General features: G+C 53.3%; 5 protein-coding genes across 17 annotated transcripts in view; 1 reads left to right on the forward strand and 4 right to left on the reverse strand.

Annotated features, from left to right (window-relative positions):
• Positions 1–2,746: 2,746 nt before the first annotated feature.
• NID2 (nidogen 2) lies at positions 2,747–18,014 on the forward strand. The gene is made up of 22 exons (XM_014257432.2): positions 2,747–2,986; positions 3,623–3,931; positions 7,131–7,363; positions 7,594–7,922; positions 8,486–8,635; positions 8,713–8,958; positions 9,179–9,379; positions 9,504–9,722; positions 10,028–10,171; positions 10,885–11,013; positions 11,096–11,239; positions 11,319–11,438; positions 11,520–11,753; positions 12,435–12,671; positions 12,776–12,997; positions 13,122–13,291; positions 14,357–14,486; positions 15,051–15,222; positions 15,606–15,763; positions 16,286–16,409; positions 17,043–17,155; positions 17,243–18,014. Exons 1-22 carry the CDS (start codon positions 2,798–2,800, stop codon positions 17,251–17,253), a joined length of 3,984 nt encoding a protein of 1,327 aa, XP_014112907.2. The 5' UTR covers positions 2,747–2,797; the 3' UTR covers positions 17,254–18,014.
• A 207-nt stretch (positions 18,015–18,221) lies between these two features.
• RTRAF (RNA transcription, translation and transport factor) lies at positions 18,222–32,656 on the reverse strand. Its single transcript, XM_005528576.3, has 8 exons — positions 32,416–32,656; positions 31,613–31,737; positions 30,193–30,292; positions 27,579–27,665; positions 26,640–26,728; positions 23,454–23,522; positions 20,460–20,508; positions 18,222–18,581 (listed from the first exon to the last, which is right to left on the reverse strand). The coding sequence occupies exons 1-8, from the start codon at positions 32,474–32,476 to the stop codon at positions 18,427–18,429; spliced, it is 735 nt and encodes a 244-aa protein (XP_005528633.1). The 5' UTR covers positions 32,477–32,656; the 3' UTR covers positions 18,222–18,426.
• A 2,677-nt stretch (positions 32,657–35,333) lies between these two features.
• GNG2 (G protein subunit gamma 2) lies at positions 35,334–59,344 on the reverse strand. Of its 5 annotated transcripts, none has more exons than XM_088058175.1 (4): positions 59,123–59,344; positions 40,989–41,051; positions 39,924–40,039; positions 35,334–38,915 (listed from the first exon to the last, which is right to left on the reverse strand). In XM_088058175.1, the coding sequence occupies exons 3-4, from the start codon at positions 40,008–40,010 to the stop codon at positions 38,787–38,789; spliced, it is 216 nt and encodes a 71-aa protein (XP_087914301.1). In that variant the 5' UTR covers positions 40,011–40,039; positions 40,989–41,051; positions 59,123–59,344; the 3' UTR covers positions 35,334–38,786. The 5 variants fall into 5 exon arrangements, with proteins under 5 accessions (XP_087914301.1, XP_005528634.1, XP_087914303.1 ...); XM_005528577.3 differs by having other exon boundaries at positions 40,989–41,055; XM_088058177.1 differs by lacking the exon at positions 59,123–59,344 and adding an exon at positions 49,351–49,371 and having other exon boundaries at positions 40,989–41,055.
• Positions 59,345–66,236: 6,892 nt separating this feature from the next.
• Positions 66,237–102,265, reverse strand: FRMD6 (FERM domain containing 6). Of its 5 annotated transcripts, none has more exons than XM_088058098.1 (15): positions 102,124–102,265; positions 101,826–101,898; positions 75,031–75,216; positions 74,033–74,123; positions 73,754–73,896; positions 73,101–73,177; positions 72,424–72,610; positions 71,353–71,508; positions 70,762–70,827; positions 70,605–70,673; positions 69,770–69,944; positions 68,232–68,567; positions 68,014–68,139; positions 67,218–67,309; positions 66,237–67,135 (listed from the first exon to the last, which is right to left on the reverse strand). In XM_088058098.1, the coding sequence occupies exons 3-15, from the start codon at positions 75,127–75,129 to the stop codon at positions 66,851–66,853; spliced, it is 1,902 nt and encodes a 633-aa protein (XP_087914224.1). In that variant the 5' UTR covers positions 75,130–75,216; positions 101,826–101,898; positions 102,124–102,265; the 3' UTR covers positions 66,237–66,850. The 5 variants fall into 5 exon arrangements, with proteins under 5 accessions (XP_087914224.1, XP_005528636.2, XP_014112980.2 ...); XM_005528579.3 differs by lacking the exons at positions 101,826–101,898; positions 102,124–102,265 and adding exons at positions 81,896–82,014; positions 83,387–83,506 and having other exon boundaries at positions 73,817–73,896; XM_014257505.2 differs by lacking the exons at positions 101,826–101,898; positions 102,124–102,265 and adding exons at positions 81,896–82,014; positions 83,387–83,506.
• A 24,955-nt stretch (positions 102,266–127,220) lies between these two features.
• The window catches only part of TMX1 (thioredoxin related transmembrane protein 1), a 15,288-nt gene continuing 10,626 nt past the window's right edge, over positions 127,221–131,882 (reverse strand). For 3 of the 5 annotated variants that reach the window (XM_088057585.1, XM_088057584.1, XM_088057583.1), the window contains 3 exons: positions 131,253–131,428; positions 129,630–129,751; positions 128,194–128,927 (listed from right to left, as the gene is read on the reverse strand). In XM_088057585.1, the coding sequence (XP_087913711.1) occupies positions 128,715–128,927; positions 129,630–129,751; positions 131,253–131,428 (511 nt within the window). In that variant the 3' untranslated portion in view covers positions 128,194–128,714. The other 2 variants (XR_015772901.1, XM_088057586.1) reach the window with 2 other exon arrangements.

Raw genomic sequence — 131,882 nt, forward strand, 5'->3', positions numbered from 1 at the left:
ACAGCTCCTGAAGATCTCATGGAGCAGCAAGGCTTTCCTCCCTTTCCCTCCCCCACTTCCTGCCCATTGCCACCTCCGAGGTGCCACCAAATGCCACCATTCCCCATGGGAGTGGCATCCCAGTGCCATCCCAGTGCCATCCCAGTGCCATCCCAGTGACATCCCAGTGCCATCCCAGTGCCATCCCAGTGCCATCCCAGTGCCATCCCAGTGACATCCCAGTGCCATCCCAGAGACATCCCAGTGCCATCCCAGTGCCATCCCAGTGCCATCCCAGAGACATCCCAGTGCCATCCCAGTGCCATCCCAGAGACATCCCAGTGACATCCCAGTGCCATCCCAGAGACATCCCAGTGCCATCCCAGTGCCATCCCAGTGCCATCCCAGAGACATCCCAGTGCCATCCCAGTGCCATCCCAGAGACATCCCAGTGACATCCCAGTGCCATCCCAGTGCCATCCCAGTGCCATCCCAGAGACATCCCAGTGACATCCCAGTGACATCCCAGTGACATCCCAGTGACATCCCAGTGTTATCCCAGTGCCATCCCAGTGCTATCCCAGAGACATCCCAGTGCCATCCCAGTGCCATCCCAGTGACATCCCAGTGCCATCCCAGTGCCATCCCAGTGCTATCCCAGAGACATCCCAGTGCCATCCCAGAGACATCCCAGTGCCATCCCAGTGCCATCCCAGTGCCATCCCAGTGCCATCCCAGAGACATCCCAGTGACATCCCAGTGACATCCCAGTGTTATCCCAGTGCCATCCCAGTGCTATCCCAGTGCCATCCCAGTGCCATCCCAGTGCCATCCCAGTGCCATCCCAGTGCCATCCCAGAGACATCCCAGTGCCATCCCAGTGCCATCCCAGAGACATCCCAGTGCCATCCCAGTGCCATCCCAGTGACATCCCAGTGACATCCCAGAGACATCCCAGTGCCATCCCAGTGACATCCCAGTGCTATCCCAGTGCCATCCCAGTGCCATCCCAGTGCCATCCCAGTGACATCCCAGTGACATCCCAGTGCCATCCCAGTGCCATCCCAGTGACATCCCAGTGACATCCCAGTGCCATCCCAGTGCCATCCCAGTGCCATCCCAGTGACATCCCAGTGCCATCCCAGAGACATCCCAGTGCCATCCCAGTGACATCCCAGTGACATCCCAGTGCCATCCCAGAGACATCCCAGTGCCATCCCAGTGACATCCCAGTGACATCCCAGTGCCATCCCAGAGACATCCCAGTGCCATCCCAGTGACATCCCAGTGCCATCCCAGAGACATCCCAGTGCCATCCCAGAGACATCCCAGTGCCATCCCAGTGACATCCCAGTGACATCCCAGTGCCATCCCAGAGACATCCCAGTGACATCCCAGTGCTATCCCAGTGCCATCCCAGTGACATCCCAGCTGGGATCTCTCCAGACACAGGAGCTGCTGGTCCCCTGCAGTTCCCGATTTCCCTGGGGAGCCGTGGAGGTGTTTGAGCTTCAAAGAAAAGCCACATTTTGGCACGGGAAGCTCCTGAAAGGCTGCAGATCGTGTCCAGCTGGCCTGGACCCCGCTCCAAGTCCTAATGGTTTTCCATGGCCAGGCAAACGACTCCTTCCAGGGGTTGGAGCCAGCCGGCTGCCTGCAGCCAAGGGACAGCGGCTCCTCCAGATGTGGCCCTGGCAGTGACATTCCCTTGGAACAGCCGGGCTTCCAAACCAGCTCCATCCCAGCGGCGGTGGGAACCGCTTTCCAGGCTGAGCAGGATGCAGGGAATTGCGCTCTGCTAGGATGGAGGGGACAGAGGCCACAGGGACAAATCCCTGTCACTGCAACAGTGTGACAGTGTCTGGCCGCTTCCCGAGTGAGGATTCCCGTCGGGAATGCCATGAATGTGTCCCTGATTTATTTCTCCCGACAGCCTACAGGGGTTTGACACTTCCCTCCTGGTTATCTGGAATTCCTCGGGCATGGCTGTGCCTCGGGACAGATGCAGCCTCCAGGCCAGAGAAGGGGGAAAAGCTCCAGGAAGTTGGAGCTGAGCTTTTGGCTGCTCCCAGCCCGGATTTCCAGGAGCACTCACGGAGTGCAGCTGCCGGGATTTGAGCTCTTCCTCCCCTCCACCACCGCGGGTGCTCCGACCCCCCGACCCAAATGCAAACCCTCCCGGATCCATGGGCCGCTGCAGAGCTCTCCGGGCGGAGATGATGGATGATGGAGAGGAAGGATAAACAGCGCTGACCCCGCTCCCGGCCGGCCGTGCGTGGGGGGCCGCTCGCTGACCGCCTGCCCTTGAGCTGCACGGCAGATTTTGGCCCCTGTCCCCCTCCCGCGGGTCCCCTGCGGATGAGGAGTCACGTTTCTTCCCGGCTCAAGGGAGCAGGATCCGAGGGAGCGAGCGGGGAGCGGCCAGAGCCTCCCGCCCACGCCGCGACCCCGGCCCCGACCCCGGCTGGACTCGGGCCCGGCCCCGGGGGCGTTGGGGCGAGGCGGGGGGAATGCGGGGCACGGGTCCCACTCATCCCCCGCCTCGACCCGGCGCCGCTCTGGTACCCCGCTCCCCCCGGGATGCCGGTACCGGCCCGTGAGATGCGGGGATGAGGGGAGCGGAGGGGTGCCCGAAGCCTGGACGGATTTTGGGTAAAATCCGATTGGCCCAGCACGGGGACGGCCGCAGCTTGGCCACTCCCCTCGGGCCACTCCCCGTCCCTCCCCGCGGGGCCGGGGTCGCCCCGTCCGGTCCGTGCGGCTCCGCTCGGCTCCGCCGCTCCGCTCGGGCTCTCCCGCTGCCGTGGCCGGTGTCGGGATGCGGGCGGTGCTGGAGGTGCTGGCGGCGGTGCTGGCGGTGGGGGCAGCCCTTTCCCGGCCGGGGCTGCTCCCGCACGGCCCGGCCCGCGGCGATGCCCGGCTCCGGCCCGGGGACGATGAGAGTTCTCCCGGGGTGCTGCTCCGCCGCGCCCTGCGCCTCTACGGCCGCGCTGCCCGCCGCCTCTACGTGAGTCCCGGCCCCGCTCCCCTCTCCTTCCCTGCCCTCCTCCCCCCCTGCCGCCCTCACTCCCTACCCCGCTTCCCCCTCTCCATCATCTCCCTCTGTCCCTCCGTCTCTCCACCCTCTGTCTCTCCCTCCTTTCAGCCCTGTCTCTCTCCGTCTTCCCGCTCTGCTTCCCTCCATCCCTCTGTCCCACCATCCCTCCTTCCTTCTGGCTTTTCATCCCTCCATCTTTCCGTCCTTCCTCCCCTGCCTTTCCTCCTCCTCCTCCTGCTCCTGCCCGTCCCTGCCCCTCCATGTGCACCTTGGCTGTCCCACCGCACGTGCTTTTGTCCCCATCCATCCATCCCTCCCTCCCTCCATCCCTCTCCCCCTGCCCGCTGTCTCCGGCTGCGGAGGAACAAGAAGGCTTTCTCCTCCCCGCAGCTGTTCCCCGCCGGCAGCGGCTGCAGCTGGGATGGCCCCTGAGCTGCAGCTCCCTGGGGGCCGGAGGAGCCCGAGGTCTTTTGTTTTCTGCCCGGCCGGATGGGGCCACGCGGCCTCAGGGCTCCCACTGCGCCGAGGAGGGGGGGACAGGGACAGGGGACCGGCAGTGGTGGCACCCCTGCAGCTCCTGAGCACCCTGCACCGCTCTCCCCGCAGGTGGGGACCAACGGGGTCATCTCCACCCAGGATTTCCCCAGGGAGACCCAGTACGTGGATGACGATTTCCCCACAGACTTCCCCGTCATCGCCCCCTTCCTGGCCGACCTCGACACCTCCGGGGACAGAGGGAACATCTACTACCGGCAGGATGACTCTCGGGAAGCGCTGGACCAGGCTGTGGGATACATCCAGGCCGGGTTTCCCCGCTCTGCCGCTGCCTTCGTGCCCACCAATGCCTTCATTGCCACCTGGGAGGACGTGGGCGCCTACCAGGAGCTCTCCCAGGACAGCGAGCCCTCCAGGAAGGTGAGGCCAAGGGACAGAGCTTGGATGCCCATCCTGTGTATCATGGGAGGATGAGTTTTTCTCGTGTGGTTCCCAAAGTGCTGATTCTTTTCTTTCTGAGCAGCTGGATGGTGGCTCCATCCATCCATCCATCCTTGGGTGAGCACAAGGAGGAACATGGGGCTTTCCCCCTCTGCTCAGAGCTGTGGCAGTGGTGGGGCTGTTGGCCACAAGAGGTTTGGAGGTTGTCTTCAAGGACATGGAGTGACAGGACAAGGGAGAATGGCTTCACATTGCTTGGATCCGATCTTAGATCAGGAATTCTTGGCTGGGAGGGTTGTGAGGCCCTGGCACAGGGTGCCCAGAGCAGCTGTGGCTGCCCCTGGATCCCTGGAAGTGCCCAAGGCCAGGTTGGAAAGGGCTTGGAACAGCCTGGGATGGCAGAAGGTGTCCCTGCCATGGCAGGGGGTGGGATGAGATGAATTTTAAGATCCCCTCGACCCAAACCATTCCATGATTCTGGTTCTATTCGGACAAAGCTTTCCAGTGCTGGTAGCTCTGGCCTTGCAGGGCAGAGGGTGGCTGGGGGCAGCTGGGGGTGGCCCTGCTTTAGGTCACCCATTGTGCTCCTGACCTTTACTGGTGGCTCGGGGCCGGCCTTTCCTCCTGCCCCTGCGCCGATTCCGCTGCTGGCCGGGAACCGCCTCTGGAATTTCCACCGTGGGCTGATTTTGTGCCTGGAAAACAAACTCAGAGGTGGTCTGCCAGGTCGGGGGGGTGACCTGTGCTCTGCACCCACATGGGTGGACCTCCAGCGCTGCCTGTCCCCGAAAACGCCGTGTCATGAGCTGTCACTCGGGCCGATGGCGCGCTGAGGAGGTGACGGTGACGCTCCGCCAGCTGCACGGACTCCAGCGAGCTGAAGGAGGAAAACTCCAGTGATGGATACCCAGGGATGGGTGATGGGCTCTCACCCAAAGCCCAGCAGCAGCCAAATGTCCCCAAGGGCCACCAGGAGCCATCCCCAGGCGTCCCCCCGCTCCGGGGCCCTTCGGTAGCGCGTTGTCGAGAGGGAAGCCAAGCGAGGCAGGAGGCTGAGGTTTGGAAGGAGACAAGGCACATTTTTTCCTCTCATTTAGAAGTTGGGAAAACAGCTGAGATGCCATCAGGGGCCTCACAGCGACCTCACAGCCATCGAAAACGCAGCCTCCTCTTCTTTCCTCTTCCCCGTTGTGGCTTTTTTCCCCCCTCTAAGAAGTTTGGATCAGGCTTTAAAATGAAACCGGTCTTGTTTGGAAACGAGGAGCTCCAGGGAAAGCTCCTGAAATGCAGCTCGTGCCTGCTCAGCTTTGCTGAGCTCCCCCTTCTCCAAAACTGCTAAAAAAACTCCCCAAACACCACTTTTCTTTTTTTTTCCCTGACCAAATGTGGCGTTTATGGAAACGCTGCCTTCCTGCTGCTCAGAACCAGGATTGACTCCAAAGCCTTTCCCCCTGCCCTGGAAAGTGACAGCTAATCCCTTTTGAGCCCCCAAAGTAGAAAACTGGGTTAAGATGAGGAGCAGAGAATCCCCAGAGCTGTGGGGTGAGAGGTCTGGCAGTGCCATGTCCCCTCCAGCTCCTCGGGACACGCTCCTGGTCCCTGCAGTGACATTTCCCTGGGCTGCAGAATGTGACAAGGCCGAGCCTTCTTCTGTAGGAGCAAAACTTGCCCTTTTGGGCTGGAATTTGCCCTTTGCAGCTCTTTGCCGGGCTCTTCCCCCCTCCTCCCCTTCATCCCGCTGTGCCAGCACATCGATGTCACCCAGCGTGTCCCCCCTCGCCACCCACCCCAAGGCAGAACGAGTCCTGCAGCTGCTGCTGTGATTTGGCTGCGTGGGGGAGGAATCCAGCCCCGGGGGGAGGGGGTTATTCCACCCCCCTCCAGCTTTTTGGCCGCCTTTTCGGGGTCTCTGAATGCCCGAGTGTGTGACAGGCACAACAAGGCTCTTTATATCCCGCGGGGCTGCCAGGAAACCCAGCGATGCTCCGGGGGGCCCTGCGCCCCAAAATCAGGGCTGGTGCTGGGGGGGTGGAGTGGGGGGAGCCCCCAGCCTCCCTCCCACCTCTCCAGGGGTGAAACCGGGAGTTTTAATCATTTTTCCGGGCGCCGTTCCCTGCGCGCTGCTTCCAGCAGCTGGGTGGGAAGGGCTGCTGCTCCCTGCTTGGAGCTGTTTCCCGGGGCAGCCGGAGCTCTGTGGGGTTGGTTTCTCGGTGTCTGGGTGTTCTGGGGTGGCTCGGCAGGGCTGTGCTGGCTCCGGAGCCTCCCCATCCGTGGTTGTGGCCGTGGTGCCTGGCACGGCCCCAAGGCTCGCAGGGCTGGCAGGGCAGGCGGCCAGCCTGCCTATAGCGGGATGTATGGGAAGCTGGGAGCGCAGGAATGTTTTTTCCGGAGGAAACCGAGCTAAAATTGTTCTCAGGGACAAGCGGGGGGTGCGGGTTTCCCTCTGGTGCTGATGGGATGGAACAGGGGGGTGTCAGTGGGAGGAGAGGGGTGAGGGGCTCCCAGTGCAGGGGTTCCGTGGACAGGGATGCTCCTGGGACGTCCTTGCACTAAGGGAGTGGCCTGGCTGTGCCGTGGGCTCCTAGGAGGATGCTGAGCATCTTCCCAGGATGTGGCACTCGGGGTTTGGCTGGGTGTGAGCCAGTTCCTGCTCCAGGCTGATCATGGAATGGTTTGGGTTGGAAGGGACCTGAAAGAACATCCAGTGCCACCCCTGCCATGGCAGGGACACCTTCCAGTATCCCAGCCTGGCCTTGGGCACTTCCAGGGATCCAGGGGCAGCCACAGCTGCTCTGGGTACCCTGTGCCAGGGCCTCACCACCCTCCCAGCCAGGAATTCCCAATTCCCAATCTCCCATCCATCCCTGCCCTCTGGCACTGGGAGCCATTCCTTGTGTCTTGTCCCTCCATCCCTTGTCCCCAGTCCCTCTCCAGCTCTCCTGGAGCCCCTTCAGGCCCTGCAAGGGGCTCTGAGGTGTCCCTGGAGCCTTCTCCTCTCCAGGTGAGCACTCCCAGCTCTCCCAGTCAGTGTCTCTCTGTTGGAGGGCCCTTTTGGGATGTTTCCATGCCCTGTGGTGTGCGTGGGGCTGCCTCTCACATCCCCGCTCCCCTTCCTTCACTCCTCTGCCGTGTTCCTGCCCCTCCGTGCCATCCATCTGTCCCTCTCTCCCTTTGGCAGCTCAACACCTTCCAGGCAGTCATAGCCTACAACGATGAGGACACCTACACCATCTTCCTCTACCCCAACGGTGGCCTCCAGTTCCTGGGGACGCGACCCAAGGAGTCCTACAACGTCCAGCTGGAGCTGCCAGCCAGGGTGGGCTTCAGCTGGGGGGATGGCGATGACCCGAAGAGGGACGGGCTCTTCCACAGCCTGGCCAGCAGCGAGCAGGCTCTGAGGGTCCTGGAGAGGTGAGTGGAACCTGTGGGGCTGTGGGTGTGGGCAGGGGGAGCAGAGTCACCTTCTCACAGCCCTGGAGCCTGTTGGAGGCTGGAAAAATTTGGGGGGTGAGCTGGGGGTTGCTGGGCTGCAGCAGGGGCTCAGCCCCACGTGTGTATTGGGGTTCTGGAGGGGTGGTGCCAGCTTTGGGGTGGCTTTTCCAGCACGGCTGTGATGATGATTGTGTGTGCTGCATCCACAGGGAGAGCAACACGGGAATTCCCGGCGTGTGGGTTTTCCACGTGGGCAGCGCGGAGCACGTGGAGCCGGGGGGTGGCGAAGGAGCCTCACCCAACCCTGGCACCGCCAGCTACACCCACCCGCTCTCCAGCCACGCATCCACGGCCCAGCGGCCCAGCCACGGATCCCCGGTGCTCCTGGGCTTCGTTCCGGGGAGGAGGGACACCCAGGGCTGGCCGCAGCCCGGCGGGGACGCTGCCACCCAGCAGAGCCACTCGGCCAACCCTTCCTCCTACAGCTCCGGCCAGCACGGCGTGGGCGTGGAGGAGGACGTGCATTTCAACCCTGATGGTGAGCGGCCACAGCCCCTGCCATGGCCCAGCGGGGACAGTGACCCCAAAAAAAGGCCCCAGCTGCAAGTTCAGCCCTTCCCAAGCAGCTGGTGCTGGAGGAGCCGCTCCTGCAAAGCTGCTGCCTCCTCTCAGCCTGGTCCCGCTGCCCCGTGCAGCCCTGCCTGCTGGGCTTGCCGAGGGAAAAGGCAGGAGGGGATGGGGTGGGATGCTCAGGGGACAGGTCCCAGCGTGAGGTCACAATTGGCCTTGCCACCCTCCCCAACTCCGAGCCAGCTGTGGAGCCGCTGTGGCACGTGCCCGGGCGAGCAGAGCTCCGTCCCCAGCCAGCTGTCTCCCAAAAATACCCTCAGGAATTTGATCTCTGTCAGGTCTGCCTGAAATCAGGCAACAGGTTCCAAGCTCTCCACCACCCCTCTGCGCCGCGGGCGGCTCCCTTGGGAACCGCCGCTGGCAGCTGGCTCGCTTCCAGGCCGTGGTTTTGGGGCCAAGAGGGCAAGGCGCCCACGCCCCGCGGCAGGTGGCTTTGTCATTGCGTCCCCAACCTTTTCCCTTTGTCCCCAGTGTTCACCTACAGCGCAGCCAGCAAGGAGACGTGTGCCCAGCACCACGGGCGCTGCTCCCCTCACGCCTTCTGCACCGACTACGCCGCCGGCTTCTGCTGCCACTGCCGGGCCACCTTCTACGGGAACGGGCGGCAGTGCCTGCCCGAAGGTACGCGGGGCGGGCGGCGGGGACGGGCAGCCCGTGCCTGGGTGGCCGCTGCCAGGGGTGCCCGTCTCCCCGCCCAGGGGCCGTGCATCGCCTCAACGGGAAGGTGAGCGGGAGCCTGAGGGTGGGACAGGCGTCCGTCCGCTTCCAGGACGTGGACCTGCACGCCTACATCGTGGGCAGCGACGGCAGAGCCTACACGGCCATCAGCGGGGTGCCCCAGCCCGCTGCCCGTGCCCTGCTGCCCCTGCTGCCCCTCGGGGGGCTCTTCGCGTGGCTTTTCGCCCTGGAGGAGCCTGGCTCTGAGAACGGCTTCAGCATCACCGGTGAGCGGGGATTTGGGACGAGCTGTAGCTCCCGGGGGTGCGGCCTCTGCTGGCTGCTCCTTGGGGTGGGTGATCAGGGGTTCAGGGCAGCTCCGTGGTTTCTTGGATCCCTCGCTCAGCTGGTGCTCACCTCTCGCTGTGACACCCCACGCTGGAGTAACAGGGAAGGATGCTTTGGGGCTGTCCCTGCGAATGGTGCCCGTTCCCTTTTCCTGCCCAGGCGCTGAATTCACCCAGAGCCTGGAGGTGACGTTTTACCCCGGTGGGGAGACGGTGCAGGTCACTCAGACAGCCGAGGGCCTGGGGCCAGACAACTATTTAAGCCTCAGGACACACATCCAAGGTGAGGTGCCATTCCTGCCAGAGAACATCACCGTCCACATCACTCCCTACAGGGAACTCTACTCCTACTCCAGCTCAGGTAAGACCTGCGCTCACCTGGTGTTCCTCACACACCACCCCCGAATGCCCGAAAACATCCGAGACACGTCGATGCTGACACCGTTTTTCCTACATCCCGCGGGGTTCTCCGTGCCGCCCCGCAGCCGTGACATCCTCAGGCCAGCGGGAATACGTGGTGGCCGCTGGCACCACCAACCAGACCTTGTCCTATCGCCTGCGCCAGAACATCACCTTCTCGGGGTGCCCGCACTCGCGGCTGCCGGCGCGGCAGCAGCTCTCCGTGGCGCGCGCCTTCGCTCTCTTTGACAGCCACGAGCACGTCCTGCGCTACGCCCTGGCCGCCCGCATCGGCCCGGCACGAGGTGAGCACCAGCACCCGCCCCTTGCTGCCAATCTGTGCCAATCCAGGGGGCCCAGCGGGGATGCCGCCGTCTCCCAAAGCTGCCGTGCTCTCGCTTTGCCCAAAATCAGCCGAAAAGGTGGGGTTTCCCACGCGGTGTGAGCCGCAGCGCCGCTGGAGTGGTGGGGGTGGCACGGCTGCGTTCCCCCGTGTGGGACAACGGTGCTGCGGCACGGTGGTGATGCCTGCGTCGGGAATAAGTGGGGACAGTCACTCCCTGTGTCTCCCAGATGTTTTATTCCTCCCAAAACCCCTCTGTGCCCGCAGACGACGCCGAGAATCCCGGGGTGAGCCCGTGCCACGATGGCACCCACACGTGCGAGGCACCGGCGCGCTGCCGGCCCGGCGTGGGCACAGAGTACACGTGCGAGTGCGCAGCCGGCTACCGCCGAGACGGACGGGGCTGTCGAGGTCAGCGGGGCTGCGGGGGGAGCTGGTGGATCTGTGCCCCATCAGGCACCAAGGTGGTCACTGGTGTTTGGGATGCTGGGATGTCGCAGCACCCACAGAGCTCCACCAAGCATAGGGATGCATCATGGGGGGAAACTGAGGCAGGGTGCTGGAGGTCCCTGGAGAAGCGCTCCGGGAGCAAATGAAAAAGAGGAGGGGGAAAACAGGAGAGGCAGGATAAAAGCAAAACCAGTGGGGAAAGAATCCCTGCGTTTCATAAATCCAGCCAGCTTTGTCGCTTCGCTATGACACCAAACTTCACATTGTAAATTTATCTTCCAAATCTGGAGTCCCTTTCCACAAGAAGCTGCCCAGTGCCAGTGAGTAGCACTGCACAGAGATTCAAGGATCCTTCCCTCCCCTAAAATCCCAGGTTAAGTGACCAATCTGATCACTTAATTTCAGGAGAGGGAAAGCAAGTTTTAATACACAAATAGTCAAGAATATCAGTGTGCTTTGAACAAATGCTCATTTATCAAAACTATACACCAAAATCGATCTTGTTCTTTTTTTTCCCTTCTATTTTGAGCTGATTAGAAAGTTAATTCTGTGTTAAGTTCAGTGACAGACACAGGATGGGCAGCGTGGGGCAGGATATTCCCTGTCAGCAGGACCATGAAAATGGGGGTGCCCCACCACCATCGGAGTGTCCCGGTGTCTCCTCTTTTCTCCAGATGTGGATGAATGTGCCGAGGGCCTGAGCCAGTGCGGCCCCTTCTCCGTGTGCCAGAACGTTCCGGGCAGTCACCGCTGCGAGTGCCGCAGCGGGTACCGGCCGGCGGGGGACGGGCAGCAGTGTGTGCGTAAGTGCTGACCCCGGCTGGGGTGTCCCCGACTCCCGTGCCCTGTGGACGTGCCCTGACCACCCCTCCCCTGTCCCCACAGCGCTGGCACCGGCGAGTGACCCCTGCGAGGACGGGCGGCACCCCTGTGCTCCCGGGGACCGGGCGCGGTGCCTGTCCCGCGGCGACGGCCGCGCCACCTGCGAGTGCCTCCCCGGCTACACCGGCGACGGCATCCACTGCTCCGGTAAGGTGGGCACGGGAGGGGGACACCACAGCTGCCAGGGTGTCCCTGTCCCCTCTGATGCCACCTTTCCCCCGCACAGACGTGGATGAGTGTGCCGAAAGCCCGTGTCACCCGGCCGCCATCTGCTACAACACCCCGGGCTCCTTCTCCTGCCGCTGCCGGCCCGGCTACGCGGGCGACGGCTTCCAGTGCGCGTACGGTGAGGTGCCCGCTCAGCCCCGTGCCCTCTCTGCCTGCCACAGCTTCCCCAGCCTCACTCTCCTCTTTTCCGCCTTTCCAGCGGTGGAAGGGAACCCGCAGCGCCTCACGCCCTGCCAGCACGAGCGGATGTACCCGCGGGAGGTGCCACCCCTGGGTGACGGCCACGTGCCCCAGTGCGACGAGCAGGGCCGGTACCGGCCCCTGCAGTGCCACGGCAGCTCCGGGCACTGCTGGTGCGTGGATGCAGCGGGGCAGGAGATCGCCGGCACCCGGACGGCGCCGGGCACCACCCCACCGCGCTGTGGGAGCCCAGGTCAGTCACCCCCTCCAGGGCTGAGGGGAGCAGGGCTGGGTCCTTGGGCATCTGGCTGGTGTCCCAATGGCATTGTGGGGACAGTGGGGCCACAGCCAGTGGAGTGGAGCCATAAACAAAACAGACATAAATTGAAACTTGAGAAGTTCCACCACAGCAGGAGGAAGAATTTCGTAACGCTGAGGGTGGCAGAGCCCTGGGAAAGCTGCCCAGGGAGGATGTGGAGTCTCCCTCTCTGGAGATATTCCAAACCCAGCTGGACACCTTCCTGTGTCACCTCCTCCAGGTGACCCTGCCTTGGCAGGGAGGTTGGACTGGAGGATCTCCAGAGATCCCGTCCAGCCCTAAGGCTTCTGTGACCTTCTGGCCGGCCACCCTTCTGGGGCTTCCCTGAGGGCAGGGCGCTGCCAAGCAGGTGCATCGAGGGGCTCCTGGGTGTTTAGGGTGCCCTGGCCCATTGGGTTACAGTGGCTGTGGCCATTGGGCCACCTCCTGTGCCAACTTGTGATGGAGGGAACATCCACGAGCTGTCGAGGGGGCTGGAGTGGGGCAGCCCTGGCCCCCGCCCCAGACCGAGGGGTGCTGGAAGACAGGGGAGAAGCAGTGCCAGGGTTCCAAGCGGCTCCAGGGGAGCTGCCTGGCACCCCCTGAGCCCGGGGTGGGGGCGTTTGCCGCCGGCAGAGTCCATCCAGCAGCTGACGCCCTGCGAACACGCGCGGATGTACCCGCGGGAGGTGCCACCAGGGCCATCGCCCGTGGGTGACGGCCACGTGCCCCAGTGCGACGAGCAGGGCCGGTACCGGCCCCTGCAGTGCCACGGCAGCTCCGGGCACTGCTGGTGCGTGGATGCAGCGGGGCAGGAGATCGCCGGCACCCGGACGGCGCCGGGCACCACCCCACCGCGCTGTGGGAGCCCAGGTCAGTGCCCAGGGGAGCATTCTCGACAGGGAGAGGGGGACTCAGGGCTCTACAAAGCCCTGAGTGCCCCGAACAGGGCGGTGACCGTCACCCTCCCGTGCCAGAGCCCACGGAGCGGCCCCCCAGCATGTGCGAGCGCTGGCGGCAGAGTTTGCTGGAGCACTACGGGGGCAGCCCCCGAGGGGACCAGTACGTGCCACAGTGTGACCCCAGCGGGGACTTCACCCCGCTGCAGTGCCACGGCGACAGCGGCTACTGCTGGTGCGTGGAGCAGAGCGGCCGGGAGATCCCGGGGACGCGCTCTGAGCCCGGCACCACCCCACCCTGTAAGAGCCCGGCGCCCCAAAGTGACCCCGCCACACCGACAGCAGCGGCACCGCGCCCCGCTCCGGGTGTGGAGCCGAGGGGACGACGCCACCTGAGCCATCTCTGTCCCCTCCGACACTCCAGGTCTGCCCAGCGTCGCCCCTCCCAGCGTCCGGCCCGAGCCCCGGCCCGACGTGTCCCCACCGGCCGCGGGGACATTCCTGCTCTACGCCCAGGGCCAGCAGATCGGGTACCTCCCGCTGAACGGCACCCGGCTGCAGAAGGAGGCGGCCAAGACCCTGCTCTCCCTGCATGTACGGTGTCCTTGGGATGGGGATGGGGGGCATGCTGGGGATGGGGATGGAGTTTGGGACAGGCTGGTGCTGCCACTCGGTGTTTTCAGCTCGCTCTGAACCGCTTGTCCGAGCTCGCAGGGTTTGAGGGGGTCGCCACTTGAGGGTTGATGTTGGTGATTGGGGACGTTGGCTGTGCTGGCTGCCTTGGTGGCACTTTGGACAAGTGGCAGGACAAGGGGGAATGGCTTCCCAGTGACAGAGGGCAGGGTTAGATGAGATATTGGGATGAAATTATTGACTGAGGGGTGGGCAGGCCCTGGCACAGGTTGCCCTGAGAAGCTGTGGCTGCCCCTGGATCCCTGGAACCATCCAAGGCCTGGGTGGGTGGAAGGTGTCCCTGCCCATGGAAGGGGTGGAACTGAATGATCTTTAAGGTCCCTTCCAACCCAAACCATCCTGGGATTCTGTGGATTCTATTTTCACCTCCCTCCAGCCATCCCCAGCAGAGAGACTGGTCCCAGACAGCTCCCAGACCTGGGACTGCTCATGAGGGGAAGGAGTTTGGGTGCTTCCAGAGCTCTCCAGGTTTGGTCACAGCCCAAAATTCCAGCTGCAGGGCTGGCCTTTTTCCCTTCCTTGGACTCCCCTTGGAGCGTGGCCATGCGCCTCTTCAGCCAAGCCAGACCAAGGCAGAGGAACACTGAAATCCGGGCCAGGACCCTCCCTGCACCCTGGGGAAGTGAAGGACCTTGCCAAGTATTCCCTCTCCCCATCCTGAAGGTCATTCCCCGGGCTGGCTTCGCTCTTGGAGCACCCTCTCCTTCAGGCAAAGGCTTCAGATCCATCTGGATGTGGGTGTGAGCCTGCACCAGCTGGCCTAAAATCCTCTGCTGCAGGATTCAGCTGGGAGGGGGCAGTGGGAACCCGGCGGAGCAGGGTTTTGCTGAGGAGATGGGATTTGAGCGTCATTCCCCGCCTGGAGCGTGTCCCAGGCAGCTCTCAGTGCCGGCTGGGGGGTTGAGGCTGCTCCCTGAGCCTCCTCCAGGAGGATCTGACCCCGTGCCCCTCTCCCAACCCTGGCAGGGCTCCATCGTGGTGGGGATCGACTACGACTGTCGGGAGAAGATGATCTACTGGACGGACGTGGCCGGCCGGAGCATCAGCCGGGCGGGGCTGGAGCCAGGCTCCGAGCCAGAGACCATCATCAGCTCAGGTGTGCTCCTGTCCCCAGTGTCACCTGCCCAAAGCCACATCTGCTGTTCCCATCACGGCTCCGGGGTCCTCCCACTGACACCTTTTGGCCAGACAAAACAAAGAGAATAAATTTATTCTTCACCATCATCATTTATTGAAGGGCCTTCAGGTAGATTTTTGGCAGATGAAAACCCCCCAGGGGCTGCACCCAAAATGGACAACAGGTTTTTACACTTTTATAAGTTTGGTCCATTTGCATATTGGGGGTTAATATTCCAGCTTCAGGTAATGAAGTCATTTAATCCATATTTGCTCCCCCCAACTCACTTTTGGTTCCATCTCTTGGGGCCTGGGGCAGTGAGGTGTCCTTGATTCCCAGGCCTGGAGGGGAATTGCTGCCCAAAGCAGGGAAGCAGCAGCAGCTGACACTGCACACGGAGTTTAAAGTTATCCACTAAAGAATTGCAGGGTTACAAAGGCATGAAAAATAGAAAAAAGCTAAAATCCTACGGCATCGCCATCCTTTGGGATGCCTGATGGATCCCGGAGCGGCGTTTCCCTGAGCGTGGCCATCCCCCAGCAGGACTCATCAGCCCCGAGGGCCTGGCCGTGGACCACCTGCGCCGGGCCGTGTTTTGGACGGACAGCGGCCTGGACAGGATCGAGCGGGCGCGGCTGGACGGCTCCGAGCGCCGCGTGCTCTTCGACACCGACCTCGTCAACCCCCGCGCCATCGCCGTGGACCCCGTCCGAGGGTGAGCAGCGGGAATCCCGCGGGGCATTCCGGACACGGGGATTTGCAATGTGCGCATCCCGTGGGAGGGGTTGGTTCTGCTGTTTCGGTGTCGGGATTTAGATTGTTTTGAAAAGCTCTGGAAACGCAGGCCGTGCCTCCAGGGTGCTGTTGGGATACAAAATGTGCTGCTCCTCACTCGCCCTCGTCGCGGAGCCGCGGTTTGGGTCGTAAACATGTCTGATATCGTTCTGCTTCGCTTGGAGAGGGTTTTTTTTCACTAATCAAATAAAGATGGTTCAGGCACTGATTAGGGAAAAACCAGGCCTTGCTCCTGGCAAGAACAGGGATAATCTCCCACCTCTCCTTACCGCTGCGTGCCCTGTTTGTGCGTTATTTTCCAAGCAACCTTTACTGGACGGACTGGAATCGTGAAGCTCCCAAAATCGAAACTTCCACCGTCAATGGAGCCAACAGGAGGGTTCTGGTGCACACAGACATTGGTTTGCCCAATGGCCTGACTTTTGACCCCTTCTCCAAGCTGCTGTGCTGGGCTGATGCAGGTAATGTCCCCAGGGATGGATCAGAGAATGTCACACTGAGCCTCAAGGGAAAATCCTGGATGTCTTCAGTCCGGTGCTACCTGTGGGCTCCAGTATTGTGGTTTAGATTGGATTTTAGGAAATATTTAGGAAGTATTCCTGGCAAATGTCGTTGCTCAGGGCAGTGCTGGAGTCCTTGTTCCCTGAGGGATTTGAAAGCCGTGTGGATGTGGCACTTGAGGACATGGAGCAGTGCTGGGAAATGGTTGGACTTGGTCTTAAGGAGTTTTTCAAACGTGAATTTTATGATTCTACACGTTTAGGGTGAAAAGATGTTTCAAAATGTAATAAATCAGGAAAAGGTTCTTCCCCCAGAGGGTTTTCCCCAGGCTCCCCAGGGAATGGTGACATTCCCGAGGCTGCCAGGGATACCCAGGCTGGGATTGTTGGGGTGTGCCGTGATCCTTGTGAGTCTGTGAAATACAAAGAACATATTTGGTGTGGCATTTTCAGCGGGATGAGGAATATTTTGTGTTTGAACAGGCACCAAGCACCTGGAATGCACATTCCCAGACGGCACCGGCCGGCGCGTCATCCAGAGCAACCTCAACTACCCCTTCAGCATCATCAGCTACGCCAACCACTTCTACCACACGGACTGGAGACGGTGAGCAGGAAAAATCCCAACCCCTGCACGGCTGGGAATGCTGAGCTCCCCTCCCTGAGAGGAATCCCAGCCTGCTCCCAAATCCTGGAGCCTCCCCAGAGCCGTCCTGGGTCTCCCAGCGTGGCTTCAGCAACACCTGCTTGGAAATCTCAGCCCAGAATTGTTTACACACAAGCCCAGCTCCCTGGGAGGGACACAAACAGTGGTTTGGGGTTGTTTTTTTTTTAAACTGAAACTTGGCTTAAGTCTCTGGATGTAGATTAGGTCCAAGGGAAGATCCTGTCCTCAGCCGTTCCCTTTGCCTCGGCACCAGGAACTCGCCTCTCTTCCCACTCCAGCTGGAAGCTCTCACAAATCCCATCCAGTCTTAGATTACAAACACTTCAGAGCTTGCCACACTTGGAGGAGACTCTGGGGGAGATAATCTCTCCTTGGAAGGCTCTTTTCTGTGGCTGCATCACCAGAGAGAAATGCACTGACTGAGCTGCAGGAGGATTTCACAGGGCAAACTTCTTTCCACTTGTCCTGCAGGTGTTCAGACCTTCCAGCTGCCTGTTCTCAAACACACATAAATAGGGGAAAAACCTGTTTCATAGGGGAATAAAACACTTCTCCTCCCTTTTTTTTCACCAGGGATGGAGTGATAGCTGTGAATAAAGAAACGGGTGCCTTCACTGATGAATATCTTCCAGAGCAGCGATCCCACCTCTATGGAATCACAGCAGTTTATCCCTACTGCCCTGGAGGTAAAAGCCACCCAAACCTCATCCCCTTGGGAATTCTGATGGCTGCTGGGTGCCTGACACACTAAAAATCTCCATTTCTCCCCACAGCCAGGAAATAATAACTCCATTTTCAAGGAAAAGACCATCTTTGCACCCAGAGGAATTTCAGACCCAGAGAACTGTCACTGCATACGAGGAGGGGATAAGTTCCTCACCGAGGCCAAGGAAGTGCCCTGCTTTCCTGCAAAAGATTTTCAAGTATTTTTTATAGTTATACCTCAAGACTTTACTACTGTATTTTTTTTATCAAGTGGAAAACGTTGAGATATCACCAAAAAAAAAAAAGAAAAAAAAAAAAAAGGTCCTGGGAAGCTCAAGCCATGAACTCTTGCTCATGCAAGATTTAAAATGTAGTTTTTTTGTTTTGTTTTTAACTCCAATGTTTTATTTTATTGGAAGAAGAATGGATTCATTTTTCATAGTTTGGACAATCTGACCAAGAGGTCATTTTATCCAAAAAAATAAAAATAAAAATAAGAAAGTGCCTATGGGAAGCTGTGGATGCAGTAAATTGCTGGGTCTAAATAACAAACAGCCCTGAAGCCAAAGACTGAAGCAGAACAGGGATGGGATGTGGCAAAGGCATTGAAGATGTTCCAAAGGATGATTCTGTGTTTTCACCACTGCCTCCATGCATGTCTTTTAGTATTTATATTAGAAGAATATGCTAGAATTGATCTGTTCATGCTTGTTAGGTCTTCCAAGTGCCTTCCTAGACCGAGACATGTTCAGAAATACCAGTTACGTTGTAATTCTTCACTTGTTTTCTAGGTTACTTCAATAATTGAATAAAAAAAAAAAAAAGGTTGGTTTAAGTTTCTCTTTGGATTCAGTTTTTCACTGGTTGGGTTTTAGGGGGTTATTTCAGTGTGGGGAAGCAGCAAGCAAGCCAGGAGCAAACTTTTCCTAGGGCAGGACATTGGGAAAAGAAGATTTTATGTAACATTCCCCTCAACATAAAACCAAACACAATGAAAAAGAGACACACACACACACACAAAAAAAATCCTATTTGCCAACTCAGAGCTCACCAGAACTATTTGTTTCCTTCAATTTCATTTATTTAAAGAAAAAAAAAACAAAACCCTGGTAATTCATCAGAAATCAGAATTTCCTGTTTGCTTTCCAAACAGGCGAATTAATCCCGTTTCGAACTGCATGCCAGACCGGGAGCTGTACGTGGTTCCTAAATTGCACTAAAAGCAAAAAAAGCTACAAAGCTTTTTGTCCCTTCATCTCCCCACTTTTCCCAGTCTGTGGTCAGTCTTGGGGTCAGCAATGATGGCCTGGACAGCCACGATGGCTTCGTTGATTTTGGTTTGCAGCTCGCGGAGCTCCTCGATGTGCAGCAGGCGGAGAATTTGGGCAGCTTCGTTGATAACAGCGTCTGGGGAAAGGCACAGAGAGGACTTGGAATTTGATCCACCATTTTCTCCATCGTTTCCAGCTCACAGGAGGGATTTAAGGAAGTTTTAATGCCCTGCATGTTGTTCCTGCTGGTGGTTTTCCAGCCTGGGAACAGAGAACAACTTTCCCTGCTGGTGATCTCCAAAACTTTTCCCAACCCTGCTGCAGCCCAGGGTCAGGGAATGAGGGAATCACAGGCTGGAGTGGGCTGGAAGGACCTGAAGGATCATCTCATGCCAACCTCCCACCTCAAGGGTGGTGTGAAACATTCCAAGCACTGATTTAAGTGAGGTGGAGCAGAAGTGAAGCCCCAATGGAGCCCCTGTCTGGTCCTTATCGATAATCCATCAGATTAATCAATAATCCATCAGGTTTATCAATAATCCATCAGATTAATCAGTAATCCATCAGGTTTATCAATAATCCATCAGATTAATCAATAATCCATCAGGTTTATCAATAATCCATCAGATTTATCAGTAATCCATCAGGTTTATCAATAATCCATCAGATTTACCAATAATCCATCAGATTTACCAATAATCCATCAGATTTACCAATATTCCATCAGGTTTATCAATAATCCATCAGATTTACCAATAATCCATCAGATTTACCAATATTCCATCAGGTTTATCAATAATCCATCAGGTTTATCAATAAACCATCAGATTTACCAATATTCCATCAGGTTTATCAATAATCCATCAGATTTATCAGTAATCCATCAGGTTTATCAATAATCCATCAGATTTATCAATAATCCATCAGATTTATCAATAATCCATCAGGCCATGCCAACTTGAGCTGCCTCGATGGGATTTTAGGAAAAAAGAGGCAGCAGAAGGGATTTTGGGGGAGATCTGAGGTCGTTTGGGGTCATTTCAGGAAGGTTTGGGGGTATTTGGGGTAATTTTGGGGGGATTTGGGGAAGTTTGGGGGATTTGGGGTTATTTCAGAAAGGTTTGGGATCATTTCAGGAAGGTCTGAGGTTGTTTCAGGGGGGTTTGGGGAAGTTTGGGGTCATTTTGGTGGGATTTGGGGTCATTCCAGGAAGGTTTGGGGTCATTTCAGGAAGGTTTGAGGCTGTTTCAGGGGGGTTTGGGGTCATTTTGGAAGGATTTGGGATCATTTCAGGAAGGTTTGGGATCATTTCTGGAGGGTTTGGAGTAATTTTGGGGGGATTTGGGTCATTTCAGGAAGGCTTGGGGTCATTTCAGGAAGGTTTGGGATCATTTCTGGGGGGTTTGGAGTAATTTTGGGGATCATTTGGGTCATTTCAGGAAGGTTTGGGGTCATTTCAGGGGGGTTTGGGGTCATTCCAGGAAGGGTTGGGGTCATTTCAGGCAGATTTGGAGTCATCTCAGGCAGATTTGGAGTAATTTCAGGCAGATCTGGAGTAATTTTGGGGGGATTTGGGGTCATTTTGGGGACCATTTGGGTCATTTCAGGAAGATCTGGGGTCATTTCAGGGGGGTTTGGGGTAGTTTCAGGCGGATTTGGGCTCATTTTGGGGGGATTTGGGGTGATTTCAGGAAGAGGAAGGAAGTGGAAGCAGCACAGCTGTCCTCTGCTGGTAGCAGCAGGATTTACACACAGCGGGATGCATTCCTTGGGATGCCATTAAAAGCTGTTTTTGAAACAGATTCCAAACAGCTTCAGGCTGTTTTTTAGGATTTAGGCTTTGCTGTTCCAACCCCAAAAACGCTCAGGAGTGCTCATAAATAACCAGCTGGGAGGGAGGAATTCTTTCCACTCCAGGGCTTTTTACTGTCCACATCAGCTCTGGATTTGACAGTAATAACTCTGTCAAAGGCAAACATTCCCATTTAAAAGTCACATTAGGAGCAGTGCTCACCTCCCGTGTCAAATCCAAGAATGTGCTTTTCCAGAGCAACAGGCAGACCCTGGAAAAAGGAAAAAAAAAAATATAAAAATGTGTGAAAACTCATTTTAGATGGCTGGTAAATAAAATCAAGTACTACAGCAGGTAACTGGGGGAGAAAAAAAACGGGTTTTGCTTAGACAAAAACGTGTGGAAAGTTTGGAAAGTCACCGTGGTTGATGAAAAAACTCCCTTTGTGTCCTGAAACACAAAACCCAGAGTGTTATTAAAGAAAAATCTTCCTGCTCAAGAATCCCTCCTTGGATACACAGTGCCTGCATTCAATCCTTAAAAGGCCAGGACTGGGAGCCATCACCCAATCCAGCAGCTTCCCAGGAAAACAAAACTGGGCTTTCTTAGAAACTTCTGCCTTTCAACAGCTGCCAGGGGCTGATTGCAAAGAGCTGCAGAAATTCTCTGTAATCGAGTTTTGCTGAGCTCACAACATCCCCAGAAGCATCTGCTCAAGTGTTAAGCTTAGGAATAAAGCAAAATATTTAATTTTTCTAAACATTTTCTCTATTAAAACATTTTCTCCATTAAAATATTTTCTCTATTAAAACATTTTCTCTATTAAAACATTTTCTCTATTAAAACATTTTCTCTATTAAAACATTTTCTCTATTAAAACACTCCAAGATGAAAAAAAAAATAAATTTATTTGTGGTTATTTCTAAGCATTGCTCTGTTTCCTTTGCCCAGCTGCAGAGGAGTGGTCACATGAAATCATTACTCAGGGAGCTTCAACATGCACTTAAAATTAGATTGAAACATTCCAAATCCCAGAATTTGCTTTTACTACCCTCATTAATTTTTTTTTTTTTTTTTATTTCAACATTTGCCAAAAGCTTTGTGTTTTGCACAACAAAAACGCTGGGAGTTCCACAGCATTAATTTCTGTAGGCTGTAAAGCTTTTGGACAGTGAAAATTTCCTTTAATGGAGAAAAGACAGAGGGAAAAAAAAATAATATAATCTGAGTTGATCAAAACACACATTAAACACAAACTGGTGGCTGCAACTCATTTGCAAAAAGTGGGGTTTTTTATAGTAAAATCCACGTTCAGCTGCAATCTAAAAAATCCATCTCCACTCTTAAAATCAGGGATAAAATCACCACTTCAGAAAGATTCCAGGAATATCAGACTTCCTACATGGATATTTTATTTTCAAGAATTGAGGTTTGTACTTGCAAGGAGCTCCCTGCCAGCCTGGGCTGTTCTCGAGTCACACCATCAGGAAAAATTCTGTCATTTTTTGTCTTTTTATTTTGTTTCCTCTCAGCTTTTTGTGGATGAATTCCCTGAGGTTCCTCCTGCTCCACCTGGCAGAAGGAAATTCCTTATCCTCCCTTCTTCCCAAACTCCCTGAGTTTGAACCTTTTTGGGAAGCTGCCTTTGGAATCCCTTCAGCCCATCACGATCCTAAACTAAAAAAAAAGAGCACCTTTACATCAGGAATTCCACACACAACTCCATTTCCAGCTTCACTCCCTCCTAATTTGATTTATGAATGCTGCACAACATTTGGGCCATTTACAAAATCAGTCAAAACCTGAAGACTAAATCTAATTTTCCTTTTTTTTTTTCATTTTTTTAATTCCCACCCCAGCCATCCTCTCTGTTTTGGAGATATTTCCTTTCATTTTTTTTTTTCCTTTCATTTTTTCCTTTCATTTTTTTTTCATCTTTTTATTTCCTTTCATTTATTTTTTCCCCTGGTATTTGAAGATGTTGATGGTCCTTCCTGGCACAGATTTTCCTGCTTCTAACCACCCCCTTTTCTCCACAGCCCTTGGAATGTGGCATTCCTAAGGAAAATAGGAAGACAGAGCCATCTCAGCCCTGCTGATGCTTTGAAGACCCATCAGACATCAACAATTCCCTGGCAGGACAAAAAAAAATTCCCTGCTCCTCCAAGAAAATCCCATTTTGATCCCATTTTGCGCAGCTATGAAAACAAACAAGCAAAAACTGCTTTTTATTAACATTACAGGACATAAAAATGAAGGCAACAGGCTCGGCTGCTTTCTCATTTTCCTGCTCTTTGAAGAGTTTTGTGGATTTCCAAATCCAAAACTTTGATTTACCCACTCAATGCTTCTGGCAACTGGGAGCACCTGTGATTCCCACTTGGAAAACACCATCAGCAGGGTGATGATAAGAAAAAAATAATTTAAAAAAAATATAAATAAATCATGGATTGTTGTGAGCAGCTGCTGGAAAAATGAAGGAATTTGGGCTCTTTGGGCAGATCCAGCTGCTTTAGCAGGGATGCTCGTACCCATACACCTGCAGGGGAGGTGAGGCTGCACCTCCCAGCCTTTCCCAGCTCTTCCAAATGCTGGAGAGATCTGGAATGATGAGGAAATCACAAACTGAAAACCCACAGTCATCCCCTGGAACAGCTTCCCAACAGACAGCTGGTGGTTAGCAAAGAATCCTGCAAAAATCTGAGTTTAAGGGCAGAAATTTCCTTTACAGCTCCTTTTTTTGGGGAAGAGAGGAGGGAGGAGCTGGATTTCCAACATCCCATTCCTTGAGCACGTATGAGGTGTCCATATGAAGCAAAACACTCCATACAAAGAATATTTCAACCTCTTTATGCAGCCCACGCTGCTGATTCCAAGGGAAAAATTCCAAGGGGAAGCCAGGTCGTGCATTTCTCCTCACACTACAGGCCTGCTGCACTCAACAGTCAGGATAATCCTCTGGAAAATAACTCAGGGAAGAGCTATTCCATGATTTCTCACACAGTTCTATTTGTATTCCAACAGGACAAAACCAGGGTAGTGCCCTCCATAATCCCCTGGATCTGCTGGAATCAGGATGGTTGGGATAAAAGAAGCTTCCACCATCCTCCAAAATGAAGTGTTGGAACAGAACTGGTTTTGGCTGAGGGGACAGAGCTCTATCTTCATTAATTAATATGGAATAATTAATAATTAACCCTGGCCATGGGTACAAACCTCCTTGGACTGGCTGGCTTTGGCTATGGCATCCTGTGTCAGGCGCTCCTGAACCAGAATCCGAATTGCCTGGGAAAAACACGGAAAAGGGGACAGGAATTAATTCATGTCTTGAGGCATTTCTCAGGAATTCCAAGGGAAAAAAAAGAGACATAATTATAAACTCAAACCCAGTTTTGGGACAGGTTTTTGTTTTTTTTGGAAAACTCTTCCAGCCCTTAAACCTTTCCATTTAGGAATAATCTTGGCACGTAGGATCTCACCCAGGTGTGCAAGGCAGTTTAAGCAGAAGTGACAAGGACACCGATTTCACACCATTAATTCCTGCCACTCCTGGGACAGAAGCTGCAAAATACAAGGAATAGCCTGGAAATCTTGGGAATTTTAGCCTGGAGAAAAGGAGGCTTGGGAGGGTGACAGGAGGGAGGAGCCAGGTGGGGGTCAGGATCTCCTTGCAGGGAAGAAGAGACAGGACAAGAAGAAACAGCCTCAAGCTGTGCCAGGGGAGGTTTGGGTTGGATTTTAGGGAAAATCTCTCCATGGAAAGGGTGGACAGGTGTTGGAAAGGGTTCCACAGTGGTGCAGTCCCCATCCCTAGAGGGATTTCAGAGCTGTGACATTTGGGGACACGTGGCAGCGGTGGCAGCGCTGGGAATGGCTGGGCTCGATGATTCCAAGGTCTTTTCCAACCTAAACGAACCCATGATTCCAAAATGAGCTGATCACAAGCCCAGAGCAGCAGCATCAATCTTGTTTTCCTGAGTTCTCACACCTTTAACTCTGCAGCAATGAGGCTTCTCTGGGAAGGAAATGCTGCCTTGGGAAGGAAATGGGAAGGAAATGCTGCCTTGGAAAGGAAATGTTGCCTTGGGAAGGAAATGGGAAGGAAATGCTGCCTTGGGAAGGAAATGGGAAGGAAATGCTGCCTTGGAAAGGAAATGCTGCCTTGGGAAGGAAATGGGAAGGAAATGCTGCCTTGGAAAGGAAATGCTGCCTTGGGAAGGAAATGCTGCCTTGGGAAGGAAATGCTGCCTTGGGAAGGAAATGCTGCCTTGGGAAGGAAATGCTTCTCCCAGCATCTTTTAGGAGGTGCTGAACCTCTCAAATACAGAGAAACCTGGAGCAAAGCTTCCCAGGCAGGCTTGGAAAAGACTGAGAGCAGAGAGGAATTAATTTTAGCCTCGGGAACAAGAGCAGCCTTGACTTTGACAATCCTGGTGCTCATCTGTTTTCCCTGGCTGCAGCACATGGGGTGAAATCCTATCAGAGCCATCAGTTACTGATACCTACAGCTCCAAATGCCTCCAAAAATATCTGCAGGAATACCATGCAGGCAGATTTCCACAGGAAAGAAGAACTGGCTCTGTCAAACACATTCCTCAGCCTCTCCATGATGAGCAGCCAAAAGTGACAGAAGCAGCTCCGTGTCTCTCCCCCAGCATTTCTCCCAGTTTTGGTCATGATTAAAGTTGAGCTGATACCAGAAAGTTGTCACTTAAATACTTCTAGAAATCTTTTCCCTCAAGGAAGTGGCCTGGACAAAGGAATGGCTTGATGGGGAGTTTAATTCCAGCAGTGAAACCAGACCTTGTGGAAGAGAATTCCAAGTGTTTTTGGCATTAGGAAATATCCAACTGTGTCCCACAGATGCTTTCTGATCAACTTGCCAGGTTTAAATGAAGAAAACGGGATCTAAATCTCTGCTCACCCTGGCCAGATGTCTGTGGTGTGCCTGCACCCTCTGGCTCTCCCAAAACATCCACTCCTGAGTGCCCAAGCTTGGATAGGGACCAGAAATTCCCTGCAAACCTGCTTATTGTGGGGGAGAATTAAAGACTTTGATTGACACCTCCTAATATCCTCACCTCAACCCTCAAACCAGCTTTGCATTGCTCCTGGAATGTGGATTTGCACTGCAGGAATCCACTCTCACTGGAATTAACAGAAAAAAAAAACCAACAAATAATTTAAAAAATCAGGCTGTTTTTGCCCAAATCTGTCTGAACAAAAGAGATGTGGAAAGAAGTGACATAAATGTAAATACATTTATGCAGAATTATCCACCCAGTTAAGTTTGGCAGCCCTGGGAGAAGATCTGAAGGAATTTTGATAAGAGCTGAGCTCGTTCACGCTGCAAATCCTCAATGCCACCACACCCAGGCTCTCCTCTCCCTACCTGATATCTGATTTTTGTGGGGCTTTGAGTGGTTTTTGGTTGATGTATGAGATCTACACGCTCCTTCAAGTTTGAAGAAGGATATTTTGGGAAGGGAAAAGTAGGAAACCATGAAGAGAAGGAGAAAACAAATGGATGGAATAACTGCAGGCTGAGAATTCCTCAAGAAATCAGGTTACCATAATACTCTTCCAAGAGTTACAGACTTACACTAAATAAACTTCAATTTTTTTTTGTTTCTCCAAAATAAGTTTAGCAAATATCACAACTATTGTCATGAACTCAACTTCATGAGTTTGTTTTGGGTTTTTTTTTCAGTCAAATGTTTTCATTTTAATGCCAAACAAAACTGTTTATTCCCATATTATGACATGATCAAGTAGGAACTTGGGATTTTACACTCTCATCAATAATGTAATAATTTAATAAAATACAGTATGGGTTTGACCCCAAATCGAGAGAGTTCCAGCAGAAATTTTCTTAAAGGCATAAAAAAAGATGCTTTAGAAAATTAAATTATCCTATTTAGTGCATTTAAAAGCACTCATAAATTGCCAAATTAAATTGAATAATGACAAGAAGTAAACAATTCATAGGACCCAAAGAAATTAAATTGAATCATGACAAGAAGTAAACAATTCATAGGACCAAAAGAAAAAGGAAACTTTGTGGCTCCTCCCTTGGATGTTGTTTTAAAACATTATTTAAAACAACATTAACTTTTAAATTTTCAAGTTTCTTTTAATTTCTAGCACTGGAACAGAACCTTCTCCTCTGAGGATGCTCCTTAAGGAACTCAGCTAAAATTGTTTACCAGGATAATTCCCCTGCATGAATTTCCATGATTTATCTTCTGTGTTCTCATCTGCTTGAAAAGACAGAGATGGTTTTGGTTTTTTCCTATCTTTGCCTAAAAAAATTTCATATTTATCAGTAACTCAAGCTATGAACACATGCCAGGAACTGGGGAAAAGAAGGGAAAAAGGAGGTGGGAAAAGTGTGAAACTCACCTTGAGCATCACCAAGTAATCATCATGTCTCTGGATCTGAAGCAGGTTAGCCAAAGCCATCACTCCAGCCTTGAAATCAGGATTATTCACTGGAAAAATAAGAATTATCATTCAAAATAAGGATTATCATTCAAAAAAAATGATGATTTATTTTGGTTTAACTAATTCCAGCAAGCAGAATTGCCTTCCTGACTCCTGGATTGCTCTTAAGGATGGACAAGGACAATTCCTCACCGTCCTTGAAGTGTTCAAAAAACAAGGATGTGGCACCTGGGGATATTTGGTGGTGAATGGGGATTTTCCAATCTTAATTCCACGATTCCAAGGCCATGGATACAGAGCAGTGAGGAAACAATTTGGCTACAGAGCAATCAGCACTGGGCTACATAACCAGGTAAAGTGTTTGAAATAAATAATAACAAAGCAATTTACATATAAATAAATAAAGCAAATTACAGGCAGATATTCTCTTCTGTACATTATTTGCACATTTTTTATCATTTTGTATCTTTTTATCCCTGCAGAGCAGAACTCTGCTGCTGGTGATGGAGGAATGGAAAAAGATTTGGAAGATTTAGGGTTGATTTTAGCAGCTCTTTCTCACCACTTTGATTTATTGTGATTGTGCCTAGCAGGAAAAAAAAAAAAAAAATACTAAAATTTTTATGACAGAACAGCTGGGGAAGACTGAGCCAACATGAAAATCCTGACAGCATGGAAGTAACTTGGATATTTTTATTTCTTAAGGCATCTTGCTCTTTCTCCCTCACCTACAGTAAGTAATTTTGATTTACAGAGCAAAGCTGCTCACGTAAATGTTCAATCCTGCATTCCTAAAGCTTTAAAATGGGGCTGTAAAATAAAAAGCTGCATCACAGGATTAACCAAATTCCACTCTGAGGAACACACTTCCCATCCAGGAGCTCGTGGCACACTCACCATCCAGGTTAATCAGTGGCTCTGCATTTTTTGCTGTGTTGTCAGCATTTTTAGCACCATCAGGGGTGGAATCCTTGTACTTATCAGCTGCAAAATGAGGAGGAAAACACAAAAATCATCAGGGCTGATGGCAAAAAGTACTAACTCAAAAGTTTAGGGCGGAGCTGTGGTGTTACAGCTTTGGGTTTTTGGGGTGTGCTGGTTGCCCAAGACCCTTGTGGGATCATAAGCTGAGATTTTTGGGATTATAAACTGGGATTTTGGGGCTCCCCATCAATGACACCAAAAGCTGCTGCTCCAGGGAGCTGCCCCAGGAGCTCCCAGCTACAGAGAGATTCCAGGAGCAGCCTCAGAGCCTGCTCCACACTTTGATCTAGGGCAGGATGCTCTTCATTACAGCCTCACCCCAGAAGGCTGAAGGAGATCTGATCTCCCAGATCTGCCACTTTTAAAACCCATCAGTTCCACTGCCAGGGCCCTCAAGCAGAGATCAAGAATTAGGGGATGATGTTGGTCCTGATGAGCAAATAAAGCATTTCCAGCTCAGGGTTTGTTTCCCAGCCCACACAGGGGTCTTCCAAGCCTTTGGAGGATGGGATCTCCTGAACTCCTCCTTTTTCACACAATCCCAAGGAACAGACAGCTCATTTTGCCCATCATAAAGGACTAAGAATCAAATCACAGGTATTTATTTCCCATCCCTGTTCTGGGCAGGGCTCAGCCCTGGCAGGAATGGAAGGTAATGGAAAAACAGCACTTCGGCTGTCGTTATTTTGCCACCAATAATTCTATTTGTATTCCCACTCTCTCCACGAGGAGATGGAACTGCTGTGACTGGGGAGATTTAACTCCACTTTTTTTCATAACCTTGTCCCAGTTCCCAAGGGTTCCACATCCAACCTTTGCTAAAAAGAAAAAAGAAAGGGGGTCTAAGAATAACTTCTGTAAATGTAGTACTAAATAAAATGCATTTAATACACTTCAGAGGAAGTTCTCATAAAGGCAATCCCACAGGGAGAAAGGGATAAATATCTACAATGGGATTGGCTCAATCCAGAAATAAAGTAACAAATACAATTACGCTGCTCCAGTCCAGTGGGAGCTGAAAAGAAACAGTTCCTCTGAGTATGGGGTGGAAACAAACACGTGAAATTGTGTTTTACTTTTTAAAGAAGTTGAAACACACTCTTGACACCGGCTAATTTTGATGAAAACTTAAAACCAGCGTGAATTTCTGCAGGGGAAGGCGTCCCTGCCCACGCTCAGCGGCGTGTGCCAGGGCACTGTGACATCACAGCGCATTTGGTGACATGCTGGGGGGTGACAACTGCTGTCCCCCACCCTGCAGAGCTCGCAGGTGCCAGACAGGGATGGTGTGAGCAGGATCCCAGGGATGCCCAGCCTGGAGCAGTTCCTCTTGGTGGCCCTGGGGCTCAGCTGTTTCTACCCCGGCAGCAGCCCCCGCTCCTGCCCGCCCGCCTGGGCCACGCTGGTGTGGGATGTGCCCCCCCTGGAGCTGGAGGAGGATGCTGCCCACAGGGACATCACCGTGGCAGAGGTGATTTATTGGAGCACCACAGCCCTGGGCCTGCTGCTCCTGGCAGCTTTCCTCAGCAGGAAAGCCAGGAACCGCTGGAGAAAGGTGAGGGCCACCAGGGTGGTGCCAGGCGGCCACGGGGACAAGGAAGGGCCAGCAGGCAGAGGTGGGGCCTGGCCACTGTGGAGAAAACCAGGACAGGCTTAGCATTCCTGGGGATTGGAATGAGGTGGGGTTTAAGGGACATTCCAAGTCAAACCATCCCATGATTCCCACACAAGCTGCTCCCTGTCCCTGTCACCACCCTGTCACCCCGTGCCTTCCAGAGATTCGGCAGGAAGGATGGATGCTCCTGCAAGACCTCCAAGCTGCTCTCCCAGCTGAAGGAAAACCCTGTCTTGCTGAAATTCTACCTGAAGCACCTGCAGAACTGCAGGACATCCTGTGTGGAAGTGTTCCAGGTCAGGCTGGGAGCCCTGGGTATGGCCCAGCCCAGGGGGTTGGACTGGAAGGAGTTTAGAGGTTCCTTTCAACCCAAATCTCTCTGTGATCCTTCAGAGAAAAGAGCAAGAAAATACAGGAGGGCTTCAAGGAGGAGGAGACGACACATTTGGCTCTTTGCCCACAGATTCCCAGCTCTAGGAAGGCTCCCAGGAAGGCTGGGCAGTGGATGGGGCTGCCCCAAAGCACAGGGACAGCACAGGGTTGATAATAAAGGTTGCAGGTGAAACTGTCTCCAAGGTAAATGGAATGTGGAAGGGATGCCCCGAGGAACAGAGGGAGTGACCCTGCTCTGGGAATGCTGCAAAGCTCCTCCAAACCAAAGGGAAGGAATTCCTGACTGGGAGGGTGGGGAGGCCCTGGCAGAGATTCCCAGAGAGCTGTGGCTGCCCCTGGATCCCTGGAAGTGTCCAAGGCCAGGCTGGACAGGGCTTGGAACAGCCTGGGACAGTGGAATTGTCCCTGCCTGTGGATCTTTAACGTCCCTTCCAACCCAAACCATCCTGGGATTCTGTGAAATTCATCAGAACCTCCCATTCCCCTCCCATTTTGAGATATTAAATGGATTCTCCATACCATTATCTCCATATTCCAGCCTCACAGCCAAGCCAAGGAGCCAATCCACCGTTTCTTGTCGTTCCTGTATTTTGAAGGGACAGTTCACGTCTTTCATGTACTGGGGAGCAAAAAGAAGAGAAAACAAATGGATTTTAATGGATGAATCAGTTGGGAGCACAGAACTGCTGTGTGAACAGTCACTTTCCCACAGAAAACATTAATTAACAAGAGGTGTCACTGTGAAATTCCTGCTGTGGCAGCTGATCCGTGTTGGGAGTGTCCCAATCCACCTCTAGCTCAGGTCTGGCACCTGGTAATGGAATTTTCTTTTTAATGAATGTTTTTTATTGTCAGGCTGTACCCAGAGAAGCCAAAACTCCCTTGCTTCACTCTCTGCTCATGTCACAGAGCAAATGGAACAAGGGAAGGGGGAACAAACTGGAACAAAACTTTCCCACCTGGAATGAAGCCACCTAAGGCTTCCACAAACCAGAGGATTCCCTGGAGCAGCAGGAGTAATTTTCCCTTTCTGAGGGATTGTGAACAACAAGAGAGGACAAAACCAGGCTGAGGTTCTGTCCCAGAACACGAGATCCAGCCCTGGCTGCTGCCAAGGCTCCCAGAAACCAGATGTGGTGACATTCTGTTGTGTCCCTTTGCTGCAGGGACAGCAGTGCCACACAGCTGGGAAAAGGATGCCAGGGGCTGGAAAGCAGGGATTCCCTGGAAATTATGGAGAGGACACTCTCACTGAGCCAGGAAAGGCACCACATCAGCCCCAGCTGCCAGGAATTCCAAATATTCCCATTTATCTACAGGATATTGGAATAATTCAGGTTCTCCCTGAGCACTCATGGGCGGTGAGCAAAGCATTTCCAGGAGGGGGGAAAAAATTGGGATGAATAGGCACTGGGAATTACAGAGCAGGGAAATGGGAACCAAGAGGAAACTCAAGAGCCTTGTGGTGGCTGCAAATGCTCAGGAGCACAGAGATCACCCAGAATCCATCTGGATCCAGAAAATCCATCTGGAATGACAGGAGGTGCAGGGATGAGCTTTCCCCCACATGCTGGCAAGGCCTGCAGGGGCCTCATCCACCTCCTTTTGGTACAGGAGGAGAATTAACACAGAAAAAAATTGTTTATTTGCAGTCAGTCTTCTTTCTGCTTCAAGAGCTGAATCAAATCAGACAAAAAAACACCCCAACAAAGCCTCAAACCAGATTGGGATGGATACTCCACCAATTAAACAAACAAAGCTGAGGGGAAACTATGCACAGAATCCTCCCATTGTAATAAACACCCCCAGTCTGACCTCAATAATGCATTTAAATTCCTAGAAAAGCAACAGGACAAATATCCAGAGTTATTTCCATTGCACAACTACAGCAGCTGTGAAAGATCATTTACACCAACATTTGTTTGGAGCAAGGAAATACCTTCTCAAAGGATTTGGGCCAGTCCTCGCTGTGGATGTTCCTCAGATTCCCTCGGTCCTCGATCTTGTAGTGTCTGATTTTCTGGTCCTCGAGCCAGACAATGAAATTCCTGAACTCTGTTTCATCTGTGGGGAGGAGAAAACAAGGCAGGAATTAAAAAAATATCTCAAGTTTTGATCCCATTCTTACAAACCTTGACGCCTCTGAGTACTTTTACCATTAAACCCTCATATTCATATACCAAAAACCCACTAAAATTGTGAATTCTCTGACCAAAAATCAACCCTGGGTGTTTTTCATTTTTCAAGCTGGCTGTAAGTCATCGACCTCATTAAAGGCATCAGCCAACTGATTATTTTTATTAGAAGTATAATTTATGAAGCTAAGCAAGAAAGGTGAAAGAGTAACAGAGAATTTGAGTTTCTAACTCTGTTTTTGGCATAGACACGACACACACAGCAGTAACCCCCAACCCCTCACAAAAAACACAGCAGAAATACTGCGGCTGCACGTTTTTTCCAATCACTGTCGCCTCCTCTTGCTCCAAATCCCGTCATTTGGGGGCTGGAATTCCACGATTCCCAGGCTGTGGAGCACCCAGGGATGCTCAGGTTGGGTGACAGCTCTGGGGTGGCACCGCTCCCTCAAAGCCCAACTGGGCTGTTTTACCTCTGGATGAGCTTTAGTCATGGAATCCTGGAATGGTTTGGTGGGAAGGGACCTTGGAGCCCACCCCACACCTTCCATCACCTCAGGTTCTCCAAGCCCCGTCCAGCCTCCCCCGGGCCCCCGCAGCCCCTCACCCCTGCAGTTGAAGCCGGCGGGGTTGTGGTAGTCGAGCGCCGAGAGCTTGCGGCGGAACATGGTGCCGGTCCCGGAGTCGGCCCCGATCCCGACCCGGATCCGGATCCGGATCCCGATCCCGATCCCGATCCCGATCCCGATCCCGATCCCAATCCCGATCCCGATCCCGATCCCGGTGCCGGCGCCGCCTCCCCCGCTCAGGCCGCGCCGACGGCACCGCACGGACCGGAACGAGGGGAACGCCCGCCCCCTGCGCCGCGCTCTGCTCGCCCATTGGTCAGCGCGTTGAGCGGCGGCCGCCTGGACCAATCAGAGAGCGGAACGGGCTGCCGGGAGGGGAAGTGGCGGCGCTGCCTTGGGTAGGGACGCGGCGGCGGAGGGGGCGGGGCTTGGGCGGGGCCTATTTGGGGCGGGGCCGGTGGTGGGCGTGGCCAGACTGAGGGGCGGGGCTTAAGCATGACGTCAGCTCGGCGCTGCGCCGAACTGGGAGCTGATCTGGGGGACACTGGGAGCACTGAGCTGTACTGGGAGCTATACTGGGGGTACTGGGAGCTGTCCTAGGGCGTACTGGGAGCACTGAGCTATACTGGGAGCTGATCTGGGGGGCACTGGGAGCACCGGGAGCTATACTGGGGGGTACTGGGAGCTGTCCTGGGGGAAAGTGGGAGCACCGAGTTGTACTGGGAGCACTGGGAGCTGTACTGTGGACACTGGGAGCTGTCCTGGGGGGTACTGGGAGCACTGGGAGCTGTCCTGGGATATACCACGAGTTCTGGGAGCTGTGCTGGCAGCACTGAGCTGCACTGGGGAGTACTGGGAGCTCTGGGAGCTTTACTGGGAGCCGTACAGTGGGGTACTGGGAGCACTGGGGAGCCTTCCAGGAGTGGTGTCAGCAGGGCAGGGGCTCCCTGTCAGACTCCTTATGCTTTTTGGGAATTCCAGGATGGTTTGGATGGGAAGGGACATTAAAACCCAACCAGTTCCAGTCTCTGCCATGGCAGGGACACTTCCACTGTCCCAGGGTGCTCCAAGCCCTGTCCAGCCTGGCCTTGGACACTTCCAGGGATCCAAGAGCAGCCACAGTTCTCTGGACACCCTGTGCCACCACTCTCCCAGCCAAGAATTCCATACATCCAACCTAAAGTTCCACTTTTTCTCTTTGAACCCGTTATTCCTTGTCCTGTCGCTGCAGTTCCTGAGGAAGCGTCCCTCTGGAGCCAGCAGTGACGTTCAGCTGAGCAGGACACAACAACTCCAGCATGGAGAAAAGGAGCTTGGGCCCATCCCCACGGTGCCCTCAGCCACACGAGTGTCACACACTGTCCCCGGCACCACGAGTGACGAGGACGGAGGCAGTGACACCTCCGCTCTCCACCCCTGCTGCCTTCATCACCCTTGGATTCCAGCCCGGATTTGGGGATCCCCCCCACTGCCTGGTGGAGTCCTTTTGGGAACAACCCTTCCTGCAGCGGCACACGGGACAAACCCACAGCCAGGAGATGAGCTGTGCTTCTCCTCTCCCCGCTGCAGAGCTAATGAACGCAATTAGCGCAGACGGGTTTATTCTCATTAGGGAGCCGGGCAGAGCCCGACTCCGGCGGGAGCAGCGTCTCGCCCACGCTCTCCGTGGAAGCTCCACACCTCCTCCTGCTCGGCAGATGCTGCTGGCTCCGAGCTGCTGCTGCTCCAGAGCTGAAGCCTGGGGAGGTGAGGATGGAAGGGAGCAAGCGTTGGAGCTGGAGAGGAGCCAGGGAACAGCCGAGCTGCCTGGCAGGCGAGGAGAGACTTGACTCCTTCCTCCCCAGAGACACCATTTCGCTTTGAAGCTGCTCTGATGGACACGGGGAAGGATGGAAGGGCTGGGAGTTGGTCTTGCTGCTTGTCAGGATGCTTGGAAAGCTGGAATGTCGGCACAGATCCATGCTGGGCTCGGGGTTGGTGGTTTTATTTCAGAAGCCAGGGTGCCACCTTGTTCCAGACCCCAGGAATGAGCTGAGGCCAAGCAGCCTCAAAATGTGTCCAGTGGGAAAAAAATTTTCCCGGTGGGAAAACACTCAAGCCTGAGGGTCCTGTGAAGCTGAAGGGAAAATTCAGGATGTGGGGAATTTGGTAGGAACAGTGTTTGATCCTGTGATCAGGAGGTGTTTTGGTAGTAGAAGAAGGAAAGATCACAAAATGGAATCGAAATCCTGGAATGGTTTGGGTTGGAAAGGATTCAAAGCCCATCCAGTTCCACCCCTGCCATGGCAGGGACACCTTCCACGATCCCAGGCTGCTCCAAGCCCCATCCAGCCTGGTCTTGAACACTTCCAGGGATCCAGGGGCAGCCACAGCTGCTCTGGGCACCCTGTGCCTCCCCACCCTCCTCATTAAAAAATTCTTCCTTATATCTGAGTCTGAATCAACCCTCTTTTAGTTTAAAACAATTTTTGACGTCTCTCCAGATCCCATAAAAATCTGTCCTTCTTTAGGAGGTTCCTGTAGACCCTGGAAGGGGCTCTGAGGTTTCCCTGGAGCTTCTCCAGGTGAACATTCCCAGCTCTCCCAGCCTGGCTGCAGAGCAGAGGGGCTCAGCCCTTGGAGCAGCTCTGTGGCCTCCTCTGGATTTGTGCTGAGTGTCAGGGAGAAGGAAAGAGAGGGGAGAAGGGATGGACACTGAAATTGGAAATTTTAGGTGTCTCTCAATTTCTGAGCAAGGAGCAATGTCCCACCCTGACCTTCCCTGACCTGCCTTGTCCTGTGGGAACAAAAACTGCTGAAACCCCAAGAGGTTTCACTTCCCACCCTAAGAGGCACCAAAGCTCCTGCTGAACCCTCCCTGGCAGGGAGACCCCCTTGGGAACTGCATCCAACCACAACCCAGACGGGATCCCACCTCCCCAGGGGCCGGCACGCAGAGAGCAGCATCTCCAAAGGCTTGAAACAAATCCAAAAAGTTTATTTCCAACGAGTACACAGACCATGTGGGATGGGGATGCGCTACACCACGACTGGCTTTCGCCTACAACCACCCCCTCCCCAAAATCCTGCTGCTGGCAGGATGGCAGCCCATGGACAGACTCGCCACCAGCAACCTTTGCAGACAATAAAAGTCCTTTTTTTCCAGTACTCCAGATTTTATTTTCTTTAAAAGCCTTGGGGGCAGTGGAATGTCGTTTGAGACCAGGCTGGAAATCCAGCATGGGGATGGAGGGATGGGTGGGATTTTTTTGTTTTGAGGAGGGGAAACAACCTTGGCAGGCTAACAAAGGCAGATCTGTGTAAATAGAAATACTGGGGGGAAATACCTGGCAGCACACCAATGGCAACAGCAAAACCAACAGGAAATCAAGGCCAGCAACGTAAAACACCTTCAATGAGTAGTTTGGGTTAATTGAAAATCTTCCCCCTCCCCGCTCCCCTGTATTCATGCAGGTTTATTTTGTTGTCTAAGTTATTAAGAATTCGAGTTGTAAAACAGGCAAGTCGTTAAAAAAATTTATTACAAACCACTTTTGTGAGGGTTTTTGAGAAGGGGTGGGGTGGGAGCCCCGGGTCAGACCGGCTGCGCTTCACTCTCTCTGTGACAACAAATCTGATTAAAAAGAAAAGATAAAACTCAGGATGGGGTTTTTATATCTCTGCCTGATAACACCAAGAGTGAAACCAGCTGCAGAGAAAACCACTTCATCCACCCCTCATCCTAAAGCTACGGGAGCTGTAGTAAAAAGATCAAAATTGGGGGAATTAGTGGGGGCTGGGACCATCTAGGCTACTCGTGGTTTATAAACATTCCCAGGTGCCAAAAGTTTGGAGTCCAGCGAGAAGAACTGGCCTTCTCTGTAGAAGAACTAGAAAAAGAGTATGAAAAGGTAGAAAAAACAAAAAAAGCACTATTTTTTACGGGCTAGAAAGAGTTACCAAAAGGTACAGAAAGACTTCTTGCCCTCCCGGATCCACAGGGATTTTTAAGCTCACACCTGATTCAGAAGCGGTTCAGCGGGGTCAGCGCAGACCCCCAAACCCCTTTGTGACACCCAGCTCGTTTTGTACATAAATCCCCACGTTGTGATTCCCAGAGTGACGATTCCCAAAGTTTCCCAGGAGGACAGATGGGCAGGGAAAGCCAGGAGGTGTTTAGCAGCAGGAAGGAGAGACAAGCCACATCCACAAAAGCGTGGACCCCAGGAGGAGCCCAGAAAGGTGGCGTGTGTCCCCCGAGAGCCGGGAGAAGATGAAGCAGACCTGGGAATAACTCCCCAGCCTGGCACGGAGCCCAGGCCGTGTGTAAACAGGGAATCAGGCACCTCTGGGAAGGGGCAGCCCCACGGCTCCCAGGGCTGCTCCCCTGGCCCTTCCCAACGGGGTGAGGGGGCAGCGGGAACGGGAATGGGAGAGGAGGTGGGGGCAGGAAGGGGTGGGAACATCCCAACGTAAAGCAGCATCCCACGGTGGGACAGCATCCTGTGGTGGGACAGCATCCTATGGAGGAGCAGTGTCCTGCCATGGAGCTGTATCCCACCATGGAGCAGCATCCCATGGAGGGACAGCATTCCATGGAGGGACAGCATCCCATGGAGGGGCAGCATTCCATGGAGGGACAGCATCCCATGGAGGGGCAGCATTCCATGGAGGGACAGCATCCCATGGAGGGACAGCATTCCATGGAGGGGCAGAATCCCTCTATGGAGTAGCATCCCGTTTTGGAGTAACATCCCACCATGGGGCTGTATCCCACCATGGAGCAACATCCCATGGAGGAGCAGCATTCCATGGAGGAGCAACATCTCACCGTGGAACAGCAGCATTCCATGGAGGAGCAATATTCCATGGTGGAGCAGCATCCCATGGTGGAGCAGCATCCCACCATGGGGCAGCATTCCATGGTGGAGTAGCATCCCACCATGGAAGAGCATCTCACCATGGAGCAACATCCCATGGAGAAGCAGCATCCTACCATGGAGCAGCATTCCATGGAGGAGCAGCATTCCATGAAGGAGCAGCATCCCACCATGGAACTGTATCCCGTCATGGAGCAGCATTCCATGGAGGAGCAGCATCCCACCATGGAGCAACATCTCACCATGGAGCAGCATCACACCATGGAACAGCATCCCATGGTGGGACAGCATCCCATGGAGGTGCAGCATCCCATTGTGGAGCTGTATCCCGTCATGGAGCAGCATTCCATGGAGGAGCAGCATCCCACCATGGAGCTGTATCCCATTGTGGAACAGCATTCCATGGAGGAGCAGCATCCCACCATGGAGCTGTATCCCATCGTGGAACAGCATTCCATGGAGGAGCAGCATCCCACCATGGGGCTGTACCCCACCCTGAAGCAGCATCCCACCACAAAGCAGCATCCCAGCACTGAGCAACACGCCAGCAACATTCCAGACCATCCCCAAGGGAAGGAAACGCTACCAGGAACGGGGAAAAGAGCGGGACCGAGCGAGGAGGGCAGAGGCACGGAGGTGTAGGAGAAAGGAAAGACCCGGAAAGAAGTGGTCGACTTTGATTTTGGGATTTCTGGCTCGCCCTGCACCCGGGCTGGCACCTGCCCTAGGGCAGGAGGTATTTCAGGCACATCTAAGGCATCTCAGGAGCTCTCTTTGCTTTCAGAATCGCCTCTGTCTCCTCCCTACGGCTCCTTCCACCAGCACGTGGTGCCAAACGCTAGAAAAGCAAAGTCTGGAGCGGATGAACGGAATTAAACTCTCATGCACTACCACTGAATGTCATCACAGGGCCATGAAGCACCAAGCACGACACAGGAATCACTTTTACTTGCAGAACCAAAGCTAACCATAGAGAGAATGGTAAAAAGCGGGGTTTGCTGGGGACATGGAGCTGCCGCTGTCCCCTGGACCCCTCCCCTGCTACGCTACAGCCAGAAATGAAAAAAGCACAAGACCAAACATTGAGTAACAGCACAGCCACCGAACCTGTCGCTATATATCCGACAAATCAAAATTATTAGCTTGGAAAGAAACCAACAACATCATTCCAAGAAGGTTTTTACACATCCTTAGCAGTTAACTTTGCTCAGCACAGCTCTGGTGCTTTAAATATGGAACAATCGAACAATTTTGTGAGCAGAAAAGTGACACAGATTTATTCTTTACACGGGGTTTTTTTTGTTGGTTTGTTTGTTTTTCTCTTTCTAGGCAACTCTACAGACTTCAGATCTTTTGCCTGGCAATGCAGATCATCTGATTCCCCCAAAGGTGGCCAGGTTCTTTAAACATGCACATCTCTGTAGCTTCCAGGCCGTGTTTTTTTAACTTATTTTTGTTTAAATTCTGCGGACCAGCAGGTCGTCCCCATTCCTAAAAACTCTACATCAGTGTTCAGGGTGGCCTGAGTGCCCGTCAGGCTCCTCCAGGGTTTACAGGATCACACAGAAGAACTTCTTCTCTCTAAAGGGGTTTTCTGAGGCCGGGACAGGGGTCAATAGAGGGTCCTCCTTGGCGTGGGCTTCGCAGTACGCCATCAGGTCTGCTGCTGCTTTGGACACCTGCAAAAGGAGGAGCCCCATGTCAGGGCCAGGCTGTGCTGGGGACATCCCACCTGCAGAGGTGTCACCAGCAGGGAAGGGCTGGCAGCATCCCCGGGCAGGGAATATCGGATCTGAGATGAGGACGGAGCAGCGCGGCCCTGCTGGGGCTGGTTCCGGGCTGGTTCTTCACCTCTGGGCTCTGAGCTGGCTGTATTCCCATTCCCAGCCTTCCCAGCCTTCCCCCATTCCTCTCCTGAACCAGACAAGGACTGACTTTAGCATCCCTTGGCAGGAATTTCCTGCCCTCACCCACCAGCCTCGCTCTTTATCCCACCACGGAGCAGCATTCCGTGGTGGAGTTTTCATACTCCCTTTCATACAAAGGAGCTGCTCCAGCGGCAGGGAATCACTTCAGGGACCTCATTCATTCCATGTTTGGGATCCATGGGAGCAGGGAGGACGGCTGAGAGCATCTGTATGGCTGTTAGAGCCCTGATCCTTTAAATAATTCTGTATATCCAACCCTCCTGCAAGGAAAGCCATCCCCAGGGACACAAAAATGGGGAAAACAGCCCCAAAAATGCATGGCAGCAGCTCCCAGGCCACCGGAGCTCATCCCAGCCCTGGAGCACTTCTCTCCCTGGATTTAAGCTCTTGGCAAGGAGCTGAGATGTTCTGGGGACAGTCACTCCTTCCCACCACCCGGCGGGGCTCCAGGTGATGCTTCCAGCTGCCTCCCACCCCTGGGAGCGTCCAGGATGGGGCTTGGAGCAGCCTGGGATGGTGGAAGGTGTCCCTGGCAGGAGGATGGAGCGAGAAGGGCTTTAAGGTCTCCTCCAGCCCAAACCATTCCCGGATTCTGCGATCCCAGCTCCCGCTGCCTTCAGCCAGGGCCCTCAAGATCACTTAAAATAAGAGAATCCCCCACAAACACCGCCTGGTTCCGCATCCCAGCTCCCTCCACGAGCTTTGGCCAGCAGCCACCACCTCCCAGCACTCCCAGAGGCGGCTCCCAAGCATCCCAACCTTTATCCTGTCGATGTTGGCCTCCATCTTCAGCTGCTCCACCAGCTTGCGGGCTTGTGCTATGCTAGCAGTGTTGTTGCTAGCCATGGGCAGGCCAGGAGCGCTCCCGGGATGGGCTGTGGGCAGGAAAACAGCGGGATCAGCCGCTGGGATGCTCCCAGCCCTGCAGGACCCCAGGGGATGGGCTGAGGCCGCGTTAGAGCCGTCAAAATGAGGGGTGAGGATGGCAGATGATGACCCAGGGCAGGGACACGGTGTCCTCCCCACTGTCCCCAGGGCAGGGATGGCACTGGGGTGGCACTGGGGTGGCACTGGGGTGACACTGGGGTGGCACTGGGGTGGCACTGGGGTGGCACTGGGGTGACACTGGGACTGTGCAGAGCCCAGCAGGACCCCAGCTGAGCTGCGCTTTGCGCTTTGCTCTTCCATCAAAGCCCGCCAACAGCCACAAAAATCCAGGAACGGGATTTCCGTGCCAGACTCATTCCCTGCCCATCACCCAGCCGCTGCCCAGCGTGTGTCCAGTGTCCCTCAGCCTCCCCTGGCCGTGTCCCTGCTGCCAATTTGCACATTGAGATGCTAAACAGGATGCTGGAGTTTCCTGTTTCTCGAGATTTCCACCCCAGGCAGGCGGGGGATGCTCATTAAGGCCACGGCAGGCTGGATCCCGGATGTTTTTCCGGCACTTTCTAGCAGCAGAGAGCTCTGGCAGAGGCAGCAGAATCCCAGCATCCAGCTCCTCCAGCAGCAAGTGTTTTCCAGCAGAGCTCCTGCCTGCCTGGAGCTGCCTGCCAGCTCCAAAATGGGATTTTATTTTGCAATAGCGGGACACAGCGAGACCCCTGGGCGATGGGACGAGCCCTAAAATAAGGGAATTGTGGTGTTTTAAGGAAAAGATGAGGGCATGCCCAGCTCAAGATGATCTCAGGGGGGTTAGAGCGCTTGGAGAGAGGGATTTATGGATTTAGAGAAAGAATCAGCCTGGCAGTGGTGCCTGTGCTTGGAGGAGGAGTCATGCCAGGTTTGAGGATGAGGAGGGGAGCACAAGGTGGGGCTGTTTTTTACCAGAAGCCGATCTCTCGGGTGATTTGTGCCTCTAAGGGAAGCTCTGCTCCTCTTGGCCCTTCACTGCCTTCAAATAAAGAGAACAGAAAACAAAACTCAGCTCCATGGGTCCATCATTTACAGCACCAGGGACCCTCACAGACATCCCCAGGCTCCTTCTGTGTGTCCCCCACCCTGAGCCCTGCAAGCCCAGCCCCCAGGGACAGTTTTTGTTTGCATTCAGCGAGGTTTGCAGCACAGGAAGAGGTTTCAGTCAGCGGGCAAGTAGCCCAGGGCTGGAGGATGCACAGGGCCAGGATTTAACTCCCTGGTGCTGGGCTGGAAGGAGCATCTCATGGGAAATGCTGCCAAAACGCTCCAGCCCAGCTCCCAGTGCCAGCCCGAGCTCCTGGCTGGATCTGCTCCCCTCGGTGCCATCGCTGGAGGTTCAGCTCAGCCCGTGGGTTGTTTCCCTGGGGGTTTAGCTCATCTCTCCCCGCTCTTTTTTCACGGCTGGAGAAGGGTTTGAGCAGCAGGGCTCATCCCTCCTGCTCCTCCTTTCCCTGCAAAGCCCTGGAATGCGCCGTGGTTCTGGCACAGCAGCTGGGAAAGGTCCAGCCTTTCACCAGAACTCCAAGGTTTCTGTTTGAGGTCACCAGAACTCCAAGGTTTCTGTTTGAGGTCACCAGAACTCCAAGGTTTCTGTTTGAGGTCACCAGAACTCCAGGGCTCTGGAGCAGGTTCCAAGCTGCTGCTGCTGCCTGGTTTGGGTGCCACAGAGGCAGCAAATGTCACCCCTGGAAGTGTTCCAGAAGTGTCTGGATGTGGCACTTGTGGGGACAGGGGTTGGTGGTGGGGTTGGCAGTGCTGAGGACTCGATCTCAGAGGGCTTTTCCAGCCTAAACAATTCCATGCTGTGCCCTTTCATACAAAGGAGCTGCTCCAGCGGCAGGGAATCACTTCAGGGACCTCATTCATTCCATGTTTGGGATCCATGGGAGCAGGGAGGACGGCTGAGAGCATCTGTATGGCTGTTAGAGCCCTGATCCTTTAAATAATTCTGTATATCCAACCCTCCTGCAAGGAAAGCCATCCCCAGGGACACAAAAATGGGGAAAACAGCCCCAAAAATACGGAGAGGGAAGAGTGGGACCCTCCTGGGAGGGGTCACCAGCTTGCTGGGACAAGGTTGAGACCTCTGGGGCAACTCAGAGCCACCAGGAGCCACCACACCCTCAGGTGCTTCAAGTGAGAACCAGTTTGGGGCCAGCGATGGTTTTGGAGCATTTCCACCCCTGGGGAAACCTGGGGCGTTTCCTCCACCACGAATAACAAAACTAAAAACAAAAGCAGCAGGTGACACTGCAAAGTGAGCTGGTGAAAGTCCCACCCCGGAAAGCAGCCCCGGTGGAGCTGCTCCAAGGGGCAGCCACAAAAGCAGCTTTTAAATCCCAAAGAGAGGATCCCACTGTGTCCCCGGGAAGGTGTGGAACCCAAAATTCCATGGGTTTTGTTTTGTTTGGATTGTGTTTATCATAGAGAGGTGGAATTGTTTGGGTTGGAATGGACCTTAAATCCCATCCCATCCCATCCCATCCCATCATCCCATCCCATCCCATCCCATCCCATCCCATCCCATCCCATCCCATCATCCCATCCCATCCCATCCCATCATCCCATCCCATCCCATCCCATCCCATCCCATCCCATCCCATCCCATCATCCCATCCCATCCCATCCCATCCCATCATCCCATCCCATCCCATCCCATCCCATCCCATCCCATCCCATCCCATCCCATCCCATCCCATCATCCCATCCCATCATCCCATCCCATCCCATCCCATCATCCCATCCCATCCCATCCCATCCCATGGCAGGGACACCTTCCCCTATCCCAGGTTTCTCCAAGCTCCAGCCTTGGACACTTCCAGGGATCCAGGGGCAGCTTCTCTGGGAAATTCACTCCAGTCCCTCCCCACCCTCGCAGCCAGGAATTCCCAAGATCCCATCCATCCCTCTGGCAGTGGGAAGCCATTCCCTGTGTCCTGTCCAAAGCCCCTCTCCAGCTTTTTGCACCCCTTTAAACAAATCCAACCCTTTCCACGCCCAACAGAAAAACACCAAAACAACCTGGCAGGATCCCGAGCTGTAATTACAGCCCAAAAGAGACAACATCCATGTCCTGGCCCTGTTCAACATCATCAGCATGAAAATAACGAGGAAGGACTCATTAACCTGTGGGCTCCAAGGCAGGAATCCCATTATCCAGGCACACACGTGTGCCATTGAGTGAGGGAAATAAGGCACAGCCTGAATTCCCTTGGGAATGCCATGAAACTCCTTCCAGTGCAGGCAGAGCTCAGCACGAGCTCCTGTGATAATGGCATGACCAGGAAACGTTGGGTGGTTTTCAGTTTCACTCTCGGGATTTTGCTGAGCTCTGATGGAGGGAGAGCTGGAGATTAATTGGGATCATGCTGGCACAGAGTGACCTGGAATCCAAGGGCTGCCATCACTCCACCACCCTGGGAACACCCAAATTCCCCAAATGGGGTCAGGCAGGCTCTCTGCATCCATCACATCTCCAATCCTGGATCTGGAAGTTCCCATTCCCCGGGGGATGTCCCTGCTAGGAAACACAACACCTGGAAAATCAACTTCCTTCTAAACGCCACGCTCAAATATTTCGGCATTTTCCCCCCCCCCGGATCTGAGGATCCTTTCTGGGGTGGCTGAAATGAGTAAAGAGGAACTGGGGGTTGAAGGAGAGGAGGATGCTCCAGCAGCTTGGCTTGGCTTGAATCTCTTCCCTCTGAGGGTGGTGAGAGCCTGGCACAGGCTCCCCAGAAAAGCTGAGCCAAGTGTCCAAAGCCAGGCTGGACAGGGCTTGGAGCACCCTGGGATAGGGGAACGTGTCCCTGCCCACGAATTCCATGAAAAAACGCTGGCAATAAAAGTCTGGACATGAAAATTTTGCTGCAGATTTTTGCAAGTTGGTCCCTAAGCTCCAAAAACCCACCTGGTTTGTGGCTGTCTGCTGGAGGAAGAGGCTTTGGTACACCTCAGTGACATTTTTGTTCTGTCACTGGCAGCACCCAGCCCAAACAGGCACCAAAAATTGGGATTTAGGCGGGCAAACAGCGAGGCACACCCCTGAATGAAGCTGCTGAAGTTGTGTCTACTCATTCCAGCTTTGCCCAAACCTTCAACAGATGTGGATGTGGAGCAGCTTGATGGGATGAGACTGAGGTTTGAAATGCTCTGAGCTAAAAGCCACTACTGCTCCTGGCCAAGGGACACCCAGCCCTCCTCCATCCCTGCCAATCCCACCCAGCTGCATCCCTGGATGCGTTTCCACACCAAATGGCACATCCAGCCCAAAGCAGCCCCTGCAAAAGGAGCATTTCTGGGTGCTGAGCTGCCATCCCATCCCTCCCTGCCAACCTGGGCTCTCCACAGCTGCCAGCTCTGCTTGCAGGACTAATTAAGCTTCGTTTGGCAGCTCCTCGTCAGTGCCAGCTGCTGCCTGCTTTGCACAGAGCTGAGAGGCTGAGGAGCAGAGAGGATCCTGAAATCCTCGTGCCTGGTACAGGATCCATCACCAGCTCCAGCTCCAAACCCATGGGATCGGAGCTTAACCGCCCCCAGCAGCTCTTTCTCCTCTCTTAGTTGGGTTTTAGCTCAAGGTCCATGGGGGTGGAGATTGGAATTCTGCTAAATGTTTAAAAAAAATGGCATTTTCCCATCCCTGGAAGTGCCCAAGGCCAGGTTGGATGGAGCTTGGAGCCACCTGGGATAATGGAAGGTGTCCCTGTGCATGGCAAGGGGTGGAAAAAGATGAGCTTTAAATCCCTTCCAACCCGAACCACCCCACAGGTTTATGATTTCATATATTTATTTTATGATCCAACCCAAACTTTACGATTTTAAAATTTTAAAATTCAATTTTAAATAGATAAAATTTTAATAAACAATAAAACAAATAAAGCAGCATCACCCACCCCAAAACCAGCTCCTTTTTGGGGTGAAAGCAGCAGCCTCTCTGCTCCTTGCTTTCAAAAAAAAGTCGTATTTTCCATCCCTGATGCACCAGCATTTTCCACTCGGCTCCAGCAAAGTGGGTGAATCCCACTGGGACAGGCAGGATTTTGGGGAGAGCAGGGATCAGGATGGTTCTTACCAGGCAGGGGGGGTTTGGGTTCAGAAAATGGGGTTTTTTTGGTCAGAAAAGGGGTTTTTTTTTGTCCAGAAAAGGTTTTTTTTGTCCAGAAAAGGTGGGGGGTTTTGTCCAGAAAATGTTTTTTTTTGTTTGTTTTTTGGTCCAGAAAAGGGTTTTTTTTATGTTCAGAAAAGGGTTTTTTTTTTGGTCTAGAAAATGTGGTGGTTTTTTTGGTGCAGAAAAGGTATTTTTTTGGGTCAGAAAAGGTGGGGTTTTTTGTCCAGAAAATGTTTTTTTTGTTTGCTTTTTGGTCCAGAAAAGAGTGGTTTTTTTGGTCCAGAAAAGGGTTTTTTTTATGTTCAGAAAAGGTTGGGTTTTGGTCCAGAAAAGGGGGTTTTTGGTCCAAAAAGGGGGGTTTTGGTCCAGAAAAGGTTTATTTTTGGTCCAGAAAAGTGGGGGTTTTTGTCCAGAAAAGGGGGGGGGGGGTTGGTCCAGAAAAGGGTGTGGGTTTTTTGGTCCAGAAAAGTGTTTTTTTTGTTGTTTTTTGGTCCAGAAAAGGGGGTTTTTTGGTCCAGAAAATGGTTTTTTTTGGTCCAGGCTGGGTATTTCAATAGAGGGATTTGTCCCAAATCTCATTCACATTGGGATTTTTCCTTGTCCCGGCACTTCCCAAGAGCTGAGCCCATCCCAGCTCGCTGAATCCCCACTGAGACAAGCAGGCTCTCCCAAAAATTGCCTTTTCCTCCCCCAAACCAGGCAGGATGCAGCATCCAGAGGGGATAACTGGGAATAAAACTGCTCCTGGAGCGTGGGAACCCCTTGTGAGGGGCTGGATGGCTTTGCCAGGCATCTTTTGCTAAAAGCCATGGCTAAAAATAGGTGGCTCAGCTGAAAGAAACAAACCAAAAAAAATTGCTAAATTTATCCAGAAAAGTATAAAAATACAACAGGCAAAATAGAAAATAGCAGAGCCACGTTTTCCAGGGGGTGGGAGATGGGATAGTCTCACTGATCCCAGCAGGAGTTACGGATCTGGCTGGGAATGGAGCCTTAATCCACCCAAATTCCACATGTTTCACTCCTTTCTCGAGGAGAGAAAATGGTCTGAGCTCAATTTGTGCCTTTTCTGGGGCAAAAAAACCCCCTTAATCCTCAGTGTTGCTTCCAGCCACAGCTCCCAGCCCCTCTCCACAGGGATTTTATTCCCTTTCCCAGCCATTTTTTTTATCCTGGATGTCCAACAGTGTTTAAATCCCTGGGAAGCAGCTTGCAGGTCAGAGATGTGCTGCTAGATAAATAAATAAATCAATTAAAAGCCAGCAGAGTGGGGAAAAAACACGAGCCGGTTTCCATGGAAACAGCTTCGTTATCCCGGCAGCATCCGATCCAACGGGAGAGGGGTGGGACTGGGTTTCAGCCCCAGTTATTGATCCCAGAATTATTTGGTTGGGAATGGGATTTTAAACCTCATCCCATGCCCTGCCATGGGGACACCTCCCACAAATCCCAGCCTGCTCCAAGCCCTGTCCAAGGATGGGAATTCTCAAGGCAAGGCAAAGTTTGGGTTTTTTCCTCTTCCCCAATTATCCCGGGGTGACTTCCCGATGTTTGCATCCCCGGTTTGGGTTTTAAAGGAAGCGGGATTGGCTCTGCCAGGGATGGGGATGTGCCCTTCACCCACCTCCAGCCTCGAATTCCTGCTCTGTCCCTTTTCCCTGGAGCAATCCCTGCCCCGTGGGCATCACTTGCAGCTCTTTGTTCCCTCTCTGAGCCCCAAAAGCTCAAACTGAAGTAAACAGGAACCCAGCTCCACTTCCTTTTTTTTGTTTTTTAGGGTTTTTGTGGTTTTTAATTTTTTTTTTTAACCAGATTGTTCAGGTGAAGGATCTGGGATGTCTGCTCTGCTCCCTCCTGCCACCATTCCTACATCCTAAATCCCAAGATTTTGGCTCTCTCCATCCCAGTGGCACAGGGAGGGAGCACAGATCTGCTCCAGGCTTGGAAAAAAGGGTCCAGAACCATGGGAATGCCACTGGGGAATGTGCTGGTGATGGAGAAAACCCCCAGCCTGCTCCAGGCCCGTTATTTGGGGGAAAATCCTGGGAAAAAAGGTGTTGGTGCACAAGGGATAATCCCAGTGGTGGGAGCAGATCAGGCTCTGGGTGTTCCCTCACCTTGGGGGAATAAGGATGCCCAAATTCTGAGGAATAACATTCCCAGATACCAGGGAACAAGAATGCCCAAATATTGAGGAATGCCCAGCTACTGGGGAATTCAAGGATGCCCAAAAATGCCCAAATAAAGGGCAAATAAGGAATTCCCAGGTGCCCAAATCCTGAGGAATAAGGATGTCCAGATTTTGGGGAATGGGGGTACCCCAGATACTGGAAAACAAAGATGCCCAAATCCTGAGGAATAAGGATGTCCAAATTTTGAGGAATAAGGATGCCCAAATACCAGGGAATAAGAATTCCCAAATATTGGGAAATTCAAGGCTGCCCAAATCCTGAGGGATAACAAAGCCCACACAGAGGGAAATACGGATTCCCAGATATTTGGGAAGTAAAGATGCCCAAATACTTGGGAACAAGGATGTCCAAATCTTGAGGAATAATAAGAATGTTCAAATTCTGAAGGATAAGGACATCCAAATACCAGGGAATGAGGAAGCCCAGATTTTGGGGAATGAGGATGTCCAGATTTTGGGGAATAGAGATGCCCCAGATACTGGAAAATAAAGATGCCCAAATCCTGAGGAATAAGGAAGTCCTAATTTTGGGGAATAAGGAAGTCCAGATTTTGGGGAATGAGGGTGCCCAAATACCAGGGAATGAGGATGCCCAAATCATGAGGAATAAGGAAGTCCAGATTTTGGGGATTGAGGATGCCCCAGATACTGGAAAATAAAGATGCTCAAATGATGAGGAATAAGGATTCCCAAATCCTGAGAAATAAGGAAGTCCAGATTTTGGGGAATAAGGAAGTCCAGATTTTGGGGAATGAGGATGTCCAGATTTTGGGGAATGAGGATGTCCAGATTTTGGGGAATGAGGGTACCCCAGATACTGGGAAATAAAGATGCTCAAATGATGAGGAATAAGGATGTCCCAATTTTTGGGAATAAGGATGCCCAGATTTTGGGGAATGAGGATGCCCAGATTTTGGGGAGCAAGGCTGGCATCTCCTCGTGCTGTGACCCACAAGGGAAGGGGCCAGGGCTGTCACACGCTGTCACACCCCAGCAGGACACACATCCTGTCACACCATCTCCAGCTCTGAGCCTCCACCAGGGCTCGGCTTCACCGAAAATGAAAATGCTTTAAGGTTTAATTGGGGTTTTTTTTGGGGGTTGGGTTGGGTTTTTAAGGTTTAATAAAATGTTAAATAACACCCAGAGGTCAGCAGGGGACTGGAGGATGCTGCAGCACAGGAGTGGAGGAGAGGAGCTTCAGAAATTCCCCAAAATCCACAGATGGATCTCCAGCACACGGATCACAGAATTCCAGACTGCTCATCCCATTCCAAGCGATCTTCCACGATCCCAGGTTGCTCATCCAGCCTGGAACTGAACATTTCCAGGGATTGGGCATCCCCACCCTCCCAGCCAGGAATTCCTTCCTCATCTGCTCATCCAGCTCTGAACTCCTGACCCTTAATTAAGGGAAGCAGCCAAGAGCTATTATTTCATGTTAATTAACATATCCAGCCATGGGTTTCAGTTTTTAGCATCCTGCTCTCGAGTATTGGCCAGGGTCAAGATGAAGATCCTGATGGGGAGATGGGAAATGAGGATTGGAAGGGAAGATGAAGGGAGAGCTGCAAATGGAATTGTTTCTCCCAGCATCACATTCCCAAGAGGGTTTGGAAAGGGACAAACCCGCCCTGAGCCTCACACAAATCACCCCAAATTCAAGGCTGGGGAATGGTTTGGCTCCAGAATCTCAGGGATCTTCTCCATCCTCAAGGATTCCGTGATTTACCAACCCCTGCTCGCTGGTGTGGGGACAAAACCACCCCAGAGGAACTGGGACAAGACATTGCCCTGATTTGGTTAAAAAAATCCTATTTTAGGGGCACCCTCCATGTGAGCACAGGAAATGGGGAAAGAAAATCCACAGAAAATGTGGATTTTGCCAGGGTTTGTGCCAGGCCCACCCCTCTGCAAAGCATTTTTCAGCTCAAATAAATCCCAAATCCCTTTTTTTTTGGCTAGAGCCTCACCTTTTTCCCCAGAAAAAAAACAAAAACCCTCCTACAAAGCCTTGGGCTGCAGAAATCCTCGTGATGAGAAATCATCCCCCGATGATTTCACCCCGATCAAACCTTTATTAGAATTTTATTTTAAGTAACACTCACAGGGAGCCCAATGACCCTTCCCAGCCTCTGGGAATCACCCAGCAAATTACATCAGCAGAGAAACAACCCCGTTAAATAGCCCCAATAATCTGAGCCCCTCCCCCAGGAATTACCTGAGACTGCTTTAATTAGGTATCCACGGTGCAAAAGAATTAATTAATTGGTGATAAGCACCTGAACCACATTACTCATAAGGCTCTATTTCAAGCTTCAAATACAGCAAACAGGTCACAGCCCATCTGAGAGTGCTGAGAATTCCCAGGGCTGCTGCCTGGAATTTCTCTTCCCATCCTTGTGGTGGAAGGAACGAGGCTGGGAGTTTATTTTTTGCCTTTTTTTTTTTTTCCTGTATTAATTTTCCTCCCATCCTTGGAAGTGTTGAAGGCCAGGTTGGACAGGGTTTGGAGCAATTTGGGATAAAGGGAATTATCCCTGCCCATGGCAAGGATGATTTCAAGGTCTCCTCTAAGCCAAACCATTCAGGGATTCGATTTTTTTTTCCCAGTTTTTTTTTTTTCCCCAGCATCCAGAGCTGGTGCCCTCAGAGCTACTCCAATAGTGGCTGCAGCACATGGAGATGGGAGTTGTGTGACAATTTTGGGGGATTTGGTGTGTTTTAGGCGTGGGTTTTGGGGTAAAACCCCGTTATCTTGGTGCTCTGAGGGTTTCACATCCCTGAGACATCTGCTGAGGGCCCCATCCCAATGTGCAGGTGGAGGAGCCACATGGAACGGGGGAGGGCTTAGCAGGTTTCTGAGGGGAAAAAACAAGATGAAAAGGAGAGGAAAAAATGGTTTAAAAGGAGGGGAAAAAAGAGAAATAAAAAGAGGGAAAAGAGAGGGAAAAAAAAAAAAGCAAGAAAGGAGGGGAAAAAGGGGGGAAAAATTCCCTGTGCATTCTGTATTTCCACAATCCATAACTTTGAAAAGGAATTTCGTGTGGCTCGTGCTGGCTCTGACATTTCCCAGCCTGGGGCTGTGAGGGGGGGTTCTCCAAACCAATGGGGATGAGGGCAGGGATGCAGGAAGGGATGGAGAAAGAGGCGTGGGCAGGGACACAGGCAGGGATGCAGGGCAGGGCAGGGATGTGGAAAAGGGATTTGGGTAGGGATGCACACAGGGATGTGTGGGGATCTGGGCAGGGATGTGAGCAGGATTTGGGCAGGGATGCAGGAAATGATGCAGGCAGGGATGTGGGTAAAATTTGGGCAGGGATGCAGGCAGGGATGTGTGGGAATCAAGGCAGGGATGCATGTGAGGATCAGGGCAGGGATGCAGGAACTGATGCAGGCAGGGATTCACACAGGGATGTGTGTGGGAATGTGCAGGGATGCAGGTGAGGATCTGGGCAGGGATGTGAGCAGGATTTGGGCAGGGATGCACACAGGGATGCAGGAACTGATGGAGGCAGGGATGTGTGGGGATCTGGGCAGGGATGTGAGCAGGGATGTGGATAAAATTTGGGCAGGGATGCACACAGGGATGTGAGCAGGGATTTGGGAAGGGATGCAGGAGCTGATGCAGGCAGGGATGCAGGAGCTGATGCAGGAGCTGATGGATGCAGGCAGGGATGCAGGCAGGGATGCAGGCAGGGATGCAGGAGCTGATGCAGGCAGGGATGCAGGAGCTGATGGATGCAGGAGCTGATGCAGGCAGGGATGCAGGAGCTGATGGATGCAGGAGCTGATGCAGGCAGGGATGCAGGAGCTGATGCAGGCAGGGATGCAGGAGCTGATGGATGCAGGAGCTGATGCAGGCAGGGATGCAGGAGCTGATGCAGGCAGGGATGCAGGCAGGGCTGCAGGAGCTGATGCAGGCAGGGATGCAGGAGCTGATGCAGGCAGGGATGCAGGAGCTGATGCAGGCAGGGATGCAGGAGCTGATGCAGGCAGGAGCTGATGCAGGCAGGGCTGGAGCCCTGGCAGAGCCCAAACCGGGTTATTTGGGCGGGCTGGCAGAAGTAGGTTGTTGGTGCTGCCGCTCCCAGCTCGGTTGCCGGGCTGACCCACATTATCATCCCAATTAAATTTCACTCCATGCCCCAGCACTGCTGCCTCTCTCCCCTGAGCCCTGCTGCATTCCAGGCTAAAGTAGGCCCTGGCTCCGAGCACAGCTGGCCCTGCCCGAGGAGAGAGGAGAGCAGGGCACGGCTGGCGTGGCAGAACTGGGGCAGGAGCGAGCTCAGGTGTGCTCAGAGCTCCCCTTTGCTCCAGGCCTGACCCTCCTACATCCCCCTGACCACGCTGCTCCTGCCAAACAGCAAAATTGCCTTTTCCCTCCCCAGCTGCTCCCTCGGAGCTTTTCCCACACCATTCCTTGGATGGTTTCCATCCTCCCCCGCCCTCATCGCTTACTGACCTCCTCACAACACCTCACCTTTCCTACAGAGCCCCTAAATCCCTGAACTGGCTCCTTTTCCTCTCCCAAAACCCTGGCAAAGCATCCCTGCCACGCTTCCTGCTGAGTCAAGGGCCCTGCTTTTCCCACCATGCCGGCTGTGGGATGACACACGCCGGGAATACGCAGGCGGCAGCAGAAGCCGCCAGCCTGGGCGGTGCTTTTACACTTACAAGGCAAAAAAGAAATTAAAAAAAAAAATTACAAAGGATGAAAATTTTAGGCTGCAAAGCCTGGATTAAGCAGCACAAGGCAGCTGGATTCCCTCCCTTCCCAGCACGGATCCCTCACGTGCTTCATTTATCCCCTTCCGTGTCCACTCCCGGAGCTTTAATCCTTCTGGAATCGCTGCCTTTGCACCACGAGCTGCTTTCCCCAGGGTTAAACACCTTTCCCTGCTCCTGGGAAAGCTCACTTTCTGTGGGTTTCTGTGTTTTTCCTGAGCTGTGAAGTCACTGGAAGCAGCTGCTCCTCAGTTCCAGGCAGGATGAAGGAGCAGCGTGGATTCCAAACCAGCCTAACTTTCACATCATTTAATAGAAACACTTACACAGGGCTTAGATTTTAGGCTTAAAAAATAATAATCAGCACCTCCCTTATTTGCTGCTTATTCCTCTCCTTAAGCCTGGCTCGCTGCGTTCAAATAATCCTTTTATTCCCTTTATTCCCCATTTTTATTCACAGTGTGCAGGGAGGGAGGAGGAGGGAGAGTTTCCCCTCCCCACTGGCATCAAGTGGGAAGTGAGGGAAGCACCAGAGCAAGGATGTGAGGCTGAGCAATTCTATGAAATCAGCTGATAAATAATGCAAGGGATCGTGACAGGGCCAGGGCTGCACAAACACCACCACGTCTCCAGGAGATCAAAAATCCAAGGGATGCAGCGCTGGCAGACTTCAAGAATTGAAGCCAAGGCCTTTCCCAACACCCAAAGCTGTCCCAGGGTGACGCTGGAGCTCTGTCCCCACCGTGTCCCTGCCCCTTTGCCAAGGTTCTACACAAAGCCACGGAATCCACCAGGCCTGGGCAAGGTTTGGCGTTTCCCAAGGTGGGGAAGCTGGATCAGAGCTGCTCCAGCAGCAGCCACGGGCCTGGAGGTTGATCAGGAAAGGTTCAGGGGGGCTCTGATGGCCGGTGCCCAGCTACAAACCCCAAACTGCTGCAGAACCAGTGGAGAAGACCTGGAGCATGGAGCAGACCTGGCCATGTTCCTGCAGGACATCCTGGGGACCCACATGTGACAGCCATGGGGACAGCTCTGAGCTGCCCTGAGTGATGGGTGAGAGCAGATTCCCAATTCCCAATCTCCCATCCATCCCTGCCCTCTGGCGCTGGGAGCCATTCCCTGTGTCCTGTCCCTCCATCCCTTGTCCCCAGTCCCTCTCCAGCTCTCCTGGAGCCCCTTCAGGCCCTGCAAGGGGCTCTGAGCTCTCCCTGGATCCTTCTCTTCTCCAGCTGAACATTCCCAGCTCTGTGGCCTCCTCTGGATCCCGAGCACTGGGAATTTTCCCTGTCCTCAGGAGGCTCAGACCAAGCCCTGCCTGTTTCTCCCGAGGTTTCCCTGCAGACAGAACAAAGCCCTAACAAGGACAAACATCCCAGGCTGGCACTGTCCTGGCATCCCCAGAACCAGTGGGATTGTGAAGACATTTCCCCTGACTCTCAACACCTTCTTTATCCTCCTTCCCTCCCTTCCCTGCTCCAGGGCAAATCCAAAGGCTCCAAGGAGGAATCAAATCAAAGCTGAGCACCTCACATCAGCCACCAGCTGGTGCTTTCTTACCCAAAATGACCCCAAAACACGGCTCCTCCAAACCCACAACACCAATTCACGGCTTCAGGGGGGATTTGAACACAACTGAAGCCTGAAGAATCCTTCCAGCATTCCCCTTCAGAATTCCCCTTAAGGGGATCACAGGTTGGGGCTGTTGGACACCTGGCTGTGCTCCCTGGGCCATCCCAGGGGGAATTCTGCAACAGCTGAAATATTCCTGAGCTTCATCCAGCTCCTGGTGTCTCCTGTGGGACACAGCTCAGGATCCAGGATCACAGATCCAGGAGAAAACTCCTCCACATCCCTGCAGACACTGCCTGGCCCCGGGGAGCCACCAGGGTGGTGGCTTTTCCCTGGCTGCAGGGGCTCAGCACCACGTCTGTTCCCTGGGAAAGGGACCAGGAGGAGAAATTATTAAAATTATTAAAAGGGAATTGGCAAAAATCGCCCAGGAATTCCAGGCACTGGCTCTGCCCAGGGTGGAGCTCCCAGCCCTGGCGGGATTTAAAAGCCTCGTGGATGTGGCACTTGGGGATGTGGGTGGGAATGGTTGGACTTGAAGAATTTTCTCCAGGGTTTTTCCAACCGAAAGAGTTCCAGGGATCTAAGCCCGAAGTCTCCTGGCACAGCAGCAGCGACAGGAGAGACACAAAACCCGGCCTTAATGACCGTAATGACCGTAATTAGCGCAGGAACCCAGCCCGGCAGTGTCACCCTTCTCTGGGAGGTGCCAGCCTTGGGAACAGCTCCAGCTCCTCCCAGCCAGGCAGGTGCAGGAGGAGAGGGATCCTCAGCTGGGATTTACTCTGGGAATGTGCCAGGATTGGGTTTGTGTCGCTGCTCAGGGTGCCACAGGGCACCGATGTCCCCGTGGTCCCCAGCTCTGAGGGAGCAGCACGCTGACCCCAGCAGCGTCCCTGCCTCCTCCTTCAAGGCTGGAAATGCCGAAAAAAACCCCAAAACTGGTGCCAGGGATGGGCACAGGGAAAGGAGGAAGCAGCCAGGCTTTGGGGCTGGGATTTATCCCCCTGGACAGAGGATGCAGCGGGAGGAAGGATGCTGAAAGCAGGAACACCGAGGAGTTTGCACTGGGAATATCCCATGCTCTGCCAAGGAATTTTTTCCCCTTTGGAGGGATCAGGGATTCCTGATGAGCTCCAAGGTGTCTCACACAGATTCCTCTTGCATCCAGGACCTTTCCAGCCAGGAAAACTGTTCCCAGGGATGGACAGAGCCAGCTTTCCTCCCCAAAGCCCTGGGGAGAGCAAGAGAGGGCAGGAAGATAAACCTGTTAAACTGAGACATCAGCTCAGCCAAAGGAGCTTATCCAGCGGCTCCTGGATTGGGAAGCACCCCTGGAATGACCAAGCTGCAGCTCAGGAATCTCCACGAGAGCCTCACCCACAGCACAGAACTCCAACCACATCCAGCAGCACCGGAGCTTCCCTTGGATCAGCTAATTAACCGGGGTTCTAACGAGGATGATGATGACAAGACAACAGGGGGAGGAAACTGCCGAGTGAAAAGCCAGGGAAGGACGAGATAAGGTGAAAATTAATTGTGTTTGGGAGGATAAGCAGGTCCTGGTGCAGCTGATTCCCAGGAATTATCCAGGGTGTCTCAGCTGGTTTCTCAAGGCTTGGTCCAATGTTGTTTCAGACGGGATTTTTATTCCCACTGATCCTTGGATCCTTGAAACGCAGGAGATGAGTGATTTCAGACTCCAGGCTGCATCCCTGCCCATCCCAGATGGTCTCTTCCATCCCTTCCAGCCCGAGCCACAACGATTCCATGATTCCCTGATCCTGGATCCAGCTGCCTCCCCGCCCGCCAAGCGCCGCGATTCCCTCGCGCATCCCTAATAAAAGGCGTCATTAATTAATCACTGCCCTGATCCAACATCCCCACCCGACCAGCGCCATGCCAGCCACTCTGGATGGGGTTTGGAGCAAGCCTGGCTTCTCCACGGAGCCAAATCCGTGTTCTCCTGGCAGCTGGATCCCGTCCTTCCCAGCTCAGAGCTCCAGTGTGGAGGAGCCGATTCTCCAGCAGCCATCCCGAGCTTCCCCACGAGCAGCAGGGCCAGGAGACCCCCCCCGGCCATTCCCCCCGGGATTTTGGGTGGAAAAGCGCTCCTGTGCTCCCAAGGGAGTGAGTTTGGGGTGCATGTGGCACCCAGAAGGAAAAAATGCACGTGGAAAGCAGGGCTGGAAGCGAGCAGGGAATAAAACCGTGAGAGGACAAACAAAAAATTCCGTGGTCAGCGGACCAGGATGCACCCACAGCTTATTCCATGGGATGGGGCTCCATCTCCCGCTGCCTTTGCCCCCATCCCTCCTTCCCACCAAGAGGCGGAGCCCAGACAGGGAGAACAACGAGAAAAGAGCCAGAAAAGCACGAAAAACTGAAAATCCAAGCAAATCCCTCAGCTCGTTCCTCCTGCTCCCGTGCTGGCTGTGAGCACACATGGACACATCCCGTTTTCCCATCCCGTTTTCCCATCCCATTTTCCCATCCCGTTTTCCCATCCCATTTTCCCATCCCATTTTCCCATCCCGTTTTCCCATCCCATTTTCCCACCCTGCTTTCCCACCCCGCTCCAGGCACAGGAATGAGACCCTTGGAGAAGTCACACCGAGAATTGTTGCCACTCGTGCCTAAAATGGTTTTTTTTCCAGGGTGAGTCCCCAAATCCCGGCCCAAAACGGGGCAATCCAGCGGGAGGGAGCAGCTCCCGATCCCGGGAGAGCCCGCCTGGAGCATCCCGGCTGGGATGGAGTGGGAAAACCGCCCCTGGCAGCGTTTTTTGGGGACACGGGGGGTCCGTGGGGCTCCGGCACCGTCTCTCCAGCCCTAATTACTATGGAAACAGGCAGAGCCGGCTCCTGGCTGTCCTCCTTCGGTGACTCACCGGGATTCGGGAGCCCCTGGAATTCCAGCGGGGCTGCCAGGTGGGATGGCACTGGCCACCCCGGGAAAATTGCATTTTTGTTGCATTTTCCACCTGGCACGGGGTGGCAAAGCAGCAGGAGGGCTTGGGGGATTAGTAATAATAATAATATTAGTATTAATAAAAATAATAAATGTAATAATTATAAATAGAGCTTCTTCACCGGCTCACAGCCATCAATCCACGGGAATCCCTCTGGAATTGTCCACTCCTGATCTTGAGAACCCCTCCCTGCCATGAAGCAGCCTCAGTTATCATCTCCCCCAAATCCAAAATGTGCCCCACGAAGCCACCACCAGCTCATGGCTGCAAGGAGAAAAAAACCCTGGGATCCTTCAGGCTGGTGCATTATCCACTGGGATCAGAGCTGGCAGCTCCCAGGGAATCTGGGAGAGAGGATGGGCACATGCAGGGGCTGTGTGAGGGGCACAGGTTCTCTCCTGAGCTGGGGATATCCCATTTTGGGGCTGTGTGAGGGGCACAGGTTCTCTCCTGAGCTGGGGATATCCCATTTTGGGGCTGTGTGAGGGGCACAGGTTCTCTCCTGAGCTGGGGATATCCCATTTTGGGGCTGTGTGAGGAGCACAGGTTCTCTCCCAATCTGGGGATATCCCATTTTGGGGCTGAGGCTGCCAGACTCATGCTCCAGGTGAGCAGCACGTTGCATCAAGCAGCATCCCTGCCTCCTCCTTCAAGGCTGGAAACACCTAAAAAAGCCCCAAAAGCGGTGCCAAGGAGCAGCTGGACCTTGTAGGGCCAACTCAGGAGCTGGGGTGGGATGGAGCTGAGCCTCATCCCTGAATCCCACAGCACAGGGTGAGAAAAGCCCCGTTGGAGCCCCGGGAGCACCTCCAAACCTCCTCCCAGGGAAAGGCTTGGCCTCGGGGCTTTCCTGGCAATAATTAATTGAGTCATATTTCAATCCAGCCAGCGGCCATATGGTTGGAAAGAGGATTAAAATCGCATGCTCCAGTTGCATTCAGGGAAATCCAGTTATAAGGAAAAATCCTCAGTGCCTGCTGCCAGGGGATGGGCTGGTGCCACCCATCCACACGGCCCCAGCCCCTTCCCCAGGAGCGAGGAGATGGATCGGGAGCAATCCGGGAGGGCAGAGGGAAATAGGGGAAGAAAGAAGCCAGTGGCAGATCGCGGCTGCTCCGAGCCGCTGCCCGTGCTCTAAGTTCATTAGCAGCTCATTAGGAATTGATTAATGAGGAGGTATCGCTGTGCGGCAGGATTCTCCTTAAATATAAATCATTTTCCACCAAGGAGGTGAGAATCGTGGAATCGCTGATGAGGATTGGAAGGGTCCTTAAATCCCATCCCATCCCATCCCAATCCCTGCCATCCACACCCTCCACTATCCCAGACTGCTCCAACCTGGCCTGGAACAATTCCAGGGATTTGGGGAAGCCACAGCTTCTCTGGGAAATCTGTGCCAGGGCCTCCCCTTCCTCACAGCCAGGAATTTCCTCCCAATATCCACTCCAAATCTTCCCTCTGACAGGTTTTTGGTGAATTTCCCCCTCCCACTGGGGCAAGCGAGCTCTGGACCAGTTTTCCTTGAGCTCATCTTCCCGGTGATTTTCCCGGGAATCCTTCACCCAAAGCACTGCTGGGAAAAATCGGGATTTTGACAGAAATGCTGGCAGAGGGACAGTGAAAGGATGGCAGGATGGAGCTGCATGGACATCATCCCCAAATCCCTCCGAGCCAGGCTGGGGCTGATCCCAGCTGAGGCTGCTGCAGGGATTTGGGGTTGGGAAAAGTCTCCCCGTTCCTTCCTTCCCGTGATTACCAAAAAAATAATAATAATAAAAAAAAAAAAAAAATCGGGAAAGAAAGAAAGAAAAGAAAGAACACTACGTCTCATTCACCAAGGGAGAAAGCCTCGCCTGTGATGGGAAATCAGCTGATTAAGGAGGATCAAACCCTCTAAATCCAACCTTTGTCGGGAGCTGAGCTCCCTGCTCAAGGCACCTTCCCGGCTCCAGCCCCCGGCGGCTGCGACCCCATCGCCCCCCGAGACCGTGGGGTCCCGGTGGGGTCCCGGTGGGGTCCCGGGGGGGTCGGGGGATGCGGGGATTGCGGGATTTGGGGGGATTTTCTGCCGATTTCGGAGCGGCTCGGTCCCCACGGGGGTCAGTGCCAGCGGGGGTGGGAGCGCCCTGCCCAGCCCCGGCTGCGCCAGTGCGGACGGGGCGGTCAGAGCCGGTGATCCCGGTGATCCCAGTTCTCCCAGTGATCCCAGTGATCCCAGTGCTCCCAGTGATCCCAGTGTTCCCAGTGCTCCCGGTGATCCCGGTGATCTCGGTGATCCCGGTGATCCCAGTTCTCCCAGTGTTCCCAGTGTTCCCAGTGATCCCGGTGATCCCAGTTCTCCCAGTGTTCCCAGTGCTCCCGGTGATCCCGGTGATCTCAGTGATCCCGGTGATCCCAGTTCTCCCAGTGTTCCCAGTGATCCCGGTATTCCCGGTGTTCCCAGTGCTCCCCCCGCTCCCCCCCGGGCCCGGCCGTACCTGGAAGCGGGCGGCGATGCCCCGGTCCCCGCGGGGCGGACAGAGGGATGGACGGACGGACGGACGCTGGGATGGATGGATGGAGGGATGGATGGAGGGAAGGATGGAGCCAGGGATGGAGGAGGGAGGGCAGGAGGGATGCGGCCGCTGGAGGAGGAGGAGGAGGGTGGTCAGCAGCAGCCCCGAGCGGCGAGTCCCCACCCAGCTTTGTCTGCGCTCATCCCGCTGCCTACAGGAAGCGGCTCAGCCCCGACTTCCTCCTCCTCCTCCTCCTCCTCCTCCTCCTCCTCCTCCTCCTCCTCCTCCTCCTCCTCCTGCTCTCCTCTCCGCTGCCATCCCCCGGCTTTCTGCGGATCGCTTTAGCCCAGACCCCGCTGCCTCCTGCCCTGCCCCTCTCCCTGCCTCTGTCCCCGTCCCGCGGTCCCTCTCTGCCTCCTTGTCCCTCTCCTGCCCCATTGAGACCCCCAGGCTGCCCCCCACACCCACAGCTCCTGCAGCCACCCCATGAACCCAGCCTGAACCCTCCTGGAACCCTCCTGAACCCTTCTGAACCCTCCTGAACCCTCCTGAACCCCTCCTGAACCCCTCCTGAACCCTTCTGAACCCTTCTGAACCCTCCTGAACCCCTCCTGAACCCTCCTGAACCCCTCCTGAACCCTCCTGAACCCTCCTGAACCCTTCTGAACCCTCCTGAACCCCTCCTGAACCCTTCTGAACCCTCCTGAACCCTCCTGAACCCTCCTGAACCCCTCCTGAACCCCTCCTGAACCCTTCTGAACCCTTCTGAACCCTTCTGAACCCTTCTGAACCCCTCCTGAACCCTCCTGAACCCTCCTGAACCCTCCTGAACCCTTCTGAACCCTCCTGAACCCCTCCTGAACCCTTCTGGACCCTCCTGGACCCTCCTGAACCCCTCCTGAACCCTCCTGAACCCCTCCTGAACCCCTCCTGAACCCTCCTGAACCCTCCTGAACCCCTCCTGAACCCTCCTGAACCCTCCTGAACCCTCCTGAACCCTCCTGAACCCCTCCTGAACCCTCCTGAACCCTCCTGAACCCTTCTGAACCCCTCCTGAACCCTCCTGAACCCTCCTGAACCCTCCTGAACCCTCCTGAACCCTCCTGAACCCCTCCTGAACCCTCCTGAACCCCTCCTGAACCCTCCTGAACCCTCCTGAACCCCTCCTGAACCCCTCCTGAACCCCTCCTGAACCCTCCTGAACCCCTCCTGAACCCTCCTGAACCCTCCTGGAACACTTCTGAACCCTCCTGAACCCTTCTGAACCCTCCTGAACCCTCCTGAACCCTCCTGAACCCTCCTGAACCCCTCCTGAACCCCTCCTGAACCCTCCTGAACCCTCCTGAACCCCTCCTGAACCCCTCCTGAACCCTCCTGAACCCTCCTGAACCCTCCTGAACCCTCCTGAACCCCTCCTGAACCCTTCTGAACCCTCCTGAACCCTCCTGAACCCCTCCTGAACCCTCCTGAACCCTCCTGAACCCTCCTGAACCCTCCTGAACCCTCCTGAACCCTTCTGAACCCTCCTGAACCCTCCTGAACCCCTCCTGAACCCTCCTGAACCCCTCCTGAACCCCTCCTGAACCCCTCTTGAACCCTTCTGAACCCTCCTGAACCCTTCTGAACCCTCCTGAACCCTCCTGAACCCTCCTGAACGTAATTATTAAATATTAATTACTTAATTATTAAAAGTTAACTATATATATTTGTATTTTATATTTTTATATTTTACATTTCTATATTTAAAATATTATTTATTCAATGATTTAATTAGTAAAAATAATTTTTATACATATATTTTATATTTTCTTTTTATATTTTGCATTTCTTATATTTAAAATAGTATTTAATTATTAAAAATAAATTTTTATATGCATTTACTTTTTATATTTTCTTGTTCTATTCTATATTTTTTTCTATTTAAAATATTATTTACTTAATTATTTAATGATGCAAAATTATATATATATTTATAATTGATTTGTTTATATTTTATATTTCTCCTATTTAAAATATTATTTACTTAATTATTTAATGATGCAAAATTATATATATATTTATAATTGATTTGTTTATATTTTATATTTTTTCTATTATAATATTATTTACTTAATTATTTAATGATGCAAAATTATATATATATTTATAATTGATTTGTTTATATTTTATATTTCTCCTATTTAAAATATTATTTACTTAATTATTTAATGATGCAAAATTATATATATATTTATAATTGATTTGTTTATATTTTATATTTCTCCTATTTAAAATATTATTTACTTAATTACTTAATGTTAAGAATTATAGATATATTTATATTTTATATCTTTTCTATTTTATATTTTTTCTCTTTAAAATATTATTTAATTATTTAGCGATTAAAAAATTAATTAAAAAAAATATCTTTCTATTTTCTATTTTCTTTTTCGATTATTTTCTTTTCAGACCCCCCACACGCCCTAAAAAGCCACCAGCGCACGGTGGGGGTTGGTAATTATCACCAGTAAGTCACTGGTGCCTCACTGGGGCGATGCTGCTGGACACATCCAGCCGGGATTTTATTTTTTTGGGATAAAAAGAGGATGCAGCTCCAGGCACAGCCATCCCCTCTTAACGGCAGGAGAAAGTGGGGAGAGGGGGGAAATTAATTACAAAATTAAGGATACCACTGCAACATTTCCCTTTTTTATTTCGCTCCATAAAACCGGGATTTGTCCTACAAATCCCAAATCTCTGATTTTTTTCTGGCTGCCCCGGAATAGCGATGGAGCTGCAAGATTTGGAGCGACTGGAGAAGAGTCAGGGCAGCTTTATTTTTTATTTTAATTTTTTATTTTTTAATTTTTTTATTTTTATTTTTATTTTTATTTTTATTTTTATTTTTATTTTATTTTTTACTTTTTATTTTTATTTTATTTTTACTTTATTTATATTTTATATTTTATATTTTATATTTTATATTTTATATTTTATATTTTATATTTTATATTTTATATTTTATTTTATATTTTATTTTATTTTATTTTTTATTTTTTTATTTTATTTTTTATTTTATTTTTATTTTATTTTATTTTTACTTTATATTTATTTTTATTTTTTTATTTTAATTTTTTATTTATTTGTATTTTCATTTTATTTTTATTTTTTAATTTTTATTTTTTTATTTTTATTTTATTTTTTATTTATTTATATTTTCATTTTATTTTAAATTTTTTAAATTTATATTTTATTTTAATTTTAATTTTTATTTTTTATTTTTTGTTTTTATTTTTTTTTATTTTATTTTTAATTTTTATTTTTATTTTTATTTATTTATATTTTTTATTTATTTGTGTTTTCATTTTATTTTTATTTTATTTTTTTAATTTTTATTTTATTTTTATTTTTATTTTTAGTCATCTTTTAAATCCATGGAGCTGCAGGGAGCATCCCAGGGAAAAGGCCAGGCAGGATGGGAGCTCCAGGACCTTTCCCTCCCCTGGGAACCTCCCCCGTGCTGAGATGAAGCAGGGATGGAGTCAAATCATCAACGGGAGGGAAATTCACTCAATCCACCCCCATTTCCCCCTCGGGGAGGGGAGAGCTCCCTCCCCTCCTCACCTCCCCCAGACCCCTGTGCCAAACCCTTCCCCAGCTGCTTTGGGGGAAATTCCGGGTTTTTATAGGCCAGGGATGGAATCTGGAGGCTGCAGTTGGCAGCAGACAATGCAGTCCCCCTCCCAGAAATGGCTCATTCCCTCGTGCCGCCCCAAAAATGTCGGATTTTAGCAGAAATCAGCAATTATGGCCCCGGAGCCGCGGACGGTCAGCGCCCGCCCGCCCGGGGCCGAGGGATATTTTTAGAGGACAAAAGGGAATTTGCTGGGATAATAATAACAATTATTTCTGGAGCCTGTGGAAAAGGCGCTGGACGCTCCCGGAGCTGTGGATGCTGAAGGTGCCAGGGGAGGGGGGCACTCCAGAGGGGCACAGCCCCACAGCTCCATCCCTGTCCCTCTCCCAGGATTTGGAGGAGGGATGGATGGAAAAGGCAGGATCAGGGCCCCAGGCTCAAAATGGGACACGGCTGCACCCAGGACAGTGCTGGGAAAAACCACTCTGGGAGCTTTACTGATGCTGCTTCCCCATGGAAAACATCATCATCATCATCATCATCATCATCTTCAGGGAATCCCAGAAGGGTTTGGGTTGGAAAGGGACCTTAAATCCCATCCCATTCCCACCCCTGCCATGGGCAGGGACACCTTTCGCTATCCCAGGCTGCTCCAAGCCCTGTCCAGCCTGGCCTTGGATACTTCCAGGGATCCAGGGTTTCTCTGGGCACCCTGGGCTCCCCACCCTCCCAGGGCACAATTCCCAATTCCCAATATCCCATCCATGGCACTCCACACCCTCTCCCTGTGAGAGGATTAATCCACTGAGGATCATCAGGAGATGCTCCAGAAACTGGAAACGGGGACACAGAAAGGCTGTGGGTGTGGGTTCATTCCATAGTTTTCCTTGGCTGGAGGAAAGAGGTGCCAGGATCAGCAAACCTGGCAAAATCACATGGAAAAGAACCGGCCAATTATGTTCTGAGTTTAATTAGCACCAGTGGGAGATGGGAGGGTGGTCCTGGGTGCTGTGGAGGACAAAGGCAGCACAAACCTTCCATCAGACACTGGAGAATCCTCGTGTTCCACCCAAAAACATCCACTCAGGATCCTGCTCGGAGTCACACCTCGAACCAACCCTTGGGGAAAAGTCCCCTGGGTGCTGCTCCCAAATCCCCACCCCACATCCCAAAGGAGAGCCTGCCCCGAGCAGGGGAGGGAGGGAAGGAAGCAGAGGATGGGCTCACTCATCACACAGCAGGACTGGGGTTCTGGGGGGCTGGGACAGGCTCTGCCCTCCACAATGAGGGGTTCAACCCTTCATCCCCACAGCCCCTGAAGGTTGGGGACCCCCCTGAGCATCCCCACGGACACTCCGTACTCCCACTTATTTCAGGAGTTTATTTCTTCCCAACTCCAGAGCGTTGGAAGTGGCTGGCACTCCCACAAAATTCACCAAAAATCAGGATTGAAAGGCCCAGCCCACCCAACTGCCCTGCCTGAGGGCAGGAGTCGCCTTAACCTGCTCAAGGAGCAGCCTCATCCCCGCTCTCCAGAGCCAAAAACACAATAAATACAACTTTGTCCTTAAATTCAGCCGTGTTCCACCTCTCCCTTTAAAGCCTTTGAACATTTGACATCTCCAAGAGTCCAAGTGATGCAAACAACTTTCACTTTATTGTCACGTCCAGCCCTACTGCAAAAGGCACACAACGAACTTCATTGGTACAAAAGGATTTCGCTCCGGGGAATTCCGAGTGGTTTTCCTTGAGTTTTCTTTATTTTTAAATTTTATTTTTAATTTTTTTTTATTTTTTTTATTTTTTTTTTGCTCCTTTTGCAACACAGTCACCGGGCTCTCCCATCTCCCTGATGGGAAGATCCTTTCACAGAAAGGATTATTTTGTGCAGACAGACAGCTCCTTATTGCAGGGGGAACAGAGCCCCGAGGGCAGGCGGGGAAAACCGGGAATAAACCGGGAATAAACCGGGAATAAACCGGGAATAAACCGGGAATGTCCCCCAGCCCTGGCACTGCTCCTGTTTGTAGGGATGAGCTCCATCCCAGCCCAACTCCAACCTCATCACTCCAGCCCTGGATGCAGGATAACGGGATGGGGCTGCCCCCTCCCCATTTTGGAGCATTTTGAGTATTTTTTCACACAATGGATCCCTTTTTTGCCTCTCCAGCTCCGAGTTTCCGCAGGGTGAGGATCCCATGGAGAGCACCCAGAGGTTGCAGAGGGGGAAAAAGAGGCTGGGGATCAATTTGGGGAATTTTCCTGCCTGTGCCGGCACGGAAATTCACGCTGCTGGTGCAAACCCAGCCGTGGAGCTGGAGTCACAAACGTTATCCCAGCACCCAAAGAGAGTTTTTTTGGGGGTATTTGGTGGGCTTTCCCCCAAAGCAGAGCGGGGCACACAGCCCTGAGCCCCAGCAGCGTCCCTCCAGCTGCCCTGTGTGGATTTAGGGAGATAAAGATGCTTTAGGGACCCCCATCCTGCCCTGCTAACATTGGATATCGACATTATTCTCCAATAAAACCCCTCAGGCAGGGCCAGATCAAGCTCTGGGGTGGGGACACGGTGCCAGTGCCAGGGTCCCACAGCAGCTCCCCCATATCCCAGCATCCCAAGAGGTTGGGATTTTATTTGGGTTATTTTGGGTATAATTATTGGGGTTTTTATTTGTACTGTGCCTATAGCTACTCTCCGTTTCTTTTGGTACCAGCTCCCCTTTCTCAGCTCCCTCCCCCACCATTTCTTATAAAAATAAGATTGTGCTTATTTATAAAATAATTATAATTATTTTTTTTTTTGGTTTGTTTTTTTAAGAAAAGCTTCCAGTTTAAAAAAACAAAACAAAACAAAACAAAAACCAAAACAACGGTGGTATATCAAAATATGGCAAAACTTTGGCTGTCAATGGCTAAACTCTAATTAAAAATATCCACTACAAAGGCATTGTGCTGTGATAATTAACTCTGCAACGCTTCACCGACGGCAAATATTCCACCTGGGCTGGCTGCCTTCCCTGGGACACACTCAGAAACCACCCCTGGATTCTCCTAGCACGTCACCATCATCCTCTGGCAGGATTTTTTCCAGCTGTAAGACACCTAAAGACGCATGAAAAAGCCTTGGGAGAAGAGAAATGCAGCGGGAAGAGCCACACGGACGATACGGTCGGATGCGCGTTCTCCTCGAGAGGAAAGTCTGTTTTCTCACCTTAGTGCTTAGGAAAAAAAAATCAGGATTCTTGATAAGAGTTCGTGAAAGAAGAGAGGCAGATCCTTTGTATAAAAGGTGTTTCAGAGCAGGGATAAAATGCAAATGGGTCTATAAGATCCAGACATATATAAACATACATAGCTCGATATATTTATATATGTATCCTCTAGATATTCAATGTTTGGGGATTCATTATTGCATTATCCTTATAGGGGATTTATTATTTTCCATCCTCCATTGCTTTCTCTTTTTTTTTGGGGGGTGGGGGATTTTTGGTTTTGTTTTTTTTTTTTTGGTTTTGGGGTTTTGCTCCCCCCCAATAAAAACCAAAACTAGAAAAGAAAAAGATAAAAAATAAGTTGCAAATGGCTCTGAGAGCTTCCAGCCATCATCCACCTGGCTGGGACTGCTGTGGGCTGACCTCCAGCACGTGTTTTTTTTGGAAAAACTGGAATCATGCTCTGCCCCAGGAGCTGCTGGCCATGCCTTCCTCCATGGAACATCACCGTGCCCGGAGATCCCCGGCTGGTTATTGCTTAACTCTCCCTTCCCATACTGGCCTTTAGGGTTATTTACATTTCTTTGGCTTGGCTTGAACACGACAGTCTGGCACTTTCCAGCCACCCCAGAGTCACCTGGGGGCCAGGAGGGGGAGAGGCCACCTCGCCACGAGAAAACTCGGCTGGGCTTCTGCGGGCTCCGACCGAGCCGTGCTCCGCCCAGTCGGAATAAGACAACTTGTGTTTGGCACAAACTCCTCTGGGAATGCTCTCCGTGCCCCATCCCGCCCCTGATCCGGATAAATCCTCCAGCACCACGCTTCCCGTGGCTCGCAGGGAGCGGGGCAGGGCTGGGGGAAGGCGGCCTCGGAGCCTCCCCACGCTCAGACCACGAACTCGGGGACTTCGTCGTGGGTCAGATCCAAGGAGAAGTATTTGCTGGTTCTTTTCACCGGGAAGGTGTCCTGGATGTTGATGCACTGCTGGGCCAGGCAGCCGTTGCAGTAGAGCCCGTCCTCGTCCAGGCCGTGGGCGCAGCCGAAGGTGAAGCTCTGCGCCGTGTCCTGGCACAGGTTGGCCAGCTGCAAGAAGTCCTTCTGGTAGAGCCGGATGTCGTCCAGGCTCAGGCTGTGCCGGTCCGTCGACGTCTTGGGTTTCCTGCACGTCGTCTGGGAAAAGCCGAGAGGAGGCTCAGGAGCTGCCGGGGAGCCCCGGGGAGGGGGGAATTGCAAAGCCCCGATCCCGCGTTACCTGGGGTAGGGAATCGGTGCTCTGCCCCCGCAGCTTCACCACCGTCTCCGAGGAGCTGGAGGTGGAGGAGCTGATCTCCTTCACGATGAGTCCTGCACAGAGGAGGGTGCAAAGGTAAATTTGGGGTGGCTCAGCTCTTTTGGGATCCACTCCTGCTGTCCATGGGGACAAGGGCTGCCTCAGTGCAATGGGGTGCCTTCAACCCAACAGCTCCACCTGCAACCAGCATTACCTACAAAGCATCCCAAATCTGCCCCAAAATGGCATCCAAAGCTGTCCCCAGGGAGCCTGGCATCCCCAAAGACCTCCCAGTAGCTCCCAGCTCAGAGCTGGAAATGCAGGTGGGACTTTCTGGGTGCAGACAACGCTCCAGAGAAGATCATGGAGCCCAGCTGTTCCCCAGCACCGCCAAGGCCACCACTGCCCCGTGTCCCCAGGTGCCACATCCACATGGCTTTTCAATCCCTCCAGGGATGGGGACCCCACCGCTGCCCCGGGCAGCTGGGCCAGGGCTGGACAAACTTTCTCATGAAGAAATTTTCCCCAGTGTCCAATCCAAACCTCCCCTGGCACAATTTGAGAGAAATTCCCCTTTTCTTTACCCTGTCCCTCCTTCAGCCCATTGGGTGAACAGTTTTTCCCAGCATCCCAAATGGACACCCTGGGCTCGCTCTGCTCTGCCAAACACCAAAGATCCATGGAATGACCAGGCTTGGAAGGGACCTTAAAGACCACCTCGTTCCTGCTGCCGTGACTGGCGCTGGGGGATTGGGAAGAGAAGAGGCCACGACCTTACCTGAGTGCCCGTTGAACTTGCGGGACAGCAGCATGTCCTCGGTGATGTAGACGCACATGTCGGGGCTCACCTCCATCTCCCCAGCCTGCTCCAGCTCCCGGGGGTCATCCACCAGCATCTCGATCTCTGCCGGACACCAGCAGACAGGACAAGTCAGCCACGCGCCCTCAGAGCACCCTCCGAGGCCGGCGCCTGGAAAAGCCCAGCCGGCGCCTCACCGTCATCCTGGGAATCCTCCTCCAGCCGGTCCTTCCCGCCGCTCTCCACGCCGGAGGTGTGGGAGCTGCCGTGGCTGGTCATGGAGCTGCAGGTCTTCAGCTTGCGGTGGGCGCCGGCGCCGGAGAATCCGTCCTCGGGGCCCATCTCCCGGGGTTTGGGGTCGGCCTCGATGCCGGAGGTGTGGGAGCTGCTGTGGGAGGCGGTGGAGTGCCGGGACAGCCGCTTGTGCCGGATGCTGCCGGCGCTGCTGCCGCTGGCGCGCGAGCGCTTCTCCAGCTGCTCCATGTCCAGGTCCAGCGTGTCGCTGATGTAGGATTCCCGGTACTGCTTCTTCTCTGCAGGGGGGCACGGAATCAGCGGGATTCCCATGATCCCCGGGGCAAAGCGGAGCCCCCGGGAGGGCACGGGACACCCTGGCACACAAAGGAATTGTCACCCGAGCCCAGCGCGGTGGCACGGCTGGAGACGGCGCTGCCCCGGCGGCATTCAGGTGCAAAACCCCTGTGCTGGGCTCTTCCTCCAACTGGAGGGGAAGAGGAGGAGGAAGAGATGTCGAGGAAGAAGAGAAAGAAGATGGCAGAAAATGAGGAGAAGGAAAAGAAGAAAACAAAATGAGGAGGAAGAAGATGAGGATGAGGAGGAAGAAGATGAGGATGAGAAGGAAGAAGATGAAACAAGGAGGAAGAAGATGAGGATGAGGAGGAAGAAGACGAAACAAGGAGGAGGAAGGTGAGGATGAGAAGGAAGAAGATGAGGGTGAGGAGGAAGAAGATGAGGATGAGAAGGAAACAAGATGAAACAAGGGTGAAAAAAGGAGGAGGAAGATGAGGAGCAGGAGGAAGATGATGAAACAAGAAGGACAAAAATGAGGAGGAGGAAGAAGAGGAGAGGAGAGGAAAGAGGAGGATAAGGAAGAGAAAGGAAAATGAGAGGGGGAAAGACAAGAAAGGAGCAAGAAGAGGAGGAGGAGGGAGAGGATGAGAAAGAAGAGGAAGCGGAGGAGTAAGAGAAAGAGAAGGAAGAGGAGGAAGAAAAGAGTAGGATGAAGATGAGAAGAAGGAAGATGAGGACATGGAAGAAAAAAATGAGGAGGATGGTGAGGAGGAAGAAAACAAAAGAAGAGGGGGATGAAGATAAGAACAGGGAAGAAGATGAAGAGGACAAGGAAGAAAAAGACAAAAAATATGAGAAAGAGGAAGAAGCTGAGGCAGATGAGGAGGATGAAGAAGAGTAGGACAAGAAGAACAAATAAGAAAAAGAGGAAGAGGCGAAAGAGGAAGATGAGGAAGAGAAAGAGAAGATGAGGAGAGCAAAGAAGAGGAAGAAGACCTTATGCTTCCACCAGGATGAGGGACGCTGGGAGAGCTGTGCCAAAGCACCGGGCAGAACCGCGCCACCAGGGATGGCAGGGATGTGCCCGTCCCTGAGCATCCGCGGGGGCTGCGCGCACGGGGCCGGCACAAGACCCGGCTGCTCTCCCAGCTGTAAACCCCCTGTGGGAGCCTGTCCCGGCGGGATCGGGGCCTGGAGCACCTACCCTCATTCTCCTCCAGCCGGCGGACCTGGCGCAGCACGGGCTGCAGGTTCATGTAGAGCCGGTGGCTGCTGCTCAGCAGCTGCAGGAGGTGGCGCGAGCGCAGCGGGCAGCCCGTGTAGTAGATGAGCTTCCGAGCCGAGGGCAGCCCGTCCGGCAGGATCTCGAACTTCTTGCCCTGGGTGGGACAAGGGAGGCGTCAGCCCCGAGGAGGAGAACGCTCACAGGTTGTCATCACCTGCTGGGCTCTGTGAAAAAACATCCCGCGCCCACGTCCAGGCCCAAGAGATGCCCGGCTTGAGGATTGTGGAATCTCAGGGTGGTTTGGGGTGGAAGGGACCTTAACCCCCTTCCACCTTCCACCTTCCAACCCCCTTCCACCTTCCACTATCCCAGGTTGCTCCAAGCCCTGTCCAGCCTGGCCTTGGGCACTTTCAGAGATCCAGGGGCAGCCACAGCTGCTCTGGGCACCCTGTGCCAGGGCCTGCCCGCCCTCCCAGCCAGGAATTCCCAATTCCCAATCTCCCATCCATCCCTGCCCTCTGGCACTGGGAGCCATTCCCTGTGTCCTGTCCCTCCATCCCTTGTCCCCAGTCCCTCTCCAGCTCTCCTGGAGCCCCTTCAGGCCCTGCAAGGGGCTCTGAGCTCTTCCTGGAGCCTTCCCTTCTCCAGGTGAGCATTCCCAGCTCTCCCAGCCTGGCTCCATAGGAAATGGGGCTCCAGCCCATAGAGCACCTCCAAGGCTTTCTGTGGACCTGCTCCAACAGCTCCATATCCCTGCTGTGCTGAGGACCCTGGAGCTGGAAGCCGTGCTCCAGGTGGAGATGATGGCACTCACCACAAAAACCAGTTTCCCCACGTTTGTCCACGGGAAGTCGTAGAGCAGCTGCTTTTCCTCATCCAGGTTCTGCAAGAAGAGGAGAGGGAGCCATGGCTGAGGATCCTGGTAGGGGCAGGGAGCTGAGCTGAGCCACCACCTTCCTTCAGTCACCTACCTGGAAAATCTGGATGCCCCGTGTTGTCAGCCCCAGAGTCAGGGAGGCCTCCACTTCCCTTTTGTCCTAAGGGGGATAAAATGCTTTAAAATACACAATTTGCAGCATGAAGTTGATAAATCTGCTCCACCTCAGCCCAGGGATCCTCCCACAGTCACCCCAGTCACCATTCTATGATTTATGTGCCAAATTAAAAATGGAAAGGGACTTTGGGCACAGGCAGAGAGCGACAGGATAAGGGGGAATGCTTTTAAACCAAAAGAGAAGAGATTTAGATCAGATGTGAGGAAGAAATTATCCCTGTGAAGGCGGTGGGGCTGAAGCTGTGGCTGCCCCTGGATCCCTGGAAGTGTCCAAGGCCAGGTTGGAGCACTTTGGGATGGTGGAAGGTGTCCCTGCCCATGGCACAGGGTGAAACTGAACGAGCTTTAAGGTCCTTTCCAACCCAAACCATTCTGAGATGCCATCAAAACACCTCACGCTCTCCCAGCAAACAAACTCCTTTGTTCCCAGGAGAAAAACCCAGCCTGGATTTCTCAGGGAGGGCATTCCCAAAATCAAGATCCCAAGAGCCACAGGGCCAGGGCTCACCTTGTACAGCCTGTAGTAGTGCACGGCCACGTCGTCCAGCTTGACGGCCTCCTTGATGTACTTGAGATGGGCTTCCGAGGCCGTCAGGGCAAACTGGTCCTTGTGCATGTTGGGGACGTGCTTCAGGATGTAATCCTTGCCCCTCTTGGCAACCACCTGTTTGGAGGAGGAGAGAAGCTTGTCCAGGGCTGGGAGAGCTCCTGGGAGCGGTGGTTTCAAGGGAAAAGGGTAAATTGGAGCTTTGTTCTAGAGACCTCCAAGCAAAAACTAAATAATGACAGCAGCCAGTGACTTCTTGCCAGCGGGATTTCCCACTGGGAACTCTGCTCCCTGTGCCCATCCCACGGTGACACCTGTGCTGGGACAGGGACAGTCACATACGGACTCCCTGCGTGGCCCAGGGCCAGCACTCCTCAGTGACGTGTGTGAACAAAGGAGAAGCGGGCAGATTTTCGGACAAAACCGAGAAAAGAGGTTGGGAAGGAGAAGAAAAGGCACCAGGGACAGGTTTGAGCACCTAAAGGGGCTCCAGGAGAGCTGGAGAGGGACTGGGGACAAGGGATGGAGGGACAGGACACAGGGAATGGCTTCCACTGCCAGAGGGCAGGGTTAGATGGGATATTGGGAATTGGGAATTCCTGGCTGGGAGGGTGGGGAGGCCCTGGCACAGGGTGCCCAGAGAAGCTGTGGCTGTCCCCGGATCCTTGGAAGTGTCCAAGGCCAGGCTGGACAGCGCTTGGAGCATCCTGGGATAGTGGGAGGTGTCCCTGCCATGGCAGGGGGTGGAACTGGATGATTTTTAAGATCCTTCCAACCCAAACCATTCAGGGATTCTGTGATTTTCTGCCACCAGTTCCCAAAGGGCTGCACCTGATGGTGCTGGGGCAATTCCCGCAGAGAATCCCCCAGGAGCATCCCTGCAGCTCACAGGGAATTCCCCACCAGCCCCACACACAACCCTTTTCCATCCCCACAGCTCTCCCAGGTTATTTATAACCAGGATATTTCCCCAGGCAGCCAGAGGCCTCCGAGCACCAACCTCAGAGAAGGGACCACACCAGGATTTCTTACCCAGGCAGGGAAATAGGCCTCAGGCTCGAAGTACTTCCCGTAGTGCTTGTTCCTCTTGAAGTCTCCCAGGTCGGCTTGCAGGGCGAAGGCAGTGAGCAGGAAATAAGCCTCTTCCCTCAGCACACACTGCGAGTGCAGCACCTGCTTCCTCAGGTGCCAGTAGTAGTAGTAGCGAGCTGTCCTGTCACTGTGGGAGGGACAGGGGACACGGGGAGGAGTGAGCAGCCAGGGGACACCCTGGGGATGCCCTCAGGGAGGGGTCACCAAAGGGTTTTGCTCCCTCTTTTCCCTGTTTGTTCAAATTCCCGCTCGGCGGCGCGAAGGTGGGAATACCGCTTCACCAGCCAGGTGGGATAAACCCCCTCAAAAAGTTGTGTGCAGGTGCCACTGTGCCCCCAAAGCCCTGGCAGTCATTTTATCCCCAAAAACAGCAGCTGCAGCTCCCACCCAGCCATGTAAGTTCAAACCAGGCTGTGCTAAACCCCGAAACACTTCGTCCCCACACCCCGAATGTCATCGCTGGCTGGGGGCAGTGTCCCCACCTGCCCCTGTGGGAAACCACTCAGCACCCACCCAGAAACGGCCCATAAAGCTTTTGGGATGTGCTCAGCACCCCAGGGCACCCCGAGGGGGCACACAGAGCCCAGGAGGTGCCCCTGGAGGTGGGCACGCCCTACCTGATGAGCCGCCCGTTCTCCACGTAGTACTGCACTCGGAAGTGGATGATCATCGGGGGCCCAAACTGGTCGATCCCCTGGAATGGAGGAGGTTTTCAGGAATGCCGTGGGGATCCCAGCATCACACCCCAGCCCCTCACCTCAGCTCTCTGGGCTCGTGTCTGGCACGGCCACGCCACGGCACTGATGCCATTTTTGTCCCTCAGTTAAGAGTTTGGCACCCGTTTTTCCACACAAAATGCTGGAGATGAAGGGGAGTTGGATTTTAAAAAGCAGGTGTGATAAGCCCAGCAACACCTCACTGCTGCTCTCCCTCTCCCAGACCATCATCCACCAGCTCTGCAGCCTGGACACCAGCCCCCCCCCCAAGCGCTGAAAGAATGAGGAGGAAAACCCCAAATTGATTTTAGGATTTGGAAGAAAGGGCCTCAAAAATTCTGCTGAAGGGTAAGGGAGGAAAAGAAAAATCAGAGGGGAAAAAAAAAAAAACAACCCCAAAGCTCCAGGGACGGAGCTGGGACACACGGTGGCACTTAAGAGTGATGTGATTTTGGCACCAGGGGTGTGATTCTACACATCCACCCCCCAGCCCCACAGTGCCTAAATGCCCCCCGCCCCACCCCTCGGCAGCATTCCCGGGTCCTGGAAGTGACCTGCGACGGGGACAGAGGTGGCCTTACTGCCGTCAGCTCTCCATGCAAGACCTCACCGCTGACCTTGCTGGCCTCCTTCTTCCACTCCTTGGGGCAGTACTTGTAGAGTTTCTGGGCCAGGTCCATGTACACGTGCTCATTGTCTGGGAGGGACAGAGGTGGCATCAGCATCCCCAGCTGTCCCCCGCCTCCCACCGTGACCCGTTAGTGGGGGTGGTGGGAACTGGGACCTCCTCGTCTCCAAAAGCGTTCATTTTTACACTGAAGCCCCTGACTTACTCTGGATGACGCTGAGCCCGAAGAGGTGACAATCCTTCAGCCTCAGGAGGTCACACACCTGCACCAGTAACTCTTGGCACAAAATCTTCACCTGTAAAAAAAACCCTTGAATGAGCCCCCGCTGCATCTGTGCCCGCCTCAGCCGGGCAGGGAGCACCAAACCCCTCAGCAGGACCCCGAGCAGGATGGGGGGTGACAGGATGGGCTGTGGGGCTCAGGGGACCCTGGGGAGCCCCCAAAAGTCTGGGGTGCAGGAGCACAGGGGTGGGATGCTCAAAGGAGCACGGGGCAGCAGCGGGTGGTGGAGGAACCCAGCACTGGGGAGATGTTTTGGGGGCAGAAATCAGAATATTCACAGTCTCATCCTCCAACCTGGATGACTTCCATCATCCCAGGCTGCTCCAAAGCCATCCAACTTGGCTTTGGACACTTCCAGGGATCCAGGGGCAGCCACAGCTTCTCTGGGTACCCTGTGCCAGGGCCTCCCCACCCTCACAGGCCACGATTTATTCCTGTTATCTAATCTGAATCCTCTTTAAGTTTAAAACCATTCCTCTTATCGTTATCCACCTCTTTCCAAAACTCTCTCCATCTTTCTTACAAGCTCCCTTTAAGTTCTGAAAGGAATTTCAACATTTTCCCGCCTCCAAAGCAACATTGGGTGGGGGCAAATTAAAAAAAATCACCAAAAAGTGGGGGAACTTCACATTCAGTGCTCCATCCCCATCAGAGACAAAGCCCCTCCCGTTAATTCCCTGGGCCAGAGGAGGCTGAAGAGCCATCCAGAAGGGATTAGGCTGAAGGATGGGGCTCGTGGGATGCCAAATAGCGGCAGAGCGTAAAACACCGCCGCGACCTTCGGGGGAACAACTCGTGTGCGTTTCCCCGGTGGGGAGAGGCCAGGCAGGCTCCAAAGGGAATCCCAGGAGCAAACCCAGGGCATGCAAACACAACCCCAGGGGGGTGATGGAAATGTCAGCGCTCGGGGGGTTCCTCACGTTGATGATGATGTTGAGGGAGTCGTCGTTGGGGAGGAAGATGCACACGCTGCGCCGGTCCTGCATGACTCTGTTGTTGTGGAAAGGCAGCTTGTTCATCGTGCTCTGGGCAGGGGGCTCGGGGTGGCTGGTGGGGGGCACCTCAGCGGCGGGCCGGGGCGGCCTCGGGCTCCGCGGGTGCCATCCCTGTGGGAAAAAGCGGGGAGTGAGCCCTGGGCCACACCCTCAGCTCCACATCTGCATCCCCCATCCTTCCCACCCACCAGCATGTCCCCACACCGTGTGGGATCACGGTCGAGGTGTCCCCCAAAACCCCTGAGCACATCCCAAAGCAGCCACCCTCCTGCCAACCCCATGGCTTTTGGCCCAGCCCCAAAAAACCGGAGCCAGCAGTTTGATTTCTCCCGGAAAAACACCAGGGAAGGCTTTTCTGGCGTGATTAAAATAAATAGAAGTTTATCTGCTGGGAATAACCCGGCTGGGCCAGCAAGGAGCTGTGCTGGAAGCAGGAGGTTTCCCTGCCAGCCATGGAAATGCGAGGAAATGCTGTGGGGTGCCGTAAGAGGATCCCCACGCCCCTTCCAACATCCTTCCCCCCAGTTCTGACTCTTTACTGGGGTGAAATAAAGCAATCCAAGCACCGACAGGGATTTGCAGATTGGAATTGCCCTTCAGAGCCAACAAACCCATCCCAACACTGACCCCAGGAAATTCTCATTTCCGAGGGTGAACGTTCCCAAAGCCCTTTTTACCCTGCCATCCACGAGGACACGAATTCCCACGTGACACCAAGAGGATGGACTTCAAACTCTGACCTAGTTCAGCCCTTTCCTGCCCCAGATTTACTCTGGCACCCAGAGCGTCTCCCTCGTCACCAAATATTTGCTTTGGTCTAAATGGAAGCGCCTTTGGCTTCGGAAAACCTGGAATTCGCGATATTTGTGCGGCAGCACGGGGAAAAGTGCCCCGAGGTGACTTTTTGGTGGCGTTTCCTGGGGTTTTGCAGAAGTTGGGGAACCTGGAGGTGATGTTTTCCCATGGCCAGGGCGCTCTGGGGCCGCGCCACGGAGGTTGTGTCCGTGCAGGGCGGATTCCGTGCGCGGCATCCATGGATTTCAAATACGCATTGCGCCCGTGCATCGCGTGCACGCCTTGGGATGGTGCATTGCAGCCATGTATTGCATCCATGTGTTGCATCCCTGCATCCTGGCCATGCATCACACCTATGCATTGCACCCGTGCATTATGACAGCTGTGCATTGAGCTGCAACATCACGGCATCCATGAATCTGTGCATTGCAGCACTGCATTGTGGTGCCCATAAATTGCGTTGGAACATCATGGCATCCACGCAGTGCATCTGTGCATTGCAGAAATGCATCATGGCATCTGTGCATTGCAGCACTGCATTGTGGTGCCCATAAATTGCGTTGGAACATCATGGCATCCACGCAGTGCATCTGTGCATTGCAGAAATGCATCATGGCATCTGTGCATTGCAGCACTGCATTGTGGTGCCCATAAATTGTGTTGGAACCTCATGGATTACATCTGTTGCACCCGTGCAGCACAGATGTGCATCCTGTCCATGCACCTACACACTGCACCCATGGATTGTGGTATCCATGCATTGAGCTGCAACATCACGGCATCCGTGCATCTGTGCATTGCAGCACTGCATTGTGGGATCCATAAATTGTGTTGGAACCTCATCCATGCATTGCAGAGATGTGCAGCACAGACTTGCATCCTGGCCATGCATTGAACCTACACATTGCACCCATGCATTGCAGTATTTGTGCATTGAGTTGGAACCTGATGGCATCCATGCAGTGCATCTGTGCATTGCAGAAATGCATCATGGCATCCATGCAGTGCAGCAGTGCATTGTGGTGCCCATAAATTGTTTTGGAACCTCATGGCATCCATGCATGGCATCCGTGCAGCACAGATGTGCATCCTTGCCCCATGCATTGAACCTACACATTGCACCCATGCATTGTGGCATCCTTGCATTGAGCTGGAACCTCATGGCACCCAGGCAGTGCATCTGTGCATTGCAGCAGTGCATTGTGGTGTCCATAAATTGTGTTGGAACCTCACGGCATCCATGTGTTGCACCTGTGCAGCGCAGATGTGCATCCTGGCCCCATGCACCTACACGTTGCATTGCGTCATCCGTGCATTGAGCTGCAACATCACGGCACCCATGCAGTGCATCTGTGCATTGCAGCAGTGCATTGTGGTGTCATAAATTGAGTCGGAACCTCACGGCACCCATGCAGTGCCTCCCTGCAGCACAGCTCTGCCCCGTGGCCGTGCCATGGGATCCGTGCTCTGAGGCTGTGCCAGCGCCGCGGCCGGGCCGGGACGTGGCCGATGCCGACGGGAGCCAGGTTGGTTTCAGGGCTCATTAGAGATCCCAGCGTGCACGGAATGGGGCTGAAGGAATTTGGCAGGGCCCGGCCGCTCCCGGGCACCAGCGTGATGTGACTTGCTGGGCTGGGGAGGGGCCGCGTTCCCGGCAAAGCAGCCGTGTCCTGGGGCTCCTCCAGCAGCCTCCGTGCCCTGCTCCCACCCAGAGGGCTCCTCAAGGCCCAGGGGTGCAGCACAGCTTCTTCCCGCGGCAGCTCCCTGGGCTGCAGCCGGCTCAAAATTCCAGCCATGGGCTGAGCTTCTGGAGAATCCATCACCGGGATTCTCTCCCCAACATGGGCAGGAACACCTTCCGCTATCCCAGGTTGCTCCAAACCCTGTCCAACATGGAAAACTTCCAAGGATGGGGCAGCCACAGCTACCCTGGGCAGCCTGGGCCAGGGCCTCTCCTCCCTCCAAGAATTCCTTCCCAATATCCCATCTAACCTTGGCCTCTGCCAGTTTAAACCCATTCCCTGTGTCCTGTTGTTCTCTGGCGTTCTGGGGCTGCTCATCCCCACACCAGTCACTGCATTTCCTCCTCCTCCTGCAGCCTGGATTGGTCCCAGAGCACCAGGGATTAAACCACACACGAGCTGGCGTCAGCAGAGCATGAACATCAGAGGGGGAAAAAATCCCAACCCCAAACCGTATATTTTGGTATTTGTACAGAAAACATCCCAGTTCCCGCTGCTGAACGGCAAAATTCCTTCAGCCCACCACACAGGGACGGTCCCTACGGAGATTCCCTCAGTTCCAGGTGCTTCCCAGGGGCTCTTCCAGCCCTGGGAACTGCAGGGATTCAGCGAGGGGACACACAAAGCCCTTTCCAGGGTGCTGTGCCTGCAGCAGCCCCGGCCAGACGCCGGCAAATTCTTTCCGAGCATCTGCAGCTCGTTCCGACAATGTCGGCTTTGATTCCCTGGGACCCCGCGCCGCTGCCCCCGCCGAGCCACCGCTGCTCCAGAGGGAGTCTGGAGAGGAGGCACAAACATGGAAGCATGGAATGGTTTGGGTTGGAAAGATCGAGCCCAACCTTCCCGGCTCTGAGCTGGAAAGATCCTGGATTGGAGGGAGAGCCCCCCCTGGATTGCCCCACAGCAGAGGGGGTGACACAGATCACCCCACACTCCAAGCAGGAACCTCCACTCCGGGCAGTCTTCCAAAGGGTTTTCCATCCCAAGTCAGCTGGATAAAACACTGGGAATGAGGACTCGGGCATGGATCAGCAGAGTGAGGAGATCCAGATCTTCCAGCCACGTTTTCCCTGCTATGGGGAAATGAGCATTAAAACTCCATAGGAAGGCACTGGAAACTGCTCGTGACTCCAGAGCCGTGCCGAGAAAATTCCTTGATCCGCTGTGTTTTCCAGGCTCAGGCTGCTGGAATATTGTCTCCCTCCCTGGCGCTGATGCCATGGGATAAATCCCATCGCAAAGCTCCGCTGCAATGAAAACATCCTGCAAAAAACCTGGGAAAAGCAGCCGGGGCTGGCGCTGCTGACTCGGCGAGGGATTTGTTCATCCCGGGGTCCTGCAAACACATCCGAGGGCAGGCAGAGCCTGGGATTGGTTCAGATGGGGGTGCTGGTGCAGGCTTTCGTCAGAAATAGAAATTTGGATGTAATTCCAGGGTGAGGAGTGAACATTGCTTGAACTTGCTGGCTGAGGTGGGGTTTTCTTCCAGATTCCGTGCACGTGAAACGAGGCTGGGTGGATGTGCAGCGTTGTTCCCTCTCCGTGGATTTCAATGGATTTCAATGGATTTAGGAAGTGGCAGAGTCTCCATCCTGGTGGGTTTGGGTCAGCTTTGTCCTTCTGTGGTACCCATGTGGACATGCCAGTGCCCCCCATTCAACCCAGCCACGACCCAGAGCATCCAGGCAGATCCTTCCCATTTCTCCATCATCCCTCCTTGCCAAAAAACCCATCCCTGTCAGACATCTCCATCCCAGGAGGAATTTAACAGCCATGTGGCTGTGGCACTTGGGGACACGGGTTATTGGTGGCCCCGGCAGTGCTGGGGGAATGGTTGATTACAATCCTAGAGTTCTTTTCCGACCTAAATAACTCCAACACTCCCCGATTCTAACCCACCTCCAGGCTTTTGTTCCAGCCCTCCTGAAGCACCCCGGGGGCGAGGGAAGGGATCCAGCCCAGGACCCACACGTAGGCAGGGGCCATCCCGCAGCCAGAGGCTGCCCAGAGCGCGGGGCGAGACGGGAAGATGAATTCACGGGGCAGGAATTTCTTGTTTTGAAGAGTCTGGAGTGGGTCTCACCCCACATCACAGGCACAGGTATGCACAGAGCTGTTATTACAAGTTTTAGGGCCGTCCCTTAATGCAGCTTCTCCGAACCCAAAAGCCAGATTAATTCCTGCTTGCGGTTGCCCCGTAATTAAAATCGTCTCCAATTCTTCGTGAACTCAACAGTTTCCTCCTAATGAAGAGAGGCAGATGAAAGAGACCTTCACTGGGAAAAAGGACTCGGTTATAAATATTCCATTACTTCATCCGCCACAAAAGCTATTTGGATGCTGGAAACTCAGCCTGGGCAGCCAGGGGCCGGCCCCCACCAGCCCCAGCAGATGCCCCCGAGTGCTGGGGGTATCCAAAAAGCCTCTCCAAGGAAAATTCCTCCAGGAGCTCGCCTGTCTCCACCTCTTCAACGTTCTCCTTCATCCTCCTCTCCCTTGGCTACTGCAGTGGGACAACAGCGATGGGCAGGGCCACGTGGATCATCCTAAAAATGGGATGATGTCCCCTCCTGCTAGGGATGAGCCCCAAGGGACGTCACATTCCATGGAGGAGCACAGGAAGCTCAGGAAACTGCTCCCCTGCCTGTCTTGTCGTGCACGGAGCAGAATCCAGCCTGGAAGCGCTGATTTTCCGTCCAACCCACAGCAGAGCCACCCCAGGCCTCTTCATTCCCTGACTTTGCAGCACTAAAATATAAATAAAGCGTCCCAGCCTCCGCCAGGATGGACACAGAGATGGATTTCTCCTGGCAAGGGCTCCAGGGAGGGGAGGGACAATGCCTGCTCTTCCTCTTCCCTGCCCTGCTTCCATCCGATTTCCCTCTGGGAAACTTTGCCTGAGCCTTTGGGATTAGAACAATATCAAGGCTGGCTTGGAGAGGGTTGTGCTCAGGGCAGCCCAGCTCTCCCATCCAGCTCCAGAGCCTGTCCCATGGCATTCCCAGGCATTTTAGGAACCATCCCCCAGCACCTCCCAGAGCTCTGATCCCACTCCCAGGATGACAGGCATCGCTCCCAAGGCTGCACATGGATGTGGAGCACTGCCTTTGCTCCCCTCCCCGTGGGCAGGCTGCAGCCCACACCACCAGCAGCTGCCATAAATCCCTTGGGATTTGGCTGCGGGATCCCTGGACCACAAAGCAGCCCCAAGGCCCAGAGTCACCATCCCGAATTCCTGCGCCACAGAAAGCACAGCCCTGAGTCTCCAAACCACGGAGCTCCCTATTTAGAAATTAAAGTCGTATTTTAAACTTAATTAACAATGTAATATTATATAATTAATAATGTCACGTAAACATGAATATTAATAATATGCAAAGATTGATATTAACATTATTTTCTATAATAACACACCCCCAAGATGCTCTGGCCCTGGGCAAACCCTTCCTTCCCAGTAGGAGGCACTTTTGGGGAGCCCCATTCCCAATATCCCGCTCACAGGCACACTCCTCCACATGGGATTGGTGCCCAAACCCATTCCCACTCTGGGAAATGTGCAGAGCCTGCTGCACACGGAGGGGGGAAAAAAATAGGATTCAAAGTGCTCTGCAGACACACAAGAACCCAAAAACCAGCTCCATTTTATGCCAAAATATTCAAATCCATGCCTGGACTATCCGGAGCTCCTGCTGCCCTCTGTGGCGTCCTCGCCTCCAGCTCCAAATCCAACAAAACAAAGCCAAACCAAGTTCCTGATTTTTTTAATCCTGGGGCGGGCAGAGGGAGATTTGTCTTCCCTCAGCAGCGCCGCTCTCCAGTTTTCCAGCTGGGAAAGCTCCTCAGCCACGCCACAGCCTCCATCAACTTCCCTGCCCCGGCCGCAATCGGGGAAAGCTTTTTGGGAAAAATATCCTAAGCCCACTTTTCAGTCAAGGGGGGGAAAAAAAAGCAGCATAAAACTCAATTAAGGAGCAGGCAGATATTTTAACCAGTGCCATGGTTTGTATACTCCATCTGGAGTCCAAAGGCTGCCGGGTTTTTTTTTTAGCAGGAGGGAACTGACATCATCTTAATTTCAAATTCCCATTTATTTTTACATCTGGTCTGAATTAATCTTTCTCAGCGTCCTGACTTTCATGTAATGGAATAATTGCTTACAGACTCGGGGTTTAAAGAGCCTGAATAAACCCAGTTTAAAAAAAAAAAAAAAAAAAAAAGAAACCCTTTAAAAACCCATAGTAAAAATCCAGTACCTAGAACCAAACTCCAATATGCCTTCGGGATTGGGAATTTTAAACGGAACATCTCTTTCAGGCAAGAGAGCTCGAATTAATCCCAGCTCTATCCAAGATTCGGAGAGGGAGAGCGAGCCCTGTGGAAAAACACCAACACAAACCAGCCCAGAATTAGGCAGAGCAGCAAAGCTCCATCAGCGCCACGCGGAAGCATCTCTGGAAAAGCAGAGTTTGGCTTAGAGGGAAAAACATCCTGATGGCCAGAAAGGCGCTGGCCATGAGCAGGAAGAGGATGAAGCGGGAATGGGAGACGGCAGAGAAGGTGGTGGGGGAGGGCAGGGGCATGGCAGGGTCGGGATGTGCCTCACTCCCACGGGCAAGGACGCAGCAACACCAAGGATGGTCCTGGGAAAGCTCAGCCCAAATTTCTCCGCTGCCACGAGGGCGCCGGGGCAGATAAAGCCCGGCTTAGGAGCTGCACGGATTTCTCCTCGCCGCTTCCAGAACGTGGCAGGGATGCGCATTCCCGCTGGGAAAGGCGGAGCACCCCGAGCACCTCCAGGGGTGGGGGGCAGCCGTGGGTGAGGGCAGCCCGGGGGTCCCACAGGTGGCTGTGAGCCAGGAGCAGGAAGATCCAGGGATGAGAGGAGCGCAGGTACGGGAACCAAGAGATGATGGCAGCCATGGCTGAGGGCACCTGTGGGTCACCAGGACCCACAAAAGAGCTGTCACAGAGGACCCAGGGGTGAGGGGACCCGCTGGGGATGAGGACATTCGGGTGTGCGTGGCCCAGGGACAAGGGGACCCCATGGGGGACAGTAAAGCGGGAATGAGGGGACCCACGGATGATGGCACCTGTGGGTGAGTGTGACCTGACATCAAGGGCTCCCATGGGAGAGGGGACACGGTGGCCCACGGCTGAGCGAGACCAGTGACCCAGGGGCAGGGAGATCTGCGGGCGAGCGTGCCCCAGGGGCCAGGGGTCCCGGAGATGTGGGGTGCCGTGGGCGAGCGTGCCCCAGGGGCGAGGGGTCCCGGAGATGTGGGGTGCCGTGGGCGAGCGTGCCCCAGGGGCGAGGGGTCCCGGAGATGTGGGGTGCCGTGGGCGAGCGTGCCCCAGGGGCGAGGGGTCCCGTGGGCGAGCGCGCCCGTGGAGCGCGCCCTGCGCCGGAGCGGGTCCGGGGTGGTCGCGGCCGTGTCGTGGCCGTGTCGTGGCCGTGTCGCGGCCGTCGGGGGCCGTGGGGGGGTTCCGGCGGAGCCGCAGCTCCCGCGGGCGGGCGGAGGAAATGACTCGCATTCCTGCAGCCGGGGCCGCTCGCACCGCTCCGGCTCCAACTCGCCCCCGAGCGCAACAAGCGGCCGAGCCGGGCCCACCCGCGGGGGCGAGCCCGGCCGGACCGGGCCGAGCCAAAGCGAACCGAAAGGAGCTGAAAGGAGCGGAACCGGGCTGAGCCGAGCCGGGCTGAGCCGAGCCGGGAGCGCGGTGCGGGGTGCCGGGCACGCACCTACCTGCGGCTGCGGGAGCGCGCTGCCTGCCGGCCGTGCCGAACCGAACCGAACCGAGCCGTGCCCAAGCCCGCCGAGCCGAGCCGAGCCGAGCCGTGCCCAACCCAGCCCAGCCCATCCCGCCGCCCCCGCCCCTCCCCGGGCCGCCCCGCACCGCCCCGAGCGGCACCGGCACCGCCTCCCGCCCCGGCGCCCTGCCCGGGACAGCGGGGAAAGGCTCGGGAACGGGGCGGCCCCGGGTAGGAGAGGCGAGTGTTGGCCCCGGAGAAGGCGTGGGGAGCCGGGCAGCCGCCGCCACGGTGCCCACGAAAGGCTCCGGGGAGAGCCGGAGCATCGCATCCCCTGGGAGGGCACACGGGCACCGTCCCCGCCGGGCTGGAGCCACCCGGGAGTGCCCAGGAGCGGGGCTGAGCATCCTCCTGCCTCGGGGACCTCGGGGAGAGGGGCCGGAGGAGGCTGGGGATGCTCCGAGGGCTCTGCTCTGGAGGGCTGGGAGACCTGGTTCAGCTTGGATTGACCTTAGAGCCCCTTCCAGTGGGGCTCCAAGAGAACTGGAGAGGGAGTTTGGACAAGGGGGAACAGCTTCCCACTGCCAGAGGACAGGGTTAGGTTGGATATGAGGGAGTTCTTCCCTGGGAGGGTGGGCAGGCCCTGGTACAGGGTGCCCAGAGAAGCTGTGGCTGCCCCTGGATCCCTGGAAGTGTCCAGGGCCAGGCTGGACAGGGTTTGGAGCAGCCTGGGACAGTGGAAGGTGTCCCTGCCCATGGCAGGGGGTGGAACGAGATGTTTTTTAAGATCTCTTCTAATCCAAACAACCCTGAGATTTTATCATCTCCCAGGGAAGGGACTCAATGTCCTCCGTGGGCGTCCAAACACCCCTGAATAGGGGACCCCCCACATCCATCCCAGTATCCCCAGCCCCAAGCCCCAGCCCAAACCATTTCTGAGGACTCAGGTTGAGACAGGAGCAGAACGAAACCCCATTCCCAATAAATCTGCCACCCTAGCAGCTGGATGAAGGCGAGTGGGGCTCGCTCGTGTGAGGCCCAGCCACCCTTTGGAGCTGATGCACACACGGATCCCTCTCCATAGGTGACCCAGGCCCGGAATAGCAGCAGCAGCAGCACCATAAATTAGCAGCAAAGCATCTCCGAGGCGCTCTGCCTTCAGAAGTGCCATCTGGCGAGATTGTTTTTGGAGTAGTTATTTATTCCTCACTTTTAACCGTCTAAAGGCGTTTCTCGGGCTGACCTGCGAGGCCGCCTCGGCCCCCGCAGTCTCTACGAGGCTCCGGGAGAGAGGAGCCGCTTGTTCCCAGCCCTAAATAAAGAGCAGCTCTGCTGTGAACACCCTGACACTCCTTGCTGAAATCTGTTTGCAGCTCAACAGATCGTGCTGGGTAATTCCATTATGGGAGTTGTGCACGGTACCGGCGCTGGGAATCCATGGAAAAAAACAACCTGGCTTTCTGCAGAGCTGGGGATGGAAATCCCTGGGTTTTGGGCTCGTCCTCATGCTCCTGCCCGTGCCAGGTGGAACTGGGAGAGGGTTTCTACACCTCCATCCCCACCTCCTGCTCGAGTCCTTACGAAGCCGAGGGCACGGGGAGAATCCTGCCCAAGCAGGGCCTGCCATTCCAGCCAGAAATGTCCTTTTTCCCCAAAAATCCCCTCTGGAAACACCAATCCTGCATTTAACACCGGGGGATCACCAAGCAAAGCCCCCCTTTGGCTCATTTATCCCAACCCACAAACCGTTTTGGGGCTGTGGGGAGGCACAAGCGGGACTCGGCCCCGTTGCTGCGGTGCCGAGGAGGACGAGTGGGTCCTGCTGAGCACATCCCAGCGCCATTCCAAACCCTGTGGAATACAGGGATACAGGAACCCAGCGCCTGCCTTGCAGCAGAGGCTAAATAAAGCAGCAGGAAGAGCTCTCGGATGCCAGCGAGGCGATGGATAAACACCGACGTGGATGGCGCGGGCGCGACGCTGTTCCGGAGCCGGGAGAAATCTCTCGGCTCATTCCAACGGGAGATGCTCCCAAGGCCGGAGGAGAAGCTCTGGGAAAAGCCATCCCAGGCTGTAACGTGGGGAGAGCTCGGAAAAATGGAGCTCAGCCAGTGTCCAGTCTGCTTTTCCTCTCTGGGAGAGGAAAATCCCAAAGACTCCGGTGATATTTCTCTCACAGTTCTGGAATTCATCTCCCTCCAAGTCCCAAGGAGCGGAAACACAGATGGCAAATGGAAAAGAAAATGGAATTCTTTGGGGGTTGGTGGGGTTTTTTTTCTTTTTGCTTAGCAATGGCATCACTAGGCCTATCTCAAACTAATAATAATAATTTTTTAAAATAAAGGTGGCGTGGTTATGACTGAAAAAAATCCCATTCCCAAAAAAATACACGGATTTTTCTGGCACTGGATGTATTTCTATGGAAAGGACAGGAAATAGCAATGGCTCACTGTGATCCTGCGTTATCACCAACCGAGTGTCTCCCATCCCAGAATTTCAATGCTGGCATTGTCCCTGGCAGGGATGGACAGGGAGACGTGGGAGCTCTCTTATCTCACAGTTTCCCTCGGATTTTGTTCAAAATTATTCAAAAAGCAACAAAACAACAACGATTTTGTTGTTATTCACGTTGCTATCACATCCCTCTGTGCATCCCATTCCCTTCCCAAAGGCTGATGGATCAGTTGTGCCAACCCCAGGCTTGCTGCTGTCGGTGCCCAGCATCCATTTCTAGGGATTTTTGGGGAAATTCACCCTGGAGCAGCAGCTCAGGGAGCTCAGCAGCGAGCACAGACCTTGTGGGGTGCATTTGGGGACAGGGGTGTCACCGCTGCTCGATGACACCTGGCACAGCATCAGTCTCCACGATCCTGACGGGCCCCTTCCAACTCAGCATATTCCAGAGCTCCAGCTCCGGCTGCAGCTGGGATTTAGAAATTCCTCCCTGGACAAGAGAGGAAAACAAATCCCAGCTACTGTGAGCGGGCTGTGCTGGGGCTGGGAAGGTTTCTCAGCCCATAAGGGGAAGAAATTAAATAAAGAAACCCCGGCACGGAGCCACAACAGCCGGAGCGTTGCTATAAACTCCGGAGAGGAGCTGGACCTCGCTCCCATTCCTGCATTTCACGGGGATTTCCAAGGAAGCTCTCGCTCCCTCCCTCCCTCTCCAGGCTGGGGTGGGCGATCCCTGTCCCCCCAGCACAGAAGCAGCCAGGGTGGAGAGACCCTCTCCAGCCCTTCCTGGGCTGTCTGGGAGAATTCCATCTGATTTTTGGCCATAAATACCCAATTCACAGAGTTCTAATCAAGCCTCTGCTTCAATTGGGTTTATAATTAAAAGCCTCAGCACACATTGAGACCCTTCCTCAGGGTGTACAGCCCCAACTCCATCCAGCCCAGCTGAATTTTGGGAAAACCACCAGGAGCCAGCCCTGGATGATGCTGGGAAAGGGGAAGCATCCCTGGGAATGGTCTGGAGACAGGAGCTGGATGGAGAGCAGGGCATTCTCAAGCATTCTGGAATTTTGGCCACTCCAAAGCACCCCTGTCTCCCTGGGAATTCAGGGGATGCTCCCAGAGGGGCTGTTCCCATCAGATTTTAGCTGGGGGAGGATTCCACTACATTTAACTGCCCCCCCCAAAAATCTCCCTCTGTATTTACTGTGCCCAGCCTTTGCTTGGCAAGTCAGCGAGGACGGAAATAAAAAGGAGCCGCTTGAGATTTAAACCCAACGAGGCTGGGAAGCGAGAAAATCCAAGCTGAATCCCCAAGTGTTGGAACCATCAAGAAAATCCAAGCGTGCATCATCCCCGCGGCTCGGCGGTGCTGATACGGCGCGTTCTGCTCATCTACCCCGCGGTTTTTGCAGCTCCTCCAGCCCTGCATCCTCCTGAGCAGCAGCTGGGATGAGATGGGAACAGGGGAGATTCCTTGGGATGGCTGGAGGGAAAGGCAGGATGTCCTCACCCTGGGGTTTGCCACCAAATTATTGATAAATTGGGGATTTTCTAGGGAGTAATTCTGGTTTACTCCCAGCGCAGCTCCCCCATCCTTTCTGGTTTCTGGGGTCCCAAAGTGCTTTTTTCGTGGCTCTGTTCCTAGAGTTTGCTCTCAGCCTGCCAGAGCTGCTGAAATCCATGGAATTGTAAGCAGGAAAGGGTGGAGGGGAGGAAAGATCACAGGAGCGAGCGGGGGAATATTTTTAGCCCGTCTGTTCTCCGGATTCAGCAGCGCTCGGTGGTTCCAATCCCATCTGACAGAGGGGCAGATGCCTCAGGGCTGAAGAAACGGGAGGGGAACCCCAGCAAGGGCCCCCTCAGGGTTCTGACACTACAAAACATCAGAGAATTCCCTGCTCAGTGTGGTGGGGTGGGAGGGAAACTGGGAATTTCTCTGCTGGGGGGGAAAAAAAATAGTAAAATTAAAATAAAAATAAATCAAATTTAAAAAAAATAAATAAAGTAAAATAAAATAAATAAAATAAAGCAAAATAAAATAAATAAAACAAACAAATAAAATTAAATAAAGTAAAATAAAGTAAAATAAAATGAAGCAAAATAAAATAAACAAATAAAATTAAATAAAGTAAAATAAATAAAGTAAAATAAAATAAAGCAAAATAAAGCAAAATAAAGCAAAATAAAGAAAAATAAAGCAAAATAAAGCAAAATAAAGAAAAATAAAATAAAGTGAAATAAAGCAAATAAAATAAAAGAAAGTAAAATAAAATAAATAAAATAAATAAATAAAATTAAATAAATAAAGTAAAATAAAACAAAATAAAGCTAATAAAATAAAGTAAAATAAAATAAATAAAATAAAGTAAAATAAAATAAATAAAATAAAGTGAAATAAATAAAATTAAAAAATAAAAAAGTAAAAAATAAAATAAAATAAAATAAAATAAAATAAAATAAAAATAATTTGGGTAGACTGCAAAGAGCCAGGGCATCCATCAGAGATGCTCCAAAGGAGGAGATGTGGGGGGCACAGTGCCCCCCTGGCATCCTGGTGGTCCAGCTCCATGCTCACCCCTGTCCATGTATTTCCCATGGCAGCAGGGTTTGGTCACAGGTTTGCAGGAGCTGTGGTGAAATCTGGGAACGGGGTCACGAAGGTGAAGGTTTTGCTCCAAACCTGATCCAGGGCAGCGTGGGTCAGGTGGGATAAGGCTGCAGTGCCAAGCAGGTCAGGGGAGCAGGGCTGGGTTTGCTCGGTGCCCGTGCAAAGTGCAGCAACATCAGGAATGGATGAGAGAATGGGAGAACTGGAGATCCTCCAATGCACTTCCTGAAGCAAACCTAGTCCAACCCTCACACCCTGAGCCAGCTAAATTAGGATTTTCCCATAATTTAAACCCCAGCTCCATCACAGGACACAAAGGCTCCCATCCCATCCCATCCCATCCCATCCCATCCCATCCCATCCCATCCCATCCCATCCCATCCCATCCCACCCCATCCCATCCCATCCCATCCTATCCCACCCCATCCCATCCCACCCCATCCCACCGTGCCCTGGGGTGTCACTGTCCAGCCGGGATGTCCTTTCCTTGGCATGGTTTACAACACCCCTGGTGCTTGCACGACTTTCTGGAGTGCTTTGGGAAGTGGCTGGTGCCACTTCCATCCCCAGGGAAAACAGGCAGGCCCCTCTTTGCCCAGAGAAACCAGACACCGGCCTCGTGCTTTGTCAACAGGATTGCAGCAGGGAAAAGCCAGCCCAGGCCAGCCATGCCCGGGGACAGAGCAGCCCAGGGAGCCCACGGAGCTTGGCCGTGGCCCCATGTGTCCATCAGCCGCCTATCAATGATTTACAGCTGCTCTGAAGAGCTGTTTGTGCTCCGGGGCTTCCCGGCGGCCCCGGCCAAGGTCAGCGCTCCATTTGGCAGCAGAACGGACGGATCCAAAGGGGAGAAGGGATGGGAGCCCAAGGCAGGGAAAAGTGGAGCCCCCTTGGACCCCAGGAGTGCCACGGGCTCATCCTGAGCATCCCTGCTCCCACCAGGCTCCAGGAGCAGCTGGGGACAAAGTGGGGACATGGAACGATTTGGGTTGGATCTTACAGCGCAGCCACTGTCCCCACATCCAGCTAACCCCGCTCTGGCACCCCTGGGGTTGGTGCCAACAGCCCCTGCCTGGGGTTTGAGCCCCAGCAGGGCTGAAAATCCCCTTTGGAGACAGAAGGAATGTCCTGGGGTGACTGCCCTAAACCAGGACAAGGAATCACTTCCCACCGGGGTCACCGACACCGCGGCCAGCACAGCCTAAAACCAGTCCTGGGAGCACCAGCACCGGGATGTTGGGGTTGGATCAAAACAGGCCCCTCACACGAGGGGTTCCAAAGGTGCTGCCAGGCAGGATTTGTGCAATTCCTCTGCTCTTTGAAGCCACTGCGGCGTTTCCTGATGCCCGCCCAAAAGCGAATTGATTTTTATGAAATGGACAGAGACGGCCTCAGGAGGATCCATAGCTGGGCTAATATTTGTCTAATGGGCTCCCACAAATAGCTCGTTAATCCCTTTGTGTTTATTAATGGCACACAGGAGCCAGACAGCTGCAGCCAAGCTCTCCATGTCCCTGAGCTCCCTGGATCCCCAAGTTCTCGGGGTCTCCAAGCTCCCCAAGTCCTGAGCTCCCTGGATCCCTGTGCTCCCTGAGCTCCCTGGATCCCTGAGCTTCCAGGATCCCTGAGCTTCCAGGATCCCCAGGTTCTTGGGGTCTCCAAGCTCCCCAAGTTCTGAGCTCCCTGGATCCCCAAGTTCTCGGGGTCTCCAAGCTCCCCAAGTCCTGAGCTCCCTGGATCCCTGAGCTCCCTAGGCACGTTGCTGTGTTCCCATATCCCTGCATCCCTCCACTGTGGTCACCCCCTTTTTTTCTCCCCACTTCTCCCAGAGCCTCTCCTTCCCTTTCCCTCATTCCTCACCTCAAAGGGCTCCCCCTCTGCTCCATCACCCGTAAATGGGGCTGAAAACCCCATTTTTGGGGCTGCACAGTGAACCAGCACGGGACACCAGCTCTGAAACAACCACAGGCTTTGGCTGGGCTTCATCCCAGTCCAGTTCCCTGGGGAATCTCACTGGAGAGGTGTCACCACTGAGTGCTCTGGCACCCCTGGGACAATCTGGAGATGGCGCCATGTCCCAAAAGCCTTGAAACCCCCCAGCTTTAGACATGGATTGGGAATATCTCCCTGCTGTTGCAGCAAACACGTTATTTATGTGTTCATTTGCTTATTTAGCTGTGAATTAATATCAGGAATGTCCTTGCAAACCTGTAAGCGAGGAAACGCATTTGAGGGCTTGCAAAACCACGGTGCATTGTTGCAGTGTGTTTTTCCAGGCAGGATTTTGGGGTGCTCCTTTGGCAGGGAAAGCCTGTGGATACACATTTCTATATATGTATATATGGAATTTGGTCATTTATATGTAAAACCTGAGCAACCTGGGCTAGTGAAAAGGGTTTGGAATGAGATGGTCTTTAAGGTCCCTTCCAATCCAAAGCATTCTGGAATTCCACGATTCCTGCTGCCCTCCCTCCCTTCTCTGCAGCAGGAAAAGGCATCACTTTGTTGTGGTTTGAAGGGCAGCTTTCAGTGGAGACCATTCCCAGACGCGCCACTTTCCCGGGAAGCAGCGGCTGTGGCGTCTCCAGCCGCTCCCTGCCGGAGCTCCACGCACTCCCAGTCCGTGGCACAGGGAGAAGGACGTGTTTGAAGGGTGAAAATGCCACCCCCAGCTTCCACCCAGCAGGGTTATCCTGCTCCCAAAGGATTTATCCCTCGGGAAGCCGCTCCTGGAAGAATGTTGTCTCCCAAACCATCACCAAATGGAATTTCAGGAAAGCGTGGCAGTGAAATGACATCATTCCCTCGTGTCTGGGATGTGCAGGATGGGCTGAGGGGACACCAAGGCCAGGTCAGGCTCGGGGATGTGCCCCAGACCAGCCTGGCCAGGGATGATTTCCATCCCGGGGTGAACACGGTGCCCAAGCCACCCTGGCACCCTGTGGATGGGGGAATTGCTGACCCCAGCCTGGCATCCTGCACTTCCAGCAGGGAATTTTCTCCATGTTTAGATCCCTCCCTCCATTCCCAGGGTGTGGGGAAGCCGGGATTCTCAGCAGGAGCCCAGGCACCAGTTTCATTCAAACAAACTGGGAAGGAAAGAGGCGGCTCACCCTTCCCCAGGGCCGCGTCTGGGAGCTGATGCAAAGCAGGAGGGAGGAATTGCAGCTTTGGGGACGGATCTGGGACACCCCAAAAATGTCTCTTGCTGCCCTGGAAGCTCCCAAATGTCTGCTCCATCCCTGGAAGTATCCAAGGCCAGCTTGGATGGGGCTTGGAACAACCTGGGACAATGAAATGAGTCCCTTCCCATGGCAGGAGGGTTGGAAGTGGATGGTCTTGAAGGTCCCTTTAAACCCAAATAATTCTGGGATTTTTCTAGCTCATTTTGGGGGTCCAGCAGCTTCCCCCTCCACCCCTGCTAGGACCTGTGTCTGTGGGATTTTCAGGGCAAGCCCCAATCACCAAAACCTCAATCTGCTCTCCCACATTTTCATGGCACCCTCAAACTCCCCAGGTTCCTTCCCCAAACATCCCACAGCAGCTGGACCTGGCCCTCTCCACTCCCAAACCCAAGCTGTTTATGAGCTCTCTGAACACAATAAACCAAAAGCAGCTGTGGCTACAACCTCCTTTTATTCAATTCTTCTTTTTTTTTCCTTCCTCCCTCCTGTGAATTTTTATAATCCCGACATAAAGCCCTGGGATATAGAGTTTTAAAGGAGAATCCTGGCACCCATTACAGCAGGGGCATGAAATGACTCTCATCCATCCCAGGAGATTATTTCCAATGATAAATATATTTTTTTAAATTTTTTTTTTTTTTTTAATTTTTATTTTAAAAAGAAAAAAACTACAAATAAAGCACCTGGGGCAGCAAGGGAGAAATCCCAGGTGTTCCTGGTTCAGCCTTGCCCACCTCTTGTTTGCACAACTGCCAACATTTCTTTGTCCAAGGCTTTTCCTCAGTGAAGGAAAGGGGTGAAGGATGTTGTGGCCATCCCAGGAAAACACTGGGAAGCTCTCACCCCACTGACACATCTTGCTGCATTTAGAATCAGTATTTGCTGTATTTAAAATTAATGTTATTTTTTGCAGAGGGATCAGGGTCCTGCCGCGTTATCCCATCCAATAAACCCAATCCTGGCTCGCCCCACATCCCATCCAGCTCCAAAGCCCAAGGACAGATGGTTCCATCTCCAGCCATGATTTTCTGCAGTGTAGGGCACCCCCTTTGCCCCTTTCCTGGTGCAAACTCAGCCCTTAGACCCCTTGTTCTGAAGGGATTCCCCAATTTTGGTGCTTTGCAGAGGGGAGTCCCCAAACTCAGCCAAACAAGCCCCCTCAACCAGCTCTCCTGATTTATGGAATCCCAGAATGGTTTGGGTTGGAAGGGACCTTAAAGCTCATCCAATTCCACCCCTACCATGGGCAGGATCAACTTCCACTGTCCCAGGTTGCTCCAAGCCCTGTCCAGCCTGGCCTTGGGCATTTCCAGGGATCCAGGGACAGCCACAGCTTCTCTGGGCACCCTGTGCCAGGGTCTGCCTACCCTCCCAGCCAGGAATTCCTTCCCAATATCCCATCTAACCCTGCCCTCTGGCAGTTTGAATCCATTTACACCCCAAAATCCTCCCATTTACATCCCAAATCCCCTCACTGGATGTGGCAGCACATCCCACACCCCTGATTTCCACAACCCCTCAGCACACAAAACTTATTTTATGCCACCAGTGATCAGAAAGATGCTGCCTTGAAGAAAAGAAGGATTTGGGCTGTCAGAGCAGGATTTCTGGGCTCTGTCCAGCCCTGTGGTGTTCTGGAGAGCCTGGAGGTCCCCAGGCCAACACCAACTGCTTGGCTCATCACCCCCAAACCAAAAATCCCCTCCAAATAAAACTAAAAAAGTCACAAAGTTGCCAAATTTCGTGCTGTGTATGTGAGGAAAGAGCTGCAGCATCACTCCCTGGAGCAGCCAGGACTCCTGTGCCAGGGCAGCCACCCCTGGATGAAGGCTGGTGCCACCTCCTCATCCACCCTCACCCACAGCGGGGATTTTCCCCTCTTTACAGCAATATTCCCTGTGCCTGAGGCTCTCCCTGTTTCTCAGGAACGTGGAATGCTGCTGCGTGGATCTGCCCAGCCAGTGCTCCTGAACAAAGTAGAGAAAATAACACTCATAGTTTCTTTTCCCAAGTATCAATCCCTGTTTTCCTGGTGTAATCAGGACGGTTGCCAAGGCACAAAAATCCTTTTCCGTTCCTCCATCTCCAAGCTCAGCAAACAACCCTACCTGCAGAGCCAGATTGGATTTATCACATTCCCATGGCTGTGTTTGTGTCAGGGCTGGATCTCAAGCTGTCGCATGAAGAACACCAGGCCTGTCCTGCCTTGAGCTGGGCTTCACACCCAGCCTAAATCTACGCCTAAACCACATCTCATCCCCCAGCCACCCCAATCACCCTGCACAGGGACTGCTCCTACCAGCCCCTGGAATTGTGCTGCTCCTTCCACGTGCCACAGAGAGATCCTTTCCTCCCCAGCCATCCCAGGAGAGGATGACACACCCGTGGGACCAGCAGAATCCCATCCTGGAGCTGCCCCATCCAAGCACTGCCCCATCCCAGCGGCGTGGGAAGCTTCCCACACAAGTGCCCCGGCCAGCCGGGTGGGGTGAGCATGGAGAAGACATTTAATTACACAGGGCTGGGTGTTTTTCCAGTTGCAGAAGCCCAGCTGCACATTCCCACCCTGTGCCAGGTGCCATTAGTGCTGTTTGACTACTAATTGCCAATTAATAATATCTTTGCATTATGCAAATGGCTCCAAGCACCTGCAGATCGATTATTTTGACGCCTTCGCGTTCGCAAAGTGCCGGGGCTCAGATGATGGTTTTATTGGGTTTTTTTTTGGTATGAGCTGGAAAAGTGAGTTTTCAGGGGTGTAAAAGGATCATTCCCACAGCATCCAGCACGAGTGGCCAGGCCAGGGAATGGCTGGTTCGGGAATTTCCCTGGCTGACCCATGGGATGGGTGCGATGGCTGCGGGGCAGGGCTGATGAAAGGCCACTGGGACACGTCTGTCTGCCCATGGCCAGGACGTGCCAGGCTGGTCCTGCTCCAGGTGCCACGGGGAAGGAGGGAATGACATTAAAAACAGCCTCAAATCCCAACTGGAGCAGCAGCTGAGCGGGATCGAAGGCAGCATCGAAGTGAGGCAGCTTTGCTTATGCTAATGGGGGAGAAGATTCTGCAAACAGCTCCAGGTGAGAAGATTGGGCTGGGATTTTCCATGGGCAGGCAGCCAGCCCCAATCCCTTTTATCTGTTCTTGGGAATGTCTGATTCCTGGGGGGAATGGCTGCACGACTACCCCTCACCCTGAGGCTCTCCAGCATCCTTGTGTTGCTGCATCTGTGGGTCCCATTCCCCAGGTTTGGGGTTTTTGGGGAGAATTTGGCTGCCCCTGAGCCCCTCATTCCTGCAAACATCTGCAGGAGATTGGGGAGCAGCAGCACAGGATCCACCATGGTGTTCCAGAGGATTTGGGGTTGTTTTTTAAGTAGCACAGCATCATTTTGTTTTCAATTTCTGGGGGCTTTCATGGTGGGGGGATTGTGCAGAGAGGTCCTTTCCCCTCCATAGCCCCATCCCAGCAGGATCAGATCCCTTGGGACTCTAAATAAAATCCGTGGTAGTGGCAACCCCTCCTCAGCCATTCACCTGCTTTAAATCCATCAGGATACAAAGCTGAGGTGATTTTTCATAGCACGAGCTACTTACAGCCCAAGCTGTGTTCCCACACTGTCATTCCCTTTAATTTTGGGGGATCAGATGGTTCCTGTCATCCCTGTAAACTCTGCTGGCTGCCCAGCAAGTCTGGCTCTGGGCTCATAGAGGTACCTCTAGGAAAGATAAGCAAGATAAAGGAATTACACACCCCAAAAGAGAAGAAGAGGCTCCCCAAGTGCCATGGGAAAACCTGCCTGGAATTCTGTCTCCCCTGATTCCGGGACTGGTTTTGCAATCAGATCTCCCAGAGTATGAATTCACACAAAGAACATGAAAAACCAGCAAAGGCCCCATTTTTCCCCCCATCTGGGCAATTCCCAGAGATAGGTTTGCAGGCCTGGAGAGCAGGAAAATATAAGTCACTTGTGCAATGGGCTGTGTGATGCTGTCAAGTGCTCAGGGAGATCTTTCACGGAACAGAAAGAGAGTTGGGAGCAGAGAAAATGTCAATTTTTTTCCCTTTTTCTGCCCAAAAGCTTTGCCTGACACTGAGCAGCCCCTGCTCAGAGAACACCTCAATAAATACTTTCCTTCCCAGGCTACACATGAACTTCTCACAAAAAAAAAATCAATCATCTGTGTTCCTTTGATGAATCATTTGCATTCAAGGTAATTAAACTTTAATCAGCAAAGCCAAAGAAAATGAGTTTTATTTTCTCCAGCAGAGATGAGATAGAGCTGGACCTGATTCCTATCAGACACAACGTGCCCCATTAACACTGCCCAGCTCCTCCAGGTCTCCTCATCTCTCTTGTGGGAAACAGCAGGATTATCCATGGGTTTTCCATGTGAAATGGCAGTGCTGAGTTCATGGGGATAAAAATTACCTGATCCTTCCTGTCTGCTTTCTGCTGCCTCACTTGCAAACCCCCAGTGCTGGAAAAACCCTCCCCAGCCAGGTGGGGCAGCTGAGGGCAGGGAAGCTGCTCATTACCTGAGCCAGCAGCCAGTGGGAATGTGGGAATGAGGCTGCTCCCTTTCCCTTTCTCCATGCCCATCCCCATCCTTGTCCCTGTTCCCATCAGATTCCCATCCCTGTGCTTGTTCCTGACCCCATTCCTGTTCCCATCCCCTTCTCCAAGTTCATCCCCATCTTTGTCTCTGTCTCTATTCCCATCCCTATCCTCATTCCCTATTCCTTTTCCCATCTCTATCCCAATCCCTACACCTGTTCCTATCCCAAATCCCTATTCCTTTTCCCATCTCCATTTCCACCTTCATTCCTGTATCCATTCCCACCCCTTTCCCAGTGGGGGACAGACCCTCTCCTGTCTGATTGGTTGCAGGTTTTTTTAGCCAGCCCTGGTTTTTATCAGGATTTCAGTTAAATCCTAGGTTTCTAGCTAAATTCCAGGTTTTCTTGGTGAAAAGCTGGTCCATGTGCTGGGCTCACCTAGGCTGTGGGACACAGCTCAGCCACTTCCCTAAGGGATAAAACTCTGGGAAGCAGAGATGGATGATCCCGATCTGGTGGGTGACATCCCTGCCCATGGGGGCTGGAATGGGATCCCTTCCCACCCAAACCATCCTGGGATTCCAGGAGTCTGTGAAGAGCATGGGAATGGAGCAAAACCAGCCCTGGGGAGAGTCTGCAAACCACCAAGGATTCCTCCTGTTCCCTGCAGCCCTCAACACACTTCCCCCTCTGCCAATAACTCATGGGGATGTCACAACATCAGCCTGCACCCTTCCTGTGTCAGGGGCACGCCAGCTCCCCTGCCAGGGAGAATGGCCTGGAAAAGAACTTCAGTCCTTACATTTTCGGGCTAAAATTGGATCTTAGTGGGGAAAAGGCTGGGATGGACCCTGGATCTTCTGCTGGGAGCAGCATGGGACCCCCCTGGCACCCACTGCGTGCACAGGGGACCAAGAGCTGGGCCCTCTCTGCAGGAGGGGTGATGTTTTTGGGAGTGGGTGATGGGGATATTTATGGGATGGAGGTCCCCAAAGTTTGCTTTGTAGGAAAGATGGGGGAGAGGGCTTGCTGTGAAGGGAAGGGAAGAGAGGAGGAGGAAACGCAAACTAATTAACTAATAAATATGCTGCGTTGGCTCGGGGCAGCAGGAGAGCAATCCAGAGGGCTGACTCACTCTGACTCAGGCGCAGAGGAGTGGGATGGAATCTGGCTCAGGAGCATCTCCTGCCTCAGCCACGCTGCCAGGACACAAGGATTGATCCCAAACCTGAGCATCCTGTGAGAACCTTGGGGGTCTTCTTCATGTGGGCTTTGCTTTCTTTGGAGAAATCACTCACTAAAGGGAAACAAAGCTAAATTCACCGGCTAGAGCAGGCAGCTGAAATGGAGTCAGGCTTTTAGGATGCAATTCCCTGTTCCTCCACTTCCACCTTAAAATCAGGCCAGTGAAGGACAGGTGGGAAATCCTCTCCACACAGCCCAAACAACCACGGCTGTGGGAGCAGGTGAGGTTGTCACCAGTGTTGGGATCCCAAACATGAATCCCAAAGCCATCAGAAATGTCCAGAGCCAGCAGGATGACCAAAGGGAACATGGAGTCATAGAATCCCAGAATGGTTTGGGTTGGAAGGCACCTTAAAATGCATCCAATTCCACCCCTGCCATGGGCAGGGACACCTTCCACTGTCCTGGGCTGCTCCAAGCCCCATCCAACCTGGCCTTGGGCACTTCCAGGGATCCAGGGGCAGCCACAGCTGCTCTGGGTACCCTGTACCAGGGCCTGACCACTCTCAGAGCCAGGAATTCCTTCCCAATCTCCCATCTAACCCTGATCTGAATGAAGTCATTCCCCCTTGTCCTTTCTCTCCAGCCTCTCCTCCAAGTTCCATCTCCAGCTCTTCTGGAGCCCCTTCAGGCCCTGCAAGGGGCTCTGAGCTCTCCCTGAACCTTCTCCTCTCCAGGTGAACATTCCCAGCTTTCCCAGCCTGGCTCCAGAGCAGAGGGGTCAGCCCTCAAAACAACCCCATAACTTTCTCTGGACTTGTTCCAGACCTTTCTGACTCTGGAGGTGCCAGAGGCAGCTCTGGAGTTGGGGTCTCACCTGAGTGGATGAGAGGAGGAGAATCCGCCCTTTCCCCGCTGCCCACGCTGCACGATCACCCCAGCACACAGCTGGTTTTTGGGCTCCCAGCTCACATGGACGCCCCACATTGAACTTCTCACCCGCCAACATCCCCAAATCCTTCTCCTCAGCGTTGCCCTCACTCTGTTCTCTGCCCAGCCCGGGCTGGGGTGGCTTTGAAGGGGTGGAAGGAGCAGGGCCCCGCGGGGAGGCCGTGCCGGGGCCTGGCGTGTCGGTGCAGGCCGCAGGGGAGGCGCTGCCTTCCCCCGGCTCCTGCTCGCCCTGGCTTCGCCCCGTTCCTGCCCGATGACTGGGTGTGATTGCTTCACCCCACACCTCCAGCCCTGGGGAAAAAATCCCCCTTGGCACCCGGGTCCTGCTCCCTGTGGTGTCACCCCGGGTACGGCCATGGTTGGATGGAGGGATGGGGGATTTGGGTCTGGGGCCCGAGATGTGGTCAAGGGCATCTCATCTCTGCACCCCCGCTTCCAAGAGGCTGTTCCAAAATTTTTGGAGGAGATGAGGCTCCTCCAGAGGGGACACAGCTCCGATATTCCTCCTCCACCCCACAGAAGTGACAGTGTGCTCTTGGAGAGACGTGAGTTCAGTGGGACAAGTCCTACCCTCAGCACAGGCACGAAGGAAAAGGGAGAGAAAAAAAGTTCTGTAGCCAGCTTGGGTTTTTTCCCACCCCCGGAGGATTTTGCATAGACTGACTTTTTTATTTTATTTGTTCTCTCTCCCTTTTTTCTTTTTGAAAATATTTTCAACCGATGCGTTACTGAAGTCGTTTTTGCCTCCTGACAAAACCTGGGCTGCCTGCCAGCACATATTTCTGATAATTCATCCATTATTAAATGAAATCAAAGATAGGAGTTTAAAAAAAAAAAAAAAAAAAAAAAAAAGCCATGGGAGTGTTTGCATCTGACAGAGAGGCTGTTTATAGCTGGGCTGGGAGTTTCTTCCAAAGATCTCCCCGGGGAAAACCCACCCAAAATACCTGCCCCACTCCTCACGCTGCAAACATCTCTGTGTGGCCACGCTAAAAGCCAGGGATTCTGCAAAGCTTTTCTGCCCCGATAAAGGCGATTCTGTCCTGACTTGGGTGGGTGCTGCTGGATGTTCCCCTTCCTCAGGGAGAGCCTGCAACCCATGGCCAGAGACAGCCCGACTGGATCAGCCGGTCCTCTCCAAACCAGAGCGAGAGGAAAATCTGATGGAGAGGGAGGGGCCCAGCAATTACAGTCTTTTCTCTTTAATAACCCTCGCTGCTTCCCCAAGTCCATATTTACATCCTTGGCACCAAAGTTGTAATTAAAGTCTCTCCACTCAGGTCTAAACAACAGCAGACCCTCCTGTCATTAAAAGCAGAGGCAAAGCTGAAAATAAACTTGATTTTTATGGCTTTGGAGCCTCAAACCTCTCTCTATCAGCTGGCTGGGCAGCAGGTTTTGGGGCCACACATCAGTGCTTTGCTAGGACATCGATGAGCTGCATCTCTCTCCTTGGGATTCTGGGGGTGGAAAACTGTGTGGAAAACTTCTCCGTGCCATTTTTTGGCCATTTCCACTGCCCATAAGGGAATAAATGGGCCTGGGGGTCTGCAGGCACCAGCTAAAGGATGGAGCTGTGGTCGTGCCGTGAGCTGCTCAGTGGCAGCTCGAGCCCTTTTGCTTTAAAGGAGCTATCAAAAAAACCTGTGAGAAAATTAATTATTCACTGAGACTGCTAATTAAGCTGATTTGCTCTGTGAGGGCATTGAAGGAAATGAGCTGGAGAAGCTCTTAATTGTTTAAAAAGAGCCATCCTACAAACGCTCCTCCCAAGTTGCTCTGCTTGCCAAGAGAGCCTGATCCGGTGTTCCACTGGCTCCAGAGGAGCCTCATGGAGTCATGGAATGCTTTGGGTTGGAAGGGCCTTTAAAGACCAACTTGTTCCATCTCCTGCCATGGCAGGGACACCTCCACTATCCCAGGATGCTCCAAGCCCTGTCCATCCTGGCCTTGGACACTTCCAGGGATCCAGGGGCAGCCACAGCTTCTCTGGGCACCCTGTGCCAGGGCCTCCCCACCCTCCCAGCCAGGAATTCCTTCCCAATCTCACATCCATCCCTGCCCTCTGGCAGCAGGAAATCATTCCCCCTTGTCCTGTCCCTCCATCCCTTGTTCCCAGTCCCTCTCCAGCTCTCCTGGAGTCCCTTTAGGCCCTGGAAGGGGCTCTGAGCTCTCCCTGAAGGCTTCTCTTGTCCAGGCTGGACACCCCCAGCTCTCCCAGCCTGGCTCCAGAGCCTAGGAACACCTTCATGGCCTCCTCTGGACTCGCTCCAGCAGTTTGACAGTATCTGTCCCAACATCAACCTTGCAGATGATTTCAAATAAGCAAAGATCCGCCACAAAGCATGAAGTGCCCCTGAGCCCTTGTCCCCAAACTGTGTGACCCAATGCAATCCAGAGGGAATCCCTGCCAAAAAAAACCCAAGGAACACCTGCCACACACGTATATAAAAACCCAAAGGCCGCAGGCAGCTTGGAATTCAGCAATCCCAGCTCATTCCTAAGGTTATGGAAGCTTGGAAGCAACAGACACCAGGACCCGAAGGCAGAGCGCTGCATCCACTGCCCAAAGCACCCTCAGGTGGGTGGCTGTGGAAGAAGGAGCTCTGGATGCCCTGTGCCAAGGGAACTGGATCTCTCCCAGCTGCCAGGTGCAGGGTGGGAGCAGAGGTGCCCCCAGGACCTCACCCAGCCTCCCACAGCAAGGAGTGGTCCCCTGCCCACGCCCAGCCTTGCCCTCCCACTCCCACCACCATTTCGCTTTGCTCCCACTTCACCGGGACCTTCCCTTCTCATCCTGTAGGGGTTGGTGGAGGAAAACTCCCCATGTCACATGGCAGAGAACAAAAGGAGATGTTTTTAACTGAACAGATTCATCTTTGGCAAGAACAGGGCAATGCCACACCAGCCTCGCTTCTCCCGCAGGAATCGGTCTGGCACAAACATGGTGGGTTTGCTGACAAGGAGCACATCCCTTCCACTCCAACCCTTCCACCTCTGGCAGCTGCCAGGATGGGACAAATCTGGGGCTTGGTGCAGGCAAAAGATGGAAATCACACCAACAAAATGAAGGGAAAACCCAAGATCCAAGCAAACAGCGTTGCACCGGGAGCTCAGGGTTTTCCCGAGACGATACCGTCCTCCACGAGAATTCCCAGGCGTCTTCACCATTCCTGGCACAGCTCTTGTGCCAAAATGCCACGAGAAAGGAAAAACACGGCCACAAGGAGCATGGCTGCCAATGCTTGGCCAACCGTGTCCTCAGCAGGAGAAGACAAAGCTTTCCCACACCGTGATTTCCCTGAGATCCTCTGCTGCGTTTCCAGCAGATGGGAAGGATTTCACAAGCCATGGGAAACAGCTGGGGAGGCTCCTCTCAGTCAACACCACCCCACATCTCCAATGTCCCCACCGGTACCAGGTCACCACCTGCCCCACCACTCCCTCCCATCCCCAACGCCATTAAAAGAGGTCCTCGTTTTCCTACCTGGTGCTGGGAACATCTACGAGTCAGGTTCCTCCAGCAGCTCCATGGCGAGCTCGGGGTTGTCTCAGCACAGCTGGAAGATAAAGCCACCAAGAGAAAAGCTCAGTGTCCCTGCAGAGGTGGCGTTTTTCAGGGCAGGTTCCTCCTGCATGGCCGCTGGGAGCCCATCCTGCAGGAGCCGTGGGGCTCTCCACGTCCTCCTGGGCTGGTGAGGCGCCAGGATCCCTGGGAATTGTGCTCTCCTTGGAAGGACCTACCCTTTTTGAGTGGTGTCCAAGCCCAAAGCGCATGTTCTTACCTGCTCAGTGGAAGACAGGGGAAGGCTGGAGCACCTTTCCGAGAAACACATGGATCTCAGCAGGGTGTGGATCTCCTGCTCCCGACCCAAACGTTGTTTAGGAGAAAAGGGGGCTGAGAAGTTGTGGGAAGCTGGAGAAAAGAGGTCGGAGGTGCGAACGCTCCTGCGGCGGGTGCCAGCACGGCTCTGCCGGTTGGTTCACAGCGGAGCTGTGATCAACAGGGATGGGGATGTCAAGCTGGGACTTGTCTCCTCAGCAAGGAAAGGGAACAGCAGAGATTACTAAGCGATGCAGGAATGTGGTTTGTTTAATATGAGCCATCAACACAGAAGAGTAAAATAATGACAGATGTGTAATCACATTTCCTGAGTCTAAAACCATGAGATCGAGAATTTAAACACCACTTTTCCCAAGATCAAGAGGAGGAGCCATTTGGCTAAGAACTGATTTGGTTACTAATTTCCTCGGCATTAAATCAGCTGTTTCCCAAATCTCTTGACAGGCTTTGCTCCAAGGACAGGGCTGGTCCCTGGCTTGCTTTGATGTGAGGGTAAGCAGAAAGGGAAGATGCTTTGGAAACAGGGATTCACCAACTGACCGAGCTGGCCTGGATCAGAGGCTACTCAGCATTGCTTAATTGGTTTATTTTAATGAAAGATGGCGAGATAAATTTCACACGGATCTTTATCGGGGGAGCGGCGAGTGGTGGGAGACAGAAATCCGGAGCTGGATTAAGCCAACCTTCCAAGGGCAGGATGGGGCAAAGGGGAGCCTTTTCTCCATCGTGGAAAGCCAGAATTCCTGCAAGGTTGGATTGCAGAAGACACGTGGCTGAGGGACACCAGACCCGCAGCCCACCAAGACCGGGGGATGAAATCTCTGCTCAGCCCCTGGACGTGGCCTTTTCCCAAAGGTCACGGGTGCAGGACCTGGAAGGGAGCGGTTCCATGCTGGGGTAGGGCTGGGAGGGAACGGTGTCATTTGCTTGTCAGATGTTTCCATTTGTCTCTTGAGATCAAAAGTGGGAAAAACAGCGAGTAGGGAAGGTGCTGCTGGCACAGGAGCTGGCCTTAGAGGGACTCCAGCGTGCCTCTCATCTGGATTTGGGAAGTATGTTCTCTCCCCAAAAAGGAAAGGCTGAGAGAGCAGGAGGCATTCACCTGGAGAGGAGAAGGCTCCAGAGAGCCCCTTCCAGTGCCTAAAGGGCTCTGGGAGAGCTGGACAGGAACTTGGGACAAGGGATGGAGGGACACGACAGTGGGGAATGGCTTCCCACTGGCAGATGGGATACTGGGAAGAAATTCTTCACGGTGAGGGTGGTTTAGGGAGCTGGGAAAGCCGAAAAAGAAGTCCCCAAGGATGTGGAACCATTCTCCCAGGTCATGGGAGACACAGAGAGCATTTAAGGCCTAACAGGGAGAATAAAGAACAAAACGTATTAATTTATTTTGTACTTCCCTTCACGTCCCTGTGTTGGAACTCGTCAGTGCTGGTGGGCTTCATCCCTGCTCTCAGCTGGAGGAGCTGTGCTGACCCTACAGCTGATGTCCCTACAAAGCCCACACCTCCCTGCTGGGAGCCTGGGAATGTTCCTAAATTTCCAGGTAATTGAACAAAGTGGTTCCTCCCCTGAAGGTTCTTAACGAGCAGCGTCCCTGTATCCATGAGCACATCCATGCTTTCCTCCCTGGCTTTATTAGAGCCCAAAAAGCTGCTGTCTCCTGCCACGGGAAAGGCAGCTCCTTCCTCTAAATGGACTTTAATTAGCTCAACTCCCTGCTAGGAGCTATTTTGGTGACACCCATGCTCCAATTAAATCATGGTTTCACCTCAAATTGTGCAGAACCTGGACATGACTTGTCCCTGACTGGGGAACTGGGGAGCAAATGCCCAGTACTGGGGAGAGGTATTGCTGATCATTGCATAAGATCATGGAATTCCAGGATGGTTTGGATGGGAAGGGACCTCAAAACCATCTCTTTCTCCCTCCTACCATGGGCAGGGACACCTTCCCCTACCCCAGGTTGCTCCAAGACCCATCCAACCTGGCCTGGAACACTTAACGTGGCCTTGAACTCTTATAATGCGAACATATAACTTGAAATTTAGGGAAAACATCCCATGCAGTGGATTTGGGAGGCTGTGGAAGCATTCATGGAGCAGGCACAGGAGGCGGAGCAGCCTGCCAGCGCTGCCTGCATGGAGCAGCTCACCCCGTGCCTGACGGGTTCCTGGCAGTGCTGTGGCCTCCGTCCAGGGCTGCCATTCCATTGTCACTCGGAGTCACCTCGGAAGGGGGGGATGCAGATGGGCTGAATCACCCCCTCCCAGCTGTGCACCCGAGTCTAGACGGCGGCTGATGAGGAGACATCTCCTCTGTGAGATACCTGCGCCACGTCCCCACATCAAAGGGCCCTGAGCTGCTCGAGTGAGGATGTAATTAAGCCACCCCACGGCAAGAGTTTCTCCCAGGGCCGGCTGATCTCCCTGCACAGCTCTGTCGGTCGGGGTGGTGGCCTCTGTCACCCTTCCAGGGGGATTTGGTGGCCGTAGCAGGGTCTCCTGTCCCACAGTTTGTGGGAATAGCGGCTGTTTCCTGCTGACCCTGCTCTAAAAGTCAGAACCCAAAGTATTTTCCAAGCTAGCCATGCTCTGCTCCAGCTTCTTGGCAAGGAGAGGAGCCCTGTGCAAGGACAGAGGTGTCAGGAGCTCCTTCAACCCTTTTTCCTGGCAAATAGACCCAAAAGCCAAGAATCAGCCTGGGCAGACTCTGTGAGGAGCAGGAGGAAGCTGATGCCCTGGGAATCCTTGCAAACACCACCACAGCCTGCCAGAGACTCCCTCCATAGGTGACCCAGCACTGAAACGCAGCAGCATGCAATCTTCAGTTCAGGGAAAGCCCAGGAAAGCAGACACATAACCAGAGGACCCAGCCCCACGTCACTCCTTGCTGTGAAGATCATCAGAATCTCGTCTTTACCTGTGCAAAAAGCCCCAAGAAACCCAATGCCTCGCAGGTGGGAGATGCTGGGTGGTGTTTCCCCCTTTTAGTGTGGGTTTGTGCAGCTGGACTGTTGAACAGAGCCAGCTGCTGACCACAAAAAAGAAAGAACGGGCACAAACAGGAATTTAAGCTCTGGTGGGCAGGGAAAAAGGATCCCACCATGGATTCTACCTGCAGCACCAGCAGGGCCAGGTGTAATGTTGCCTTAACAAAGGCAGGGAGGGGCTCCTCAACTTGCTGTTAAAACCTAAGCTCCATAGAATATCCATAAAGCTCACATTAAAGGATTAAAGACTGGCAGGAAGATCCCAGGAGGCAGCTGTCCTCCCAAGAAAAACCCCCACTCCATGAAGTAGAGCATTGTACTCGAAATGACAAACCTAAAGAAAATCGTCCATTAAAATGTGGATTTTATCCACCCAGCTGGCTCTGCAGGTGGATTGCCCCACAAAAGGGGGTTATTTGGTAGGGTGATGCTCTCCCCCATACACAACTTCAACCTGAACTTCAACATCTAAGCCTTAAGTGATTTGTCACAGAATCACAGAATGGTTTGGGTTGGAAGGGACCTTAAAAATCAACCAGTTCCACCCCCTTTCCATGCCCAGGGACACCTTCCACTATCCCAGGCTGCTCCAAGCCCTGTCCAGCCTGGCCTTGGACATTCCCAGGGATCCAGGGGCAGCCCCAGCTTCTCTGGGCACCCTGTGCCAGGGCCTGCCCACCCTCACAGGGATGAATCAAAGCTGTCCTTGTGCAGCCCTGATGGATTCATCTTCTCTCATCTTTAAATTGATTCTCCATTTTCCGAGAGAAGAGTTTCCCCTCGTTTTTTTCCTTTCTCTATCCTCTGCTAAATCCAAACTCAACTGTGAGTGCAATCCGGGCTCCTGCAGCTGCACAACGGCCTCATTTCCCAACAGAGGCAACCAGGGAAGGCTTACCTGGAAGCGTGGTGGGATTAAAAAAGAACACCCCTTTGAAATGTGGAAACCTCACTTTAAGCTGGGTGAGGATTTAAGGTTAGGAATATTCTAGGAGTGAGCCAATGCAAAGTGACTTTTATGATTCATTCCGTCTCCCAGCCTGATCTGGAAGTCACTGCAGACGTAGATGGTGGGTGACATTGAGATGAGAGGGACAAAATAGATGCAAAGAGAATAAAAGGTGCAGTGACATGATTTTATGGGCTAGATAATATTCTAAAGAATATAATAATTTATGGAATATGAAGATATCCCCTGCCCTGATGAGAGTTCACCCATGTGTTCATCCCATGGGATGCTGGACAGAAAATTAGAGTTGAGCATCAATATCCCTTATCCAGGAGCAAGAGGGGCCTAGGGGCAGCAATTATTCACTAATTATTCCATTATTTCACTCCACGGGGTGAGCAGGAGAAGTTCTGGCCTGGTGCTGTGCTCCCAGAGCCATTCCCCTTCCTCCCAGGGCTTTTGCAGATCTGCTCCTCATAGAGGAGCAAAACACCAGCTTGACTTTGAGGCAGGAGGAATTACCCAACCTGACTGCCCTGAGCAGTTTCAGGGCACTGCAAATGCAGGAACTTGTCAGAGCTGCAGTTGATTTGCAGATTATTTATTTGCTTATTAGATCACATTTGGCTGGTGGCTGCTGTGATCCTGCAGAGCACGAGCTCAGAGATCTTCCCTGGAGACCCACCAGCATCTGGCTTGATGGCCAGCTCTGAGGCATCCCTAATTAACCAGTTTTGCCTTTCTAATTGAGCCCTGGAAGTCATCCAGCAAGAGCAAGAGGCGTTCACCTGGCTGCCAGCCGTTGATGACAGCAGTGGAGGTGAGGAGGAGGTGGTGGCCTGCCTGAAGCTGTGCCGTGTGTCCCGTCACAGCCCCGACCTGCTGAGACCTCCTGCGGGGCTGGAGCTTGGTTCAGCCTGGATGTGTGTGGTGGAAAAAAGTCCTTCATTCCTATCCCACCGCCTCTCCTGCTGCGGGATGGGGTGGAAGGAGCTCTCGAGGTCAGCAGAGCTTTGCACAAAGTGTCACCGCCGTGTTGACCAAGGGAATTGCTTTGTGTTTCTTCCGGAGTGACATCCCAAACTCTGCCTGCATCAGAGCTGTTGTACAAATGGAACATCCATCAACCTGCCTGGGAAAGCTTTCCCTGCCTGGAAAAGCTCGCCCACCGCTCTGGTGCATCAGGCACCTCTTCCCATCCCACCTTCTCCCCGTGCCACCAGCAGTGTCTTCTCCAGGGTGTTCCTTCCCAAACCCCGCTCTTCTCATCCCACCTTTTCCCTGCATCACCAACGGGCTCCTCTACAAGGACCTGACATTCCTCATTCCAAATCCTGCTCTTCCCACCCCACTTTGTCTCGTCTTGAGCCCGTGCTTTGTCTTGTCCTGCCCCTCTGAGGCACGCGTGCCTCTGGCACAGGGAATGCCTCTTCTTGACACAGCTCAAGCATTGGAAAAATGCGTCCCAGCCGCCTGGGGCCGGGCGAGCAGCACGCCGTGGGCAGGCATCCCAAATCCGCCTCTTCTCCAGCTCCATCCCGCCATCCCTCACTCTTCCTCGCCTCCTCTCTCCTTTCCCCCGCCTGTGAAACAAGAAGGCTTTGTCTGCTCGCCCCGTTCGGAGCAGCACGAACGGCCTGAACTTTCCCTGAGTGAGTTTTTCCCCTCCAGCAGGATTTTGTGCTGTGCCGATGCCAGGGATTAACTAAGAGCATGACTCAACCAACCAGTTCAGACCAAGCAAGAACAACTCTTCGTTTTTCTTCCAAGGCTCTGGCTCAGCCCAGCACAGTCTGTTCTGGAGCATCAGAAAAAGGTAGTTAACTTGAAATATGACTTTTTAAACCCTTTATTACTTTTCCTGTCCTTTGTGTTGCAGCTGGTATGGGAGGATGATGGAAATGCAATCAAGGAGACCGTTCCAAGGTAGTTTTTCCCTACATTTTCTGTCTGATTTCAAGGTTTCCCTGTGACATCCTGGCCTGTATTTGACAGAAGTGACTTATGCCAGGGGATGGAGATGAACATTTTCAGGAAGGATGAGATCCCCAGAATCTCCATAGATCCACAGAACCATGGAATCGTAAGGAAAAGACATCTAAGGTCGCTGAGTCCAGTCTTAACCTAGAATTAAATCCACCACTAAACCCCATCCCATGGCTGGGCAGGGTCGCACTGGGGGCTGGAGCTGCCCTTTGGGATCGAAGCTGCCATTTTCATGGAAAGCCCCATCAGTGTTGTGTTTTTCCTTGCTGTCCTAGAGCTGCTTCCAAACCTGAGAGTCCCAATGCTGCCAGGAGCTCACCAGGAACACCCTGCACTGCTGAGGATTGCCCAGGTGGGATCCCACACGTGCACTGCTCATCCTGGGTGAGAAACATCTAGGAGACCTTGGTGAAGCCCTGGCACAGGGTGCCCAGAGCAGCTGTGGCTGCCCCTGGATCCCTGGGAGTGTCCAAGGCCAGGTTTTACAGGGCTTGGAGCAGCCTGGGACAGTGGAAGGTGTCCCTGCCATGGCAGGGGTGGAACAAGGTGAGCTTTCGGGTCCCTTCCAACCCAAACCATTCCGTGATTCCGTGATTCTGTCTCTCCCTTTGCTTTCCTGTGGATGACATGGAAAAGGAGGAGGAGGCAAGGCAGGAGAACGGGGTGTGAAGCAGCAGTGCCCAAGTGTGGGGCAGGAACTTCCCACAGGGAGCCTCCTCAGGTTTGGGAACACCGGGGTGGACAAGGGGTTGATCTGGAGCACTGGAGGTTTGTCCTGCCCGCAGCTCAGACATTTGGAGAGAAGGAAAACAGGAGTTCCTTGATGGCAACCTAACATCTACATCCAGGAGAAATCCTGCCATCAACTGGGACTGTCCCAGCAGGGAAAAGAGCCAGACCAGTTCAGGATTGTGCCAGACCTGTGAGTGCAGCCCAGGGAGAACTGCTCCAAAGCACCGTGGAGGTGGGAAATCACCTCCTCATCCACCTGCAACAGGCTCCAGAGTCAGGAGTGTCCAGAGGGGAGCTCTGGAAAAGTCTCCTGAAGGTGAGGAGCACACAGCTCTGTGTGCCATGTGGGAATTTCATGTTGGAATGTCCCCAGCCCCTCTGGAGCCCGAGCAGAGCCGATATCACCTTTAACCCAAACACACCCTGTGCTCCTCATCATCCAGCAAACAAACGGGCTGGGAATTGCCTGCCCTGCAGTATTCCGTGGGGATGGACAATTCCAGTGGTACCTGAGCTGTGGCAATTCCATCCTGATATCTCTGATTCCCTCTGTAACACCTGCCGAGCGTGGCAGGCACCTGCTTTCAGCCTGGGAAGGAAAATCAAGGTGTCACTTTCCATTAAAAACCACCACATTTGGCTTCCCAGAAAGCTGCTCAGTGACTGAACACACTCCACGTCCGTGCTTGGCAGGAGGGATACGGAGTGGGAAGGTGCCTTTGTGCTCTGTGCACCCCAAACAGAGCAGGGGGGACAGGGATGAGCCGAGGGATTGATTTTCCATGGGGAGAACCAAGCAAAGCCAGAGCGGGTGGGAGGGAAGGTTTCCCAGGACTGAAATGTTTCATTTGGATGTTTTGCTACAGGAAATTTTCTGCTTCCAAACAACCAGTGCTTTCTGTTCAGCAGTGACCTCAGTGGGAAGAAAAATTGCTGCACAAAAGGGATGGGGAGCTGACGCCAGGAGCAAAACCTCGGCGCTCGTCCCGCGAGCAGTTCTGGGTGGGACCAGACAAAGCGTTCTTCAGAGCTTTTGTAAAAGTAGTGGAATAAAAATCCAAATCAAAAATCTGGGGTGGGTTTTTTGGGGTTTTTTGTGGGGTTTGGGGGTTTTGTTGTTGTTGTTGTTTGGGTTCTTTTTGTTGGTTTTTTTGTTGTTGTTGTTGGGGTTTTTTTTGAGAACTCTAGAGTGCAGTTGGTTTGGACCCCCTACACCAGAACCTTCCCAGCTTCCTGGCTTGGCCTTTACAGCAAAAGTATCCAGATCTTTTCCATTTCTTCATCTCTCTGGGCTCCTTTTGCTCACTCATGTTAACTGGAAAAGCAGTACCACAATTAATAAACTCTGCAAGAATCCTGAGGGCCTCATTAAAATCCTTCCCTGTGAGGAAGGATTGGGTGCCCAGAGCAGCTGTGGCTGCCCCTGGATCCCTGGAAGTGTCCAAGGCCAGGCTGGATGAGGATTGGAGCAACCTGGGATAGTGGAAGGTGTCCCTGGGCATGGAAAGGGGGTGGAACTGGTTGATTTTTAAGGTCTCCTCCAACCCAAACCATTCAGGGATTCTGTGATCAGAGCATTAGACTGACTTTATTCCTCTTTCTGCATTATTGACTCCTTTACTTCAGTGGGAATTGGGGCAATTTATATTCAGATATTCATCCATACATGTATTCAGGGGAGCAACTGCATTTTGGTGACTGCTGATGGCCCTTCCCAACAACACCTTCTCCAGATGGAGGAGATTTCACAAAAGATGCTTCACTATTTTGACCCCTGAGCAGCGGATTTGGGGTGAATTTTTGCTCTCTAGAGAAAGCCACCCATGGATCACATCCATGGTAGGAGACACCCAAGACAGATTTCCCATTACAACAGCCAACAAAACCGAGCCATGGTTTGGCAAACTGTGAGCTCAAGATGTCTCAAGAAGAGTTTTGGACCAAAAAAGTCCTTTTTCCTGCATGTTCTGCAATTATTTCACTCCAACACTGGGTTTAATTAATTCCAGAGTACACTTGAGAGAAGAAAGGAGAGAAGATGAAACCTGCACTCTAATTTTCCAGAGCATTAAGCCTGTGGCAAAACACATCTCAACTAAGCCATCCATGAGATTTGCTTCCCAGTCCCAGGCCAGGGAGTTTTCCAGAGGACACATGGGGGAGGAATCCCATCCTGGGAATTCCACTGGCATTCAGGAGTGGCTTTCCAAGAAAATGCCAGCCAGGTGTTTTCCACCCCCTGGGTTCTTCAGGACCCCTTCCTGGAGTGTGTTTCTGCATCCAGGACTGAGCATTTCCAATTCCCCCATTGCTGCCACGACCCCATTTCATTGCTTGAATTTGTGATGTTTTCCACAATTTATGTACAGATAGAAATCCCAGAATCTCCTGCTAGGGATCCATGATGGAACTGGAAGGAGTTAAGGCTGGAAAAGCCCTCTAAGGTCATCAGACCCAGCTTTAACCAGCACTGCCAAGCCCACCCCAAGTGCAAACCACAGGGATCTGCAACCCTTCCCTTCTCCATGTTTTTGGGGTTTTTTTTTTTTTTTTGCAGAGCTGAGCAACCAACACCAGATTTTTTTGTCTGGGGAAAAAAAATCTCAGGGAGAGGAAAAAACAGGGAAAAGCATCACTTGCAAAAGAGGGTTTGCTTGGGTCCATCTCTGCGAGGAGCCCACAAATGAGCTGTTGCAGATGGAAGGTTTTTCTCCGTGCCTTGGATTGCCGTTGGATGTTTGGAGCCGCTGCCTGCCAGGATTGCTGGGAGCTCGCCCCGTGTTTGCAAACTCGTTTCAAAAACACCTTGGAATTTGCCAGGAAACAAAACTCCAAAGAGTAACCAGACAACTGGGATGAATCCGGGCCTTTTATTCCAGCTCTGATGAAAGAAGATAACCCGTCGTGTCACGGGGAGGGAAGTTTGTCCCTAAAGGAAAAACCAAAACATGCCCTCGTGAGGAGGGTCAGCCATATTCCCACAAAACACCTCAGTTTTGATGGAATCGTCGTTCTCTGCCAGGAAAATTGCTCTGTAACTAAATACCAGCCCCTGGGAGATAGGATGTGACAGAATCCATCCATCAGGACCATGCCAAGGAGGAGGTGGTACCAGGGCGTCGCTGCTCCGAAGGCGTGCTGGGAGATTATCCCGAGTTTATCTTGGCTCCAGAAGACCCTTGTGAGTTATCCATGTGTCTCTGAGCTGACATTTAAAGTTGGGAGGTTCTGGCTGGCTACAGAGTTCTGCTCTAATTCCATTCCAGTGTTTTCCTTGTCATGAGCTCGTTCCTGGCGTGATCCAGCCGTATTTTCTCCGGGAACAGTTGTGTTTTGGATCTCCTCCTTGTCAGAGGCTTGTCCCAGGAGGGCTTTGAACCAGAAGGACTTTTTCCACTTTTCAGGACTTGCAGTGACCTCATCGTGTTTTCTCGGCACGGATCAGAAGTTTAATGTCAAGAAAAATAAAAGTATTCATCCAAAGATTAGGTTTGTAGGGAACATGGAGGATCAGCAAGCCGGGAAAAACAAGCTATAAGACATGAGAATATCGGTTCAACGCCACAGGAACAAAAAAAACCAACCCACAGACAACCTCCCCCTGAACAAAAATGTGAAGAATTCCCACTGCTTCACAGGAAGTTTGTTACGCTGATTGTTTTCTCTTCTTAAGACTAATATTTTGATTTTTAAAACTTCTGTCATGAGCACAAGGCCACCTGCTCCATGCCCAGGAACAAACAGCTGGATTTTGGATGTGATCCCTTTGGATGAATTTTGGGAGCTGCCAAACAAACTCCCTTGGCTCTGCTGAGATCCCCACCCATGGGCACGAGGCAGGAGAAGTTGGGCTGTGTCTGCACCCAGGTGCTGATTTGGGCTGGGAATTTGGACTTTGTGGAGCAGCACAAACTTTCAGCTGCCAGCAAAGTGGGGTTTGATGCTGCTGCTGCTGCTTCTGCTCGGGGTTGGAGATGTCACAAACACCCCTGGGAAGCTCTCAGAAGTCAGCTGAGACTTCTCAGCCCCAAAAGGGTTTTTTTTAATGTTTATTTCTAATTACGATGCTCTTCAGTGACAGCAGAGCAGGAGCAAGGGCTGCTTTTCTCTCCCCAGTCATCTCAGTGCCATCTATATCCCAACAGTTCGTTTTAATTATGCAATTACAGTGCGTACAAAGCTTTCTGTGAGCTCCAGTGGATAATTAAAACAGATGGGGAACTTAATGGGACCAACTCCTTTTTCTCCTTTTAATTAATGTGTTAACAGTTTATGGGCCAGCCTGTGGAGATCTGTTCATCAGCAGCTCTGGGGGGTCCACAAGTGCCCCTGGTGTTGTGGGCCTGGAGGTGCTGTCCCAAAAGTGGTGGTGGTCTCCAGAAGGTCCCCACGCTCCTCAGGTGTGACCTCCGTGGTGTCCTGTCACTGGTGAGGCATGGACAGCCTCGAGGTGATGCTGGATGGATGAAAGTCTTCCAGGAATGCACAGATCTCCTGCAGGTGCAGGATATTCCAAGCATCTCAGGAGATCATCTCAAGTCTCTGCTGGAGTGGAGGGAGAGGAAGAGGCAGGCACGGACGTGAGAGTTTTGGGCAATTTCCACTCCAGTTCCAACCTGTGGGGATACAAAGAGATTTTGGGGGCAAGCTGTGGGGCCCAGCAGTGGTGGAAGACCAGGGAGGGGATGGGACAGGATAGAATCATGGAATCATTGAATGGTTTGGGTTGGAAGGGACCTCAAAGCTCATCCAATTCCACCCCTGCCATGTCAGGGACACCTTCCACTATCCCAGGCTGCTCCAAGCCCTGTCCAACCTGGTCTGGGACATTTCCAGGGATCCAGGGGCAGCCACAGCTGCTCTGGGCACCCTGTGCCAGGGGCTCATCACCCTCACAGGGAAGGAATCCTCTGTTAGCCCAAGGTGACTTGGAACTCCGGGATAAGGCAACAGGAGGCTGTGGAATCTTGGTGGCCTTGGGAATGAGGAGCTGTGTCCAGTTAGTGCTGATGCAGAATCAAACAGACATCAAAGGACACAGGTGAGAGCACCCAAAAGAAGGTGGGTCCCCAAACTGCTCCTATTTAACTTGCTGAGCCCACAGAACACCAGGAATGCCGATGGTTCGTGAGAACACTGGAGAGGTTCATGGGATAAAAATCCACCAGGTTGCTAAACTCCCAAAATTCCCATCAGGGAGCCCCTGAGCTGGACAAGTGAAATGAAAAATCCATCTCTGAGTGACCCTCATGGGACAGGATGGGCTGGGAGAATTAAAGGTCTTTTCCCACCTAAACGATTCCAGGATTAATTTAATCTACAGCTGACTCCAGCACGGCAGTGCATGCTCTGCAGGCAAAAATGCAAAGCCTGAGAGAAAGAAGGATGGATTTGGAGAGCAGCTGCCATTCCTGTGGGTGGCTGTGGGCACATTCCAGGAGCAGCCCGATAAACTGATAATGTTTTATAAACTGGCCCCGATTGCAGCAGCAAGCAAAGCACGGGGCCAAAACTGGACAAGAATCCCCTCCAGCCCACCACTGGATTGGGGATAAATCCCAGCTCTTGCCTTCAGCTCCACTGGGATGAGCTTCCTGAAAGAACAGCACTCTTGTGGGAATGATCCCTGAGCAAAAAAAGCGTCACTTGATGCCATTTAAGAGGAAAACCTCCCTGCAGAGGTTTGCTTTGCCCAAGCCCTGATGATCTTCCAGGCTTGGAGTGCTGAGCTCCCACCAGGAGCTCCCACATCAAGTTTTCCTTGCCAAAACCATGGCTGAGGGATGAGCAGGGCTGGTCTGAGAGAGCTGGCCAGCTGAAACAATAATCCCATGGTCAAAGGGAAAACAAATTATTCCTGAGAGCCCTGGGGTGTTGTCTGGATTTGATTTCATGATTTTTAATGGCAGAGCGGCTCTGCAGCTTCGTGGAGGACTCAGAGGTGCAAAATTAAGGACGAGCCGTGCTCAGGGATGTGCACAGAGGGCAGACAGGGCTGCAGGGGACAGGGACACACACACACACAGATGCTGCAAGCTGGCTTTTCCCACATCTGCAGCCCAGCTGTTGGGCCACAGCTCAGCATTGCTCAGCTTTTCCAGCTGAAAAATGTTAATAGCCGAGAGAGGGACACCTCTGTGGGGGAAAGCACAGCTCAGCAGCCGCATTCCAGCACCGGGAGAAGCCTTGCATGGCACTGGAGGCATTTGGATGCTGGGGGAATGGACTGGGAGGAGAGCATCCAACCCTTTCCAGACCTCAGGGATGTTCCCAGCCGTGCCAAGCACGCTGTCCCCAGCGAGGGTCACTCAGCTGGGCCAGTATCAATCATCTTGTGATAAGCCCTGTCCCCATCCCAGCTGTCCCAGCACAATCCCCAGCTCTTCCATTGCACAAGGAGCTCGTTGCTACAACAGGAATTGCTTAAAAAAAAAAAATTAAAAAAATCCCCCGTGGAAACTGCTTGTCTCAGCCAACCCCAAACTTCGCTGTATACACAGCATAAAATTTAGCTGCTTTAAACTTGCATTTTTTGGCTCAGCTCTCCTGGCCACATCCTGAGCCCGAATGGATTGAATTACTGAGCACAAAATAAATTCCATCTGAGCGGGCTGCAGCCCTTGTGTCCCTGAACAAAGGCTGAGGTGTTTGCTTTGCCTTTTTCTTTTTCTGTTTTTCCTTTTTGGAAGAAAACGAGCTGATTTTGTCCACGTGGAGGGAGAGAGGCCGGGACTCTGGGAAAAGCCGTGTTAGCCATGATTCCCTGACACCATCCATCGCCTCTGGATCAGTGCTGGGGCCGTGATGCTGCTGCCTCCAGCATCCTGCTGGCAGATGTCACCTGATGTGGCAGTGCCACCTCTCCTTGTCCCTTTCTCCTCCTTTGGAGCAGGGACTGTGCACCAGGTGCTGCACAAAGAGGGAAGGGATTGGAGTGTTTGGGATGCAGGGACAGGGCTGCTCACGGGCTCTTTTTTCTCCTTAAATCAGGCAGGAGAGTGAGGAGGAAGGAGAGGGAGGTAGAGTGGGGTGGGGAAAGAACTGGAGGGGAGCTGCAAACTCCCACCAAGCAGCAGCAGCAGCAGCAGCCTCTGCCAGCCTGAGGGCGTCTCTGAGCCCCACACCCAGACACGGCACATGAAACTTGGGAAGGGAATGATCCCAATGATCCCAATGATCCCAATGATCCCAATGATCCCAGTGATCCCAATGATCCCAGTGATCCAAATTATCCCAATGATCCCAGTGATCCAAATGATCCCAATGATCCCAATGATCCCAATGATCCAAATGATCCCAATGATCCCAATGATCCCAATGATCTAAATGATCCCAATGATCCCAGTGATCCCAATGGTCCCAGTGATCCCAATGGTCCCAGTGATCCCAGTGATCCCAATGATCCCAGTGATCCCAGTGATCCCAATGGTCCCAGTGATCCCAGTGATCCAAATGATCCCAATGGTCCCAGTGATCCCAGTGATCCCAGTGATCCCAATGATCCCAGTGATCCCAGTGATCCCAGTGATCCCAATGATCCCAGTGATCCAAATTATCCCAATGGTCCCAGTGATCCCAATGGTCCCAGTGATCCCAGTGATCCAAATGATCCCAATGGTCCCAGAGATCCCAATGGTCCCAGTGATCCCAATGATCCCAGTGATCCCAATGGTCCCAGTGATCCCAATGGTCCCAGTGATCCCAGTGATCCAAATGATCCCAATGATCCAAATGATCCCAGCCATCCCAGCAATCCCAGCCATCCCAGCACTGCCCGGGCTGGAGCGTGTTGGGATGTCTGGACTCCAGCTGTGGAATGGGGGATCCAGCAGGGCGAACAAAGCTCATCACGCCCCAGGTGCATCCCGCTGATTCCCAAACCCAAACCGGGGCAGCTTCCATGGCCAGGTGAGAAGGAAAGCAGAGGGGAACCACCGTGGCCCCTCAGCGCTCCAAGGAATCTCCAGATGCGGGCGTGGGAAGTGGCTCAGCCGGCTCTGCCTGTCCCTGTGGCCGCTCCACCCCGGAGCCGGCGCTCCCTGGATTGTCCTCTGGCTTGCAGGCGCCTGCAGAACCATTCCACGCTCTCCTCCATGGAAAACATCTCCACAGGGTCTCATCCAAAGGGCCACCAGACCCCCTGGTCCATGCTGGAACGTCAAGAGGTGTGACCTCAAAACAATCCTTAATGAGAGAATCCCCCAAAATGTGCTTTAGGTACCCCCAGTGCTCATCTCACAACCCATTTCCAGCCCTGCAGAAGTGCTTTGGGAAAGGAATCTCTGGCAAGTTTTCCTTGATGAGCCCTAATTTGCTCCGAGGAACCAAAATGATTCATGATTTGGGCAATTAATTCTCTGCTGGTGGCTCGTGGACCCTGCACCTGCTCAAGGAGAGCAAAACTGGAGCATGTGCCTGCCCAACACTCCTTGAGGATATTATTTATTGATTTTAATGTTGTAATCCTTTTTGGAGGGGAAAAAACAAACCCAGACAGGGTTACCAGGGACACCGTGGGGTTTGTGCTTTGCTAAGGCTGTGGTGGCCACGGTTTGGTGTCCCCCTCCAGCTGTCCCCGCTGTCCCTGTGCCTTCTCACAGCTCCCAAAGTCAGCTGGGAATAATGGGACAGCGGCTGGGATGTGGGGATGGTTTGCTGGGACTCATCACACCCTATTTGGCAGAGAGGAAGGGCAGGAATCTCCTCAAGGAGAGTCTTGCCGAAAAGTGATGGATGCCCTGGGGCAGGAACATCCCTTCTGGGTGGGCAGAGCCATCCAAGCCCTCTTGCACATCAAGGTGTGAGATCCACCACGGGGAGTGAATTCTTCCTGGCGCTTTCTCAGGCGTGGAGTTTAACGAGGAATTAACGACCTCTTAATGATTTGCACGCACTCCGTGGAGGTGGAGCAATAATCGCCCGGTTCCTTTATCAAAACCCACATCTGGTCAGGAAAGTTTGGCAGGGCCATGGCTTGGATCCCAGCTCCCTGTGACTCCCACGCCTCAGCACTGGGTCACCCTTCCCAATGGAATGATGGAGCAGCTCCCAATGAGCTTTTCCTGAATCGTGGTAGGGCAGTGACATCACCACTTCCACAAAATCACAATCATGGAATGGTTTGGGTTGGAAGGGACCTTAAAGTTCATCCAGCCCCACCCCTGCCATGCCCAGGGACACTTCCACTGTCCCAGGCTGATCCAAGCCCCACCCAGCCTGGCCTTGGACACCTCCAAGGATCCAGGAGCAGCCACAGCTTCTCTGGGCACCCTGTGCCAGGGCCTCCCCACCCTCCCAGACAGGAATTTTTTCCACATATCCAAGATAAATTTCTCATCTTTCCATTTGAACCCATTCCCAATTATCTTATCATGACAGCTCCTGGTGAAGAGTCCATCTCCAGCTCTCCTGGAGCCCCTTTAGACCCTGGAAGGAGCTCTGAGCTCTCCCTGGAGTCTCCTCTTCTCCGGGTGAACATTCCCAGCTCTCCCAGCCTGGGGAAAACTCTCCCAGTTCTCCAACCCTTGGGGCATCTCCTGCAGCCAAGGCTGCCCAGGCCCCTCTGTGGTGAGCAGGCAAGGCTGGAGAGAGGATGTCTGTGAGAGAAAAATATTTAAAATAGCAGAGGGTTATTCTTATTCAGGGATCCTGATCCACTGAATCTCCTTTCCCAAGCAGTGGAAACCTGTCCTTTAAAAGCCCAGCAGGGCTGTTATTACAGTAAATGAGTTTGCAAACAAGGATGAGAAAAACAAACAAAGCCAAGCGCCAGCCCTCCCGCTTGTCATGGAAAGAAGGAAAACAGCAACTCACTGTGGCCTGTGGCCTCCATCCCAGCCCCCCTGGAGCCCACAGCCAGCATTCCTGTAAGTCCAGCTCTCCCAGAGGCCTCGCTGCCATGACCCCATCCCAAAATCCGTCAGCGCTGGGAGAAGGGCTCTGCTCGCTCTGTGCCTGTCCTGGCACGGGGCGAGCTCCGGCTCAGCAGCGGGATGGGAAAATCCTCCATGGAAAAGGAGGATGAGGGACCTTCTCAACACAGGAGGCTTCCAAAAACATCAACACAATCAAATACCCACTGCCATCCAGCAGAGCTGAAGCAACATCCCACAGCCGAAATTTTGGGATGAAATGGGAAAGTTCATCCATTGAATAATGGGAGAGACAGTTTGGGGTCTCCTCTGGCCCCACAGCCACGGGACAGATTTGTCATCCTGGCTTTTCCCCAGTCCCAGCAGCGGGCACAGCACGAGGTCGGATGCACCCCGGGAGTCTGGGATCCGGGAAGCTCCAGAGGAATCTTGTGGCAGCCCCAGCAGGAGGGGGTGAGGGAGCAGCCCAGCTGCAGACACATTCTGAGCACACAAAAGCATCTGCCTGACCCCTCATTATCCACATCTGAGGTGCATATTAAAATAATCCCTTCAAAGAGACTGCAGGAGACGAGCACTGAAGTATTGATGAGCCAAGCTGGCACAGGGATTGATCTTGATGGGCTTGTGAATTTTATTAAGAAGTTTAGAGAGGGCACCCAGCGCACAAACACATCCCCCTGGCCGGGCTCTGAGGGCTCCCCCCATCCCAGGATGAGCCAAAGGTCCCCTCATCTGACCCCAGGCTGGTTCTGCCTCATCTGGTGCTCTCAGAGCCTTGGAAACAGAGGAACAAACAAGAGATAAGGGCAGAATTTGATGCTGCAGATAAACAACAACTAAAATCAGAGGGGGGAAAAAAGCAAAGCCTCAAATGAGATTCCAGCTCTGCCTCCTCTGGGCTTTCTCATGCAACACCACGGAAATCCCCCACATTCCCATCTTTATGTCTCTTCTCCTAAAGCCAGGACAACCTTTGCTCCAGCAGAGCATCTCAGCACTCAGGAGAGGCTCTCACCGGTCCAATGGAAAAGGTTCTGCCCCCAGAGGGTGCTGGCACTGCCCAGGCTCCCCAGGGAATGGTGACATTCCCAAGGCTCCGGAGCTCCAGGAGGGTTTGGACACTTCTCCCAGGGATGCCCAGGCTGGGATTGTTGTGGTGTCTGTGCAGGGCCTGGAGCTGCCCTGGATGATCCCTGTGGGCACTTCCAGGTGAGGATACTCCACATTCCATAATTCCACGATTCTATGACCCCGGCCCAGTGCAGCTGTGCTCTGCTCTCCTCCAGAATTCCTGTCCTGATACAGATCAGAGAATTTTCAGGACTCTGCTGTGAGACTTGCTGTGTCTTGTTTCCAGGCTGGCTTGTGTCGGCTCCCCTGGCTGGGCTCCACAGAGAACTCAGATGGATACCAGCAAGGGTTTAAAGGGACCCCAGTCCCTCCTGCAGATACGCCAGGGTTGGGTGGGGGGAGCCTTGCCAGTCCCACAGCTCCTGGGAACTGACAAATGTCACTGAAAATCACTGAAAATCACTGAAAACTTCAGCCCAAATCATCCTCACGTGCTCATTTTAGGAATTCAGGGAATTTAGGGAATCCCTCAGGAGCCTGGAGTAGGATCTCCCCTCCTTGTGCTCCTGCCCTTACCATCCTCTCCTCTTTCTCCAAGCAAACACTGTCCAGGCCCATGGGACCTCCCCATCCCCACATTTGGGAGAACAATGAGGCAAAGAAATAAATGTCTGTTATTTTCATGATCTCTTCAGCGCCCAGATTATCCTTTCCTCCCCCTATTTTTTTTTATAAAGTCACCTCTCCATCTCACTTGGTTCCTTGGGAGCAAAGCTCTTCCAGCAAAGCCATGCCTGGTTTCCATGTGGAAGCACCGTAGGACACCCCACATCCCCCCAGAGCTGCAGCCCCCCCAGGCAGTAGATGACTCCTTCCAGCTCCTTACCCAGCCTGTGATCCCTGCCCTTGTAATTCCTGGGAATGCACACAGGGAATGATGCCATCTGGGGCTGCTCTGACTCGCTGTGGATGAACCCAAAATGTGGGAACAGCCCCAGAGCAGCGTGAGCAGTGATTTACAGCCTGGCTGCTGCTTGCTGCCAGCCCCAAGGTGACCCCGGCTGTGGGAGGAGGAAATTTGTGGGGCCAGAGCTCTCTCCTCCCGCACCTGAGCTGTCCTGGAGGTGACACAGAGCTCTGCCAGGGATGGAAGGGACCTTGAAGACCACCCAGTGCCACCCCTGCCATGGCAGGGACACCTCCCACTGTCCCAGGCTGCTCCCAGTCCCAATGTCCAGCCTGGCCTTGGACACTGCCAGGGATCCAGGGGCAGCCACAGCAAATCTGGGAATTCCATCCCAGCCCCTCCCCACACTCCCAGTCTGGAATTCCTTCCCATTATCCCTCCTAAATCTCCTCTTTTCCAGTTTGAAGCCATTCCCTGTGTCCTGTCCCTCCATCCCTTGTCCCCAGTCCCTCTCCAGCTCTCCTGGAGCCCCTTCAGGCCCTGCAAGGGGCTCTGAGCTCTCCCTGGATCCTTCCCTTCTCCAGGGGAACATTCCCAGCTCTCCCAGGATGGCTCCAGAGCAGAGGGGCTCCAGCCCTTGGAGCAGCCAAGGACTCATCCCAACAATTCCTTGCCCTTCGTAGGAAACCTGGGAGTTTGTGATGTGTCACACACAGCTCATGGCCGTGGTCTGTCAGCTCAGAGCAGGCTGTGACATTCCCAGACGTGCTTTTCTCTCCCCATTCCATGACTCCCTGACTTCTCCTGGGCTGCATTTGAAGCCCTCAGCCCTGGGGCCGTGGATTATGCCGTGACTCAGATCCCAGGATCAGGACTCCGAGGGAAATTTGCAATTCAGAGCAGCTCCAAGAGTCTGAGAGTCTCAAGTGGGCAAGAGGGAGAGGGCACAACGTGAGACACGGCATCAGTGACGGGGACAAACACAACTCTGAGCGTTCAGCCAGCTGGATACAAAGCTGTGACACCACCAGAGCTTCACCCCCACCATTCCCACCAGGAATTCTCCTCCAGGGGGGATGCAGCTGCCCCATGGGATGCTGCAGAGCTGGAGAGGATGTGCAAAGGTGGGAAACCTTTTCTTAGACCAACCTCCAAGCCCAGTGAGAATCCCATGGGATGCTGGAGCATTTGGGTGGGGGCTCGGGGTCAGCAGGACTCGCAGGAAAACCTCCAGGAGCTCCACCTGGCAGCTCTTTTTGGATTTCCCCATGAAGGTCTGCAGGCATCCAGTGGGAAAAGATCCCCATCAAGTGCTGCTTCCTCAGCCTTGGAGAAGAGAATTGCAGCTGACACGGGACAAATTAATTTGGGAGATGAAGTACAAGGGGTGAGCTCTAATGAGGTGAGGAGGAGGCTGGAAGTGCCGACTCCCTCAAGGGTCAGGGATGTGATGAATCGAGGGAGCTGAGCTGGGGTTTCACCCAAAAAGGAGCAGTGACAAGCTGGCCATGAAGAGGAAAGGAGAAAACAAGATGGGCAGCTCCTAAACCCAGAATTTATCGTGAGTTTGTGTGGGGGTGTTTGTAAGGCAGGTGAAGAAGGAAAAAAAAACCAAAAAACACATCACAGAAAAAAATTCTACCCCTATCAAAATATTTTTTGCACTGCTACAACATCAGATGTGCTGTGGGAGAGGCCTGGGAGGCAGAGCAGCTCTGGGAGACACCAGGGATCCAGGGGCAGCCACAGCAAATCTGGGAATTCCATCCCAGCCCCTCCTCACACGCCCAGCCCAGAATTCCTTCCCAATATCCCTCCTAAATCTCTCCTTTTCCAATTTGAAGCCATTCCCTGTGTCCTGTCCCTCCATCCCTTGTCCCCAGTCCCTCTCCAGCTCTCCTGGAGCCCCTTCAGGCCCTGGAAGGGCACCAAGCTCAGCACAGCCCCAGCCTTGGAGTTCCACAGGAAAACCTGGAAAAGCAGCTGAGATCTGAGGTCCTGGGGAGCATCAGAGGAGGCAACAGATGGTGAACCTTCCTGTGTGATAAATATTGCAGGAGAGGCTGGATCTGCCTGTGCAGATGCCTCTCCCCAGGCTGGGAGCAGGGATGAGGGAGCAGGGAGCACGTGTGGTTTGGGAATGGCCACGGCACAGAGTGGAGAGGCTGGGAAAAGCAGGATGAGCTCCTGGCAGAGCCCAGCCTTGGACAGGGGGTTCTGTTGGTGAAGGTGCTCTAGGGAACATGAAAAGTTTGGGAATGAGGTTGGGATGTGCTGATTTGTAGCTGTCCCAAGAAGAAAGGGAGAGCAGCAGCCATTAGTTCCCAGCAGCTGGCAGGACACAGACTCTTATGGAATTGTGGAATTCTTTAGGTTGGGAAAGCACTTGAAGATTGTTGAGTCCCACCATCCCCCTGCACTGCCAAGAGTGTCCCCTGTCCCCAAGTGCCACATCCACACGGCTTTTAAATCCCTCCAGGAACTCCACCACTGCCCTGGGCAGCTGGGCCAGGGCTGGACAACCCTTTCCATGAATAATTTTTTTCCAATATCCAATCTCAACCTTGCCTGGTGTAGCTTAAGACTTTTTCCTCCTGTCCTGTCCCTGTTCCCTGGGAGCAGAGCCTGACCTTGCTCCTCCCTCCTGCCAAGGAGCTGTGGAGAGTGGAAAGGTCCCCCCTGAGCCTCCTTTGCTCCAGATGAAACAGCTCCAGTGGCTTCCACCAGCCCAAGGTGACCTTGAGCAGCAACACCTGGAGGAAAATTCCTGGACCTCATCCCAGCGGCAGTTTCCTTCCCAGCAAGGTCTGCTCTCATCTGCCTTCCCAAATGCTCCCAGCAGCTGCTCAGAGGGGCTGGGAAACATTTTTGGTTCCTTGCTCTCCTGAGAGGCTTCCTGAGGAGCAGGATCATGGATCCAGGTGTGCCCTGGGGCCGCTCATCCCCGAGCAAACACAGAGGAGAACCAAGAGGTCCCAGCAGGAGGCACTTCCAGGGAAAAGCCCTGGAAATCAGGGAACACGGGTGTTTTGGCTCCAGCACCATCTGGACAAGAGCTTCCCAGTGAAGGAGGGACTGCAGTGAAGCCAAGCCATGGGAGGGAGGCTGGGAGCTGCCTGCTGCTGCCAAGGATTCTGGGCCAGGAGGGATTTCCTGATCTTCCATTGATAAACGGGGCTGGATCCAAGAGACAAAACAAATGAGCTGTCAAGAGCCAGGCTCGTGGCTCTGCAGAGCTCGTTCCAACACCAGGTGTGGAATTTTGGGGGAATTGAGGCCCAGCAGGGACAATCCCTGCTCTGACATCCACGAGGTCTGGGAATACCGTGCCCTACATCAGAACTCTTGTTGGGAAAGGTGTTGATGAGATCATCATGAGACAACCCCTGCTGGTTCATCATGGACTCAAAGGTCTTTCCCAGCCCTAAGGATTCCATGATTTTCCGCTTTCTTTCCAAAGCAAGGAAATTTCCGAGCGTGATCGCTTTGGCGCGATAAATAAAATAGATTTTAAAACCAAGCAATTCAGCACTAGTCTGGTTTAATGGATTGTCACTGGCAGTGCTAATGACAAATGTGATTATTCCAATGCTCCTACATCTATCAGGGAGGTGAAACTGCAGAAATTGGCAACCCTTGGGCATTCTTCTTTCCCACCTGCCATTAAATCAATTTAAAGTTCCCATCTCCATCTATCAGAATTAATTATGTGTTTTCAGGCAGCAATTACTGGAAGAAGTCCTTCATTTTGGGATTGTTCCATCTCCAGTGCCCACAGCAGGAGGGGGATGCAGGGATCAGGCTATTGGGGGTGGATTTTGCATCATTCTGGGGTTACTTTTGCTCTGGAGGGTCTGAAGGTGCTCCTGGACTTTGCCCAAAGCAGGGCACTGAGCATCTCTCATCCACAGCAGGAATGGACTGGAATATTTCAGCTGGAAGGAACCTGGCACAATTATCGAGTCCAACACCTTGATCACCTCAGGGCTGACCAAAAGTTAATTACTGAGGGAATCGTGCCTCTTAAACATCTCTGGAAATGTTCCAGGCTACGTTGGATGGGGCTTGGAGACACCTGGTCTCGTGGAAGGTGGGATGAGGTGGTTTTTAAGATCCTTTCCAATCCAAACCTCTCCGTGATTCCACGGAATGCTGACAGGCTCATTGAGGAGCTCTCTGGGCAGCTTCTCCCTGCACACGCTGCTCCAGCAGAAATGGAATCATTCCTGCCCAGAAAAAGTCTGTTCCTGGTGCACTTCCCAACCCGTGTCATGTGCTTTGGGGTTTTTGTTGTTTGTGGGTTTGGTTTTTTTTCTTTTCCTCATGCCTATTTTTTTAAATTTTTTTTTTAAACAGCCAAGTTTGGAAAGTCGCAGGAAATAAAAACAAGAAATTGCTGACAAGTGTCCCACTGTAATTGAGTGAGAACACAGAGCTCAGCTCTACAGATTCCCAGAAATACAGTCCAGATGTGGCTCAGCCAAACCACAACTCCTGAAATGACATCCCTGGGAGTGGGAAACTTCCCCAGCGCCCCTTCCAGCCACACACCGCCAAAGCTGTGCCCAAAACACACCCACACAGAGATGTGGGCAAACACAGAGCTGGCAGCAGAGCTGGAGGGGCCCTGTCAGACCCCAGTGTGAAGGTCTGCAGCAGGAATCATGGAAGGGATCTTAAAAATCATCTCATCCCACGGCAGGGACGCCCTCCACCATCCCAGGCTGCTCCAAGTCCAGTCCAACCTGGCCTTGGGCACTTCCAGGGGTCCAGGGGCAGCCACAGCTTCTCTGGGCACCATTCTTTCCTCACAGGGAAGAATTCCTTGCACTGCTCTTCCATGGCAGAGGGAGATGTTTGGTGGCCCCAGCACTGGCTGTGCCTCCCAGCCCCACAGAAAATGGGGAGGAGGGAATTGTCCCCTGCCCTCCCACGGGACATCACAGCCCTTCGGTCTGTGCTGCTGCTGGGGCTCATCTCACCAGGATTTAACTGAAATGTGGACTCTGCTCTGCCCAGAAGGATGGGAGAGGTGTCCACTGACCCATCTGAGGGGCTTCTTCAGCTGTTTGAAATCCAGATGTGCGGTGCCAGAGCAGAGCTGTGCTGCTGGGGGACCATCCCTGCAGTGCAGGGCGATGGTTTTGCTTCCAAATTAAATCACGGAAGAGCACCCACTGCTTTTGATAAGTTTTCCTCCCAAGGTGGTTCACTGAGCATGTCAAGTAGAGAGGGAAATCCCTCAACACCCCGTAAAGGATGAGAGAAATGCCTTGAGGCTCTGTCATCGGGGCCGTGGCGCTCCAGATCCGCCGTGAGGATGACGGATGTGCAGGGGAATCTGTTTGTAGGAAACAGGTGGGGCAAGGCTGGGCAGCCCCCGTTGGAGCAAGGACCATCTGTCCCCAATATGTGATTTGTACCAAGCTGATGGTGCTTGCAGAGCCAGCCCTGCTCAGCCATCTGCTCTGCAGAGGGATTTATCCCCCCTAACCCCAGGGTTGTGTTCTTCATGCTCAACATCGGAGAGGAAAGCGAAGGCTGGGATTTGAGGAGGCTCCATCCCCATCTCCACACGGAGCTCCGGGGCAGAGCACAGCCTGGCTGCTGGGTTTTCCCTCTGAGGGATCACTGCAGCCCCACTGCAACCCTCCTGAAGGGGGTCAGACACTCTGGCTGGGCTCTGGCTGCCACTTTAATTTAATTTGGAGTATTTGACTGTAAATAACCCAACACTGCCCAGGTGTCCCAGCTGTGCTCTGTGCATCCTGTGCCACCCTCAGTGCCCTCGGCACAGGCGATGGATGGAATTAAAGGAGAACCAGGAAGTGCTGTCAGGACAAAACTTCCTGGCATGGAAAAGCTGCAAACAGACTCACTGGAGCAGGCATCGACCCTGCTGTGCCTCTTCCCCATCCCAGTGCACCCATCCCTCCCTCATGCCCATGGCTGGTGCCTGCTCCCAACCCAGGAGCTGTGTCCTGGAGAGGGACAGGAGCTGTGTCCTGGAGTGGGGACAGGAGCTGTGTCCTGGAAGAGGGACAGGAGCTGTGTCCTGGAGTGGGGACAGGAGCTGTGTCCTGGAGTGGGGACAGGAGCTGTGTCCTGGAGAGGGACAGGAGCTGTGTCCTGGAGAGGGACAGGAGCTGTGTCCTGGAGTGGGGACAGGCCCAGGAGTTGTGTCCTGGAAGGGGGACAGGCCCAGGAGCTGCCCCTGCCATGGAGCAGGTAACACCAAAAATGATCCTCTGCATCTGATGTGATCCACTCCTCCTGCCCTGGCAGCTACTGGGATGCCTGTTTCATTCCCAGTTTCCCTGACCTGTTTCTCCTGGAGGACCCACAGCTCTCAGTGAAGTAGAAGCTCCCAAATCAAGGTCTGTGGGTGAAACCCCTCTCTCAGAGCCAAATCCCCTCCCTGCAGTGCTGCACGCAGTTCCCAGGGGCTCCTTCCACACTCTTCACTCGAGAAAAACCTCCTGCCACCATTATTCCCCTTCTTCTCACTGGAAGACTCAACTCCCTGTACAGCAGAGAAGATTTATTCCCTATATTCCGTGGGAGAGATTATCTCCAGCTGCTATTATTCCCTTATCAATAATTCACCATGCAGCCACACTCCGGCTCTGCGCGAGCAGCCGGGAGCGATCCCGGCTCCTCGGATAGCGCTGATGCTCCCAGCAAAGCTCAGCACCACAAATGAGTCACATCCTCTGGAATCTTCTCCTTCCAGCCTCCCGTGGAGGGGAGCAGCTCCACGGAAGGGCTGCGACAGCGTGGCGTCGAAGTAAATAAATATAGGGGAGATAATTAAACTGTGTTTCAGTCTTAAGGGGAGTGGCTCGTAAAAAGGGATTCTTCATCTGGAAAATCCGATAGAATGAGGTGATTGAGGGAGAAAAGCCGGTGTGGAGCTGTCTGTGAGCACAGAGCACACGCTGAAGCCGTGGTCGGGGTTCCCCCGTTAGAAGGACGAGCTCGTTGCCGTTCCCGTTTATCTCCCACAGGGTAACGGCTGTGGCGCAGAACTCGGGGTTCAAACATCGTCATTTCATGGGATTCATTCATCCCACACCAAGCACAACCGCCTCGTTTCCCCCTGGAGGGACGGGGATCATCGGGATCCGCGACACGACCTCGGCACCGCCAGCCTCCCGTGGCTGCCAGAGCTCCAGGTTAAGGGAGATTTACGGCTCAAGTGCCATCCGTGACTAAATCTGGCACTGGGTGGGAGAGGAAAGATGATCTCCCCTTTTCCAGTTGTCACTGGGAAGTTCCAAAGCCACAGCTTGGACGAGGCATCTCGGGTGTCCGAGACATCTGTGCAATCGTTAAGTGAACCTTTAATCTTCCAGGCTGGCTTTGCTCTGGAGCATCCTGTCAGGGAGCCAAGGCAAGCAGTGCTTGAGTGCTCTCTGATCCAGCCAGGTGGATCTGTCTCCCAGGGATTTATTGGCACATGGAAGAAATGGCTCCCATTTCTCTCTTTACCTGCAGGTTTCAATGTATTGCTTCACAAATCACAGGATCCCAGAGTGGAGGGGGTTGGAAAGGACCTTAAATCCCATCCCATTCCACCCCTGCCATGGCAGGGACATCTCCCACTATCCCAGGCTGCTCCAAGCCCCGTCCAACCTGGCCTGGAACACTTCCAGAGATCCAGGGGCAGCCACAGCTTCTCTGGGAATTCCATCCCAGCCAGGAATTCCTTCCCAATATCCCTCCTAACCCAGCCCTCTGGCAGTGGGAAACCATTCCCTGTGTCCCTGTGGGACAGCAGGATGCTCTCCAGAAGGGTTTGAGCAAGGCAGAGGACAAATGGCAGGAACACTGAACTTTGGAGAAGGTCAGTGCCACCAGCTCACGTGGGTAAAGCTGAAGAAACAAAACCCAAAAAGTTGGGATTTCATCTCTCCTCGAGGGGGCTGTGAGGGCTGGAGAGGGACTTTGGGCAGGGGCCTGGCATGCCAGGACAAGGGACAACATCCTTAAGCCAAAGGAAGATGGATTTAACTGGATGTTAGGAAGAAACTGATAAGAAATTAAAGTTCCCAGCAGGGAGCTGGCTCCAGCAGCTTTTCTTGGGGCTCCATTTGTGGCTGGGCTCAGACAGGCTAATCCACAGGGAGATGCTGCAGCATCCAATGGAAGCAGGGGATGACAGAGATTCCAAGCCAATGGATAAGGCTAAAGCCAGTGTGACTGATGGGATGAATCCATCAGAGCTGTGCAGCTTCGGGAGAATAGAGAAAAAGGAGAATAAAAATGAAGTCTTAGAGCTTTTAGCCCCTCCACTGAGAGGAAAGGCAGATCTGGGTGTCCCAACATAAAAACGAGTCCTGGAGAAGCCACAGAGCTGCTCCAAGGGCTGGAGCCAGGCTGGGAGAGCTGGGAATGTTCACCTGGAGAAGGGAAGGATCCAGGGAGAGCTCAGAGCCCCTTGCAGGGCCTGAAGGGGCTCCAGGAGAGCTGGAGAGGGGCTGGGGACAAGGGATGGAGGGACAGGACACAGGGAATGGCTTCCCACTGCCAGAGGGCAGGGATGGATGGGAGATTGGGAATTGGGAATTCCTGGCTGGGAGGGTGTTGAGGGCTCCAGCCTTCAGTGCTTTTAACATTTCAGGATAGCTGAGCTTTCCTGGATGGTCACACAGGGGTTGTGAGGGGGGACAGTGGCTCTGCCACACTCCAGGATGGAGGAAGGCTGGAGGAAGATTCTCTGGGATTTACCAGCTCTGTGGGAAGGTACTGAGGGAAAAACAGAGCAGGGACATCCCCTGGGGCCGGGCCAGGGCTGCTCCCTGTGTGGAATTGTGCCAGGTTTTCCTGCGGGCTCTTGGCAGAGGATGGAACCAGCACGTTGTGAGTGCTGCAGCACTTGATGCCCAATCCTTCTGTGTGCTGATTCCAGCCCAAAGCTTGGGAAATTATTTACCTGTGGGCTTCTCCCACCTCCTCCTGCATCCAAGGACCACGGGGATGCAGCTCTGTGGATGCTGGATACAGGCACGGAGCTCACCAGTGACACTTGGGGATGGCAGCACCTCCAGAATGGGCCTTCAAAAATCAAAATAATTTTTTTTAAAAATTAAAACCACTCGGTTAAATCAACTAAATACATATAAACTGATACCACTTCAAAACAGCAACCACCTGTCCCAAGCACAGCTCTCACCCCAGGGAGGGAGAAGTGCCAGAAATCACCTCGAAATCACAGTCAATTCTCGGTGGAAGGAAATCAGCTGCTCTGCTGATAAGCAGCCACATGTATCTCTAAGCTGGAGAGGTAGATCATTAAGGGGAAATGTTTAGAGAAATTAAATCCTTTTTTTTGCTGCTTCTTATGCTAATAGGGAAAAGCAAGCTGATTTGCAGGAGGACAACATTTAGCAAAATCAAATTCATCAACGTCCCCCATCTGTTCCCGTTCTCGTGCTGACTTCGTCAAAAATCAGCTTTCCTTCAACCAACACTCGCGTCACTCGGAGCCATTTCTGGGCAGATTTGTAAATAAACCACTTCTGCAAAGCCAGCCAGGCAAAAAAAAATATCCAGGGGAAAGGCCTGATAAATAGAAATACATGTTGGGATTGAAGGGATCGAGGAGCTGGCCAAGAGGCTAAAGGGACAGGGAATTTTAATCAGCCCAGCTGGGAAAATAACCCAGAGGCCAGTGGAGGGTTAATGATAGCAGAGATGGGAAATCTCCAAAACAGGATCCTGCATCTCTGCCTCAGCTGCTCCTGGATGGAGCAGGATCTGGAAACAGCTCCATGCTGGAGCTGCTCAGTGTGCAGGGACCAGCAAGCTCCTCCTGCAGCTCATGGGGCTCTGGCAAGATCTCCTAAAATTGTCACAGAGTCACAGAAGAGAGTTGGGGAGTGTCCCGAGCTGGAAGGGACCCACAAGGATCACCGAGTCCAGCTCCATGTCCTCCTGTTTGTTATGGGAATTGGGGCTAAACTGGTTTGTGGCATTGTTCTGCCTGTTCCCAGTTACTGGGGCATTATGGAGAAAGTTTTATCTCAAAGCTCAGCAATGAGGGATTTCACAGAGTCACAGAACTTTTGGGATTGGAAGGGACCTTAAAGAACCTCCAGTGCCACCCCTGCACCAGGGACACCTTCCACTGTCCCAGGCTGATCCAAGCCCTGTCCAGCCTGGCCTTGGGCACCTCCAGGGATCCTGGGGCAGCCACAGCTCCTCTGGGCACCCTGTGCCAGGGCTTCACCTCCCTCCCAGCCAGGAATTCCTTCCCAATATCCAACCTACATCTACCCTTCTCCAGCTTAAAGTCCTTCTCCCTTGTCCTTTCCCTCCATGCCTTGTCCCAAGTCCATCTCCAGCTCTCTTGGGACCCCTTCAGGCACTCGAAGGATTTTAAGGCCTCCCTGGATCCTTCCCCTCTCCAGGCTGAACACCAAGATTAAGTACCAAGGCTGCCATCCCATATTCTCCTTCCAGAGCAGGATTATTCCCTGTGCTCCCACATTCCATTTGCCAGTCTGACCCACGCAGGCATTTCCAGCAGCTCCAGCTCCAAGGTGGGCACATTTACCTGGATCACACGTGGCACAGGCCAGGTGGCACCAGGTCTTTGTGGCCCCCCAGGACACGGAGCAGAGAAGCCCAGCCCTGCTGGCAGCTCCGGCAGGGATCCCGCTGGGACACGCACGGAGGATTTGGCTCCCGGTGCCGCGGCAAACGGAGGGGAAAACTCCCTGATGTGCTGCCCTGAAGAGAAAACTGGTTTTTTATGTTCATTCACAGGGCAGGGAATCCAGAGGTCTGCAGCTGCAGCACAGGCAGAGCCCCAGGGCAGGATTGGGCTCTGCTCACCACCTGCCCATTCCAGAGCCTTTCTTCCCCTCCCAGCGCTGCGCAGCCACAGGATTCCAGCGAGGAGCCCTGGCAGAGCAGCCCAGCTCTCCCTGGAGCAGCCAAAACGCTGCTCCTGCCCTGGAATTCTCCCATCTCCTGCCCCCCAGAGCCAGCAGCAGCAGCCTGCTGCCTTCCCAGGCTCCCTTCTGCGCTGGCTCCCTCCTCCTGGCCCAGCACGATCGGCAGTGGGAAGAGTCAGAAGGAGCAGGACAGAGCTGGGCAAGGGAAATCCCAGCAGGTTTTGAGGATACACCCATGGATGACCATGGAAGACAGCGTGCTCAGGACAGCTTCCATGGAATCCTGG

This window comes from Pseudopodoces humilis, chromosome 7 (assembly GCF_049639895.1).
Source record: "Pseudopodoces humilis isolate 2021_Gansu_Grassland_sample_001 chromosome 7, ASM4963989v1, whole genome shotgun sequence".
NCBI classification, from domain to species: domain Eukaryota; kingdom Metazoa; phylum Chordata; class Aves; order Passeriformes; family Paridae; genus Pseudopodoces; species Pseudopodoces humilis.

Coding starts and splice junctions, on each gene's coding strand:
- FRMD6 (XM_088058098.1), bottom strand. CDS start 75,129: ATGAACAAGCTGCCTTTCCACAACAACAGAGTCATGCAGGACCGGCGC. Junction 72,611..73,100: donor GAGAACGGGCGGCTCATCAG/GTAGGGCGTGCC, acceptor TCCCTCCCACAG/TGACAGGACAGCTCGCTACT. Junction 69,945..70,604: donor TGGGGAAACTGGTTTTTGTG/GTGAGTGCCATC, acceptor TGTCCCACCCAG/GGCAAGAAGTTCGAGATCCT.
- RTRAF (XM_005528576.3), bottom strand. CDS start 32,476: ATGTTCCGCCGCAAGCTCTCGGCGCTCGACTACCACAACCCCGCCGGC. Junction 31,738..32,415: donor CGCCGGCTTCAACTGCAGGG/GTGAGGGGCTGC, acceptor TCCTCCCCACAG/ATGAAACAGAGTTCAGGAAT. Junction 20,509..23,453: donor AAGCCAGCCAGTCCAAGGAG/GTTTGTACCCAT, acceptor TCCTTTTTCCAG/GGTCTGCCTGTTGCTCTGGA.
- GNG2 (XM_088058175.1), bottom strand. CDS start 40,010: ATGGCTAGCAACAACACTGCTAGCATAGCACAAGCCCGCAAGCTGGTG. Junction 38,916..39,923: donor CCAACATCGACAGGATAAAG/GTTGGGATGCTT, acceptor CTCCTTTTGCAG/GTGTCCAAAGCAGCAGCAGA.
- NID2 (XM_014257432.2), top strand. CDS start 2,798: ATGCGGGCGGTGCTGGAGGTGCTGGCGGCGGTGCTGGCGGTGGGGGCA. Junction 11,014..11,095: donor GGACGGGCAGCAGTGTGTGC/GTAAGTGCTGAC, acceptor CTGTCCCCACAG/CGCTGGCACCGGCGAGTGAC. Junction 12,672..12,775: donor ACCGCGCTGTGGGAGCCCAG/GTCAGTGCCCAG, acceptor CTCCCGTGCCAG/AGCCCACGGAGCGGCCCCCC.